Source organism: Dermacentor variabilis, chromosome 5, assembly GCF_050947875.1.
Source record: "Dermacentor variabilis isolate Ectoservices chromosome 5, ASM5094787v1, whole genome shotgun sequence".
In the NCBI taxonomy this organism is placed as follows: Eukaryota; Metazoa; Arthropoda; class Arachnida; order Ixodida; family Ixodidae; genus Dermacentor; species Dermacentor variabilis.
In genome coordinates, this window is record NC_134572.1 from 160,884,431 (window position 1) to 161,028,609 (window position 144,179).

General features: G+C 45.7%; 1 protein-coding gene across 1 annotated transcript; it reads left to right on the plus strand.

The window, feature by feature from the left end:
* The first annotated feature begins 118,086 nt into the window (after positions 1-118,086).
* On the plus strand, positions 118,087-119,636 carry LOC142583687 (uncharacterized). Its single transcript, XM_075694174.1, has 2 exons — positions 118,087-119,002; positions 119,485-119,636. Exons 1-2 carry the CDS (start codon positions 118,087-118,089, stop codon positions 119,634-119,636), a joined length of 1,068 nt encoding a protein of 355 aa, XP_075550289.1.
* The last annotated feature ends 24,543 nt before the right edge of the window (positions 119,637-144,179 follow it).

Here is a 144,179-nt window from a genome sequence, read left to right on the forward strand (position 1 = left end):
TGGTGCCGGCGTCTGCGATTGGTCGGCTTTCCCTTACTTAGCTTGTGGTGGCTGGTCCAAAATCGCGGCGGCATGCAACGGAAGCTTAAGAATGACGCTAAAACTTACCCTCAGCAAAGTATAGTTGGCAGAATGAGGTGGTAAACGCGCCGAAAGTGCTCGAAAACGTTACACGGCTACACAAGAAGTTTTATTATACGCAAATACACCCATGCTCTCCGGCAGGTGCGAGTAGCCAGCGTCTCAGCGATCGGCGGTAGCGATATTTTATGTCTTTCGGAACGGGGCAGCCTGCGGCTATTCCGAAGAAAATTCAGTTTTGTTCGGCATATTAATGCATGTTTATCGCGTACACGTCACCCTGACGGAGTGAGTTGGTGCGGTTTTGTGACGTCGCGTGACAGCCAGGTGAATTGGGTGGACCCCGAAAACTTTTTACCTATAGTCGAGGGCTAATGGTGAAAACGGGTCGAATCAGAAGTAACTGTTTTTATTTTTTCTGTCAAATCATGCATAATCAGTGTGTACACGTCATATCAGACGGAGAGCTATCGCGGTTTCGTGACGTCGCGGGACAGGTGAAGTGGGGGTGGTCGAAAAAAAGTTTTTTGACCAATCGTGGAGGGCTGATAGCAGAATTGGAATAGAAAAGTTTGGAATAGTTTTACGTTATAGCGCCCCTGGGTCTGGTCTGTGGTGAATTTGTAGTATTCTTCCGGGATTTTTATTTTATTTATTATGTTTCACGGAAAAAGAGTCCTTTCCTTTGTATATTTACGTTAGCGTTCATACTTCGCAAGCGGAAATAAGTTCATTACAAAGTCCTGTCTCCCAGTGAGTTGTATATGAACCCAAGTGATTCCTGCGTTGCATATGGTAATGTGCCTATAATAACTTTAGGCACAGATGAAGTTGGTTTAATAGCTGAAGAATATTTTCTTGTGAAAAGCATAAGGCTATTTGTTATTTTACTGCTTCCATGCAGAAAAATCTTTTTTTTCTTTATCAAGAAACTCCGACAGCATCGAATGAAATATAATTAATTGTGGTGTACTCCACTACTGATTTTATTTTGAATAATCCGTCTGTCCTGTATCAGAGATAACCTTCTTGTGCGAAACAATGTTGTGTGACATACACTTCCACTGCAGTCCTTCATATTTTTTTTTAAATTTTGAAATGTATTTTATTTTAGGTACACAAGGAGCGGGAACAGCCACAGGGAGTTGCCATCTTATCCAGCAAGTCATGGGTGAGAGAGATCGTAGCAGGAACTCGGACATATCTCCTTGGCAGTATGGTGCTGTTTATTGTAATTTTTGTCTCCTCATTGCTACCTTTATTCCTTTTATTATTTTTCTGTAAATGGTAATGCATTTATACAGAGACAGTATAATAGCGCAAAGACGAGACATGGTTGTAGGGGACAACACACACCAGCATCCTTTTTTGTGTTTCAACGTTGCACAGTTGCTCTACCCAGAAGCCCAAATTCTCATCATCTACATTTGCTAATTCTCTGTTATAATTTCATCGACACTACAATGAAAGAACTGATGCACACGGGAAGACGGAGACTTGAAACAGTAAATCAAGGAGCATTGCTGGCGCCAATGTTTCGGCAAGCAAACGGAGAGCTAGCAGTCCTTTGTCGAAATGTGGCACCAGCGACATTCCTTCTTGTACCACTATTTGCCTTTTAAATGGAAGCTGTATTGCTTTTGCTGTAATATTATGCATTACGAATAAAAATTAGCAGCGTGAAATGTCATGAATATGAAAGTTTGTGTGTATTCAAATGCTAGACCAAGAAACAAGCAGAAAAACGAGAAGACCTAGAAAAGCACATTGTTATTTTTCACTACACGGTTGGCCAGCTGCATCCTCAGCGTTTACATTGTTGCATTAACCACCTTAGAATTTCTTAATTGAATTATGGTGATTTACTGATGTCAATAGATGTTGCACTAGTATTAATTGGGGTTAAAACATATACAATGACATGCTAAGATGGCAGTCTTGCACGGGACTAGCTGATCACTTGACTGTATGAGCTCAGTTCCAGCCGAGTTTCCATGCACAGCTCGGTTGCACATATTTTTCTTTCTTTGCTTGCATTTTCAGAACCATAAATGCCGTTTTGTTTTGGTTGCGGTTTTGGTTGTGTTGTAAGACCTGACTGTTTACCTTTATTTGTATTGGCAGCCATGTTACACACACAACTACTGGATTTTTCTTTTAGATTGCGACACGGTTAGTATAAGAGCCCTTTTGCCAATTTATTGCAGGCACTACCTGGTGGCTACTGCCCATGCTTCCCGCCAGCGCCCGGTTCTGTCTATGTCCACTAGAGAGTTGGTAGCTTTTGTGATGATATCAAGCAGGACGACCGAAGACAACAAGATGTGGGTAAATACATTTAATCCGGCAGCGTCTTCTAGAATGAAGCGGCTTTTAGGCGAGCAGCAATGAAGCAATCATCTTGGGAGCACTTAGTACTACTCAATTTCGGTGCAGAAATGTTCAATTCCATGCATTTTGTTTTAACCGCCAAGAGGCTATCTGGTAAGACAGACCACAATGCAAATTTCGAGACTAGTTGGAGACCACTTATACAATTTTTTTTCTTTCTTAACACAAAAAACTACTTTGACAAAGCTTTACCAAATTAAAAATAACACAATGCATTCTCATATGCGGTATTCGGCATAACTTTACTTGGACCCTCTCAATGGTAAGTATGCCAATAAAAATACGCAAAAACTTAGTTCGCTGCCAGTTCATCGTCATCTCTGTGCACTGCTGCATATTATGTCTTTCTGAAACCATTTTTTCCCAAAGTACAAGTGCTTAACACTTGGATCACATAAATGCATAGCTTTTGCTGGAAGCAAGTTCTCTGAAAATAAAATTAAGACATTTTGCCCATGTTTAGCGGCCCGCAATGAATTAAAATAGGCTCATAGTCAAGGAACCTATTCTTGGTGTAGGGCCTCTCTTCGTTCTCCTGAGAAAAATTTGTTCTGCTCTCATATGAAAACTTTATTACCAAAATTAAGTAGAGCCGCCGGTGTATTAAGCCAGAACCGTCGCATTTTTCCAGTCAGCATTAAAAAGATGTTATATTTTGCCCTCTTTAACTCTCACTTACATTACTGCATGCTAATATGGGGAAACACGACAGCATTCAACTTGCAGAAACTCTTCCTTATTCAGAAAAAAGCACTTAGATCAATAGAAAATTCCTCGTTCTTAGAACACACAGAACCACTCTATCACAAACATAAAATTCTAAAAATCCATGATATATACAAATACAAATTATTAAGAACCTATAAAAACGCCACATTAGGGAGGGCGGAACTATTCCAAGAATTATCAAATCTCAGGAAAAGTACAATTTCCTACCCATTCCGATATCAACCGCCATACTACGTTCCCTCCTCGCGCACCAATTATGGGAAAGAAAAACTTGACTACGCCCTGGCAACTACACTAAATGAGCTAGACCGGAAAGGTGTGAACGTTCTGGCCCTTACTAACAAAACCTTATTTGACCTGTTTGTTTGACTTTATTGAAACTGCTTATGCTTCTAATTGTTCTCATAATTGTCATTTGTGATCGGACTGCCTGATCGTTTATTTGCTGATATGTTTATATAACTGAATCAATATAATAAATCGTCGTGTCACTGCTGTTGTACGGGTGGCTAGAGCTTAGTCAAGCTGCACAGATGCAGCTTTTTTCTCTGGCCCCCTATTTTCGCAGTAACAATGTACTGTCTGCGGTGAAAATAAAACTTGATTGATTGATTGATTGATTGATTGATTGATTGATTGATATTGATGAAACCGTTTTTTTTGCTTTGCCCTTTATGACGAATGTTTTGGTACATTACAAAACTTCACACAGGGCCTACGCCAGTTAAAAAAAGTTTCCTCAGAAGTATTTCGTGAAATGAACATTTGTCCTATACTGAAGGGGTTCCAAGATTTTAAAAAGACACTCCAAGTGGTCGAGCGCCAGGTTGACGCAATTGGCACGGAAGAGCCTACTTACAAAAACGGGGCATACGCAGGGCCAAGTAACGTACACGTGACGTTATGTTAAGGCGCAATTATTGATCCACACTTGACAAAGTGACAAGCATGCCATTCTTAAAGCAGTTATTCCCATTTGTTTACACTTTTTGTACATTTATTTACTTTGAGTCTGATCAGTTCTCTCTGTTTTCCTTATCTGCTATGGGTAGATGGTAATCCTTAGATTTTTCCTGTGGTTAAGATTAGTTTGGTACCTAAAGATAGGGATTTGTTTTTTTTTCAGCTTGTGTCGAACTTTCACCCAAGCCGCGCCACAACTCGAGCGAGGTCTCTTGGAAACGATGCCTACCCAGGCTGCACGCATCAATATCAAATGACACCGTAGTTCAAGGCATCCTGCTGTGCAACCAGCCTGCAACCTTTAGTGACCCCTCTACATGTTGAGTCTATTCCGCAGCTGTACTTCGGCTACAGTCGATCCAAACAGCATTACCAAGCAGCGAAGACCACTTATCGAACCATGATCGAATACTGGTGTAGACTGTTCCCTGAACTTTACATTCTATTTGTCTCTTAGGGTCACGGTGTTAGAAGTAGCTTAGGTGACTGAGCGGCGCGGGCTGCGCGCTAAGCGGAAGGAATGCTGGGAGTTCTCCTTTCTCCATGTGTCAAGAGAGTGCGCTCGAAACTAGCGCCTGCTGCTTCCACTTCGCGCCCGCCGAGATCACTGACCGGTTGCCGCTGTGTCGTCGCCACGTGTTTTCTGCGCACCGTGTTTTGTCAACGCATTTTTCAATTGCCTGTCAGGTACATATCATCCTTCAAACTGTTTCATGAGCCTGCATAATGGGAAAGTGTTTCGTACCGTTTTGCAGCAGTGGTTAGAAGTCTTGCAAACAAAAGTGCTCGCTTTTCAAGCCGCCAAACGAAGAAGCAAGTCTTGATGCGTGGAGACGAGCTATAACCTCGTAAAGACCGCGTACTCCAAAGGACGGATCGAGTTTGTGAAAAACATTTCGCATTTCATTTTATCCTGAAGACATGGTCTGCGGAAGCTGATGGTCATATCCTGATGTCTGGAACAAGAAGGGCGGGCCTTTCAAAAGACTCTGTGCCGTCAATTTTTGAAGGTGCACCAAGCTACCTCTCCAGGAAGATTAAAAGCCCTCGAAAGCAAGTCAGATGGCCAGGGCTTCTCGCGGCTGCTTCTGTGAGTAACCCGAGCAGTGACAACAGCAGCGTTTCGACGTCAGCGAGCAACATGGATGTTTCTCCAGCAAACACCATGAAACGTCTTCCGACGATACCACTTGTGCCGCAAAGTCCAGTGAGAATGACTCACCTCATTCATTGTTCGAACGGCTTTTCACTGCATTATCTTGCATCAACCTACCACAGCCTTCATGGGCAGCACATCTCATCGACGTAGCAGGAGTGAGGGACGTCGCGTTTATTGACGCTGCACTGGCGCATAGGACAAGCGATGGATCGTCGGTACTGTTTGACAGGAAGGATCCATATCAAAAGTGACATGACAGTCCAAGTCTACACCTTAGACAAGTTGATAGACTTTACTGCAGTGGGGGTAAGTTCCTCCGCCACATCAAGCCTTGAAGTTGAATCCATGTTGAAAGTTATAGACAGCACAGATGTATGCAGGGGAGGGCCAAGTTTAAAGAACTTCCCTGATGTATCCCCTGAATGTGCTTTTGTGGACTCTCAAAAGACCTGGAGACCCAACAAATGCCTCTTGGTAACGCCTAAAGGTGCAATCTGTTGTCTGTGTTCTGGCCTTGCTGACACCCTTAAGCTCCACGCTGATCGCCGAGCTGCGCAAGCCAAGCAGGAAATACCTTTCAAGCGTTTCAGGTTGTAGGTGGCGCGTGCCCAGCAACAGAAGCTTTCGACTTTGCGACATGCAAGGTCAGCACTTCAGCGGTCACGAGCACGACTGACAAAGCGCAACAAGCTCATGTTGGGGCAGTTGCAAGCGGCGATGCTGCAGCTAACAAATTAGCAGGAGCAAGAACTCAGTGAGAAGCTGACGGGACTTGATATACCGCCACCACAGCTGCTTTTGTTACAAGAGTGTATATCAGCGGCTAGGTGCGCATCAAAAACCAGCAGACGGTATACAGACGACTGGATTCTGTTGTGGCTTTTGCTGCACATACGAAGCCCGGCCACGTACTCTTTTTTGTGAAACAATGACATATTCCTTTGCCGTGCGTCATCACAGTGAGAAAATATATCAGCATGGTTGGTCAGAAGTGTGGATTTGATGAAAACTTCTTCAAAGCCCTCAAGATAAAGGTTGCCGCAAAGACCACGTTCCAGCGGAGGAGAATCCTGATCGTGGACAAATGCAAGTGAGGAAAGAAATGGCTGTCAACTCGCAGACAATGACATACACCGGCCTTGTTGATAATGGAGAGCAAAATAATCAAAGTAATGAAATGGCAGATCATGGCCTCTTCGCTTTTGCTCCGTTCGGTGAAGCCTACTTACAGCCAGGAGCCGTGTTTGCATCTAAAGGACCAACTAAGGGGACGCTGCTTTCTCAACTCCCGATCCAGTACATAGTACACCTGGAAAGAGCAGGAGTGTTTGTCGACGGAGTAGTGTGTCATGGTGCATCTACCAACCGCACGATGTGGAATCATCTCGGCATCACTGGTGCACTGGGTGAAGTCGGTAATTCCTTTGAGCACCCATTTGTCGGCTCTAGAAAAGTGTATGCACCTGTCCGACACTCCTCATCTCTTCAAGTGCATCAGAAACAGGCCTCTGGATAAAAAAAGTTCTGAAAAAAGACGGGAAACTCATAAGGTGGTCCTGTTACGATGACCTGTTCGTTGCAGACCGCAAAACAAAGCAGAGCTAAAGGTGTGCTCCAAAATAACACACAATTACGTAAACCTCTCCAAGATGCTAAGGATGCGGGTAAAGCTTGCCACTCAGATATTTAGCAACTCCGTGGCTAAAGGAATTCTTTTCTACGCTTAGAGAGGCACGCCTCGTTTAATTAATCTTGAGCCGACGGTCAAGTTCACGCTCTTTTTAATGATCTGTTTGACGCTTTAAACCGGCGGTTCCCCGCAGAAGGCTTAAAACTGGAATGCAAGGATTTCTGTGTCCTAGAATCTGCATCCCAATGGCTGGACTCGTGGGAGCAACAGGCCGTGAGAGGTGAAATTCTTAAGGACCTTTTTTTGACGCAGTTAACCGCCGACGGCATCCGCGTGACACTGAAATCTGTGCGCGAAATGTAATTTACCTGCTGAAGCACTGCGGCTTCAAGTATGTATTGACAGCGAAGATGAATTAAGCCCCGCTGGAGCGTTTCTTTGGCATAATCAGGCCAGTTGGTGGTCAGAATGAGCCCCCTACGTTCCCCACGTTCCTATAGTTGTACCGCATGCTGAGCTTGTATTCTTTGGTAAAACCGCCAAAGTTTGGAAATTGTACGGTGCCTGATAGAAGGCAAGCCGCCGTTGTGACTTTGGCTGATATCAGAGAGATATATAAGGGACCAGCAACGCAACGTCGAGGAAAGTTGCATGAATTGAAGCAAAGGCTTGACGGGCTCATCGATGAATGAAGCTGGGAGTGTGACGTCGTTTTCGATTTAGACGAGCCTGACGCAGACGCAGCTGTAGTAGACTGCATTGTCTACTATGTTACAGGGTTCGTGTCAGGAAAAATTCGCAATGGAACAACCTGCTCCATTTGCAAGGATGCTCTTGAGGGAAATAAGGTCTCGCAAATGTGTCCGAAGCCGATCTCGTAAAATGCAAAACCAGGCGCTGTCTCACGCATCCAAATATGCATCTCTTTGACTTCTTCAAGTACACTGAGGAAAAGTTTGCAAAGTATGCAGGTCACAGGGATGCACACGGCAAAACTACTGATGCCGTGCTGGACAATTTCCACTTCAAGTTTTCTTGCACTACGCAAAAAGAAGAAATGCTGGCGAAGTTGCTGCATTACTGTATGTGCCTACGCATGCGTCAGTACTGCTGGCAATTCAAGAACAAGCATGAGGCAAAAAAGAGCCACGACTTGCGGAAAATGTCAAAGCTTGTGTAAACGCGGCCTCTTCAATGAACTAAGCAGGAACTTTCTTGCTTTTATGCATTCCATGTGCTTTCATCGAACATATTGCGACTTCTGTTATCGCTTCTTACTTAAGATTCTAAAATTCAGTCAATAACTGAGAAGAAAAAAAAAACACGTGTTCATGTGATCTTATGCAAAATATGTGGGGAATAGCAAACAAATACGACTGAGGCTTTTGAACAAGTGATGCGAAATAAAGTTGATTCAAATATTACATGCCTCATTAAAAAACATTGTTTGTCTGTATCATCACGCGATTGCGACAGCCCGCGCGATCGCATCAGTAGCTGTTCCAAAGTCCTATAACACTATGTTAATACCAACGTATTCCTCATGCCTTACGTCATTAAGGCAATATATATTTATATGCAGCCTCCACCAAACCTGAACCACAAGCCGGCAATCATTCCTCGGCCTCATTTGTTTCATACGGCATGTGAACTGCAATTTGGGGTATCACGTTGATGCCATCGTATTGCTGAGGCCTCGGCTTACGTTATTAAGAAAAAGTAAGTTATATGCTATCTCCAGCGAAACGACAACACGCCGGTACCCATTCCTCCGCCTGGTTTGTTTCATACTGCCCGTGGATTGCAATTTGGGTGTGAGACTTTGTCGGCACTGTGCAACTCATTATTAATGTTGTTCAAATGCCCATACCTCACAGTAAGTACAAACCGTTCGAAAGTCGTTGAAGGCGCTGTGTTGAAACGGAAAATTTCAATGCCTCTAGCAAAGTACTTCTAACACCATGAGCGGGGCGCAGTGACGGAGCGTGCGGAAAGCAAAGCCAAAAGGGCATCCGTTTCTCGCGCCATCTATCGGCGCTCCCTAAAAGCAGAGCTTTACCGCGGCGCGCCCTCTGACGGCGTATGCTCACCTAAGCTACTTCTTACACCGTGCTTATGGTTCTTTCCATCTGCTCCTGTTATTATAATTTATATATGTTTTAATTACGTAGTTTTTAATATTTTCTTTCTCTTAGAATTCCCAGCATCAACACCTTTTGATATAATTTATAACTGTCCTTATACCCAGTTTTTTGTAGTTTTCTTTTACTTTTGTACCAGCAGTTCCAACTTGGAATCCGTTGCGGGTAATCGTTCTTGCTTAATTTCCTTCAGGTGCTCAGGAATAAGCTGCAGTCGCTTCGAAGTAGTAGTGGTATCACGACCGGGGTTAGGTTCAATGTCACCATATAATAATAATAGTGTTTTGTTAAATAAACGCCAACAAATTCACACCGCAGCTTAACAAGCAGCCTTGGGAATGACAGCGCAACCAAAAATACATTATTTGACCGCAAATATTTGCCATAACGTTTTTTCATCTGTCTAATAAAAGTGAACGGATTAGGCGGTGTTACGAACGGCCTGCAAGGGGACCGACTTAAAAAATGTTTACAGCCATCCGTATCTGCGAGAGCGGCGAGCTTCCCAGAAGCAACCTTGGAACCCTTCCCCTCTTGCTGCGGCAACTCGTTTTCTAAGGACGACGATGGTCCGCATCAGCACCCCCTCGGCGCTGCTATGAATAAATGTGGCCGGCGGACCAACTATTAGTGAATTTGGCGTGGCCGCCGCGGATTGCTTGAAACGGGGGAATTCCTGGAATGAGAAATTTTGCACCTGCGGTCTCACGGGCGCCAGAAGTCGTCGGTCAATCGGCAGACGCGGCGGCCACAAACTACGGGTTAAGTTCTTGGATGAAGAGGCACCTGCTCGGGTCAAGATCCCTGTCTGGAAGAAACCCACTCACCTCGGTGTGTTCAGTGAAACCTGTGCGGAAGTGAGTGTGTAAACCCTCCCCCTCAAAAGCGGGTCGACGACGATGTCTTTGAATGCTCCCCTTGGTCGAAGGTGGTTGTTTTTCCCTCACCTAGATCATCTAGGGAGGTCAGAGTGTATTTAAGCAGCCGTTGGCGGCTGCACAGGGTGCATTCCTTTTTCAGTCATGTTAGACTGACGAACTGTAACCTTCTCATGTAAATACTGTAAATAAATCCCATATTCCTCGTTCTCGACGAGAACAAGTCTCTCCTTTCAACAACGTCCTCTGCGTGGATAAGTTGCATGACGGCATGGACCAGCTACCATCTATTTCATGCCCGACCCCAAAGATCACAGGGGCTGCATTTTGGTGGCCTTGCCGCTCTTTTCACGCAAGCGGCCTTTCCTATGCCACAGTGTGAACTTTGCCACCAGGTAGCCGTTGATTTCGGCTTCAATATTGGATGCTGTTGTGAGAAAGCGCGCAGCGCTGTTGACCTCGTTTAGTATCGGTGTCGTCGATAACAGGAGGACATTCCCATCGTCGAGTGATGCTTGCATCATGGAGCCGTGCGCATAGAATGCTGGCACGTCGCAGCCCGTCCACTGAGTAGCAGAACGACCAACAACTGCCCTTTCCGGTGGCAGGACTCATTTATTCGAATGCTATTTTTGCAATTTCTTGTTACGGTTCGATGCCCATGTGTTCTTGTGTTTAGTATCATCTCTCTAAAGTTCTCTGTGATCTTCATATTTTACTTGAAGGGCCCGGAACCTTGCGTGCTATGTTCTTGTTGGGCGTCTTTTTTTCATTAGATGGGTTAATGTCCAGTCACCTAGATGTGTAAAATCGCACCACGAGAACAGTTTTTGGCCTCTCAGCAGCCTGTAGGACCTCATGAGGACGTTCATTGGTCAGACAATATTCCACTTGCCGTAACATAAATTGTCGAATCATGCTCGGTTTGTTTGGGTAGTGTACCCACGATTTGCACTGCGTTACGATGTTGTTCCATGCATGTTTTGGTGATGACCGAATTCTCTGTACCAAGGAAAGTGTAAGTGGTGCTGTAAGCAGGGCTCATTGTAGTCGACGCGCAAACTTTTGACAAGCGATGTTATGTAGACGCCATTCGCCAACCGTAGGCCGAGATTATAAATTGTATCAAGTCGTTTAATGTATGCCTGCCTAGCTGCGCCATAGACTATATTACCGTAGTCGAGGCTGCTAAGTACAAGGGATCGGTAACACGTAGTAGACATGTTCGGTCAGATCCACAGTGCTTGTGCGATAACATCATGGGAATATTTCCGCTAAAACTGCCTCAATTTTATTTGTGTTAATGTGGGGCAGAAAGTTCAGTTTTGTATCAAAGATTACGCTTAAAAATTTGTATTCTTTGACCACCACGGCTATGCCTTCCAATGTGACAACAGAATTGCAGTGTAACCCTCGCTTCTGAGAAAATAGAACTGTAACAATTTTGTTGGTTCAAAAACGGAAACCGTTTTTGTCAGCCCATTGTGTGACATTTCTCGTTAGCTGCAGTTCTATTGCGCAGGTGGAAATATTTGAGGCGTGGCAAGCCCCTTGCAAATCGTTGACATATATTGAGTGCATAACAGAGGCTGGCATGATTTTATAAGGGAGTTCATTTTCACTATGAAATGTGTTGGGCTTAGAATGCAACCTTGTGGGACGCCATTTTCTTGTGTAAATGGGCCTGAATGTATTGGACTGAGACGTACCTGAAATGTTCTATTTCACATAAAATCAGATAGACAGTTCAGCATTCTGGCCCGAATTGTCAAGTCAGTCAGGTGTCCCGAAATTCTATATTGCCGCGTAGTACCATGGTTGCATGTGTAGAACCGCGTGACGTATTTCATGTTCTATTCGGACGGGGAGATGGTCAGTGGTAGAGCTGCATTTTTTGTATCTGCACTGGTCCATCTATATTAGGCCTCTTGATTCAAGGATGAATGTGTCTTATGTTTATAATGCTCTGATGTGATTGGACTAGACAATTTGTTAATGCGATGGGTCTGTAGCTGCTTGGGGATGCTGTGGTTTTACCATATTTTAGAAAAGGCAGTACTACTGCATTTTCCCAGTCCGTAGGCATTACCGCAGACCCTATTAGATAGGGGACCTTTTCCTGGGCCTCCTTCGAGTTCACCAGACCACATCGAATCGCGTCACACCTAATTAAGAAGCGCAGAAGCACATCTACCACGTTCCCTAGGCGCGGCACGTCCAAACATGTTGGTGTCCCCCACCTCGTGCGCCACATGTGGAGATATCGTCCCACTGCTTGACTCTTCTCGAAAGGGTAGCGGGAGCCTGGCACGGTTCCAGGTAACGTGAGTCCTGAGCCAAGCTGCTTTGCGGCTCTGAAAGGTCGTGCGTGTACAAACCGCCTGCCTCCGCTGAGCGCTTGCAAGCAGCGAGGCAACGACGCTGTAACGCACCGTGAAGCCCTGGCAGCAACCCGTCCATCCGCCTTCGTGACGGCAGTTGCAGAGCAGGAAGGCAATACCGCAGAGAAGTAAGCAATCGGACAAGTGGAGCCAATGGAGCGACCCTCTGAGCTGAATGTGACTTGCACTCGCACGGGCAGCTACCATTGCCCGAAAATGACGCCACTTGAGTGGGCTCGCCGATTGGCCGAAAATGACGCCACCTGAGCGGGCTCGCCATTTGGCCGAACGTGACGTGACTTCATGACACCGAAGGGGTTAAAAGCCAGAGAGCGGGAGCAGCAAAAGAGCATTCCTTCATTCATCTCTTTCGAGCTTCTTGCCATGGGCCGCAGCGTCCGATTTGCTGCCGGACCGTAATGACTTTATGACTCTTAATTTCTTTGTACTCTCACTGTAAATAATGTAAATAAACCTCCAGTTTTCATCTCAAAGTCCTCCTCAACCTCGGCCAACTCCCGCACCCAGCGGCAAGGTCCAAAATCTGGGGGACAGCAATTGGGATTGTCCTCCAGATCCAACCACTGGTGGCAGCGATACGGATGAACCTTCGTCCAGAGAAATCCAGAGGGACTGGGAACAGCGAGAAAGAAAGAGCCTTCGACCCAGAGAGTCCTCAGGAACCTGCAACAGCGAAGAAGAAGGAGCCTTCGTTCAAAGGAGTCCCGAGGAACTTGGAACACTGAAGAAGAGAGAGCCTTCGTCCAAAGTAGTCCTGAGGAACTGGGAACAGCGAAGAAGAACGAGCCTTCGACCCAGAGAGTCCTGAGGAACCGGGAACAGCGGACCGATGAACAAGGTGGCAGGGTGCTACAACCGAAAGTGAGCGCGTGGTTTTTTCTCTTTTCGTTCGCCAGACTTCAAATGTTGTGTGTTTATTTTGATAGTTCTAGGAATCGGGAATTTGTTGCATATTGTGTGTTTGCACAAATTAATTAACGGCAACAGTTCTAACTACCAGTCGGCGCAGCTGCCATGGATCTTAGAAGGTTGACGAGGTTAGAATTGTTATTGGTGTGCCACGATTTGGGAGTTGAGGCGGACGAACAGATGAAAAAACCAGCTATCATAAAGGCGATTCAAGATAGTGGCAATGGTGATGAAAGCATTGAGATTGCTTGGGATGTGGTACAAGTAACACGTAAGCGTGAGCGTCAAGAACGTGAGCAAAAGTACGAGAAAAAGAACGCAGCATTGGAAAAACAGATACAATATTTTCAGCAGCTACAGGCACAAAGACAACAGCTGTCTCGAAATTCTGTAGGTAGCACAGAGCAAAAAAAGGAGGAAGTATCTAGCGGATTTTCGCCAAAAGCCGACGAAAGAAGTAGTGCCTGTGAGATTAGCGGCACCTTCATAGGTGGAGGGAAAAGGCTAGCTGCTAACGATGCCTTAATGGCAACAGAGGCAGTTAAAGGTCGTAGTGAGAGCAACGAGGTGCTGTGCCAATAGAGCACTGTAGAGACAGCTAGGTCAGCTGTGAATGAATTGGCACAGTCACCACGCGTGAGCGTCGCATGTAACGTTAACGAGGTAGTTAAAGAAGCACGGAGTAGTGCTGAGCCGACAGACGCGAGCACCGACGTCAGGTCAGGTCTGCGTGCCGAAGCGCAGTGCCAGCTGCACGATGCAGTTGAAGGCAGTGCGGAGAATGGCGAGCTGCGTAACTCAAGGGAAGACAACTGCATGGTTAAGGGATCGGTGCAGCTCTCCGCCAGTCTAGGTTGCCAAGAGAGCGATGATTTAGTTATTAATCATTCAGATTGTGCGGGTAGGAGACTCATCCGGCGGACGAGATGTGTACCGGCCAACACGGGACGCCAGAGGACGGCATGAAAGGGAATTCCAAGAGAAAGCGCCGCAGAAAGACGCGCCGTAATTTTCGGAATGCGGTGGCTAATGTAGCGAAGCCAAAGACGGGGACAGGTGCAAAAAGGCAGGGCGTGAAGAAAAGAAAGGTGCGATCGTCGTTGACATGTGCGCATCAAGCACGTTCGGGCAACCGGTAAAAAAGTGACCGAGAAGCATATTCAGCACGGACGCGGACACAGGGCACGGGGCAGCTGCGTTCCTCGTCGTTCCGTAGTTCTTTTCGGAGTTGAGCATGTAGTGCGAAGGAGCGCCAGGTGGCAAGACGAGACAAGGTGCTAGGGAGTCGTGACGCGGTCAGTCAAGTTAGTGATGAAAGCGTGGCGCCAGGGCGCAAATTCGCAGGAGACTGTAACGTCTTGGAGGAGCTGATAGCGTGTCAGGCCTTTTGTTGTTCCTGGGTACCCAGAATAGCTTTCGAACCGCGATCACCTCGACTACGGCTCAAAAGTATGAGTCAGACGTAAACGTTTGGAACGGGAGGCCAAGGAACCTTCCGTAGATGTGAAAGATGCTGTTTTGTTTTATTTTTGAACTTTTCAAAATTTTCGCGATTTGAGACTAGAATTTCTTTCGATATGTAATTTATGAGCTTCGTGTTCTTGTTCGGAAACCTCCGAGATCGGAAACATGCGTTTTATGCAAACATGTAATTTCGCGAGGTGTTCATTAACGAGCAGATAGGCTTTCTTTTTTTGTGTGTGTGTGAGTAACCAGAATGTCAAGGTTATCGGTGAGAGGACTATGGTAACGCCCATGTGTATTAGTTAACCTTCTTCTTTTTATAAGTTTCTTTGAATTTTCTAAGGTTAAGCGCGTAGATTTTCAGTAAGTGTATAATTTTCACTTAGAAGCGTTCGTACTTCCATTAGCGCGTGTCCTGTGCGGACGGAAGGAAGCAGAATGTTTATGACAGGGTTGCTCGTGTGTGTTTGGGGCAGCCTTGTTCTGACTTCTCTAGCTAGCGTGCATGGAACTAGTTATTAAAAGACGCATTCCTTTAAGGGCTCTGCGGACTGCGTCAGTCCCGCAAGTTTAATTGCTCCTGTAAGTTACGTGTCCGGTAGGAACTAAAGGAAGAAACGCGAGTAAGCATAATGAACCGTTTGCCTACGACGCAAGTACGCGTTCTGAATAGTGACCACAAAGGTAGCACGCTTGTGATTACGTACTTGTAGAGTTGATCGAACTGTTCAGTGGCCCCAAAATGTGCGATAAGTACACCACTGCGATAGGTTAGAATCATGCTGTTCGTGAAGTTAGGCCGCTTAAGTTATGTTCGGCGGTTATCATTTTCTCCCCTTTGATTTGCAACGACAATATCACTCTGGCCTTCTCGGCATTCGTGGAGATATGGATAGCAGTTTTAAGGTGGTTGGAACTGCTTTGTCAAAATTGGGGGATGAGGAGATCAGGGTTCATCTTGACTTAGTCAAAATCCCTGGCGATTCAAGGGTGAAGAGCCTGCGATGACACGTGGTGCAGCACTATGTTGTTTTGTTTGACGTACGTTCTCCAGGGCCCAGGATCCCGAAGTTCGTCACGCGACGCTCGACACCAGTACCCTACATGTTCTTTCAGCGTTCCTTATGGCCAGCGAACTGACTTCACCAGCTATTCCGAACTTCCGAGGCGAGGAGGAGCTGTTAGATACGGGACCTTTTCCTGAGCCTCCTTCGGGTTCACCAGACCACATCGAATCGCGTCACACCTAATTAAGGAGCGCAGAAGCACATCTACTACGTTCCCGAGGCGCGGCACGTCCAAACAAGTTGGCGTCCTCCACCTGGTGCGCCACATGTGGAGCTAATGTCCCACTGCTTGACTCTTCCCGAAAGTGTGGCGGGAGCGGGGCACGGCTCCAGGTAACGTGGGTCCTGAGCCAAGCTGCTTTGTGGTTCTGAAAGCTCGCTCGAGTACAAACCGCCTGCCTCCGCTGAGCGCTTGCAAGCCGCGAGGCAACGACGATATAATGCACCGTGAAGCCCTGGCATCAACCCCCTCATCCGCCTTTGTGACGGCAGTTGCAGACGAGGAAGGCAGTAGAGCAGAGAAATAAGTCCTCGGAGAAGTGGAAACCATGGAGCGACCCTCTGAGCCGAATGTGACTTGCACTCGCACGGGCGCCTACCATTGGCCGAAAATGACGCCACCTGAGCGGGCTCGCCGATTGGCCGAACGTGACGTGACTTCGAGACACCGAAGGGGTTAAAAGCCAGAGACCGGGAGCAGCAAGAGAGCATTCCTTCATTCATCTCTTTCGAGATTCTTGCCACGGGCCGCAGCGTCCGATTTCCTGCCGGCCCGAAATGACTTCATGTCTGTTAATTTCTTTGTACTCTCACTGTAAATAATGCAAATAAACCTCCAATTTTCATCTCAAAGTCCTCCTCAACCTCGGCCAATTTCCGCACCCAACGGCAAGGTCCAAAATCTGTGGGACAGCAATTGGGATTGTCCTCCAGGACCAAAAACTCCCATATGGTGTTGACAATTTTACGAAGTGCCTCTACCTATGCTTGAGGTAGGTGTAGTGGATACGGTCATGACCTGGGGCCGTTTATTTACCGGCAATAGGTAAACAGGCAACAGAAAGAAATCTGTTGAATTCCTATATTGTGAGGTAGGTAATATACAGTTGAACAAGTGAAGCCCCAGTGGTGGGCAGTCTCTTTTTCTCCACCGAGTTTTTGTATTTTAAGAATGTATTTGAGAAGTTTGCTGAGCTGGAGACGCTGTGAAAGCGTTCGCCTAATAAGGTGGCCTGTTCTTCTGGTTTTGTTTCTGTGTCTCCTCATGTAAGTAGTGGTACTGTGTGTGATGAGGACATTCCTTTCAATTTCCTCACCAGCTGCCACATTCGTTTAGATGTTAGTGTACTATTAACTGACGATATGTATTTTTGCCATGCTAATTTCTCCGCCTGTCTTCAAATAAATCGTGCTTTGGCTTTTACCTGTTTGAAATTGAAAGGGCTACTATAGGTGGGGCACCTCGGAAGGATTTCGCAGGCCTTATTTTGTTCATTTTTGGGTTTATTACACTCATCTGTCTACCGTGGATTGATCTTTTTGCGCTTAATACCGGATGACTGGCGTATTGACTTCTCCGCGGTTGAGATTATTACCTTAGTAAAAATTCTGTAAAGTTCGTAAACGCTTAGTTCTGGTTAAAAGACAGCTTCCACTTTCGGAATCTCCATAATAACCGGCCAGTCAGCAAGCTGTAATGTCCACCGGCGTGGTGTATTGCCTGAAGTTGATGTTGATAAGAGTTTGATGACTGTAGGTAAGTGATCACTACCATATGACGTCTCGCGGGCTCCTAATTTAAGATCATCAAAAAGAGATGCTGAGCAAAAACCTAAATCTAGAGAACTAAAAGAACGGGAAGTTGGTGAAAAGTAGGTTAGTTCAACTGAATTTAAAAGTCAGATATCATTCGACACAATAAAGTCTTAAACCAGCTGCCCTCTTTGCTTAGTTATGACACTGCAAAACAGTACAATGAGCATTAAAATCCCCTACTAAAAAATGGGTCTGGTATTTGATCTGTTAAATTTTCTAAGTGTTTAGTAGTAAAATCGGTGTGGGAGGAATATACAATGAGCAAATTATGATAGTTTTTAGAGATAAAATGGTCAAGGCTACGGCCTCGGAAGACGTATTCAATTGGACACTTCGGATAAGAGCGCTGCCCTAAAGGAATATAGCGACTCCTCCTAACAAACGACTCGAGCATTCGCGGTTCTTTCGGAAAACGGTAAAGTTTTTGGGAAGTTGACTATTTTGTGAACCGAGGTTCGCATCTGCAAGACACTCTGCAACTGGAAAAACGGTGTTGATGTCTTTCATGTCACTTATATTGTATATAATGCGTCCGCCATTCCAGTGTAGTACACTGTAAACCACGGTTGTGAAATTAAAGATGTACTAACGTATGTGAACTTGAAAATTAAAGGTGACATGCGATAGGGAATACACACTTGATGGACGGCAACCATTTAGGTGAGCTGTCACTTTTCTGGCGCAGTTACAAGGAACTGGTCGTTCTCAAAGCGCCCAGGAGAACGCTGTTCCTTTGGCATCGATGACGCCAGTGTTTTCGGATTGAGCTCCATCGCCTTGTCTGAGGCACTGGACGGTTAAGAGCCAGGCGCCGAGACACGTGTTTCAGGCCTTGGCGTTCGGTATAATCTTGGGACTTGTGGAACAGCCGCTTGCAGGGCCGCCTAGGATGATGGTGGAGTAGCACTAGCTGCTGCTACCAAGGTGGCGGATGAAGTTGCTATGGGGCCACTGCAGCCAGAAATCCCCTCATTTGAAGGATACTACTTCTGTACTGTATTGGCTTTTGTGTGTGTATATATCTATCAATTCTAAATATTGTAAGGCAGTTTGTCGTGTACGTATCATGGACACGCATGCTTATATCGCCTTCCGTTTCCCTACCACGGTTGCGCTTTAAAACCAACAGCGCGCGCATGCGATCCCACAGATGAGATGAATACCTATATATAGAAAAGTATCAGTCATAGCTCTCATAGTATAGCCTTCTGAGCCGTTTCCCTTTTCTTTTTCTTCTCTTTTTTTTTCTTTGAAAGAAGTCCTATTAGGGTTATTATAATTACACGAAGGTATTTCGCCCTCGCCAGCAGCAGTACTTGAGATAGCTATTCCGGCGGCTAGCTTCCCACGCTATGCGTGCCGCCCCGGCACCTGTTTAAGCTTTTTCCTAGACGCTAGAGCTATACAATGTCCGCGCAACCTTGAGCGATCGGAAAGCGCGTTTTCCACCCTGGGCCGGCGGAGAGGGGAGACTTTGTTCCGGCCGCGAAGCTCTCTACATCTCAGTAAGGTGCCTGGTGGTGGTCTCGTGCTGACGATGCCCTCTCGGTGAGCGCATATTTCCCCCCTCATCTTTTAAGAGGTTCAATACATACAAGCATTTGTCTCGCAAACCAGATTTATTTCAAGGGAATTTTCCACGTCTCAATAATTTCTCTCGTCGTATACGAGTGCTGATTGCAGTGTTATAGTTTGTTAACGAAGCTTTCCCTCAAGTTTAAATATTTTAAGGCAGTTTTCCTAGTCTATAAAGCCGCTCGAGTTCACGCTGCTCCTCTGGCGGCCATTTTTCCAAGAAATTATGCCTTCCAACCACTCAGAATGCCGGTGACAACTTCACGTTTGATCAATTCTGGATATTGTAAATAGTAAACGCTACTTTTGCTTACATGATCGGCCATGACATTGAAATTGCTGATACAACGGAAAGCATTGCACCGGATGCACGTATATAGAGCTGTGTATGTTGAGTGAGATAAGAGCTGCACTATAGGCATCGCAGAGAGCTTTAATTGGAGGCAAACTTGGTAAGTGAGCCTCGAATGATAAATTGTTTTGTCTAAACCGAAACAGCGCGAATTGGTAGGCTGCATGAAAGAGAGACATTCTTATTGAATGACAGGAAGTTATTCGGCATATATCTGGCGATCACTCAGGAAATGGTTGTTGTGGAGCGACGAGTCGGTTCTGATGTACGTCGCTATAAAACGCGCGAGATAGTGTCGAGCAGCCTACATTGGCTTTTGTGTGTATATATATATCAATTCTAAATATTGTAAGGCAGTTTGTCGTGTACGTATCATGGACACGCATGCTTATATCGCCTTCCGTTTCCCTACCACGGTTGCGCTTAAAACCAACAGCGCGCGCATGCGATCCCATAGATGAGATGAATACATATATATAGAAAAGTATCAGTCATAGCTCTCGTAGTATAGCCTTCCGAGCCGTTTCCCTTTTCTTTTTCTTCTCTTTTTTTTCTTTGAAAGAAGTCCTATTAGAGTTATTATAATTACACGAAGGTATTTCGCCCTCGCCAGCAGCAGTACTTGAAATAGCTATTCCGGCGGCTAGCTTCCCACGCTATGCGTGCCGCCCCGGCACCTGTTTAAGCTTTTTCCTAGACGCTAGAGCTATACAATGTCCGCGCAACCTTGAGCGATCGGAAAGCGCGTTTTCCACCCTGGGCCGGCGAAGAGGGGAGACTTTGTTCCGGCCGCGAAGCTCTCTACATCTCAGTAAGGTGCCTGGTGGTGGTCTCGTGCTGACGATGCCCTCTCGGTGAGCGCATATTTCCCCCCTCATCTTTTAAGAGATTCAATACATACAAGCATTTGTCTCGCAAACCAGATTTATTTCAAGGGAATTTTCCACGTCTCAATAATTTCTCTCGTCGTATACGAGTGCTGATTGCCGTGTTATAGTTTGTTAACGAAGCTTCCCCTCAAGTCTAAATATCTTAAGGCAGTTTTCCTAGTCTATAAAGCCACTCGAGTTCACGCTGCTCCTCTGGCGGCCATTTTTCCAAGAAATTATGCTTTCCAACCACTCAGAATGCCGGTGACAACTTCACGTTTGATCAATTCTGGATATTGTAAATAGTAAACAGCTACTTTTGCTTACATGATCGGCCATGACATTGAAATTGCTGATACAATGGAAAGCATTGCACCGGATGCACGTATATAGAGCTGTGTATGTTGAGTGAGATAAGAGCTGCACTATAGGCATCGCAGGAAGTTTTAATTGGAGGCAAACTTGGCAAGTGAGCCTCGAATGATAAATTGTTTTGTCTAAACCGAAACAGCGCGAATTGGTAGGCTGCATGAAAGAGAGACATTCTTATTGAATGACAGGAAGTTATTCGGCATATATCTGGCGATCACTCAGGAAATGGTTGTTGTGGAGCGACGAGTCGGTTCTGATGTACGTCGCTATAAAAACGCGCGAGATAGTGTCGAGCAGCCTATATTGGCTTTTGTGTGTGTATATATATATCAATTCTAAATATTGTAAGGCAGTTTGTCGTGTACGTATCATGGACACGCATGCTTATATCGCCTTCCGTTTCCCTACCACGGTTGCGCTTTAAAACCAACAGCGCGCGCATGCGATCCCATAGATGAGATGAATACATATATATAGAAAAGTATCAGTCATAGCTCTCGTAGTATAGCCTTCTGAGCCGTTTCCCTTTTCTTTTTCTTCTCTTTTTTTTTCTTCGGAAGAAGTCCTATTAGGGTTATTATAATTACACGAAGGTATTTCGCCCTCGCCAGCAGCAGTACTTGAAATAGCTATTCCGGCGGCTAGCTTCCCACGCTATGCGTGCCGCCCCGGCACCTGTTTAAGCTTTTTCCTAGACGCTAGAGCTATACAATGTCCGCGCAACCTTGAGCGATCGGAAAGCGCGTTTTCCACCCTGGGCCGGCGGAGAGGGGAGACTTTGTTCCGGCCGCGAAGCTCTCTACATCTCAGTAAGGTGCCTGGTGGTGGTCTCGTGCTGACGATGCCCTCTCGGTGAGCGCATATTTCCCCCCTCATCTTTTAAGAGGTTCAATACATACAAGCATTTGTCTCGCAAACCAGATTTATTTCAAGGGAATTTTCCACGTCTCAATAATTTCTCTCGTCGTATACGAGTGCTGATTGCAGTGTTATAGTTTGTTAACGAAGCTTTCCCTCAAGTTTAAATATTTTAAGGCAGTTTTCCTAGTCTATAAAGCCGCTCGAGTTCACGCTGCTCCTCTGGCGGCCATTTTTCCAAGAAATTATGCCTTCCAACCACTCAGAATGCCGGTGACAACTTCACGTTTGATCAATTCTGGATATTGTAAATAGTAAACGCTACTTTTGCTTACATGATCGGCCATGACATTGAAATTGCTGATACAACGGAAAGCATTGCACCGGATGCACGTATATAGAGCTGTGTATGTTGAGTGAGATAAGAGCTGCACTATAGGCATCGCAGGCAGTTTTAATTGGAGGCAAACTTGGCAAGTGCGCCTCGAATGATAAATTGTTTTGTCTAAACCGAAACAGCGCGAATTGGTAGGCTGCATGAAAGAGAGACATTCTTATTGAATGACAGGAAGTTATTCGGCATATATCTGGCGATCACTCAGGAAATGGTTGTTGTGGAGCGACGAGTCGGTTCTGATGTACGTCGCTATAAAAACGCGCGAGATAAGGTCGAGCAGCCTATATTGGCTTTTGTGTGTGTATATATATATCAATTCTAAATATTGTAAGGCAGTTTGTCGTGTACGCATCATGGACACGCATGCTTATATCGCCTTCCGTTTCCCTACCACGGTTGCGCTTTAAAACCAACAGCGCGCGCATGCGATCCCATAGATGAGATGAATACATATATATAGAAAAGTACCAGTCATAGCTCTCGTAGTATAGCCTTCTGAGCCGTTTGCCTTTTCTTTTTCTTCTGTTTTTTTTTCTTTGAAAGAAGTCCTATTAGGGTTATTATAATTACACGCAGGTATTTCGCCCTCGCCAGCAGCAGTACTTGAGATAGCTATTCCGGCGGCTAGCTTCCCACGCTATGCGTGCCGCCCCCGCACCTGTTTAAGCTTTTTCCTAGACGCTAGAGCTATACAATGTCCGCGCAACCTTGAGCGATCGGAAAGCGCGTTTTCCACCCTGGGCCGGCGGAGAGGGGAGACTTTGTTCCGGCCGCGAAACTCTCTACATCTCAGTAAGGTGCCTGGTGGTGGTCTCGTGCTGAGGATGCACTCTCGGTGAGCGCATATTTCCCCCCTCATTTTTTAAGAGATTCAATACATACAAGCATTTGTCTCGCAAACCAGATTTATTTCCAGGGAATTTTCCACGTCTCAATCATTTCTCTGCCGCGGCTGCCGCGGACATCATCAGTCCCTTTCCACATAAGTATGAGGCCCGGAGCAGGATCTTTGGCGCTTTAAAATAACCGTTGGCTTGACGAACCAACCGACTGAGCCACCTTTCCGGGCAACATTGAAGGATCACGAGTTCAAATCACATGTTATGTTCCTTTTTTGTCCCTTTTTTTCCTTTCTTTTAACGTATTTTCCTTCCTTTTATCACTTTACGGAAACCCTCCTAAAAAAAAATTATATATCCTCAATTATGTGTGGCCACACATCTGCAGGTCATAAATACCAGGTTCTCTAGCCGAACGCCATCCATGCGGTATAACCGAGCTCAGATTGGTCCACCTTGACGGATCAAATAGGGCACCACTGTAGGTTAAATGAGGCGTACAACTCATGCGGGACCCGCCGTGGTTGCTCAGTGGTCATGGTGTTAGACTGCTGAGCACGAGGTCGCGGGATCGGACCCCGGCCACGGCGGCCGCATTTCGATGGGGGCGAAATGCGAAAAGACCCGTGTACTTAGAATTAGGTGCACGTTAAAGAACCCCAGGTGGTCGAAATTTTCTGAGTCCTCCACTACGGCGTGCATAATCAGAAAGTGTTTTTTGTCACGCAAAACACCATAATTCAATTTTTAATTTAACTCCTGCGGGGACGGTAGAGTATCCGTCTCCAGTGCAAGAGGACCGTGATTCAAATCCCGGTGCCGCGCAATTCTCCACCGGAAAATAAAAAAAAAACCGTGTGTTGAGAAAATTGCACAAACAGGCCTGGAGTGCGGCCTGATCCCGGTGACCAGAACCGGTAACGCACTCTCTCACCAGAGCAGGATTGGCCACCCTGGTGCAGTACTTGGCCACAACCTCCTATATGAATACAACAATAAAACCCCGGCCCTCAGTCCCCAGCAGCCGCGAAGCAACTGACCACGGCGGCGGTCAGATCTGTAACGCTGCAGAGGGTGCTAAGAATACCTGGCTCCGGACAGGCCGCCATTGGAATCTGAACCTGACAACGTTTAACGTTAGAACGCTATCTAGTGAGGCGAGTCTAGCAGTGTTATTGGAGGAATTAGAGGGTAGTAAATGGGATATAATAGGGCTCAGTGAGGTTAGGAGGACAAAAGAAGCATATACAGTGCTAAAAAGCGGGCATGTACTGTGTTACCGGGGCTTAGCGGAGAGACGAGAACTAGGAGTCGGATTCCTGATTAATAAGGAAATAGCTGGTAACATACAGGAATTCTATAGCATTAACGAGAAGGTGGCAGGTCTTGTTGTGAAACTTAATAAGAGGTACAAATTGAAGGTGGTACAAGTCTATGCCCCTACATGCAGTCATGATGACCAGGAAGTCGAAAGCTTTTATGAAGACGTGGAATCGGCGATGGGTAAAGTCAAAACAAAATACACTATACTGATGGGCGACTTCAATGCCAGGATAGGCATGAAGCAGGCTGGAGACAAGTCAGTGGGGGAATATGGCATAGGCTCTAGGAATAGCAGAGGAGAATTATTAGTAGAGTTTGCAGAACAGAATAATATGCGGATAATGAACACCTTTTTCCGCAAGCGGGTTAGTCGAAAGTGGACGTGGAGGAGCCCTAATGGTGAGACTAGAAATGAAATCGACTTCATACTCTGCGCGAACCCTGGCATCATACAAGATGTAGACGTGCTCGGCAAGGTACGCTGCAGTGACCATAGGATGGTAAGAACTCGAATTAGCCTAGACTTGAGGAGGGAACGGAAGAAACTGGTACACAAGAAGCCAATCAATGAGTTAGCGGTAAGAGGGAAACTAGAGGAATTCCGGACCAAGCTACAGAACAGGTATTCGGCTTTAACTCAGGAAGAGGACCTTAGTGTTGAAGCAATGAACGACTATCTCATGGGAACCATTAAGGAGTGCGAAATAGAAGTCGGTGGTAACTCCGTTAGACAGGAAACCAGTAAGCTATCGCAGGAGACGAAAGATCTGATCAAGAAACGCCAATGTATGAAAGCCGCTAACCCTAGAGCTAGAATAGAACTGGCAGAACTTTCTAAGTTAATCAACAAGCGTAAGACAGCGGACATCAGGAACTATAATATGGATAGAATTGAACAGGCTCTCAGGAACGGAGGAAGCCTAAAAACAGTGAAGAAGAAACTAGGAATAGGCAAGAATCAGATGTGTGCGTTAAGAGACAAAGCCGGCAATATCGTTACTAATATGGATGAGATAGTTCAAGTGGCTGAGGAGTTCTATAGAGATTTATACAGTACCAGTGGCACCCACGACGATAGTGGAAGAGAGAATAGCCTAGAGGAATTCGAAATCCCACAGGTAACGCCAGAAGAAGTAAAGAAAGCCTTAGGAGCTATGCAAAATGGGAAGGCAGCTGGGGAGGATCAGGTAACAGCAGATTTGTTGAAGGATGGTGGTCAGATTGTTCTAGAGAAACTGGCCACCCTGTATACGCAATGCCTCATAACCTCGAGCGTACCGGAATCTTGGAAGAACGCTAACATAATCCTAATCCATAAGAAAGGGGACGCCAAAGACTTGAAAAATTATAGACCGATCAGCTTACTGTCCGTTGCCTACAAAGTATTTACTAAGGTAATCGCAAATAGAATCAGGAACACCTTAGACTTCTGTCAACCAAAAGACCAGGCAGGATTCCCTAAAGGCTACTCAACAATAGACCATATTCACACTATCAATCAAGTGATAGAGAAATGTGCAGAATATAACCAACCCTTATATATAGCTTTCATTAATTACAAGAAAGCGTTTGATTCAGTCGAAACCTCAGCAGTCATGGAGGCATTACGGAATCAGGGTGTAGATGAGCCACATGTAAAGATACTGGAAGATATCTATAGCGGCTCCACAGCCACTGTAGTCCTCCACAAAGAAAGCAACAAAATCCCTATAAAGAAAGGCGTCAGACAGGGAGATACGATATCTCCAATGCTATTCACAGCATGTTTACAGGAGGTATTCAGAGGCCTGGAGTGGGAAGAATTGGGGATAAAAGGTGATGGAGAATACCTTAGCAACTTGCGATTCGCTGATGATATTGCCTTGCTTAGTAACTCAGGAGACCAATTGCAATGCATGCTCACTGACCTGGAGAGGCAAAGCAGAAGGGTGGGTCTGAAAATTAATCTGCAGAAAACTAAAGCAATGTTTAACAGTCTCGGAAGAAAACGGCAGTTTACGATAGGTAGCGAAGCACTGGAAGGGGTAAGGGAATACATCTACTTAGGGCAGGTAGTGACCACGGATCCGGATCATGAGACTGAAATAACCAGAAGAATAAGAATGGGCTGGGGTGCGTTTGGCAGGCATTCTCAAATCATGAACAGCAGGTTGCCACTATCCCTCAAAAGGAAAGTGTATAACAGCTGTGCGTTACCAGTACTCACATATGGGGCAGAAACCTGGAGGCTTACGAAAAGGGTTCTGCTGAAATTGAGGACGACGCAACGAGCTATGGAAAGAAGAATGATGGGTGTGACGTTAAGGGATAAGAAAAGAGCAGATTGGGTGAGGCAACAAACGCGGGTAAACGACATCTTAGTTGAAATCAAGAAAAAGAAATGGGCATGGGCCGGACATGTAATGAGGAGGGAAGATAACCGATGGTCACTAAGGGTTACGGACTGGATTCCAAGGGAAGGGATGCGTAGCAGGGGGCGGCAGAATGTTAGGTGGGCGGATGACATTAAGACGTTTGCAGGGACAACATGGCCACAATTAGTACATGACCGGGGTAGTTTGAGAAGTATGGGAGAGGCCTTTGCCCTGCAGTGGGCGTAACTAGGCTGATGATGATGATGATGATGACTTCTGTACTATTTACCTAATAAACATGTATGGAAATACTTTTGGCCTTAGGAGCCGAATCCGCATGGGAGGGTTGAAACCTCTGTAGGCAGTAAAACAAGGCTGAAAGGTACTTGGAAACATAATCCTTTATACGGACCGGGGGTTCTTTATCACCTGTAGACCTACGGAGGACTGGTTCAGGTTGTAGAGGAGGTATAGCGGACGTGTTACTCGTACAGGGACTGGAAGGTGTGTCCGTGTCCTGAGTGTTTTTAGGAGCACTGTCTTGGGGAATGAATGAATGAAACCACGTTTCTCCCCGCTGCCTTGGGGAGAAGAGTCGTACTAACGTTCAGGAGTCCTTTCAGCACGGGGTGAACCGGGTGGCGGTGGTTGCAAAGAAGTGGCTGCCGCAGGAAAACGGGTACCAGGAGGAACCAGATGAAAAGGTGGAAAAATATCGTGAAAGTATGTGTCGTCATTGAAATGACTTCTTTCATTTGTTGTTTCCCCGTGACGTACCGAGTACTTCAACAGTTCAGAAGGATTCGAACGCTCGTCATTTTCAGGCTGGAAAGTACTTCGACCTACTTTGCAATAAAGCTTGAACAGACCGGAGAATTTAGGACCCGATTTCCGTGAAATACGTACCCTAACCAGATTGCCTGGCTGAAACTGAGGACATTTGCTTGCGCGATGATCCACCTAGTTTTTAGTATTTTCCTGCTTTTGACGTACTCTACTCCGCACTTCCTGTCGCAACTTTGGAGATGCAAATTCAGGATGAATTGGAGACATGCTTGAGACGTCCAGACGAGTTCGTGGTTGTCGACTATGGAGCAGCACAGCTAGAGACACACCGGTAGTCACATGTGGAGTAAACCTGTATATTGCTAAGTATTCTAAGACAGCAAGGTGGAGGTCTCGCTGTTCCAAAATTGCAATCTGTATGAACTCGTTAAGGACACGGGTAAATCTTTCTACGTAGCCATTGGCCTGTGGGTCGTAAAGAGAAGACAAGGAATGCTTAATGCCTCTTTCCTTTAGGAAGTTTTCGAACTGTGCAGAAACAAACTGTGGCCCATTCTCGGACACTATACCATCAGGAAATCCTTCTTTACTGAATATGGACAAGAGGCTGCGCATGATGGCCTCGTATACGACGGAAGGCATAGAAGCAACTTCAGGCCACTTGGAAGGATAGTGAACCATGACCAAAGCAAAACTTGCCTACTGTAGAACACAATCAAGAGGGCCTATTATGTCTATGGCTAACTTTTCCAATGGTCTTAACGGCCATTCGATAGGTTGCAATGGAGCAACAGATGATTTGGCAGATTTATCTGCTTGTTGGCACACAAAACAGTTTCCCACAAGTTCCTCAACAGGCCTATCCATTTGAGGTAACCAGCAGCTGCCTCTTAATCTGAGCTTTGTTTCCGTGATGCCTAAGTGACTTTCATGTGCAATAGATAGGGGTGTCGGACGCAAGTAAACAGGAGGAACGATACGTTCACCTCAGAGAAGCATAATATCCCCGAAGGACAATTCGGGCTGTGCGGCAGCATATGCCTGTAACTATGGTGGAAGGTCCACCGCATTTCTTCGTCCTTTTACTATTTTGTCTTTTAATGCTTGGCATACTGGATCTGCTTGTGTAGCTGCTTGGAACTCTTCCTTTGCGATACAAGATGAAGCCAAAGACACTATTTCCTCATTTAGTGCTGGTTCACATTCGGAGGGACAGGTAAGGGTGACAATGCGTCCGCAATGACATTTTAGCGACTTTTACAGTATTCATTGGTGAAATTGTAATATAGAAATATTGCACTCCTCCTTGAAATTCTTAATGGTCACTGTCCAAAACCCTTTGAAGATAGTGCTACGGAACAGCCGCCACAGTGTGGCTGCACTGAGGAGAAGGAAGACGACGTGGCCACCGCTTGATATAGCGTCGCCATCATTGCCACCGCTTGTCTACGTGTAAATATATTGTAGACTCGTACGTCAGCTACACGTAACATTAATTTGGTGGAGGTGGACGTTCCCCGTACCCGTCATGGAGCTTCGCAGCGGTCGCAACGGCGACAGTGCAACTTCGGCTCCTGCTGGCGGCACTTCCTCTACGCAACCGTCTCCGCCTGCAGCCCCGACCTACGTCGCCATTTCCCCACCTCGGGATCCTGGTGTTTTCAACGGAGTCGGCAGTCCTGATGTTGACGACTGGCTCCGCTTATACGAACGTGTCAGCACCAGTCACAGGTGGGATTCGACTATTATGCTCGCGAACGTTGTTTTCTACCTCCGCGGAGCTCCACTTGCACGGTTCCAGACTCACGAAGAGGAGATCTCGAGCTGGGATCTCTTCAAAGAGAAGCTCCGCGACCTTTTTGGCAATCCCTTCGGTCGTCAAGTCAATGCCAAGAAAGCCCTAGCCACACGTGTACAGACGTCGACCGAGTCCTACGTGTCCTACATTCTCGACGTCTTGGCCCTTTGTGCCAAGGCTGACCCGGCCATGTCTGAGGACGATAAGGTAAATCACGTCCTCAAAGGGATTGCTGACGACGCCTTCAATTTACTGGTGTTTACCAACGTCACCAGCATCGATACGATCCTCAAGGAGTGCCGCCGTCTTGAGCATGCTAAAAGCCGCCGGTTATCCCAGAACATCACGCGACTTCCCAACACAGCTGCTACGTCATCCTGTGACGACCTCTTCCACCAGCCGTCGCGATGTGACAACTTGACCCGCATTATTCGTCGTGAGGTCGAAGCGGCACAACCGGCGGCCCCTTCATTTCCGTCACCTGATCATTCTCCGGTGACAATCTCCTTGATCCAGGCCATCGTCCGTCAAGAGTTATCCAACGTCGGCCTGCACTCCATTCGTTCCGCATGCTCGGAACCTCTCTCTCCACGCACGGCCCCACCGCGCCCTTCTTACTCTTATGGACAGCGCAACCCCTCCGAATGGCGAACCGTGGGCGACAAGCCGATCTGTTTTAACTGCCGACGCATTGGACATGTCGCTCGCCACTGCCGCAGCCGCTGGACTTCCCCCACACGCTATTCTCCTAATTACCACCCTCGCCCCTCTAGTGCGTCCTTTTCCTTCGCCCCTTCTATGCCCACCCCATCATCTGACCCTGCGACGCCTTTGACACGTCCCCGCTACTCCCGCTCGCCTTCTCCCTCCCGTCGTCAATCTCGCTCGCCCCCATCTCGCCGTGCTCCTTCTCCGACCTACTCGCCGCTCCCCCGACCGGAAAACTAGACAGCACAGCTTCTGGAGGTGAAGCTGCAAAGACGACATTGGCTCAAAATCCTCGCTTCACCTTACCGACGAACAAGAATCTTTTGGACGTTCTCGTCGACAATGTTCCTGTGTGCGCGTTGATTGACACCGGGGCGCATGTGTCCATTATGAGTGCTGCTCTTCGCCGTCGGCTCAAGAAAGTTCTGACGCCTGCCCCGAACCGATTTGTACAAGTCGCCGACGGAGGGACTGTCGCTATTGTTGGCATGTGCTCTGCCCGACTCACCATTGCTGAGAGACACACCGTTGTTCTCTTCACCGTCATCGAGCATTGCCCTCACGAACTCATTCTCGGTCTGGATTTTCTTGCCCATCATTCTGCCCTCATTGACTGTTCGGCCAGCTCACTTCGCCTTGACTTGCCTCTTCTTGCCGACCCTGTGGACCCGCCTCCCAGCCATCTGAGCTGCATAGATTTTATTCGCCTACCACCTCACTCTATGACACACGTTGACTTGTTGTCCTCACCAGCTGTACCTGACGGCAATTACGTGGCCGCACCAATTCCGGCCGTTATGCTTACACATGGTGTTATCGTGCCGCACACTGTGCTGAAAATTACTGGTAACCGCACCTGCCTTCCACTCGTCAATTTCGCGCTAACCGCGCAAGTTCTGCCTCAGGGGATCTCCTTGGCTATAATTCGCGCATTGCAGGATGATGAGGTCGAGCCATTCACAGTGGAAGATCGTTACAGCTCAGCCCATACCGTGACGTCATCGCACAGTACTGACGTCGACATGAAGAAGATGGTCTCCTCTGAGCTTCCACCTGCTCAAGCTGCAGCCCTTTGCCGCGTTCTTGAAGGCTATCGCGACATTTTTGACTTTGACAATCGACCCTTAGGTCAAACGTCCGTCGTGACCCATCGCATAAACACTGGCGATGCGAACCCTATTCACCGTCGTCCATATCGTGTTTCTGCGTCAGAACGAGCTGTTATCCAACAGGAAGTCCAAAAGATGCTTGCAAAGGACATTATCGAGCCTTCCTGTAGTCCCTGGGCTTCTCCCGTCGTACTTGTCAAAAAAAAAGGATGGAACGTGGCGTTTTTGTGTAGATTATCGCCACCTGAACAAAATCACAAAAAAGGACGTGTACCCTTTGCCACGTATTGATGACGCTCTAGACTGCCTGTACGGTGCCACTTATTTTTCTTCTATCGACTTACGGTCCGGATACTGGCAGATATCCGTCGACGACATGGACAGAGAGAAGACTGCATTTGTTACCCCTGACGGCCTTTATCAGTTCAAGGTGATGCCTTTCGGTCTCTGTAACGCGCCCGCCACCTTCGAACGAATGATGGACTCTTTGCTTCAGGGGTTCAAGTGGTCCACCTGTTTGTGCTATCTGGACGACGTCATCGTTTACTCACCCACATTTGACACGCATCTAGACCGCCTTTCAGCGATTCTTGACGTGTTCCGCCGCGCCGGACTCCAGTTGAACTCGTCAAAATGTCACTTCGCCCGCCGCCAAATCACCGTCCTTGGACACCTCGTGGACGCCAGAGGCGTGCGACCTGACCCGGACAAGATTCGCGCCGTTACGAACTTTCCTGTTCCGAAGTCTACTAAGGACGTTCGTAGTTTCGTAGGGCTGTGCTCATATTTCCGACGCTTTGTGAAGGATTTTGCGACCATCGCCCGTCCCCTTACCGACCTCTTGAAGAAAGACGCCATATTTTCTTGGGGACCTGACCATGCCGCATCTTTTTCGCAGCTCATTACTCTCCTTACCACGCCTCCAATTCTGGCCCATTTTGACCCGTCTGCTTCAACGGAAGTTCGAACTGATGCCAGTGGTCACGGCATAGGAGCAGTATTAGCACAACACCAGCGTGGACATGATCGCGTTATAGCCTATGCCAGCCGACTTCTATCACCCGCCGAGCGCAATTATTCAATCACAGAGCGCGAGTGCCTCGCTCTTGTGTGGGCTGTTGCCAAGTTTCGCCCATACTTGTACGGACGCCCCTTCTGTGTCATCACTGATCACCACGCGCTCTGCTGGCTCTCCTCGCTCAAGGACCCCACGGGACGACTCGCTCGCTGGGCGTTACGCCTGCAAGAATATACCTTCTCCGTGGTATACAAGACGGGACGCTTGCACCAGGATGCCGATTGTTTGTCCCGCTACCCCGTCGACGACCCGGCTGATGCGGACACCATCACTTGCGTTTTCTCTGTGTCCAAGTTGCTCGAAATCGGCAATGAGCAACGCCGCGATCCTTCCTTACGAGCCCTCATCGACCATCTGGAGTCAACGCCTGGCGACGCCTCTCTCCGGATATTTCTCCTTAAGGAAGGGACACTATACCGCCGCAATCTCGATCCACACGGCCGTGACCTTCTGCTCGTAATTCCATCCCACTTGCGGTCGACTGTCCTCCAACAACTTCACGACGCTCCCGTGGCTGGACACTTGGGCGTCTCGCGCACATACGACCGTGTACGCCGTCGCTTCTTTTGGCCGGGTCTCGCTCGCTCCGTGCGGCGCTACGTTGCCGCTTGTGAGCCCTGTCAGCGCCGGAAGAAGCCCTCCACACCTCCAGCTGGATGTCTTCAGCCGATCGACATCCCACCGGAACCCTTTTTCCGTGTTGGTCTAGACCTTCTTGGACCGTTCCCTCTCTCGGGCTCCGGAAATAAATGGGTCGCCGTCGCTACTGATTATGCTACGCGGTACGCAATCACCAGAGCCCTCCCGACAAGTTGTGCTACTGACGTTGCTGACTTTCTGCTCTATGACATCATTTTAGTGCACGGTGCCCCGCGCCAATTACTCACTGACCGTGGCCGCAGCTTTCTGTCGGCAGTCGTCGAGGACATCCTCCGCTCCTGCTCGACTAAGCACAAGTTCAGCACGTCCTACCACCCACAGACCAACGGCCTCACGGAACGCCTCAACCGGACCATCACCGACATGCTATCCAAGTACGTCGCGACCGACCACCACGACTGGGATCTTCACTTACCATATGTGACGTTCGCGTATAATTCATCGCGTCACGACACCGCCGGCTATTCACCATTCTATCTCCTATATGGCCGAGAACCCGCGTTGCCCTTGGACACATTGTTGCCCTCGGCCACACGTTCAACCACTGAATACGCCCGCGACGCGATCGCACACGCCGACCACGCGCGCCAGCTCGCCCGCACCCGTCTCGAGGCCTCGCAGGAGCTTCAGAGACGCCTCTATGATTGCCACCATCGCGACGTACAATTTACTCCGGGTTCTCTGGTGCTTCTCTGGTCCCCCATTCGCCGTGTGGGCCTTTCCGAAAAGCTGCTGTCCCGCTACACTGGCCCATACCGTGTGGTGCGACAAGTGACCGATGTCACGTATGAAGTCATCCCCGCCAGCCTCTCAGCGTCATCGTCCGCTGCAAGTGACATCGTTCACGTGGCGAGACTAAAGCCATATCACACACCTTTCACCGCGGATGTGTAGATTAAGCACCGGGACGGCGCTTCTACTGCCGGGGGTGATGCTACGGAACAGCCGCCACAGGGTGGCTGCACTGAGGAGAAGGAAGACGACGTGGCCACCGCTTGATATAGCGTCGCCATCATTGCCACCGCTTGTCTACGTGTAAATATATTGTAGACTCGTACGTCAGCTACACGTAACAATAGCAATGCGACTAGAGCTTGGTGATCAGCTCCTAGAGTGAACTGTAGACCCCACAAGTGAACATGCCAGTGTTCACGCGCAAACAGACCTTTTTTTCCTTTCTTTTTTTCTTTTTTTTGTGCGTGCCGGCCGTATCGTCCCGTGAAATGTTAGATGCCATGTTTTGCAACTTCTGAAGGTGCTGCTTTTTTTTGGAATTAGCTACACGTGCAATTTTCCAGTTCCTGTTCCTAGCCATTTTTTTCTTAATAACTTGTACCTGGCTTCTTGTTTATTTGTCTTCAGCTGTTTATAACCTGTGAGGTATATTTATAAGTTTTCTTTGATGGATCCCCACCCCACTATGTAATGCCCGCATTGGGCCTTTAGGGTATTGAAATAAATAAATAAATAAATAAATAAATAAATAAATAAATAAATAAATAATGCTTCCCCTTCGCCTACGGAGTACCGTCGTTGTGCGGAAGATAACGTATGAGGAGCAACAGGTACTCTTAAGTGTTCATTTCCGCATTTTTGCTGTAAGACGGCTCCTATGCCAACGTCAAAACATCAACCGTCACAGTAATAGCAAGATGCGGTTCAACCATCCGTACGACCGGAAGTGATGCAAGTTCGTCTTTAATCGCCTGAATACTTTATTCAGTATCCCAATCCCAGACAAAGGCTTGTCCTTGCCTTAGGAGTTTCCTTAGCGGCTCCACTACGTCGACATACTGCGGGATAAATTGAACATAATATCCCGTGAGGCCCAGAAATGAATGTCCTTAGGTTGTGGTGCCTCCACGATTGCCTGAATGTTGCTATCCATCGGCGAACTGCCACTTGCAGAAATTTTATGTCCAAGGAAAGTTAATTTTCGGACACTGAATACGCACTTGTGGTCAAGCTGCATGCCATAATTACTTATTCTAGGCAGGAGGGTTTGCAAATTTCTGTCTTGGTCACGTTGGGCGTGACCCCATACAAGAACATCATCAAGGTAGCACAAAGTGCCTGGACAGTCTTTTTAAACAGATGACATGATCTGCTGGAAAGCGGATTGCGCAGATGCCAAACCGAAACACATGCTTGAAGCGAAAGGGAGCGTCATGAGTGATTAAAGTAATAAGATCACGCCTTTTCTTAGTCAGTATAAGACATGATGATGAGCGGATTGCAAGTCCAACTTAGTGAAGACAGCAGCGCCAGCGAGTCGATGCAACAGTTTGTCAGACCTGGGTAGCGGAAATCCGTACATGACGATAGCCTTGTTGGTGTCTCTAAGATCGACGCAAAGGTGAATGGAATTGTCCTTCTTGCGAAGGACGAAGAGCGGAGCAATCCACGCGGACGCAGTGACTCCTTCGATGATATCAGCAGATTCCAGCCTTTGAAGCTCGGCGGAGACTTGCCCACGGAGAACCAGAGGGGGAGGACGCAGTTTCGCTGAGACTGGTTGCACTGAAGCTCGGAGACGAACGTCGTGGATGAAGCTTTTTACAAGTCCCAATTGTCCTGAGAATAGATGGGTGAACTCCGATGGAGCGTTGTGTGGAAGAAACGGAAGCTGAACGCTTGGGTCAGCTGGAACTCCTGATACTTGTTGACATGTGAGCAAAGACCCTTGAATGGCAATGCCCAAAGCTTGAATGGCGTCTAAGCCCAGAAAAGAAGTGCCTTGGTTCGTGACATGAAATGTCACTACTGCAACCTTGTTGCCGTACTTGACGAGCACGGAGAAATGTCCTGAATGCAGAATTCCTTGCTGCTAATAATTCTTGAGTCGAAGACTTGAAAGAGATAATGTAAAAACCTTGAAATGTTCTTCGTACAGGGAGCTGTTCATCAGCGACACCGTAGCTCCTGAATCCACGAGCTACTTCAGTGTAGCATTCGCAATGAGGAAGGACTTGGGCGTGAATTGTTGCCGGGAGAAAATTCGGTGCTTGAATTGTAAGCATAGACGGGACTGTAGCAGCTGATTCTGTATCAGCGGTAGCGGAAACAAGCAGCGTTAAAGCAAGAGACTGTCGCTGCTCTCGGTTCCTTGAACGGCAAACTGAAGCGTAATGCGCCAATTTTCCGCACGCACGGCAAATAACGTGCTTTGCTGGACAGCCTGGATCGGATGCGATGTGGTGAGGTGAAAAGCACGGGTAGCAATGGACTGCGATGTCTCGACTGGCTTCACAGAGTTCGGGCCAGGCGGGATGTTGGCCGGCCTCCCTAGGATGTGACTGTCCGCCATGCCGTTAAGAGCCACGTTGAAGCTGCCGGGTCGAGGGAGAAGGGTGGCGGGGACCGCCATTTTGCGCGCCCGGGCGAGGAAGATGATGGCTGTCGAATCCATCTTGGCGTTGCATCGAGATGCGCTGAACAGACAAGCTGTTGAATACTTGAAGTTCCTTGTCAACTTGCTCCACGCTTCGTCCGACTTCCTCGGCTTTCTTGAGCGGATGGGATGATCCTTGGGAGAGTAGCCTTTCTCGTATTCTTGCTGATGCGATGCCTTGCAGGATTTGGTCCCGAAGGAACTCGTCGTGCCAAGCGCCGAACGCACAAACAGGCGCTAGCCTCTGTAACGCGGTGACAAATTCCTGAAAGTTTTCCCCGGGTTATCGCTTTCTGTCCCTGAAGATAATGCGTTGCACCAGGGGATTGGTGCTTTCTTCGTAATGCTGGTCGAAGATGCGAAGCATATCTTCGAACGTAGTAGGTGTCAGGTCCGTTTGCGATGCGAGGTCGTAGTAGAAACGCTGCCCCTCGAAGCCTAACTTACTGAGTAAAATGGCTTTCTTGCTCTCGTCTTGCAGTGCCTCGCATCCGGTTGTCTGGAGAAACGTGCAAAAAGAACATTTCGACGTGAGCCACGGTACCGAAAGAGCACCGGGCAACGCCAGGAAAGACGGCATGCGGGATGCGAACGCCATGTCGAGCACCGAGAACAAAGGCGGGGGAGTTGAGGTGGACGAAGCAGAAGTAGACGTAGCGTCTTGCATGCCGGAAGCAGGCTAGGAACAGAAGTAGAACGGCAAGGGCACATAGAGTACAGCAGGACCACCAGAATGCATTCGCCTAATCCGTACACCTACTTTACGCAGTTGGTCGCTCTGTTACTCCAGTCGACGTGCTGCAACGCGCCAGCTTTCGATGCACACGGCATTATGATGCAAGCATTACTTGACGACGGGAATGTCCTCGTGTGACCGAGGACAGTGATACAGAACGAGGTCAATAGAGCTGCGCGCTTTCTGACAACAGCAGCCAATAATGCAGCTGAAATCAACGGCTACCTCGTGGCAAAGTTCGCACTGTGGCACAGGAAAGGCGCATACGAAGGCCGCTCGCACAAAGAGGACGGCAAGACGACCAGAATGCATCCGCCTAATCCGTTCACTTTCATTACGCAAATGACAAAACGTTAGGCGAATATTTTCGGTGAAATAATGTATTTATGGGTGCGCTGCCTTGCCGAAGGCTGCTTGCTAAGCTGCTGTGTGAATGTGTTGGCGTTTCCTTTAAGAAAACACTATTTTTATTATATGGTGACATTGAACCTAACTCCGGTCCTGATACCAATACTACTTCGAAGCAACTGCAACTGATTGCTGAGGACCTGAAGGAAATTAAGCAAGAACGAGTACCCGCAACTCATTCCAAGCTGGAAGTGCTGATGCACAAGTAAAAAGAAACGACAAAAAACGGGGTATAAGGACAGATGTATATTATAACAGGAGTTGATGCTGATAATTCCAAGAGGAAGAAACTATTAAAAACTACCTAATTAAAACATATAAGAATTATAATAAGAGGAGTACCATGGAAAGAACCCTAAGAGACAAATAGAATGTAAGGCTCAGGAAACACTCTACTCCAGCATTCGCTCATGGTTCGATAAGTGGTCACCGCTGGTGATGCTGTTTGTACAGACGGTAGCTGAAGTACAACTGCGGAATAGAAGAAAAATGTAGAGGATCACTAAATGTTGCACGCTGGTTGCACAGCAGGATGCCTTGAACTACGGTGTCATTTGATATTGATGCATGGAGCCTGGGTAGGCATCGTTTCCAAGAGCCCTGGCTTGAATTGTGGCATGGCTTAGGCGAAATTTTGAGACAACCTGAAAACCAAAAAACAAATCGCTATCTATAATCTTCACCACAGGACAAATCTAAGGATTACCATCTGCACATAGCAGATAAAGAAAACAGAGAGAAGTGATCCGACTCAAATTAAATAAATGAGGAAGAAGTTTAAGCAAATGGGATGAACTGATTATAGGTTGGCATGCTTGTGATTTTGTCTTGTGTGGATCAATAATTGCGTCTTAACATAACATCACGTGTACATTTCTTAGCCCACCGTATGCCCCATTTCTGTAGTAGACTGTTCCATGCCAATTCGCCAACCTGGCGCTCCCCCACTTGGGATGTATTCTTAAAAACTTGGAACTCCAATATAGGACAAATGTTCATTTCACGATATACTTCTGATGAAAGCTTTTTTTTACTGGCGTAAACCCTATATGAATCACTTGTAATGGACCAAGCAATTCGTCATAAAAGGCAAGGCCAAAAGAACGATTCCATCAATATAAGAGCAGAACAAGTTTTTCTCAGGAGAACGAAGAGAGGCCCTATAATAAGAAGATGTTCCTTGATTACAAGCCTATTTCAATTCATTGCGGGCCGCTAATAATGGGCAAAATGTCTTAACCTTATTTTTAGAGACCTTACTTCCAGTAAAAGCTATATATTTATGTAATCCAAGTATTCTGCAGTGGTGCTTTGGGCAAAGAAATGGTTTCAGGAATGTATAATATGCGGCAGTGCACAGATATGACGATGAACTGGCAGGGAACTAAGAAGAAGTAGTTTAATGATTGGAAAATGTAGAGAGGTCGGCCGGAAAATGAAGCATCTGGCTTGCTACTCTACGTAAGGGAAGAGGAAGAGGGGAAGGAAAAGGGTCACAATGGGGAATGATAATGGGAGGAACGAGGGGAAGGACACATTGGGTAATTGTTATCACAAGCGTGAGTCCAGGCACGTGTCGCCTAAGAAACGTGAAAGAGCACGCATTGTCTCTATCGTCTGCCAACTGTGTGGCCATGCGACTAGCAAGAGGTCCTCCGACAGTGGTGTATTGCGTATATGTCTCAAGGTAGCTGCCATTGTCAGTGTTGCGCGCACATACTCTGGGCACATACTCAGCGTGTGTTTATCGGCACCCTTACCATTGAGGCGGTACTAGTAAAATTATGCCAAATACCGCGTATGAGAGCACATTCTATTATTCTTAAATTGGTAAAGCTTTATCAGAGTAGTATTTTGTTAAGCCAGAAAAAATTGTATATGTGGTTTCGCCCTATTCTCGAAATTTGCATTGTGGTTTGTGTTACCACGTAGCCTCTTGGTGGTTAAAACAAAACGCATGGAACTGAGCATTTCTGCAGCGACAATGAGGAGTCCTAACTGCTCTCTAGTTAATTGCTTTTGCTTCATGTCTAAACGCCTCTTCATTCTAGAAGGCGCTGTTGGATTAAATGTAATTGAGCACATCTTGCTCTCTGCTGTCGCCTAGCTTGGTATCATCACCAAAGCTAACAACTCTCTAGTGGACATAGCAAGACCCGGGTGGTGGCGGGAAGCAGGGGCAGAAGCCATTAGGTTGTACCTGCAACAAATTGACAAAAATGCTTTTATTCTAACTGTGTCGCAATTTAAAACAAAAATCCAGCAGTTCTCGACGTAACATGGCTGCCAACACAAATAAAGGTAAACAGTCAAGTCTTTACACAACTAGAACCCCAGCAAAAACAAAAAGACACTTATGTTTCTAAAAATGCAAGCAAAGATAGAAAAAAATGTGCAACCGAGCTGTTCAGGGACATTTATCCCACACAATACAATGACAAATGCCCCTGGTGCCACGAAACACCCACGCTGTATCACATAACGTGGGCATGCCAGAAGATAGACGTGGTACCCGTTATACCAAACCCGAGTGCGGAGCAATGGGAGGGAGTGCTCTCCAGCGATCGCCAGGTCGACCAAGAAGGTCTGATTCGGCGAGCACAACTGGCAGCAGCATCCAGCGGAGCCCTGGACTAAGGGCAACCGACCGTTGTGCTAGAAGATGGACGATTCCATCTGAAGACCGCAGAAGACCAGTGAATCTAGAGCTGATAAAGTTTTTCACTCACTCACTCACACTCTGTCGAATATGGTGGAAGGAGATCGTCCATACACAAGGAAGAAAGAGCTGTAGCCGGTAGTCCGTTGAATAGCAGTATTATATGCGAATGTCACAAAAGGAAGAATTTTATCCCAGTCAGTGTGGTCAGGACCGATGTACATGGAAATCATGTCAGACAGCATACGGTGGAAGCGCTCAGTAAGGCCATTGGTTTGCGGATGATACGTAGAAGTAGGTCTGTGGACGGTATTAGCGGCCCGAAGAACTTCCTCGAGAACTTGTGAAATGAACGCCTTGCCACGGTCACTGAGTAGAACGCGAGGAGCCCCGTGGCGCAAGAAGATGGAGCGCAAGAAAAAGTCAGTGACCTCCGAAGCGGTACCAGATCGCAGAGGGGCAGTCTCGGCATATCTTGTTAAATGGTCGACCGAAGTGACAATCCAACGGTGACCAGAGGGTGTCAGCGGCAAGGGACCATATAAATCAATACCAACAAATTACATAGGTGCGTCCGGGCAAGGGAGAGGTTGTAGTAAACTTGCAGGAGGGGATATCGAGCGTTTGCGGTGCTGACATGACGCACAAGAGGCAATGTATTTGGCCACCGTTGTGGATAGGTCAGGCCAGAAGCAGGGGGTTTTTATGCTGTCGTAAGTCTTGTGGAAGCCTAAGTGACCAGCCGATACGTCGTCGTGAAGCGCCTCTAATACTCGCAGGCGAAGGCAGCGAGGCAGAACTGGGACTCACCGGTGACCTGTTGGGTGGTAAACGTAGCGATGTAGCACGCCATCTTGAAGACGGAATTGTCGGAGTTGGCGTCGCAAGCGGCTGTTGAGTGGTTCAGCGAACCCACTAAGGCGATCCATGAGAGCTCGACAGTAGGAGTCGGCCCGCTGAAGCGACAGGAGATCAGACCGTGATGAAAGCGTAACTTGGTCCAGGGGCGTTATCGAGAGCTGGTGTGAAGCAGGCGTAGCATCGGAACGACGTGGTGCGGAAGACGACGCAGCGTTACCGGTTGAGAGCGAGAGTGGGCAGCGAGACAATGCGTCTGCATCATGATGACTTTTTCCAGACTAGTACGTTATTGTAAAGTCATATTCCTGCAAGCGGAGTATCCAGCGTCCTAAGCGTCCTGGTATGTTTTTCATTGATGACCGCCAACACAGAGCATGATGGTCGGTGACGATGGTGAAGTGGCGGCCGTAAAGGTATGGGCGAAATTTCTGAATCGACCAAACGATAGCATGGCACTCTTGCTTTGTAATAGTGTAGTTCCGATCAGCTGGATAAAGTGTTCGGCTGGCATATGCTATGAATTGCTCTTTAGAGGCTGCATTACATTGCAGAAGTACTAGTTTGCGTCAGTATGGAGCATGGTGGGGGCTCGATTATCGAAGCGGCGAAGCACTAGTCCGCAAGTAAGATGTCGCTTAAGAGCTTGAAAAGCCGACTTGCAGTCGCTAGTCCGTGTGAAAGAGGCACCGGTAACCAGTAGCTCGTGTAGAGGAGCTGCTATTGCAGCGAATTATTGATTACAAAGACGGCGCCGAATAAAACAACACACGAAGAAGGGAGATACGAGGCAAGCACGAGGCCTGCTCGACTTTGGTTTACAACGCTTGGTTGCTTGAGTTGTTTGAGCATTTTTTCCGCAACAGATACAATACCATGGCGAGGATAACTTACCCCATTGAGGCGGCTGAGCTGACAATGAAAACTGCTTTGCAGCCGATGCACGCATGACTTGTTAAGTGCATTGGTTAAACACGATTGAATGATGCCTCGTTTTATTACTTTTGAATGAGCTGAATGGCAGGAGAGGATGGGTTTGCTAGCCCTTGGCTTGAACTGCCAGCACACAAGACACGATGAAAAAATGAACTCTAAATGAAAAATATTTAACAGTTATGAGCCGGAAGCTCGTGGGTCAGGATTAGAGGATGCAAAGCTGTTTTAAACTCTGACAATACCAATGATGACTGGGTCTCCAATTCTGGGCTACCACAATCTAAGAACACTAAAAAATCATCGACAAATCTAAAGATCTGCATAACATTTGTCCCCGATATGCACTGGTTCTCTTTTGAAGCTAAAAAGATGTCGCTTAAAACAGGGGCTATACACGAACCTATACAGACACCCTCTTTCTGTAGAAAGATGTCTTCATCCCATTTTATGTGCGTGTACTTCACGTATATGGACAGCAGTTCCAAAAAGGAACCTACTGCTATGACAGAGGCATTCTGGAAAGCAGCTGCTCCAAATTTATCGATGCAGTCATTGACACTTTCCATCAAATCAAATCAAAACAAACATGTGTGCGCAAAAAAACATGGGCAGAAATATGTCGGATGTGTAAAGAAAGTAGTTTATTTGGTTCCCCTGTCGTGTGGTTCATCATATGTAGGCCAAACGGGCAGATGTCTGAATGACAGATTGGAGGAGTATAGATATCAGAGGCAAAACCTGCTCTCAGGTCCTATAAGTGCGCATTGTAAAGCTCGCAAGTGCATCCCAGATTTTGATAGAACCAATGTTTTGAACAGAGCTGACGATCAACTGAGAAGGGAGATATTAGAAGTGCTTGAGATCAAAAAGCGTGGTGTTGATTGTATCAGTGAGGCCTCAGTTTCTCTTTCGACAAAGGAACTGGCGTATCTTGAGAGCAACACTCAGAAGTTATTCTGTATCTTCGCTTCCTTGTGCAATGTAGATGACTGCCTTCTTTATTCTTGTTGTTTTGATCCTTGACAGCAGCTATATATTACTATGTCAAGAAATAAAACACTCAGTTGTTAGTGCGCCTACGTGCTTGTTTCGTGTCTCCCTTCTTATTGTGTTGTTTTATTCGGCGCCGTCTTTGTAATCATGCTTAACCAACTAGCCCACCAGCACATGCTCACTGCAGCGAAGTTGCGTATAAATCGACGAAAATGTGACGCCAAGCCGAGAAAACTGCGTAGATCTTTCTGTTGCTGGGGGCGAGGAAAATGAAGAACAGCACTAATCTTTTCGGGGTCTGGCTGGATGCCATCTTTTGAGACGACATGGCCCAATACTTTTATGCTCTTGCTTGCAAATTTGCATTTTTTTATTGATCTGAAGACCAGCATTTGCAAGGCACTTGAGAACTTCGTCTACTCGATGAAGATGTTGGCTGAAGTCAGACGAAAAGATGACAATATCGTCCAGATAACAAAGGCAGGTCTTCCATTTTAGACCACGAAGTACGTTGTCTATCGTGCGCTCAAATGTGGCAGGAGCGTTACAAAGGCCCAAAAGGCATCACGTTAAATTCATAAAGTCCGTCTGGTGTAGCGAATGCGGTTTTTCTTTGTCAGTCTCGTTCATCGGAATTTGCGAATATCCTGAACAAAGATCAATGCTGGAAAAATACTCCGCCCTTTGTAGGGTGTCCAAAGCGTCGTTAAGTGGAGGTATTAGATATACGTCCTTGCGTGTGATCTTATCGAGCGCTCGATAATCGACGCAAAAGCGCACCGAAGCCATCTTTTTTCTTTCCCAGAACCACGGGAGAAGCCCATGGGCTAGATGAAGGTCGTATTATCTTCCGCGCAAGCATGTCAGCAACCTGTTGTTCAATTATCTTGCGTTCGGATGGCAATACACGATAGGGGCGTCGTCATACTATAGCGGAGCCATCTGTTTCGATGCGGTGTGTAGCCGCAGAAGTTCAGCTCAACACAGGGGAACAGCTATCGAATCAGGCTTTGTGCTTTTCCAAGACCCCAGTAAGGCTTCGGTCTGCGTGGCTGTTAGGTCAGAGCCAAGAACGGCTGGAGGAGGGAAAGGAGAATCCAAACCTGAGGTTGGTGCTGGCGATGAGGAAAAGCAAAGCGTAACTATGGAGATAGGTTGAGTGTCAGCGAGGGTTGCCACAGTCATCCCTTTGGGCAGCATCACTGGATCTGGGGTCGCGTTGCAAACAGACAGAAGGGCGCGGCCACGTGAAAACCGGCCGAGACAGGTGGCAATGAGAATTTCGCGAGAATTACAGCGGGAACAAGGAGCGACTAGCGCGTCTCCGTCCGCGATCTGACTGGATGTTACGGCTACGACGTCTTCGTGAACAGGATGCAGGACGTAGTCTGCAGCGATGGCCAAGTTCACGCATGAAAGTGAAGAGTCCGTAACAGGTGCAAGCGCTGTATCCGTGATATGGACAACTTCCTCTCTACATGAAATCACGGCTGAAGCAGAATGTAGGAATTCCCAACCCAGTAAAAGTTCATGGATACATGTTGGAAGGATGAGAAACTCTATATGGTGGCATATGCCGTCGATGAGAACACGAGCAGTACACTGTCCGTCGGGGTGAATGATTGCATTGTTAGCACCACTCAAAATAGGTCCAAGATAAGGCGTTTTGACTTTCTGGAGCCGGGAACACAGATCACTACGAAGAACAGAAACGGCGGCACCGGTATGGGTGAGAGCTGACGCGGGAACACCTTGGACAGTTACAGAAAGCATGTTACAGAAAGCAAAACAGGAGGAATTTTTGAAGACCGATAAGAAGCAGTTTCCCCTCCAAACACTGCAACAGTTAGTTTTCTGAGTGCTGGTCGACAAGATGGGAAGTGAGGCGAAGCCGTGACGAAGAGCGCCGGTAAGGCGATGGAGAAGCTGGAGGAAAGGGAGAATGGTGCTGAGGGAACGAGTACGATGCGGGATAGTAGGCGTCTGGTCGGCGAGTGCGGTCTCTCTCGTGCTCTGCATAGCCTCGTCCTTCATCCTGCTGGCGACGGCGGCAGAAGCGAGTTATATGGCCGCGTATACCACAGTAAAGACAAACAGGACAAGGTGGACGCCACTGAGGGTAGGATGGCGCAGCAAGTGCTCTCGTGCCCATCGAAGCCAAATGGTCATAGGCACGGACATAAGTAGGCACGGACGTCACGGTAGATGTGGCTAGCGAAGCAACATCCGCGTAAGTAGGTGTGGAGCGCGCTACCGGAGCAAGATGCGTCGTGGGTGTAGTCATTGCTGTCAACTCTTGTTTTACGACCTCGCGCAAGTCGAAGGTTGGGGTTGGGGCTCAGGCAGCAGGTGGACGTTTTAGGTCTTGTAGTTGAAGCTCTTCGCGGATGATGGTGCGGATAAGAGCACGTAGATCTGGAGAATGGGGAACACGAGGATCGCTGTTGTCATGTGGAAGACGAATAGAATGCCGCTCGTCTAGGCGTTGACACGTGGAAGTGATGTTTTGGACAGAAGGCGAATTTGGACCATTAGGGCGTTGAACGTGACAGACCCAATGCCTTTAAAGATGTGGCGAACGCGTTCGGCTTCGAGCAATCTATGGCATCAAGGGGTGACGTCCGGTTTTCTCTGACGTCCGAATTTCTCACTGCGGAAGGTTGTGCACCTATGGTTATTCATTGCAATCTGAGAGTAGTTTATGTGGATGCGCGTGTTGAAGTCCGCACTTTGCGGAGGTGGTAAGGACTGTCAAAGATGAAAATCTTACCGCATAAAATGTCCAGGATCAGCTGCAAACTGTACGGCCGACAACGGCCTGGGATGAGGATTGTCAACCTCAGGTGGATAAGTTGATTCGAGGCAATTGCAGGATGAAGCAACACGAGATCGCAACAACATTCGAAATTTCCATTGGTTCAGTGAACCACATCATTAATGATCTTCTGCGTTGCAAGAAGACTTGCACTTGTTGGGTACCACTGCAACTGACGACTGACACTAAAAAGTCGAGGAAGCGTAGCCAGCTAGTTGAAATCTTCTTGTAACCCATGAGGTCCTTAATGATGTGGTTTACTGAACGAATGGAAATGGCGAGTGTTGTTGCAATCTGGTGTTGCTTGATCCTGCGATTGCCCCGAGTCAACTCGTCCACCGAGTCAACTCGTCCGCAACGGCTTCTGATGATCCTCATCAGAAGCTGTTGTGGGCGGTTCACTTCGGTGCTGATCCTGGAGATTTGATGCGGCAGGATATTGGTCTTTCACAGTCCTTGTCCACCTCTGCACAGTGCTGATGTAAACACAGTTTTCCCCAGAAACTGCAGGCTGGTGGTGATGAATGTTGATATGCGCACAACCTTCGGCAGTCAGAAATTCAATTACATCCTGCTGTTTCAACTGGACGTCACCACATGATGCCACGGGTTTCTTGATTACTCTAAAACGAGAAGAGAAATGAAGGTGAGGCAAGTGACATTCTATAGCCTAAACATCCGTGCATTAGTGATAAAGAGTTCAAATTGTTTGCAGTAGTAGTGGCAAAGTAGTGGGCTTGTAGGCGTCACTTTCTGAATCGCCCTCCAATAATTGTGTAGCCTGTGTCTCCTACATTTATGAAGTGGCAGTATTAAATGCCTTATTCTCCCTAAATAAGAATTTCTGCAAGCAAACACTTTCTGTGCTTGTGTTTTCTTTATCCTGATCTTCACGGGATCTTGAAGTATTACAGTGAATGATGCAGGGAAGCTCTGCTTGTCATGTTTTATGTACTTTTCCTGACATTAAACTGCAACAAATCACTTTGCAGGTAGAAAAGAAGCATATGGCTACAGCGGTGAAGGAAGAGATCGCTTCATCTATGATGGCTCGCCTTTGCACATTGGAATGAAGCTGCACAAAGGTATCACCAGCCTCGCCTGTGCCCTGGAATATTATTTTGAATGAGCCTGTTCTTGAATGTAGCACGCCCACAAGACTTGTCACTGCATACAAAGCTTAGTGCAAGCTCTAAATACTGTACAGTAGGCTAGAATAAATGACCCTCCATGCAGACACTCCTTCTGTACCTGTGGTAAATGGGACCATGTCCAGCAGAACACTCGCATGTGATTATGTGTTTTCTCTCAAAGTTGTTATGCCATGCAATCGCAAACTCATTGCCTATTGTATGCACATCATAGATAACATTTCTGTGAACTAGCCTGACTGTAGACTTATCGAGGCCAAATCATCCATCCTTTCTAGATGGGACAACGGCTCAATAGAAGACTCAGACGGAAGGTCGCACTTCTCAACAAGAAAATTCAGGCACACTGCTGCGTTCTAAGTCAAAAGCAATGGACAGAGCTCTGTCACTCTCTAGACGGGCAACTCCACTACCCCCGCTCGTGGTAAATGCTGAAACATTTGATTGATAGCACCACCCCCCGCTCATAACAAGATCGCCTCACCCAGCTTTTATTCACAGAAAGCAAGACGCATGGCCAGAACCACGATAAGAATAGCTTATCTCAAAAGTACATCCCATTTGGGCCCACTCAACCTCACGGGCCATACACAGGAACCTCCAACCCTACCCTTGATGAAGATTTCAGCGTGGCAGAGATTCATGCTGCCGTGCACAAGCTGAATAGCCGTTCGGCGCCAGGCCCAGATGGTGTTACGAATAAAACACTAAGAAATCTAGATGACCCCTCGGCGCAACAACTCACCGTATACATCAACAACTGCTGGCGCCAAGGATCCATTCCTCCGGCATGAAAAACGGCCAAAGTAATTCTCATCCCCAAAACCGGTAAGCCATCTAGCCTCGCCAATCTCCGGAACATCTCGCTAACTTGATGTGTAGGCAAGGTCATGGAGCACGCGCTCCTAACCCGCGTAAACACTCACCTCGAAGACACATCTGCTTACCCGCACTCGATAATTGCCTTTAGAGAGCATCTTTCCACCCAAGACGCTATGCTCCAACTTCAGCCTCAAATCCTAGAGGAAAAATCCCGTCACACGAAGGCGATCTTGGGCCTCGACCTCAAGCGCGCCTTCGAAAACATCAGGCACTCCACCATACTCGAACGCATCTCCTTGCTCAACCTTGGAGAACGCACTTACAACTACGTAAGAGACTTTCTATCCATTCGGAATGCCTTCCTGTCAGTCAGAGACATTCGATTGGGGGAACTCTCCCTCGGTGGCACGGGCACGCCCCAAGGCTCTGTCATTTCACCAATACTGTTTAATCTGGTTATGTTCGGATTAGCACAAGAACTACAAAAATTCAACGGCATTTAACACACCATATACTCCGACGACGTTACAACCTGGGCTGCAAAGGGTAGCGACGGCCAAATCGAAACTGCCCTACAAGACGCCATTGATGTCGTAGAAAATTATCTTGAAGGCACGGGACTCCGCTGTTCCCCCGAAAAGTCGGAGCTTCTCCAGTACCGCCCCACACTCCGTGGACGCCTACCACGGGGCTCCACGAATAAACGCCAATACGAGGAAATCGAACTCCACCTGAGGGATGGCAGACCCATACCCGAGGCTCCTAGCATCCGTGTTCTTGGTATGACCATAGAATCCAACGGAGCTAACTCTACGGCTATCTCCAAGATCCTTCGACAGACCGCTAATACATCCAGACCGCTGAAACGAGTGACGAACCGACGAGGGGGTATGAAGGAAGAAAGCCTCAGCCACCTTGTCCAATCTTTTATCATGTGTCACATTACTTACATTGCGCCCTTTCTCAACTGGTACAAAGCTGAAAAGACTAGACTGGACATCTTCATTATAGGAGCCTATAAGCAGACCTTAGGACTACCCAACCACACCAGCATGGAACTACTTCTAGAATTAGGTATCCACAACACGCTAGACGAGTTAATCGAAGCGCAACACCGATCCCAACTAGAGTGGCTTACCCTCACGGAAATGGGCCGCAGCATTCTAACCAAGCTTTATATCACCTACCACCGTCAACATGGAGACAAACACCCAATACAACGCGGCCATTCAGCAATGGATACACGCCGACCCTATTCTCAAAAACATGCACCCGGTCCACAACAAAGAACGCAGGACGGCACGAGCTACCTCCGTCATCAAAGCTTATGCCAACACCGCGGGCGTCACCTTCATCGACGCAGCTGAGTACCAAGATGGAAGGCGCTTTGCGGCGGTTACCACAGCAGGCGACTTGTTCCGCCATGCTGTCAGCATCGTTGCTCAATATGCCGAGACGGTTGAGGAAGTGGCCATCGCCCTGTCCACTCAGGCTGTCACACCATACTGAGCGATTCTCGCGCAGCAATCAACAACTACTTCAAGGGTCGTATTTCTCAGCAATCACTCCGTATCTTGCAACAAGCCCCGCATTCGTCTGAAAATCGAATCACCCTCGTCTGGATCCCAGCACACGCCGGAGTTGTCCACCCGCACCTCCCTAACCTCAACGAGGTCACACACTCCGTAGCACGAGGACTAATCAATCGTTCCGGAGACGGTGCAGGTGCACCCGCAGGACGCGACCGCCTTACAATATACAACGACCTTGTCAAGTCATTTTACTTCGCAAGAAGAGCCTTCCCCACCCCTCACCACAAGTTAAACACAGCCCAGGCAACAACCTTTCGCCTGTTACCGACCAATACATACCCCTCCCTCACACGCTATCACACCATATACCCCGAGATCTACCCGAGCCAGACGTGCCAAGTCTGTAAAACTCAATCAGCAACACTCCCCCGCATGCTATGGGAGTGCAAGCATCAATACCCAGACCTTAATTCCGTGACCCTCTCGTCGAGATGGCACGCTGTCCTGCGCAGCTCCCATCTCGATGAACAACTCTGGGTGAACCAGCAGGCTTACGAAGCGGCGAAGAGGCAAGACCTCGACGTCTCATCGTGGGAGGCCTAGGCCCAGCCGACCAAACTGCTGGTGCTCATTAAAGTTCAGCCTCTCTCTCCTATAACGCACCAGTTTAGCTGAATTTCGTGTACAAATTGGAACCATAAATCAAGATACCGCTTCACTAGAATCACTGCAATTTGATTCTCTATTAATTTAAATCGTTACAGAGGTTTTCTAACAAAACCGTCTATTTATTTATTTATTTATTTATTTTTTTTATTCAGTTACAGCAGAGGCTCCCGAAGGAGCATCGCGTGAGGGGCGGAAACAGGGAATTATCAAAAAGAAAGGAGTACTAAGAAATTATACATTGTTATCGAGCAAACATGACATAACAAATATGTAACTATATAAATAATGCGATAAATGAAATAAAACGACTGTGTGAAGCAGCAAAAAAAGTGTACGAAGAAATTATATAAATGGTAGCTGGTGAAGTTAAAAGAAGTCTCTAACAATGTTAACACAATACAAAACAAACATTCAAACAAAACAACAAACAAAAACTATACAACTTCGCTAAAAGTAGTTACTTTGGTGCGCAGTATGGTTTAGTTCTGACGAATTATGGAAATAATAGGCATAAGCGTGCTTTGAAGGAAATAGAGTTAAGAATCTCAACTATGTCATTTGGCAGGTTATTCCAATGCTGAATGCCACGTGGTAACGTAGACGAATTGAAAGCGTTGGTTCGGCTAAAGATATGCTGCAAACTCAGATGATTATGCAGATGCCGAGATGTACGAGATGGACGAGTGAGCGGCAGGGCGGATGGGCGCGTGCTATGGACTATTTTGTGAAACAGACAAAGCAATGCTATGGGTCCTCGTGATTCAAAAGATGAGAAGGATAAAGATGATTTCATGCTAGTCATGCTAGAGTCCCGGTGATAATCCCTGACAATGTAGCGGGCAGCGCGGTTTTGGACTGACTCGAGAATTGCGATTAGGTAAGCTTGATGAGGTCACCAGAGAGGGGCTGGGAATTCCAGTTGTGGCCTTGCGAATGTCTGATAGGTGATTTGTCTGGTGAGGGCAGGGGCATCTCGCACGTTGCGTTTAAGATAACCGGGCGTCAGTGAGGCTTTAGTAGTTATTTTTCTGGATATGCGCAGACCATGACAGGTTAGGTGTAAGGAGAAGGCCGAGGTACTTGTATGAGTTGATGCGTGTGATGGGGTTCTTATCCAGTGAGTAATCAAAAGCGGATTTTTTTTTTTGCGGGTGAATGTTATTAGTTTGCATTTATCGGTGTTTAGGGTCAATTGCCAAGACGAGCACCAGTTAGTATTACGGTTAAGATCTAGTCGGAGAGCGATGTGATCGGCAGATGAGCAGATTTGACGATAGATCACACAATCGTCTCCGAACAAGCGAATATATGACGTTATTTCGTATGGCATGTCGTTAATATAGATAAGAAAAAAGTAATGGTCCGAGTACGCTTCCTTGCGGTACACCAGATGTTAAATCGCTGATACTGAAAATGAAGTTATCGACGACGGTGAATTGTGTAAGGAATGACAAGAAATTTGTTATCCAAGATACGATTAGGGAATCGATGTTTAAGCATGAGAGTTTAGCTATGAGACGGCAATGAGCAACGCAATCGAAAGCCTTAGCGACGTCTATGAAAATGGCATCTGTCTGTGGGCCCGTATCCATGTTTAGTAAAATATCCGTAGTCAATTCTAATGGTTGCGTTTCACATGATAGTCTTTTTCTAAAACCATGCTGATGTTTAAAGAAGAACTTGTTAGTTTCCAAATGATTTGCTACGTTTGAAAAGATTATGTGCTCTACTAACTTACCGGGAACGCGTGCTAGTGATATTGGGCGGTAATTAAAAAGAAATAAAGAAAGAGATAAGTTTACCGACCTTTCAGTCGTACTTAGCTTCCCCTGTCGAGAGGGACTGTTGAAACAAGCAGGAAAGGACTGTGCTAGAGGGTACTACTCTATACTTTAAGATTTTTGAGTTGATACCGTCCATGCCAGGAGAAGTTGAAATCTTGAGGTTGTTGATCAGCTCAGCAACACCAATGCTTGTTATATTGATGGGAGAAGTACGGATAATCGGGTTCTATGAGTGTTGGTATTTTCGAATGGTCTTGCTTTGTAAATACGGCCGTGAAGTAATTAGTGTCGCGAAGCACTTTGAGCAGTAAGCGTTCGAGACTAGAACGTTGGAGAAGCGAGAGGTAGTGTAGCCGACCGAGCACCGAAACAAGGTTGTTCCTTCTCGTCGTCATTGTCTCTCTCCTAGCCACAGCCCCACTGCTCCCTATTTTACAGTACAGTTATCTCCCCCGCGGAAAAGGAAGCCGTCCCGGTGACCTACGGGTAGGACAGCACAGGCGGATCATAGTAGGGCTTGAGACGCTGGGCATGCACAATTCCGCGGCCACGACGGCGAGGATCCAAAGGTAGCACGCGGTATGGGCCTTGGTACTTCGACGCGAGTTTCGGTGACAGTCCAGTGGTAGAGGCTGGAGCCCAAAGCCACACTAGCGAGCCAGGAGCATAGGATACAGGAGCATTGGAACTTTCTCGATGGTGCTTCTGGCGTTGCTGGTCTTCTGACGTAAATATACGGGAAAGCTTGCGACACTCTTCTGCGTGTGCGGTAGCTTCGGATAGGGTAGTTGTTTCCGTGGAGTCAGGGCGGTACGGAAGGAGCATGGTTGCCGGTGTCGATGTGATGGACAACAGGGGAAGTACGGCCTAAGCGAGATTGTTGTAGGTCGAATAACGTGCGAAAGTGGTCGAGAAGATGGACGATCTGGGCGTGCTGCGCTGGAGTGAGGTTGGGATCAATACTCTGGTAAAATGTTGGGTCACATGGCGGCGTGGGAGGAGAAACTTGAAGGGCCAGAGCGTCAACCGGAGGAGAAGCCGGGTCGTCAGGCACATCGTAAAGGAAGCTTGGTTCGATTTCGTCGGCATAACCAAGACACTCATTGTCGAGCAGCCTAGCAGGGCAAGGAAACAGGTTCGATACATAAAGTGCGCTCGAACCTTGTCGAATGGCAAGAAGGGCAAAAGGAAGCAAGAAAGGATGGCGGCGAGCAACAAGCTTAGACGGCGCGAAAAGAACTGTGGAGTCGGAAAACCCAACGCAGGAAACGGGTACAAGTGCGGCAGAGTATGGAGGAATCTCGGTGGCGGCGGTGACGAACACACGACTGGAAGTGTCATCAGTATCTTCAAAAACGTTGGTGCCGAATGGCGACAGCGCGAGTTCAGCACGGCCACAATCTATAACGGCATGATGAGAGGACAGAAAATCCCAGCCTAAAATCATGGCATGGGAGATGTGACAGCGATCGTCCGGCTTCGGAGTTCCAGGTTGGCAATAAGTCCAGCACCTTCCACCAAATGTCGCGAAGCACTTTGAGCAGTAAGCGTTCGCGACTAGAACGTTGGAGCAGCGAGAGGTAGTGCAGCCGACCGAGCACCGAAACAAGGTTGTTCTTTCTCGTCGTCGTTGTCTCTCTCCTAGCCACAGCCCCACTGCTCCCTATTTTACAGTACATTAGTAATTGTTAAAGATCGATGTTGAAAGCTCTCGTGCAATCGGCAAGCCAAAAATATCAAGTATTTCTGAAATGTAGGAGTCTTTAACGGGAGAGTTGGTTTTCCAAAATTTTTTTGGGGTTATCTCGAAGCAGTGATTGCAGATTGCAAGCGAAATACTTTTGCTTGGCTTGACGCAGGGTGTTGCAGTAAGCTACATTACAAGACTTATGTTTGCTCCAACATACAGGTGTGTCCACACGTTTGGCATTCCTGCAAACACACTTCTTTTTATTTTTTAGAGCTCGAATTGGTTTACTGAGCGATGGTTTCGAAGAGTTAACGCGAAATGAGACCTTTGGTATATGCGCAGATGCTAATTCCATTAGCTTTTCTTTGTACAGGCACCAATTCTCGTTCACTGGCCGCTCAGAAAAAAGTTGCTAATAACGATGACGTGAAGTTTTCCAAATGGTTGTTAATAGCGCCGGCGTTTGCTCTTTTGTAATCAAATAATTGTTTAGTTTTCAGGTGACGTGAGCATGAAGGCGTATGAACTGTGAATTGTAATAACCGGTAGTCACTGAACCGACCCGCACCTCTCCGCCCTCTATCATCCGCGCCCGATCCACACTCTCGGGCGCGGATGATAGAACAAGATCCAAAATGTTATTGATACGAGTTGGTGGGTCAGTTAATTGCACAAGTGGAAAATCAAGTGTTAGCTGAACGAACTCGCAAGATGCACGTGATTGCCCTCGCATGTTTTGGCAGTCAGTGTCTTGAAAGTTAGTCACCAAGAAGAAAAATGTCAGCTTTGCCATATTTGGATCGAAGAGAAGTAATGTTATCGTGTAATTTGGAAATGAAATTTTAGGAGCCATGGCGTGGTGTGTAGCACACAGCATAAATTGTATCTGATTGGGGAAATACTACGCAGACCCACAGAATTTTGAGACTCGAAGGAATCGGCACAAGAAATGACCTGATATGTTTTTTTATGGCGAGCAATACCCCACCACCTCTTCTGTCGTCCCTATCTCTGCGGTAGATACTGTAAACAATAGAATTGGGTAGAACTTCGTCATCCGTAATTTCAGAGCTGAGCCAAGTTTCCGTAAGCGCCAATATGTCGCATTCACAGTCATCTAGGTATAAAGAAATTTCATTGCGTTTAGGAAGAATGCTACGAATGTTAAGGATATAGATAGGTGCGAGAGCACGATAGGCTCATGTTGTGAATTGGGTTTTTTCTTGAGTGCACGTGTTCCCAATCTAAGTCTTTGCTATCGGGGTAGTGGAACTACAGCAGCGGACGCTGCATCGTATGCGCACACATTTCTATCGATTATTAATTTATCGAGGGTTAGCTTAAATTTTGCGTTTTTGGTTTTCGCGAAGTCAGTCAGTTTGCGCCGAGCGATGCGAGTTTGCATAGAAAAATCTGCACGAACAGCAAAATTAGTGTTCTTAAACGTGTAGCCTTTTTCTATTACGCGCTGCTTATCCTTAAAAAATGCGAATTTCACAATGACCGCTTTGGTTACATGTGTCAATGATTTTTGATACCGATGATGACCATGATTCGCTTTTGTCATCTGTGATGACAAAGAATAGCAAGTTGCAGCGGCGAAGTCCATTTTCTGTCTTTCAGAGCGCCATTGTATAGTTTTTAGCTGTGTGGAAATGCCTTTAGCTATGTTCAGGGATTCGGGCGATGTATTAATTGAAGGAACCAATATCGACTTCTACAGCCCGCAGCCTAGTCGACAATTGCTTTAGCTCGACATCAACTGACGCCTGCCAATTCTTTAGTGCTCGCCAGTCAATACGAATCTCGTCCTGGCCGGATTCGATAGTGTTGCAAAGTTACGAGAACGTTATCCAGCACATGCGGCCCGGGGTTCGATTCGATATCACCGGATAGAAGTAGGCGCAACCGACATATGCATAATGAAAACAAGTTTTTGCCACGCTTCCGTAATGAAAGTAGCTCACAGGGCTACGACCCCGCAAAAATACAACGGTTGCTACTTTTCAGGCAAGAGCAGCGGTTCAAGTAACCAACATGAGACGTGAGCACGGGTGAGCGCTCCATGTCCGAAACGGTGTGGTGCCCCGGCGCTGCGGATGCAGATGGTCGCTTAAATGCGGTGCAGTCAATGCTGTCAGTCGAAGCGGTTGGCTTTGAAGATCCCGGTTGCCAGCAGATGAAGTGAGTATCATCCAAGGCTGGCAGTTGCGTTCAATTCATGAAGCGGTCCTATGACAGCTTCCAGATAAACGGGCCAGTTGCGCACAGGGCAGCAGGCAACGCCAGAAGAAGGGACACCTGAAACGTGAGCACGGGAGAGCACTCCATGCCCGAAACGGTGTTGTACCCACCTTGCGTTTTGCAGGCATTTGAATAGCCAGATAAGAGTTGGCGCCGAGACACAGCTTCCTCTTCATCATGGTCCTCTAAACTGGGCGTCAACGCAGATCAATCATGCTTGTGTGCGGGAAACATTATCGCTACCCTCATACCGATCAATATCCCAGGGCGTGTACGCATTTAATATTGACAATGGCAATGTTTATTGCTACTTTGCATGTACCGGGAAGTTCTCGGCGCTGTTCCTAGTTTGTTGCTTGTTTCTGCTAGTGCAAAGGGTGTCTCAGGAACAACGGGAAGCATTCGTCAAAGCCGCAGAAGCCCTCCAAGTTGTAGCACGCATCCTGCTTTACAAGTGAAGGTGAGAAATGATGTCTTACAATGCATCAACAATGAGCAATGCTGATACACGCGACGTCTTCAGTGTTCACCTAATGCAATGAAAAGCTATCCTGTCGCGTCGTTTACAATAATGATCCGTTAATCAACCAAAACTACAGAGCCGACATTTATGCCGTTTGTGCAGACGTACGACTGAATCTTGTACGTTTCTTATTTGAGTGTGCGTTATGACCTCTAACATATTTACATTCTATGAACAGGTGGCGAGCGAGCAACCCTGAATGATTCCACATTTTAGTTGGAATACGTGGCCACAATTGCATCGAAACAAACGCAGTCATTTAAGCTGTTGATGGTTATTATTTGCCACGTTAATCATACTGTTTCACCAGGAGACTTCTTTTTTTTGCGCATCAGCGAATGATTGAGGAGAAATAGGTCAATCGTACCCGGATTAATTCGCCTCAATTAATCATCATGACTGGTGCAATTTCGTTCATTTCCCAAGGCGCAATCAAATTTGAATTAGTGGATGATTAACAGAGCTAACTACATATTTATTATTTCTCAGCATACCTAAAAGATGCAACGAATTCTTGCGCACCGCCATTGAAAACATATATTCATCGGAAGAAAACCCAGTTGGTATCCTATTTATTTTTTAATTGACCGCTGAACATAATAGTCCTAATTTTTGTTGCACCGTTACTGCGCTTAATCCCTAATGTATAAGAGCGACGATTAAGCCAGCATGGGTTCTTAAAATCGTTAGAATTTTTTTAATTGCATGTTCATCACAAGACGAAAGGTTTGCAGCAATATTTTATTTCGTCATTTTTTACCACTATGTTTTGTTATTTTTTATATATCTGCAAGCTACCATAACACTACATGAAAACTACATTGCGCAAAACTTATTTTTTCCACTGCGGTAAGATGACAGGAAAGGCCCGTGCTTGCTTGTTCTTGTAAGTTCCCAATGCAAACATTTGAAGAAATGTTACCAAGCTAGCTGTGTGGCATTATCATTTTCGTAAGAATAGGCATGCAAATTGGAAATACCTTTACTTACCAATAATGGATTATCCATTTATTAGTCGTAGTACTACATCATAGTGCCCTATTTCCTGTTTTATATTTCATTTCTTTCTTTTTTTTCTGTGCTTCAACAGAAATTGAAACAAAAGCAAAATGCTATACATACAGCCTGAAGGAGGCTTTTTCTCCGAAATACACTGCGACACGCATACATAATCCAAAAAGGAAAATAGGAGCAATATCAAATATTTACAAACAGGTGATTATTTTACAATCTAAATTGTCGTTATAGATAGAAAAAGAATAAAAGTATGAACACAGAGCGTATGAGAGAAGGAAATCGACATACATATATCATCACAAGCACCAACAAAAGCAATTCAAATGTGCGTTCATAGTTAAAATTAAGCATAATGTGAACATTGAGCAAGATGAAAAGGCCAGACACGTGGAGATTTTAATCCACACCAAAAACTGCACTTAAACATATTCAATAGAGTTTTCTAGAAGAATTTGTCTAAACCTAGCTATTTTTAGAATTCTTTTTATTTAGGTCTTAAATTTAGTCAAGTTTATTGAGCAGACTAAGTATTTGGTGTTCAATGTGCTGCCGAACATAGATAGTTCTAATTTTGGGTGTTCTTATACTTTGTGTACGGAGGCAATATTGAACACATCGAGAACGGTACATGGGGTATAGATTATTGTTTTGGATATACAACAACAATTTGAGATAATGGAATTGGTTAGCTTGCAGTATGAAATGTTTTGAAAATAGCGGACGCGTACTGATACCCTGTGAGTGACCATGATATCCCTAAAATATTCACAGTACCTTTTTTTGTAAAGTAAGCAATGTGGTATAATTATGTGCTGTCGCTATGCCCCAGGTCAACGCGCAGTAACTGAGCCGAGAATAGAATAATGCATAATATAACGCTTTCTTGAGCCAAAGTGGCAAAAACGGACTTATTGTGTACATACATCGGATAATTTTACTTAATTCGACAGCTAATTTATTTATATTTTCATTTCGAGACCGGTCTTCCTGGAACCACACGCCCAGGAATTTCTGAAGCTTAACTTGCTGCAGCGTGGGGGCCTCGAAGTAATCATTTAGGCTTACATTCGGTGGTTTATTGATAGGTGCAAACAACATGAATTTACTTTTACTCACGTTTAGCTGCAACTTCTTTATTTTAAGCCCAAAAGACAGCTTACTTAGATGTGTGTTTACACTCCCATCAAGGCCATAAATTGAAGCGCCCACTAGTAAACACGATATTATTGTCATCGACATCAATAATTAATTTAGGGGAATCCGGAATGCGGCACGGATCATTTACGGGAATTATGAATAACAAAAAACCAAGTATAGATCCTTGTGGGACACCTCTGTTAACCTTATCACGCGAGCGTGTTTCCTGATTAATAACTCTATATTCGTAACCAACTGTCAAGTAATCTTATAGTAACTTATTGGCTATACCGCGGAGGCCGTAATTACTAAGTTTCTCTAGAAGAATGCCATGACACATGGTGTAGAATGCATTACGGAAATGTACAAACAGCCCATGCGTCTATAACTTTTGCTCGAAATTATTTATTAGCTCATTTTTATATCGAGTAATGCAAGCTCTGTGGATTTGCCTTTTTGAAAGCCATATTGGGCATCATTTATGATCTTGTACTCATTGAAAAAAAAATTGTCATCTGATATTAATAGCAGTTTCAATCGGTTTTCACAGAATCGGGAGTACCAATATTGGTCGGTAATTAGCAATTTCTTGGTCATTACCACCTTAGAAAAGCGGGCACACAAGAGCTATATTCAACAGTTCAGGAAAAACGCCAGTTCCGTGGGTAAATTAATAATGTGTAAGAGCGCAGGCGATATCACATCAGCAATGTATTTTATTGGCATTAGTTTGATGTCGTCATGTCCTGCTGCACAATCCTTTTTAATCTTGCACATTAACTCTTCAGTTTGACGACATGAAACCGTATGGAAAACTATGGAGTTATGTAAAACGCTGTCATTAAATCTATTTTCTTGGCGAGTTGGTGCATACATGATTTGAAATTCCTAACAGCGCTAACACATGCCACCACGAAAGAACAGCGCTTGTGTCTCATCCTTGTTCTTTTGTGGTGGCATGTGTCAGCGCTGTTATAATTTTCAAATAAAAGAAACACGGTCATTTAACGATAATTTCGGACCATCGTCACCACATATGTCATCTGAATTAAAGATACCTTACAGGCCCCTAGAGGCATTGTGCAAAGGCGAGAGTACACGGAAAGATGAAAATATCAAATAATTAGAATACATATGTGAATGCACATAAAAAACCGGTGTACAAAATGCGCTAACATAGAGTAATGTCGTGCTAAAATTGTTCAATGGACAAACCGAACGCTTTTGAATGCGAGAGGTCACTGAAGAAAACCTTTCACAAAGAAAAATATAATCAATAGAATTGCAGAGCGAGCGGGACATATTTGGGTATAACAAAAAAAGTATTTAAGGGATAGTAGCACATTAATAACGGGAATGGTAAGAAAGAATGACACGTTAGGTTATGTAGAGTTTCAAAAATGCCTTGTTAGAAGACGCGAGAAATTTTCTTGGTCACTCTCATAACTGATGGCTTTAGGAAGATTGTTCCAAAGGCGAATGACTGTTGGAAGATTGCAGCAGCTAAATGAATTAGTCTTTGCGTATATGCTTATGAAATTCAATTGATTGTACAACCGGTGTGAACCTGTAAGGAGTAGTTTGAAGAGGTAGAACTGGTGGGGCTGTATTATGGACTCATTTATGAAATAATGGTAACATGCAGGGCTATTTTACGATAATCATGCAACGGCTGTAGTTAAATGTCGAGTTTAATTTGAGTTATGATTTTGTTGTACTAATAACAACGTGAAATAATACGCGCAGCCGTATCCGTAATAGATTCGAACTTTTTCGATCAAGTATTTCTGATGGAGAGACGATACTTCAGAAATATGAAGCCTCTGAGTGTGCCTGTGGAGCTTCTTATTTCAATGAACCCTTATGATATTAGAAAGTCGTTATATAGAATGCTGGTATACAAATTGTTCAGTAAACACAACTAGACATAGAAGCAACTGTCAAGGCTTGTAAGCGGGGAACGAGGCATTGCAATGTTCTTGAAAAGTACCAATGATACACCCCACTTCTTTTCCATACAAAATGCTCATCGGATTTGAGATTTCACTCTTTATGAACAATAACTGACCAGAAATGCGCTTCTAATCCTTCTACTACCCAGCGACCCGACCTTCTATTGTGCCTATGAAAAAGTTGAGAATTAACCATTTTAATGTAATGTAGCAAATACAAGAGAGTTTCTCTTGAAACCTCACACATTTTTTTCTTACACAGCGCTTCAAAAACCTCCCTGCTTTTGCAACTGCAGGAAGCTGTTCATCTCACAAATGGCGGTACATACTGCGACGCTCCTTTATTTCCTCTTGTGTATGCTCTGCACTTCTGGCGCTCCGCAAAATGCCTCTTCCGATGAAAACGGTAAGCAATTTCTTGCCAATCTCCGCTCCCACACTTCCAGGCACGATCGAGTGGCACTGGTCACGTAGAGAGGATCCTGGAATTTTGAAAACACCTTTTTTCTACGCGAGTTTCCTTCGGCTATAACTTTGTGGATGCTTCCAGGAACAGCTCTTCTTGATTATATAAAGAAAAATGCAAATTCTGGTCTCAAGACAAACGTGCTCGCGCTTAAGTTAGGAAAACACGCTTTGAAATATATGAAGGCGTCTCCCACACGTCCCGTAGATTTTACTCTTATGGACTGTTTATTAAGTGATAACAGTGCTGCAGGAGGAACAACGTCGAATGACGTCACGAGGGTGTTGAACACGCGAACGTTGTCGTGTGACCTTAGTAGACGCTGTAGCGAAAAAGGCAGCGATACACAATGTCTACGCCTCACACCGAGTGCTCTGTCAGAATCCACTAGGGAATGCCACCTTTATGCTGCGAAAGACCGCTCGACACTTTCCCGCCAAAGCCAGCTCAGAAATCAAGCAATATACGTCGTCTATTTGTCGTCGTAATTGTCGTCGTAATATTTTTTTTACCAGTAACAAAAGAACTGTTTCAAATGTTCTAATATCGGGAAACCTTGACATTCTAGGAGACCCGTCTTCTCTTGACTATAACATTGCCCATTACTACGACATTGATCAAATTGTTTATCAAAGTAATGAAGTTTCCTTTGTCAAAAGTGCGAATTTGGCCTTGGCACCTTTTGCAAACATTATCGCTGAGTCAAAACACGCATTGTGTCTCCTCCTGGTTGTCGTCATATGCGCATCATTTGCGTTAACCCTCGCTGACATCAGAGAAAGAAATTCCTGGCAGTTTACCTCAACGATTGACTCCTTTCTGTTCTTTCTGGCGTCTTTTTACGCTACTTCGTTACCCGTTCCTAGCAGAAGAAGTTCGCAATTGGCACGCACTGTCGTGTACAGCGTCTGGTTCATCGCCATCCTTCCGTTATCAAACTATTTTCGCGATGAACGCGTTTAACGGCTTAGTGTGCGCTCTCGCGGGGATGTTATCGACACACTTGAGGAACTTGACGATGCGCTAACCGAAAAACTATCACTCCATGCCTCCACATCGGCACTATGATTCATCACAACATCATATGGAACCAAAGCTACTCAAACTTATGCGCCTAGCTTAGCTCAGCTTTCTACGCTGCCAAAGGCAGATCGTACTTGGAGACCCAAAGCGCGGCACAGTGCCTGTCGTGTGCGAAACAACAGGACCACGTCTTTTTTACGTATGCGATTCCACGTTGTCAACAAGGAATGTCTGATGGATTTGTTCAATCTACAGATACGCTAAACCTAACACTGAGAGCAATGCTTGTTCGCAAGAATTTTGCGCTCAAAGTAGCCTTTCGCAACTACGTACGCAGAATCCGTGAAGCGGCATTTTTACTAGAAGCATGGTAGTGCCCTCTGAGTTCTACAAATGATGGCAGCCCAGCTACCCAACATCCGTCAGATCAATTGGCCGAACTCAGCCGTTTCCTGGTGATTTTGCTCTATTTCATGCCGCCTCTAGCGCAGTTTTGATGCTTGAGCTTACAATAAAGAAACGGGGGACCCATGTAAATAATTCATGGCACTGAGATAATCTAACTGCTGACGAAACTAAACCTCTTTTGAATAAAAATTCGGTTAGGGCTAGTTCGTACATGGCATATTGAAGGTGAAAAACTCAGCGAAACATCCAGGACAACCCACAAAGCGCTTCTCTCGTCCCTTCTTTGTGGTCTGTAATGGGTATTGCGCTGAATTTTTCACCTTCAAATTACGGCTATGTAACAACAATGTTGAAACATTCGGTAATGTTTCCCGCTTGGTATATTGAAAGTATCAATCAAATTTATGTGATAACGGAGTGTTTTCGACAAATTCGATATTTTTTGTCTGCGGTGACCATTCAGTTATGCAGCGCCGAACAGACGCCGACCAGTAGAAAGTATTAGGCGTCTCGCGCGCGAAAATTCTAGATGAAAGAAATGATTAACATACCTTATTAAATCAAGCGGGCTAGGTGACGTTTCAAAGGGGATTTCAATAAATCATCATCATCAAGCATGTAATTAAAATGTAAGTAAGTGATAGAAATTCACCTTGGGCTAAAGCAAGAATTTCCTCTGTGTGCATTGTTTTTCATGTTCTATGTTAAATGCATAGAAAAACGACTGGAAAACACTGAGTAGGGGTTTGATTTATCCTACATGGCTAATTGACAAATGGTGCAGCGGAAAGTACCCGGACTTTTGCATAGGGTGACATAGGGCGACATGCTAACAACAAGATAAATATGCAGACCGTTGCGAATATGCGCGGCATTGTAGCGACAAATCCAGGCCGTAAGTTCAGCTTAGAGAAATAGGTAATTGTGATTTTTAATGAAATAATTAGTAATTACATTGTGTCAATACAACAGCAGATCATAACCATATTCTAGCAATTTAAATACCTCGGTTCATCGATAAACGAAGAAAAGCTCACATTAATTTGGGGATCTTACTTTTTTCTTTTCTGAGATTGAATGGCATGTAACAAGCAGCCGTGACGTTGCAAGGAAGATTTATGTTAGAGGAATACATTGCGGGGGATACACAGGTCTTAACTGCTTAGCGTAATAAACGTAGAAGGTGTGTGTTTTCATTATTGTGCTTTCCTTGGTTTCGTGGCAAAAATTATGGCTCTAATTGTTAGGTTTTACAAAAATTTGCCACGCCAAGTGTAGTAACTGTGGCGCTCACCTAACATCCGTTTCTGTAAAAAAAATCAGAAGGTTCCTAATATATAAGCATTAATTCGACAGTATTGTCACGAATTATATTGACCGGAAAAAGTTTTTGTGCCTCCCCCCCCCCCCCCTATGAGGGCCATTTAAATATCCCTAAAGAGTGCAAAGCTAGGTGCGAAACAAAAATTTTCCATAAATCGACCGTTCCATCCATATTTTCCAAGTTTGCGTATTTGCGTTCTCTGAAAATTGTGTTTTCATACTAGAACATTTTCATACACCACTTTTATGTTCTTCAACCCGCCACACCTTGGTAAAGATGTGCCAATTACAGCTTGCTTAGTAAATCTTTCGCATTAAACGGGAAAGGAAGGAAACCTGGAATTATTCTTGTATATGTGTTCCTAACAGGTAGGATATTAAAAAAAATATTTTCGGCAATGTGCTGTGCACAGGCTCCAAAATAAAAGCCTGATTTTGGCAAACGCGCTACGTTGTTTACGTTTAGCCGTCGATAACACACTAAGGTATTCCAGCACCAGGTCACGGGACCAAATCCCTGCAACAGTGCTTGCATTCTGATGGGGGCGAAATGCAAAAACAACTGCACTTTGATTCAGGTGCGCATTAACGAACCCCAGGTGGTTCAAAAGGTTCAAATTAATCCGGAGTTCCCCAGTACAGGGTCCCTCATCTTTAGATGGAGGTTTTGGCACGTAAAACCACATAGTCCTATTGAATTTCGCTAAGGCGTTCCATGAAAGATTATTCAGGAAAACGGATGCAACTGACAAGCATGACTGCTTTCAAAATGAAAATTTAATCGAAGCAATTTGCGTTTTCACTGAGAAAATATTTTTCACTTTGAGTCCCCCCCCTTTAATACCTTGATTGCGCTTCGACTGCACCCCATGGCATATTGGCAAAAAGTACAAACCAGGGCGGCGCACATGGTGGTGAGGACGGAGAGGAATAAAAATGGTGATCACCAGAAGTTTGCAAGGATTTAAATCCTGAATGTATGCATACTTAAGGTATATATACATTGCGCACATGCGTGCTACTGGAAGTATACATATTGACACGTGTACTTGTTTATCTTTCACAAGTGACCGCTTTTCACCGTCAAAGGAATGTCATCGCTGAGTGCAGGACGCGCCTGCATGCATTGGAAGTTTCTCGAATGTTAAGGATGGTTCTATCCGCTTTGTTTTGTCACTGAACCTTGTGAAATCAGATTTCTTGCATGCGCAACGCGAATTGTGCAGCACTTTCCTGGAAGACACGCGAGCACCAGCAATTACTCTGGAACCTTGGATCCCTCATGAATAAAAGCCAACGCACTAGCCCCGCCGTAGAGATTTTTATTTATTTATTTATTGTACCCTCAGGGCCGAAGCATTACAGAGGGGAGTGGCAAAAAAAAACATTTCTGTGAAAAGATACACTTATACATGGAGTTATATAATGTACCAATACAAATACAAATACTCTAATTAACAAGCGAATCGATACAAATCACCAAACTACAAAACAATGTAAAATGAGTAGATGATACAGGTAAGCACAAGCAAACAAGAGGAAAAAACGAGAAATAACATGAGGTAAAGAACAAATTAGTTACTGTTAGAGCATTTTTGAAATGTTGATGGTCGGTAATTTCTGCAGTAGTGGTAGGAAGATGGTTCCACTCTTCAAGTTCCATTATCGGTTGCATTATGGTTCCATTATCGACGATCGCCAACTGTGTTCGCCACTGTCATTGTTCTTTGAGTGTACCCTAGTTTTATGGGCACAGGTTCGCCCAATAAAACGCTAGTTTGGTCATTCACAGTTTTCCTGCTTTCTTCACCGTCACTACTACGTGACATCTGCTGGAGGTCCTTGTGCGGTCATGTACCAGACGCCTCCGAAAAGACGTGATTTAAGCCTGCTACCAGGAGACTGCACCAACTTGGCTTCGGACTATCGAGGAAGCCGCAGAGTAAAAAAACCTGCCCCCGCTGCACGGATTTCTACTCGAGACGAACGAGAAGATCGTGGTTAACTCGACAAGCCCAATGGCAGCTGCATCGCCCCCCCCCCCCATCGTGCAGCAACAGCTTAGGATGCCACCGACTATCCGCGGATGATCCTTTGAAGACCCGGCAAACTGGCTTCAATAACTTGATATTAGACGAAAAGTTGCGCTACGTGTACTTCGCATTAGAAGAGGCCGCTAGTACGTGGTTTGAGCACCGGGAATCGATCCTGACGACAAGTGACCTGTTCCGCAGCGGCTTCTTACAGACCTTCACGAGCTTCCGGCGCAAAGAGCGAGCCCAGGCTCCGCTGTAAACTCGCATGCAGCTGCCACACAAGAACATAGCAATCTTCACCGAGGAGATGACGCGTCTCTTCCACCAAGCCCGCCGTGATGAGAAGAACATTCGCTTCCTCATGCATGGGGTAAAGTAAGAACTCTTCGCCGGACTGATGCGCAACCCGCCCACGTCCATAGCAGTGTTTCTGGCAGATTACATACAAGGCAATTCAATCTCCGCTCATTGACAGATTCTACAGAAGCTCAAGACCTCTGCTCCACCGACTGGCGAGGGACAATCAGACAAGTTGTACGAGAGGAACTCCGGAAAATGCTCCCTTCGATGCAGCCTCAAGTAGCATCTTTTGCTGACGTCGTCCGAGAGGAGATTCAGCAGTCAGTTGGAGTCCCCGAGTGGCCGCGGTGACAGCCGGAAGCGATGAACTACGCCGCCGTAAACCGTCGTCATGCTCCCGCTCTGCGCCTTTACCAGGACCTAGTGGCGCTGCAGTACCGTCCTTCACCGCCGCAGCTGCCAGCTCTCCTACTTGTCGCCAATGCAACTACCCGAGGAAGACGAACATTTGACGCGCATCCGATCACCGCCCGCTCTGCTACCATTGCAGAAAAAGAGGCCGTGTTTACCACCGATGCCCATACCACGACTTCGAACTGCGAGGGTTCGCCGTTGACGCACCGCGCCCAGAGCAAGGTGAATGTCCTCGCGTTGACGCCGACTGCCTCGCCACAACTCAATGGAGCGCTCGACGACCATCTTGTTTTCCATCACTAGGGCCCTGCTTGTCGCCGCAGGTCCGACCATACACTGGCCCAGCCCGGGGCCGGTCCGTCAGCTCATATTCGAAAACTAAAAGCAGCAAACGACCGAGGTGCGGTTGCTATACGCCGAAATGCCGGAGACCCTCCGCCGCCGACGACGACGCTTCAAGATATAGCTCGGCGACGTAGCAACCACACGTTGCCATCCAGAGAAAAAATAGACACAGAGAATACACCGACAAAAGACGACCTGACGACGCGACTTACCAGCCACAGGTCTTCGCGATGCAGCCTGAATCTCGCGCCAAGACCTAATTCCAAAGCATGACAAAGAACCACCGACCTCGACGTGCTTCTCGACGATCACGCAGTCACCGCTTTAGTGGACACAGTAGCCAGCTACACAACAGTTAAAAATGCATGGGAAGGCGCTCAGATTAGGTCAGCTGGAGGACACCTGACAACGCCGACAGGAATCTGCACGGCAAGACTTGCCGCTCATGACCGGACCTAACCTGCCACGTTGGTTATCCTCTAACAGTTTTCACGAGACGTGATTCTCGGCATAGACTTCCTGAAAAAGCAGGGCGCAATCATCGACTTGAAGTCGAAGTCGATAACACTATCCGCACATTAGGTTATACGTCGCAGAACTCTCATAGTTGCCATGCCTTGAGCATGCTCGAAGAACAAGTCAGTATCCCACCTCGCTCCAGCGTTATTTCTTTCGGCACCGGAATACCCGTAGACATAGAAGGCGTCATCGAGAGCAACGAATGTCTACTGCTCAAGCGTGAAATTTGCGCCGTGGGAGGGATCGCTAGAGTGCAAGGAAGGAAAGCGAGAGTGCTGCTGACAGACATCAGCCAGGAGTTCAAGCGCATCAACAAGGGCAGGACAATCACATAAATCGAGGTAATTGTGGAAGCTAGCAATGCGTTTGTCCTCTGGAATTCAGCCGCATATACCGCGAAGACCATAGTTGCCGAACTAGACTTAGACCTAAATCAAAGTCTCCTCGTGAGTAAGCAGAAAAGCTCAGAAGTCTTCTCCTACGATACAAAGACTACTTTTCGACGTCATCGAGAATTCGGCAAAGACCTGTTGCAAAGCATCGCATATTAACCCAAGAGTGCGCTCGACCACTTCACCAAAGCCCTTGCCGAGTTTCGACCCGAGAATGTGAAGCTTTAAGGCGGCAAGTTGTTGAAATGCTACGCGACATCATCCAGCCGTCGAAGCCGTGGACATCCCCTGTAGTCTTGGTGAAGAAAAAGGATGGAACCCTATGTTTCTGCGTCGATTATCCACGCCTAAAGAAGATGAAGAAGAACGTATAGCCGCCCCTACGAATAGACGACAGATTGCATCGGCTATGAAAGGCCAATTGTTTCTTGTCGATGGATTTCAAGACTGGCTACTCGCAAATGGAAGTCGACAAGAGGGATTCCAAAAAGGCCGCCTCCATTGCACCTGGCGGCCTGTATGAGTTCAAGGTGATGTCATTCGGGCTGTGCTCGGTGCCTGCAAAGTTCTAGCGTTTGATGGAGGCGGTGTTAACAGGGTTGAAGTGGTCGACCTGTCTCGTCTACCTAGATGATGTCGTTGTCTGTGCCGGCACTTCCCAATGGTCGCCTTAGGCGGCTCGAGACAGTGCTAGAGGCCGGAAAAGTGCCGCTTCGCTTACGAAGAGCTCCTGTTCTTGGGCCACGTCATCAGCGAATCTGGAATACGCCCTGATCTGCAGAAGACACTTGCCATCGCTAACTTCCACCAGTCCACCGACAAGAAGGGATGAGCAGATTTCCTGGCTTGTGTGCCTATTACAGGCGCGTCGTCAAGAACGTTTCGCGCATTGCCGAGCCATTAGAATTTTTTGCGAAATGGGACGTCGATTACAAGTGGGAAGTGGCGCAATCGGAAACCTTCCAAGAGCTTAAACAGCGCCTGCTGTCACCACCAGCGCTCTCCCACTTCGACAAAGACGCCGACACCGAAATCAACACCGACGGAAGTAGCTTAGGCCTCGGCGCCGTCTTAGTGAAAAATAAAGATGAATTTGAAAGGTTCATTGCTTACGCAAGCCAGCCAGTGTTCAAAGCGGAAGCTAATTATTCGACGGCGGAAAAAGAATGCCTTGCCATCATTTCGGCTACCACGAAATTCTGCCTTTACGTATGCGGCAGGCGCTTCAAAGCCGTAAGCAACACCATGCCTTCTGCTGGTTGGACCCATCAGGACGCCTCGCAGGATTGAGTCTGAGACTACAGAGATTTCACGTCACTGTCGTCGACAAGTAGGGATGGTATCACTCTGATGCCGACTGCCTATCATGCGTCCCCACTTGCCCGCCACCGCAAGATGAGGATGATGACGCCTTCCTTGTAATAATAAGCGCGGAAGGCTTCGCTGAACAGCAACGAGCTGTCCCGGAGCTAAAAAGCTTCATACAATAATTGGAAGCCAAAACCGACGTTGTTTCTGGTGCATTTAAGCAAGGATTGTCTTCATTTTTGCTCCAAGACAGTCTACTCGTAAAGAAAAACTTCGTACCCACCAGTGCCAACTACCTTCTTGTTCTTCTCTCAGGACTGCGTCCAGAGGTACTGCACGCACTGCATGATGATCCAACCGCTGGGCACTTATAATTCTACCGCATGCTATCGAGGTTACAGGATAGGTATTACTGACCACGCCTCACCGCCGGCGTCGCCCGTTACATCAAGGCATGCTGAGACTGTCAGCAAGGCAAGATACCATCGACAAGGCCAGTGGTATTACTACATCCGATTAAGCCTCCTTGCCGACTATTTCAGCAGATCGGGATGAATTTGTTGGGATCCTTTCCGACGTCAGCATCCGGAAATAAGTGGACCGTCGTGTTGACGAACTACCTCACCCGCTTCGCTAGAACGAAAGCCCTGCCAAAAGGCAGTGCAGCCAAAGTGGCGAAATAGTTTGTCGGGAACATCCTGCTGCGACATGGTGCCCCAGATTCATCATGACCGGCAAAGTAACGGCATTTATGCCAGAGCTCACCCAAGCCATCCTGCAATGCAGCCAGACAAACCACGGAAGGACAGCTGCCTACCACCTGCAGACGAATGATCTTACGGAGCGGCTGAACGAGACCCTCGCCGACATGCTGGCAATGTACATACGTAGACCTCGAACACAAGACGTGGGAGGCCGTTTATCCATAGGTAACCTTCGCTTATAATACGGCTGTACAACAAACAACGGAAATCATGCCCTTCAAGCTGGTTACGGCAGGAACCTGACGATGACTCTCGAAGCCATGCTGCCGCACGTCTGCGACAAAGATAATCTCGACGTCGCCGCCTATCTCCAGCGCGCCGAAAAAGCACGACAGCTCGCCAGCCTGCGCATCAAGAACCAGCATAGGACCGGCAGCCCACACTACAATCTTCGATGACGCAACGTCGAGTACCAGCCCGGCGACCGTGTTTGGGCTTGGACACAGATACGCCGACGAGGACTCAATGAGAAACTGTTAGGCAGCTATTTCGGACCCTACAAGATCATCCGACGCATTGGTGCACTTGACTATGAGGTCGTGCCGGACGGTATTTCGCGATCACAGCGGCGCCGCGTACGACCTGAAGTCATCGATGTGGTGCGCCTTAAGCCTTTCTACGCAGGCTGAAGAACTCAGGGACTTAGTTTCTTTGTCATTGTGTTATTATTTTTTTCTTTATTAAGCGTGGTTCTGTTTTCGGTTTCGTGTTTATAGCACCGGGAAAATGCTCTTTAAGAGGGGGGCATTTACACGTTTACTAGCTTAACGTTCGCTGGCGACCGCTTCTCACCATCTAAAAAATATCGCTCACCGCAGAACGCGTCTGCATATATCAGAAATTTCTCGAATGTTATCGATAATTCTACTTGCTGTCTCTTGAACTTTCTGGAAGACACGCCTGCACCAGCGATTATTCTGGAACCTTCTATGACTCACGCGTAAAAGCCGACGCGCTTGCCCCGCAGATGAGATTTTAGACGATCGCCGACTGTGTTCGCAGCTATCGGTGTTCTTTGAGCTTAGCCTAGTTTTGAGGGCACAAGTTCACCCAATAAAACGGTAGTTTCGTCATTCACAGTTTTGCCGCTTTCTTCACTGTCACTAGAACGTGACACTATGCGGCTACCTACGAGTGAAGTGGTAGGAGCGGGCCAGAAATCGCTTTCAAGAGCGTTAACTGGGAAGGCCACTTGTACGGGACACGTTAGGTAATCCCTGAACCATTATTGTTGATAGGCAGCTTTATTGAGCGTATTTCACTAGTTCCGTGATATGTCTGTACTACTATTCCAGCTACTTGGGGCCAGGTAGACAGTAGTCGACAATATTTTTCTTAGAACACGCAGCCAGAACCTTTGTGATGTGCAGCCTGAAGAAATCAATAAGTACAGCTGTTTATTATTCGGCGCATTGTGGCACTTAATTCTGTGATAGCGTTATATTTTTGACTGTGTTATCATGGGAATATGTGAAGGGATCATTTTTTAGTTTTAATGAATTTTTTAAAATAGGCTCTTGCAGATAACACAACTTTAGTCCTCGAGTGTGATTAGTCGGAGAGAGGAACATTACTTCCATGAGAAATTAAAACAAATATTGAAATAATTAGATATTTCAATTATTACCTTCTTATTACTTACTTTACAGCAGATATTGCAATTTACAAGAGAGAGAGAGAGAAAAAAAACCCATTTATTGGGACCATCGAGGCCGCTGCTCTTGAAATCGAATGCGTGGTGTCCTCATTCCAGGACTCCTCTGGCCATGGCTTCTCGACCTACTTGCTGGACGAGAGCTTCTTGTCCCGATCGTAGCCGCTGAGTTTACAAGGCATACCCACTTGAATTTCCAAAATGACGCTAGATTCGATATATGCGGCAACAAGCTCGCTGCAACAATGCACTGCTGCTCTAATTACATTATTAACAAAACACTCTTATACGCATTTCATAAGAAGCCAACAAACAGTGACATCAAGAACAGCATAAGCAAAATTACTTGTGCTTAATAAATGAAATTAAGAAACGATAAATGAATTGTCATGTTGTCGTGACGTAAAGAACACAGTAGCAACACTGTGAAAAGCAAAACTAGCTTTTATTGGGCGAACCTGTGCCCACAAAACAGGCTACACTTAAAGCACAACGAGAGCGGCGAACACAGTCGGCGATCGTCGAAAATCTGATCAGCGGGTCAAGCGCGTCTCCTTTCATACAGCAGTCGTCGAATGTTCCAGACTAATCGTTGGGACCCGCATGCCTTCTACAAAGTTCTACACCATTCGCGTCAAGCGATGAAATCAGATAACACAAGGTTCGGTGACAACAGACAGCGGATAGAAGCATCGACAACCTTCCAGAAACTTCGGATAAATGCAGGCGCGTCCCGCGCTGTGCGATAACATTTGCTAGGCGGCAAAACGTGTCGCCCGATCAAGATAAGTACACGTGTCATTACCCTCCTCTTAAAAGCATCGACCTGATGCTGCAAACAAACGAAAGTAATAAACAAAAGCACTCGTAGCAAAGAAAAGAACAAAAATAACGAAGTTCGTCAGGGTCCGTAAAACGGTTTAAGGCGCACCACGTGGACCACTTCAGATCGTGCGCGGCGCCGCTGTGAATGCGAAATGCCACCTGGCACGACCTCATAGTCCAGAGCGCCAATACGTCGGATGACCTTGTAGGGTCTGAAATAGCGTCGGAGTAGTTTCTCACTGAGTCCTCGTCGGCGTATCGGGGTCCATACCCAAACACGGTCGCCAGGCTGGTACTCGACGAAGCGTCGTCGGAGGTTGTAGTGTCGGCTGTCGGTCCTCTGCTGGCTCTTGATCCGCAGGCGGGCGAGCTGTCGGGCTTCTTCGGCGCACTGGAGATAGCTAGCGACGTCAACATTCTCTTCGTCAGTTACGTGCGGCAGCATGGCGTCGAGCGTCGTCGTCGGATTCCTGCCGTAAACCAGCTTAAACGGCGTTATCTGTGTTGTTTCTTGCACCGCCGTGTTGTATGCAAAGGCTACGTACGGCAGGACCGCGTCCCACGTCTTGTGCTCGACGTCGACGTACATTGCTAGCATGTCGGCGAGGGTCTTGTTGAGGCGCTCTGTGAGACCATTCGTCTGCGGGTGGTAGGCAGTTGTCCTCCTGTGGCTTGTCTGGCTGTATTGCAGAATGGCTTGGGTAAGCTCTGCTGTAAAAGCCGTTCCTCTGTCGGTGATGAGGACTTCTGGAGCACCATGTCGCAACAGGATGTTCTCGACGAAAAATTTCGCCACTTCGGCTGCGCTGCCTTTCGGTAGAGCTTTAGTTTCAGCGAAGCGGGTGAGATAGTCCGTCGCCACGGCAATCCACTTATTTCCGGAAGCTGATGTCGGAAACGGTCCCAACAAGTCCATCCCGATCTGCTGAAAAGGTCGGTAAGGAGGCTGGATCGGCTGTAGTAATCCCACTGGTCTTTTCGGTGGTGTCTTGCGTCGCTGACAGTCGCGGCATGTCTTGACGTAACGGGCGACATCGGCGGTTAGGCGCGGCCAGTAATACCTTTCTTGTATCCTCGATAGCGTCCGGGAGAAACCGAGGTGCCCAGCGGTCGGATCGTCATGTAGGGCGTGCAGTACTTCTGGACGTAGCGCCGACGGAACAACAAGAAGGTAGTTGGCGCGGACTGGTGAGAAGTTCTTCTTCACGAGTAGGTTGTTTTGAAGCGTGAAAGAAGATAATCCACGCTTAAACGCCCTTGGGACAACGTCGGTGTGCCCTTCCAAATACTCGACTAGGGCTTTTAGCTCCGGGTCTCCTCGTTGCTGTTCGGCGAAGTCTTCCGCGCTTATTATTCCAAGGAAGGCGTCGTCATCCTCGTCATCTTGCGGCGGCGGGTCAATGGGGGCGCGGGATATGCAATCGGCATCTGAGTGTTTTCGTACGGACTTGTAGGTTACAGTGATGTCGTATTCTTGTAGCCTGAGGCTCCACCGTGCCAGCCGTCCTGAAGGGTCTTTTAAGTTAGCTAGCCAACACAACGCGTGATGATCGCTGACCACCTTGAATGGCCTGCCATATAGGTGAGGGCGAAATTCGCTGTGGCCCAAACGATCGCGAGGCATTCCTTTTCGGTTGTAGAATAATTACCTTCCGCTTTTGACAACGATCGGCTAGCGTAAGCTATCACGTGTTCATGTCCATCTTTTCTGTGGACTAGGACGGCACCGAGGCCTAGGCTACTGGCGTCAGTGTGTATTTCGGTATCGGCGTGCTCGTCGAAGTGCGCAAGTACGGGCGGCGACTGCATGCGTCGTTTGAGTTCTTGAAATGCGTCGGCCTGCGGCGTTTTCCACTTGAACTCGACATCACATTTAGTTAGCTGTGTCAGCGGCTCAGCGATGCGTGAAAAGTCCTTGACAAATCGCCTGTAGTAGGCACACATGCCACGAAATCTACGCACTGCCTTCTTGTCGGTGGGCTGCGGGAACTTTGCGATGGCAGCTGTTTTCTACGGGTCGGGGCGTACTCCGGATTTGCTGATGACGTGGCCTAGGAACAGAAGCTCATCGTAAGCGAAGCGGCACTTTTCTGGCTTCAGAGTGAGCCCTGATGACTTGATGGCCTCTAGTACTGTGGCAAGCCGCCTAAGGTGATCGTCGAAACTTCCGGCGAATACAACGACGTCATCCAAGTAAACGAGACAGGTCTGCCACTTCAATCCTGCTACAACCGTGTCCATCACGCGCTGGAACGTTGCAGGTGCCGAGCACAGTCCAAATGGCATAACCTTGAACTCGTAGAGGCCGTCTGGGGTGATGAAGGCGGTCTTTTCGCGATTTCTTTCGTCGACTTCTATTTGCCAATAGCCAGACTTGAGGTCCATCGAGGAGAAGTATTTAGCGTTGCAGAGCCGATCCAATGCGTCGTCTATCCGTGGGAGTGGGTATACGTCCTTCTTCGTGATCTTGTTCAGACGACGATAATCGACGCAGAAACGTAGGGTTCCGTCCTTTTTCTTCACCAGGACAACAGGGGATGCCCACGGGCTTTTCGACGGCTGAATGATGTCGTCGCGCAGCATTTCGTCGACTTGTTCTCTTATAGCTTCACGTTCTCGCGGCGAAACTCGGTAAGGGCTCTGGCGAAGTGGTCGAGCGTACTCCTCGGTGATTATGCGATGCTTGGCGACTGGTGTTTGTCGAATCCTCGATGACGTCGAAAAGCAGCCTTTGTATCGTCGGAGCAGACTTCTGAGCTGCTGTTGCTTAATCACGGGGAGGCTTGGATTAATGTCGTAGTCTGGTTCGGCAACCATGGTCGTCGGGGTAGATGCGGCGGAATCCGAGAGGACAAACGCATTGCTGTTTTCCAGAATTTCCTCGATGTATGCGATCGTCGTGCCCTTGTTGAGGTGCTTGAACTCCTGGCTGAAGTTTTTCAGCAACACTTTCGTGTTTCCTCCGTGCAGTCGAGCGATCCCTCTTGCGACGCAAATTTCACGGTCTAGCAGTAGACGTTGGTCGCCTTCGATGACGCCTGCTACGTCTGCGGGTGTTTCGGTGCCGACCGAAATAACAATGCTGGAGCGAGGCGGGATGCTCACTTGATCTTCGAGCACACTCAAGGCGTGGTGACTACGAGGGCTCTCCGACGGTATCGCATGGTCTTCCGACAGAGTTATTGACTTCGACTTCAGGTCGATGACTGCGCCGTGTTGGTTGAGGAAGTCCATGCCGAGAATGACGTCTCGTGAACACTGTTGGAGAATAACGAAGGTGACAGGGTAAGTCCGATCGTGAATGGTAATTCTTGCCGTGCACATTCCAGTCGGCGTTATGAGGTGTCCTCCGGCGGTCCGAATTTGAGGGCCTTCCCACGTAGTCTTAACTTTCTTCAACTGGGCGGCGATGTGCCCACTCATGACGGAGTAATCAGCCCCTGTGTCGACTAAGGCGGTGACTGCGTGGCCGTCGAGAAGCACGTCGAGGTCGGTGGCTCTTTGTCTTGCATTACAGTTCGGTCTTGGCGTCGGATCACGACTGCGTCGCGTCGACCTGTGGCTGGTATGTGACGTCGTCAGGTCGTCTTTCGTCGTCGCATTCTTTCCTTCCCGACTTCGTCGGGGCGGCGGCGTGTCGTTATGTCGTCGAGGTAGTTTCTTCGGCGTCTTCGTCGGCGGCGGAGGATCTTCGACAGTTCGATGGACAGCAACCGCACCTCCATCGGTTGCTGCTTTTAGTTTTCCGGATATGGGCTCGCTGACCGGCCCCGGGCTGGGCCAGTGTATGGTCGGCGCTGCGGCGACAGGTAGCGGCCTGGTGATGGCGAACGCGACGGTCGTCGAGAGCTCCACTGTGTAGCGGCGAGGTAGTCAGCGATATCGCGAGGGCGTTCACCTTGCTGCGGGCGCAGAGCGTTGACGGCGAAACCTCTCAGTCCCATTTCCCGGTATGGACATCGTCGGTAGACGTGACCCGCTTCCCCGCAGTGGTAGCAGAGCGGGCGGTGGTCAGGAGCACGCCAAACGTCGGTCTTCCTCGGGTAGCTCCGCTGGGCGACGGGTGGGCGTGCTGTCGGCGGCGGCGGTGGTGGTCGACGGAATTGCGGCGTTACAGGGCCCTGGCGTGGTCGCGGAGGAGGACCTTGACGGCGTACGACGGCGGCGTAGGTCATCGCTTCGGGCTGGGGTTGCGGTAATTGAGGTTGCACCTCCGGAACTCCAAGCGACCGCTGAACCTCATCTTTGACGATGTCAGCGATCGAGACCACTTGAGGCTGCGACGACGGGAAGATCTTCTGAAGCTCCTCTCGTACGACTGCCCTGATAGCCTCGCGCAGTTCTTCGGAGCCCAGTGATTGAACTCCGGCATAGTTTGTAGAGTTGGTGCGACGGTCGAATTGCCGGTTTCGCATCTCGAGTGTCTTCTCGATGCTAGTGGCCTCGCGAAGAAATTCGTCGACGGTCTTCGGTGGGTTTCGTACCATACCGGCGAAAAGTTCCTCCTTTACACCACGCATTAGTAGCCGGACTTTCTTTTCCTCGGACATTTCCGGGTCGGCGTGGCGGAATAGGCGGCTCATTTCTTCTGTAAAAATCGCGGTGGTCTCGTTGGGCAGCTGCACTCGGGTTTCTAGTAGTGCTTGGGCTCGTTCTCGGCGTACGACGCTTGTGAATGTCTGCAGGAAGCCGCTTCGGAAAAGGTCCCAGGTCGTTAAGGTGGCTTCTCTGTTCTCGAACCACGTCCTGCCAGCGTCTTCCAATGCGAAGAAGACATGTCGCAGTTTGTCGTCGCTGTTCCAGCTGTTAAATGCAGCGACCCTCTCGTACGTCTCGAGCCAGGTTTCCGGGTCCTCGAATGTTGAACCGCGGAACGTGGGAGGCTCCCTGGGCTGCTGCAGCACGACGGGGGATGCTGGGGCTGCCATTGGGGAGGACTTGGTGGCAATCTTCCTGCTCGTCTCAGGTAGGAGTCCGTGCTCTGGGGGCAGTCCTTGCAGTCGGCCGCTAGCACGCTGGTCTTGGGCGACGTTGGTTTTGTGCTCGGGCTTCGGGCTTGGATCGCGGCTTTGCGGGGGCGTTCGGTACATGAACGCACAAGCACCTCCACCAGATGTCACGTGGTCGTGACTTAAAGAACATAGTAGCAACACTGTGAAAAACAAAACTAGCTTTTATTGGGCGAACCTGTGCCCACAAAACAGGCTTCACTTAAAGCACAACGAGAGCGGCGAACACAGTCGGCGATCGTCGAAAATCTGATCAGCGGGTCAAGCGCGTCTCCTTTCATACAGCAGTCGTCGAATGTTCCAGACTAATCGTTGGGACCCGCATGCCTTCTACAAAGTTCTACACCATTCGCGTCAAGCGATGAAATCAGATAACACAAGGTTCGGTGACAACAGACAGCGGATAGAAGCATCGACAACTTTCCAGAAACTTCGGATAAATGCAGGCGCGTCCCGCGCTGTGCGATAACATTTGCTAGGTGGCAAAACGTGTCGCCCGATAAAGATAAGTACACGTGCCAGAATTGAAATACGAAAGATTTCCCAGAAACAGCATAATTTGCGCATATTTACCTGGCTGTTAAAAATTCAAGAACATAAAACTGTTTTGTTAAACTGTTACATATTGAAAGGAAAATGTTCAGACAACGCAAAAACACAAAGTTTCTAAGAATGTCTGAAACGCTTGATTTCTCGCAACTTGTTGTTCCTAACCTGCTTTTATGTTTCGTGAAATTGAAATGGCCCTCACATGCAAAAGAAACGTTTTCCGCGTAAAATGTTATGGGAAAATACTGTGGAAGTATATTTTTATATACATGGAATTTGTTTGTACTTTTTTGGCAGAAACTGATGTTGGTCGAACGCGCCACGGTTGGGACAGTTGGGGTGGAATGACCCTTTGATGTTTTTTGCATCATTGTCCTGCATAAGGTCGCTAGTTTTTAGGTTTCACACTTATGCGAAGCTCAAGCTCTTTCTAAGCATTTTTATAGCCTGTTTTTATAGTAAATGTGGCTTACTTCAGTTTTTCTCATGGCGCTTCATACCGCGATGTAATTCGTCATGCCTCAGGTTACTGCATTATTGACTTGAAAGCGAGTGTCCCTGAAACCAACCACTCTGCAGGCAAGTGAGGGAGGCATGCATGCGTCCCTTGTGCTGCTGGCCATCCTCTGCGAAAGTGAAGGCTGGCTGTCAGTGCTTGGATGACTTCCTGATGTTACTCTGTCCCCTGTGCTGCGTTGACTATTTCAGACTTGCTGCCGTGTCTGCAAGTTGAGGCAAAAAGGCCGACCGAATGCTGGGGACGACATAGTGTGCAACCTCAGTGGTACTGTGTCATGTGCTTGGGCTTTACAAGGTGAAGTAAGATAGCATTTGTTCTGTTATTAAGAAGTACAACTTGTGCTCTGCCATTGGGGGAATACGAGAACATGACAAAAAGCAAGAAATTTTTAAGTCTAGCCTTAATGAGAAGGCAACATATATTGTGTTGTGGTTGAAGCTGTTAGTAAAGTGTATTAATATGCGATACAAAACCTTGATGATTATTGGAAAATATATGTCTAAGTGTGTTACCAGCGCTGTTCACATTGTTTTTCTGTTAAATGTTGCTGTTATATAAGCGTCATTATTTACCAGTATGATATAAGCAGACGGTAAATAAATGCATAATTTCACAATATAACCAGGTTTCTCTAGGACATGTCCACTGTTATTTAAGGTGCACCAATGCATATTCTTGGGTGCATGTTCAATCACCACATGTTCCTCCTGCTCAAAATGTCCCTACATGCTATCGTTTGTTTTTTGCAGCTGACGTTGGCTATTACCCAATTTCTTGGCAGCACATGCAGCTACCGACACATGATTTTCAGAAACAGTAAGTCGGTAGGATAGAATTCATTTTTCTGTAGCTTAAGCTTAAGTGATGGGTTTAAGGAAAATAAACATTCGCGGAAGTTTGAGACTTTACCTGCTGTGAGAAAATTATAATTTTTCTAACCTGTATACGAGAACCTCTGCACTTGACGTGCATGCTGCTGTCTTGCTTTTGCAGCCATAATGAAAAAGTGTTGTTATAAACCATTTCGCGGCTTTTGCAAAATGCACTTGTACCTGCAGCGCGCATCTATATTCTGTGCTATGGACAACAGTAAAAAATTAAATTATGGGGTTTTACATGCCAAAACCACTTTCTGGTAATGAGGCACGCCATAGTGGAGGACTCCGGAAATTTCCACCACCTGGGGTTCTTTAACGTACACCTAAATCTAATTACACGGGTGTTTTCGCCCTCATTGAAATGCGGCCGCCGTGGCCGGGCTTCGATCCCACGACCTCGTACTCAGCAGCCCAACACCATAGCCACTGAGCAACCAAGACAACAATCAGGCACACTTTAGAGATCCTGGATTAGGGCGAGTTGGCACTATATAATGCAAAAAAATATTGGCTGCGGCTTAGCTCAGATAACCACTGATATTGCAAAGTGAAAGCTTGGTTAAGCTGCTTAAGTGTTTATTTCACTTCCGGGCATGAAGTGAAACAGAAGCTCTGTCACCTCATGCCCGGAAGTGAAGGAGAAGCTTTGCCACCTGGTTTCTTCAGTTGGAGAATCCCTTCTACGTCAACAACATGAGTGACCAACGCTAGAGCTATCTCCACGCAAAGTGGTTTTGGCATGTAAAACCCCATAATTTAATTTTTTACTGTTGTCCATAGCACAGAATATAGATGCGCGCTGCAGGTACAAGTGCATTTTGCAAAAGCCGCGAAATGGTTTATAACAACACTTTTTCATTATGGCTGCAAAAGCAAGACAGCAGCATGCACGTCAAGTGCAGAGGTTCTCGTATACAGGTTAGAAAAATTATAATTTTCTCACAGCAGGTAAAGTCTCAAACTTCCGCGAATGTTTATTTTCCTTAAACCCATCACTTAAGCTTAAGCTACAGAAAAATGAATTCTATCCTTCCGACTTACTGTTTCTGAAAATCATGTGTCGGTAGCTGCATGTGCTGCCAAGAAATTGGGTAATAGCCAACGTCAGCTGCAAAAAACAAACGATAGCATGTAGGGACATTTTGAGCAGGAGGAACATGTGGTGATTGAACATGCACCCAAGAATATGCATTGGTGCACCTTAAATAACAGTGGACATGTCCTAGAGAAACCTGGTTATATTGTGAAATTATGCATTTATTTACCGTCTGCTTATATCATACTGGTAAATAATGACGCTTATATAACAGCAACATTTAACAGAAAAACAATGTGAACAGCGCTGGTAACACACTTAGACATATATTTTCCAATAATCATCAAGGTTTTGTATCGCATATTAATACACTTTACTAACAGCTTCAACCACAACACAATATATGTTGCCTTCTCATTAAGGCTAGACTTAAAAATTTCTTGCTTTTTGTCATGTTCTCGTATTCCCCCAATGGCAGAGCACAAGTTGTACTTCTTAATAACAGAACAAATGCTATCTTACTTCACCTTGTAAAGCCCAAGCACATGACACAGTACCACTGAGGTTGCACACTATGTCGTCCCCAGCATTCGGTCGGCCTTTTTGCCTCAACTTGCAGACACGGCAGCAAGTCTGAAATAGTCAACGCAGCACAGGGGACAGAGTAACATCAGGAAGTCATCCAAGCACTGACAGCCAGCCTTCACTTTCGCAGAGGATGGCCAGCAGCACAAGGGACGCATGCATGCCTCCCTCACTTGCCTGCAGAGTGGTTGGTTTCAGGGACGCTCGCTTTCAACTCAGCTGCCAGACGGTCTACTTTCGGAGCTACGACTTCTACAGGCCCGTACATCTACGAGTACCTGTGGCAGGACGCAATTTCGCACTACGGTATCCCTGTGGCTCCGCCTCGCTCACAACCTGTGGTGTCGGTGCTGCCTGGTACATCTCTCTCGGATTGCGTGAACCCGACACTATCAAAGACTGCACCATCTGCGCACTTTAGCTGGACTTTACCATTGGACTTTATTTCATTGGCGCTTCCCACAAACGGTGGTACTTTGTATCGCCTTCAAAGCAGGCGAAGAAGAAGAAGGGCTTACATGGAGGTAGCGCGAGAATAGAACATGCTAGCGGCCTCGGCCTGAGCTCTAGTGGTGTCCGCCGCTCCCCAGTTTCCGCTACATGAGGGATTGCCAGCATAAATGAACCGTGGCTACGACGGCTACCTCTTCGTGCCGCCTCCCACAAAGTGGCGACCTGGACGACCGAGCGCAGCCATGCCAGCACGAACCCTGAAGTATATTATGCAATCACTGATCTATCAGTGCTGTTAAAATTTCTACGTTAGAGTTTTCTTATATTCTAGATGTTTAATCTAACCATATTTTCATACTTTACTTGGTAATGTCAGACACCTCAGAACTACAGACAAAGCTGGTTTGGAACACAAAAATCTAAGAAGCAACGAACTGTCATACTTTTTCCGTTTGGCGAAGTTTCGCCAGTTACCTAAAGATAATAAGCGGGAGTATGAGGCACACTTGTATATCACAAGGAGTCTAGTTTTTTTTTGCTAAACGGGATTGATAGCAGCACCAGTCTGGTCACGAGAAGGTTTACTGTTTTGGTTATGCTATTCATTTGCTTTATTTATCTGCTTATGAAAGGCTCCCAAAAACCATTAATTGACAACCAGTAAATCATTCAGAGTTGCCAAAGCTGTTCCTGCGACAAAGGCATCTTCTAGAATGTACGTTCCAAAATTCATAGAAAATAGACAGCTTAAACGTTCTTCAATGCGCTATCTTAGTTGTGGCACATCAAAACGCGACAATGAATTAAGCGCGCGTATTGTTCTGGAGTCAGTGCTCCCGAAATTTGGTAAAATATGGCAGCCCTGTCTTTTATATTTCCCTTTAGGCGTAGCTGCACATGTGGAAGAAGTAAAGTGTAAAAAATTATATCTAGCCCGACAAACACGCCCACAAGCCCTTCATTACAATATTTTTTTCACAGGCAGCAGATGGGCCGCCATCAAGACGAATGAGTCGAGCGACAATGCTCGTATCGTAGTCCGCTCAGGATTGCGCAGAGCTGGTTTAATCATGTAAAATGAGTTCGAAAGAAGGAATGGTTCGAAAATAAACGGTACGAGAAAGAAGAACACGAACGAGCTCGTTCGTGTTTTTGTTTGCCTTCCCTGTGTTTTCGCGCCATTCTTTCTTGAATATGGGACGCCAAAACGCCCAGCATTGAGTACTTCCATATCAATACCTGCTGACAAAACCGAGAAATAGCCGCACTTGCTTGTTGCCATTTGGCAATCCGAAGTACTTCGCAGAACTGGCAATCCTAGTGTTAGAACACCACAGAGTCGCACAAGACATCTGAGGTCCCTATTTAGCCATCTTCGTGTAATACGTGGCTGACCTGGTTTCCTGCGTCTTCCGTTCCTTGTACGCCCAATCAAGCTTCTCTTTCTTATCTTCCCATCTTCATACTTGTCACAGCAAGCGAAGCAGATGAGCGACCGCGATTCGGCTTGTGATATCGTTGAGCGAGAGGCAAGGGCCAGCGGGGGCAAGCTCGACACACGTATGAAGTCAACCACTTCCCGCGCTTCTCCAATATCAAATTTGCAGAAAGAGAAAGAAAATATAAACAGAATGAAGAGTTGTTTGTCGTTCGCTTAAACTTTTTTATTTCTAAATACTTGTGATTGACAAGAAAGGCGAATATCCATAGCTACTTTACTTCATTCCATCAGACCTTAGGATGCCCGGTAAGCACAAGAGCGTGGATGTTCCTTGAAACCGAAACTAGGACTCGCCTTCCGGGGGTTGGCACTACCAAAAAAAAAAAATGTTTCTCTCCTACAGACTCTTTCAGTTCTCAGGATACCCAGCAAGGCAACATTGTAACAACAACCATGTGTTCAATGCATGTCTGACATCCTTTTTCTAGTTGCTACATGCGCATTTGCATGACATGCCCTAAAAACTGAGCTTTTTTGTTTAATATATTTGTTATAGGTTGCACTCAACTGATCTGTCTATATAGTTGCACTTTCTGACAAGTCAGGCTATGCAACAATATATTTATACTACACCTCCTACTTAAATTGATGGGTCATATCTGGACAAACTTCCTTCCTGTGCATCACTATCCAGCAATATAATTTTTCTGATGTCCTTGCCTCATTTATAAATAAATTGTAATTGTGGACACTCCTCACGTTACTGCAAACACTGCTATAAATATCGTGGCAAATGCCTACGAAATCTTTCAGTTGTTCTTCTCAAGACGTCCGTTAGACAACAGTTAGCGTGACGTTAGCAGAGACTTACTAAAACACATCTATCGTACAAGGACAGCTACTAGAGTTTTAAATGAGCGCTCAAGACGTCTTGAAGAGATCGGTTAGCTGCTGTGTTTCATGACTAGCGCCAATGGGTTCAGTACAAACGTACCTATGTCCATGGCATCAATAGAAACCGAGTCCCTGAGTGAACAATAAGCACCGAAAAAGGAAGAAACAATGAAATGACGTAAGGTATACCTCCTACATGTAGGTTGACTATTCCTGCATAAGTACTGAGTCGTCCCTGTCAGCTTTCATTAGAGCCTCAGTGGGATAGATGAAAGGATTCAATTTACTGCCAAACAGAAGAGAAACGGTTAGATTTTTTCGGCGTTTCCACTACATAAAGCAGTCTAGATCTGCTTTTTTCGTCGAAGAAGGCCTTTAGCTCAGTAGTAATAATTTCTAGGAGCTCCACTCTGCTGGAAAATGTTCTAGTGCTCAAACTACTGTGCTGCGTGGACAAACAATTATCTGCTGCAAGGTACGGTATCTTGGGCACCGGAAACACGCAGCTCGATCTGAGTAATTTTGGCTACCCTATCTTTTTAAATGGACCGGCGCAACACGAAACTCTGCAAGAAATACCTCCACAGCAATGTTGGATGACTTCTACCTTAGTATGTGTAGCAGTTTTTTATGATTCTTTGCAATGCCAATATTTCGGTAGGGCCAAATGTAATGTGGCGCGCAATGAACTAAGGTGTCCCCACGAATGCTAACATACATCAGCGATAACTTTAAGAGCTCGGGGAGCTTCGTGCTGTTGTATACACTATTCTATGTGTGTTGCGATTCGGGCCGACAGGAGAACGACACACTGTTGTGTAGAATAGATACATTTATTTATCAAGATTTAGGGGGTGGATGTTTTCAAATAATACTGCAAGAATGACAGTGCACACTATCCATAGCGACTTATCGAAAAACTATTCGGCAATACAGAGTCCACAGCATAAATCCACACCATTGTAGGCGCGAGTGACGTCTTGTCAGCATGCAAGAGCATTGTGTCGATCAGGGGTAGTGTGATTGTCAGCAGGTTGCCGTTGAGTAGGATCGAGCCTGATCAGTATACGACCATCTCCCTGGCACTCGACGGAGCTGCGACTGGCATCGAGAACCAGGAAGGAGGCTGCGATGGGCCATTCAGATGTAGGAGCAGACACCGGGCCTCTGCGGTGGCCGTATATCAGGTCTGGTCAGGCTGAGGCCCTGTTAATCACCTGGTGCTGGTTGCAGTGTGCAGCTGGAGAAAGAACAGCTCAAGCCAAAAACAACGTCCCAGAATCCATTACCACTTCCAGCGATGACATTATTCTCTTTGTTTCGTCAGACTCATTATGTTTTTGCGACATCTCTTTGCTTATTTCTACGTCTACAGTTCAGTGCTTAGCTTTTTTTCTTTGCATTATTTATTTATTGTTGCTCCAAGAGAACGCAAGGAAACGTTCAAGAAACAACCAGTTTTGAAGCGTTATAAACGTCAAATAGATTTTATTATTTATAATACTAAACATTGAATTGCCTTGACAGATTCATGGAACTCAAAAAGAATTCAAACATTTTCTAAACAATACGTCCGCCAAATCAAGCAGAATAAATATTTTTGTTCAGACTTCACAGCTCAGGCGAACACATTAAAACATATGCTAGGTACAAAACCTGAAAATTCTAAAATACCCTATGTTTACATTCTATAAAGCAGTTATGACATCACATGCTATGTTTACGGATGTACACACTTTATGGACACACTTCATTGATCGGTGCCTAAACCTGTTGCAACGAAGAAAAAAAAAGTGTAATATCGTCACCCACTACACTACGCAACTTTTTGGATTTCACATGTGATAGAACAAACACTGCCTCAGAATCACCGCACATTCAGTACTTAGAATGTAGCACAATAAAGGACTCATTCGTATTTAGCATGTTTGTCTTGTTCTGGATTGTTGAATGCAGTAAACTTATGTGAGAGCACACTTTCACTCACTCGAAGCAGAGGGCAGCATGAAAATACTTGTAGTCTGATGTGAACTTCTTGTGCCAATACGTTTTTAATTGCTGAAAGGCCTCTGGACGGAAAACGCACGCCCACGTATTTTTAACTTACTGATATAAAATATAGACAACTCTCAATCGGTTAGCGTCACTAAAAAATATTTTCTCCGTTCTCTCTACCCACCCATTTATTGACACGACAAAGTTTTGTGCCAGCGTCCACCATAAACTTCGTGCAATGGATGTGACGTCAGCGCGAACGCGTGAAATATGCTCTCTCTTGACAGGGATGGCGTCGCCATGTATGATCGGTGAAGGGATGCACTGCATTCTAACACTAAGCAGCGCAAACGGTGAGCGTCACAGCACTCTCAGTGCAGCGGAGCCTCCAGCGCGGTGTAGACTGGTGTAGGTGCTGTATGCCTTCTGATGAGGTGACTACGGAGCTTCCGCACATGTTTAATCTTTCGCGTCCGATTAGCTTGTGACGCCTCGTCACCTGCGGAGAGCAGCTTCAGCATGCATCAGAGGTACTCACATGCGACCTACTGCTTGGCTTGCGATGGCGAATACTAAGAAAACTGCGGCACTAAGCGGCGCAGAAAGGCAACGACGTCGACGGACGGATCCGGCTTTGGACCGGCGAGACACACGACAGCGCGAAGAAGAATGCCTTCGCGCTTTTGCGGTGGTCGCTTTGAACTCTGCCACTGGCATTCCTGAAGCTGAGCGCGTGGCAGCTCAACTGGCTGCTCAAGACACCATGGAACCGAACCGCAATGCTCACACCTTCCCCGAAGGGGCTCAGCAGCAGGACGCCGTCTACCAAGAGGACGCCGCGCGTCAAGCAAACCTGCAACACGGTAGCTTGCGCGCAGTTCGTGGGCCTTTCGATGCACGGGAGCGCGAGTTCACAAAGCATACATGAAAGCGCTTCATTGAAGACGCGTTTCACTCTCGTGTGCCACCGATTCTTATAAAACAGGAATCAAGCACAGTTTCTTTCTTTTTTTTGTCAAGAACGTTGTTTGCTTTCCAGAAAGGGATTTTATGGATCCCGTTCATCGAGCCAGAAAGCTCTTTTTCATACTCATTCCACCTACAGCCCCAGTGCACTTGAATCCGCGTCTGGGTCATGATTATTCATGTCGGACTTCAGTGTCACGAATAGTGATTGGCAAGGTGCATATACACTTGAATATATTCATATTTCAACAACTAAGCACTCTCGGCTACCACAAAAAACACTTCAAAATGAGCAGTGAAGAATTCTTAGAATAACTGAATATTGAATGCTACTTTCGGATATGTGCAATCTTGCTGATATACTAAGTAGCCACCATTCGTATGTGGTGACATTGTATATTCAGTTTAGCTGTGCCACTGCTTTTGTACAGTGACGGTCTGGTTTTCACCTGGCTTCTGTGGTGTAGTGAGTAGCCGGACGAGTACAATGACCAAGTGAATCACTGCACAGTTGAGACTTGGCTATTCCCCCTGGCGCCCGACATTGAGGGACGGGCTGCGGAAAGGGGGCCAGAGGCCACAATACACTATCGTCATAGACCAGCAACAAGCCGAGCCGACACGTTTCTTCTCCCTATCATGACTTATAAGACATGGATTGGTGTCAATTTTCGAAGACACTATCATAACGATCTCATAAGCACTTCAACCTAATATATAAAGTGGAACAAGAGTAATGTTTTGTTCTTATTACTTGTCTATATGAACATCGTTAATAGATGAAACAAACAATCAAACTGGTACAGTAAGAGCAGTGTACAGAAAGCAAAGGAGAGTAATGATTTTATAGCACTGGACAAGTTTCATGAAATGCACATAAACAGCCTTGCAGGAAGAAATTCATGCAGTATAAAAATTGTACAGTGTAAAAGAAGTTAAAAGATGTAAACATTTCAGGAACAATTGTCTACAATAAGAAGAACAAGAAACATTGCATGAGACAGCCATAAGATAATCTGTCGGAAAGAAAGAACACGATGTTAATTTAAAGGCAGGAATTACAGCGTTTGAAATTAAAGTGCGCTGTTTCAACCGCTTCACTAGTCATTATAATAGATGTCCAGGTGAGTGGGATTTAGTTAACATCATTGTGATCAACATCAACACGATCAATGAACAAGCGACGCAAGTTGTACACGCATTTTGAAAGAATAAGAATACAAAGTAAACTTTCGGCAGTAGTGAATTCCAATGCCAGTAACCCTTCGCGTGAATAATAAAAGGGCAACAAAATAATAATTTCCACTGGCAATCTATGCGTAAATTAGCTCCCCGAGTTCAAGAATATGCAAAAATAGATAGCACGCTTGTGCGAACTCAGACATTAACAACTCAATTTCCGGCCAATCTCTTTCTTCAGAGCACTTGCTTTACCAGTTTAAGTTGTTTGAAATTTATTCAGATACATTACTGGGGTGACCGCATAGGACGGGCCGCTATAATATCTTGCCTCCGTATCAGAGCGTTTCGGACACTTTTTAAGAGGTTTTCACGACGGCAGTCTTTAATCGACAAAGACTATATTCTTAGGTAGTTTCCTCTCGGCAGTCGTCGATGCACCCTCTGCTCGTGCTCGACAAAGCACAAATTCAGCACGTCATGCCACCCACAGACCACGGACCTAGCGGAACGCCTCAAGCGAAGCATCACCGACATGCTTTCGAAGTACATTGCGGCCAACCATCACGACTGGGATATTCGTTTACCAAATGCGACGTTCGCGAGCAGTTCACCACGTCATGACGCCACCGGCAGTTCACCATGCCATCTCCTATGCGGCCTAGAGCCCGCGTTGCCCTTGGAAGCCTTGCAGCGCTCACCCGCACATTCTGCCGCTCAATAGAGCCGCGACGCGATCACACACGTCGACGACGCGCGGCAGCCCACCCGCACCCATCTGCAGGCCTGACAGGAGTATAAGCCACGCCTCTACGATTGCCACCATCGCGACGTGCACTTTCCTCCGGATTTTCTTGTTGTTCTCTGGTCATCCATCCGCCGCGTGGGCCTCTGCGGAAAGCTGCTGTTGCCTTAAACTGATCCATTCCGTGTGGTGCAACAAGTGAATGACTTCACACATGAATTCATCCCCGCCGACCCCTCAGCGTCGTCGTCAAGTGACATCGTTCGCGTGCCCGGGACTAAAGCCCTATCACACACCTTTCACCACGAATGTGTAGATAAAGCACCGGGAGAGTGCTTCTACCGCGGGGGTGATTATGCGGAACAGCCGCCACAGTGTGGCTGCTCTGAAGAGGAGGAAAATGAAGTGTTGCCGATTGTTACATGGTCACCATCTCGGCCACCGATGGCGCACATCTAAATACATTAGAAATCACCTTGTGCATCAGCTACGCGTAACAATATTCAACGGGAGCAGTGACCATTACATCACTCCCAGCCCCTCTCTCCTTAAGTTTTGCTAAATTGTTGTGTCTATTGTTTTCCAAGCGCAATGTGATAAATACGGTTTTGTTCGTTATAGGCAACCTTAAAACTGGGGATCGACCACCTAGGTTTACTATTAAAGCAGTGATGTGTTTGTAGCGGGTGCGTCTGGGCCAAGGCATTGCTTTTGTCAAAGGGGCAGAAACACGTGGCCGGGAGCAGCGTGCGCTTTTGCGATTATTTACGCACGCTCCGGGCACCTGCTGGTTTCCCAATGCTGCACTTAGCAGGCTCCCTTTACAAATAAATATAAACATGATCTGTCATAAATTTCTTTGTTTAGATTGGACAAAAATAGCATATAACAACCGTATGATGACGTTGACACTCTTAATAAAGCAACTGCTTGCGAAGGGTGTAATTCACACTCAGCATTTAATTTTGCACACAGGTTTGACATAGTGTTCTAACATTTTCAATGAAATAAATCTCGGTGTATTTTTGTAGTTTAGCCAAGGAAGAGGTCTAAATCTTGCGGCACTCGCAAAGCACATTCATATAGCTCTGAAGCACTTTATAATTATTTCCAATTAGCCCACACACTTTGAACTCTACCTAAAGACTACCCATAAAGCGTGTCCAAATTTTGACAAATTTAAACAAGGTGCCTTGTTTATTTCACAGGAGACACCGGAGAAGCTAACTACGAACCTCGTATAAGGCATGGACACATGAGATAAGAGAAAAAATGTCTTTGGTTCTTTAACTGTTTCCAACACTTTTAATTCTGCAAGGGGCGTGAAAATTTCGCCACACATTACACACAATATTCGCCTCATTTCTGCTGAACTAGAACGTGGGGTACCTCTAAAATGTTTGGCAGTCTGTAAAACATCGAAGATAATGGCGGCATGACATTCAACAATACCTGACCAAATAAGTTTATACAAACAATGCAAATTACTCACACAGATTGAATATTGATTATGCTCAACGAACCATAAACAACGTACCTCGCATAGTCTACCGAGCAGACCGGGAAAACAATAATAATATATGGGGTTTTACGTGCCAAAACCACTTTCTGATTATGAGGCACGCCGTAGTGGGGGACTCCGCAAATTTTGACCACCTGGGGTTCTTTAACGTGCACCTAAATCTAAGTACACGGGTGTTTTCGCATTTCGCCCCCATCGAAATGCGGCCGCCGTGGCCCGGATTCGATCCCGCGACCTCGTGCTCAGCAGCCTAACACCATAGCCACTGAGCAACCACGGCGGGTGCGGGAAAACAAATAGCGCACCTTGTATAAAGCATGGAAATTAGCCCAAAACGGGTATTCGCTAAACATATTCAAAGCACATAACTAATTTAAAGACTTCAGATTTTCGGTAATTGTCACCCATAGAATGGCATCCCGTCTTAATAGGAAACTCTTGCCGTTCTTGGGTTTCCCAGGGAAGCAGGAGAACTTTGTAAGTGATGCTTATAGCGCCACTAAACAGGTGAAAATGAGCGTTCAGATCTTTTTTTTTTATTAAATTCTAATAACATCGAACTTCAATTTTGACCGCATCATGCCACTGGCAAAACGAACACTGCCTCAAAAATGTACACCTCGTTGGTGGTCTAGTTTTTTTTTTTTTGCAGAACATCACGAAAACTGGGATATAGCGTTTTTGTGTGCTCCTAGTCACCCTAGTTCTTTGGACGTAAAATACTGGCAAGCAACAGAAGTTGTAAAAACTACATTACAATCGGTCTTTTGTGAACGCGTTTCAGTTTCGTTTTCAAGGACGTGCGTAGTCAAGTGGCGCAATGTGGTCGCGTAGAAGCAGCACAGCCGCGACGTTTACACAAACAACACAAATGCAGTTTTGATGGAAATATGGAAGATGGCTACCGGTCCACCGTTGGTGAATACACGATTTTTAAGCATGCAAGGTGTCCTGTAGCGCCCGCGGTGCTCTCTGGACTGATTGCAGGTCGACGTCGTTGGCATGCATAATGTCTGGAATTTGTTTTGTTCGTAAGAAAAGCAGCGCTCTTCGCTCTCGAAAAGATGCAATAATATTCCCGTCTTTTTGAAGGAACTCAATAGATGGAGTTACGATAATAAAGCGTGTCCTTATCACCGTTGAATCTCGTTATAACAAACCAGCAGTGCCGGCTGAAGGTCTCTGAGATGTGATGCTAAGGTCGAGCTCGCGGGTTCAATCCCTGCCATGGTGGCCAGAATTTGATGGAAAGAAAATGTTAACACGGTCGTGTGCTTAGATTTAAGAGCACGTTCAACAATCCCACTTGGTCAAAATGATTTCGTAGTTCTTGACTAGGGCAGGTTTCACACTCATCTCCTGACTTTCGGCTGTAATATCTCAAAATTTGATTTTTTTTTTTCATTTTTTTTCTGCACTAAAGCCAAACATATCAGCTTTGTGTTGCCGTTACGTCATTTATCTGAACATTGCTAAAAAGCGATCACACTTCTAGAGCACAAATACGCTTTGAAATCTGTTAATTTGAGGCATTGCGTTCTCTTAACGAAGATGTGCACTTTAAATTTTCAAGCTCGCATAGGGCTCAATAAACGCCTTCCGATATTGTTGCAATGAGCGATTTTGCTACAGAGAGCCGCAGTTTAATTGTGCAGAGCCATACAATTTGGTATTTGGATAAAAAATTACACAAATAAATGACGATGGTTGTGCATTTCGGAGAAAAGCAGAATGCTTCTCCGAGAATACTTCTCCTTGATGCCCCCGAATTTAAGGGCATCAAGGACGAACAAGCCGCTACTAACGATGAAATAAAAAAACTTTTGGCGAGAGTAACTGCACTTGAATCTAGTGGAACCGTAACTGCTACCACTGAAGCAGTTCCCCCTCAGAATACCCTGCAAGATATTTCAAGCCAGCTACAGCGAATAACAAACAGATGTGACGATGCAGAAAACAGATTAAGACGATCAAACTTATTATTTTTCGGGATAGAGGATGACAAAAAAGAAGATTGGGTCACGTCTGAAGAAAAGATTAGGAAGTTTTGCGAAGAAAAACTCGAACTTCACACAACCAGTATGCAGTACGAACGGGTTCATCGCCTAGGAAAATATTCTACTGAAAAGAAACGGCCCATAACCGCAAAACTGTGTTCATTCAAGGACAAGCAAAGTATCCTGTCCGCAGCGCGTAAACTTATGGGGACAACATTTTCAATTGGTGAAGACTTCGCGCCATCAACACGTGTGGCTAGAAGAAAGCTGGTAGCTTTTGCCAGGCCACTTGAAAAGCCTTTTAAGTTGGTGCTCGACAAGCTCTATATAGACAAACAAGTATATGTCTACGACACCGTTAGCGACTCAGTAATACAGTCTACCAGATAGCTAGACACAAGCCCAAGCTCGCAAAATAATCAGCTGCCTTTCTTGCCACAAGCCGCTCTCTCGCTCTCAGTGGCCTACACTAACATGCGAAGTTTGCTACCTAAATGCGATACACTTTGTGGTTTTTTAGACGATAGTGACTCTGACATAATTGTACTAACTGAGACGTGGTTGAATCCAGATATCGACGACAATGAGATCCTGCCAAGAAATAATCTTTACAAAATTTATAGAAACGACCGCATCGATAGGCGCGGTGGTGGGGTACTTATCGCCATTAAAACAAAACCTTCATTCATATATTATTGATTCAGGGTCATCTCTCGAGATTGTGTGGGCTGCTTTTTATGTGTCCTCCAGTGCTGTACTTATTGGCGCCTGTTACCGGGCACCAGATTGCAACCATTCCTTTTTGAATGACTTGCGGAACAGTGTCCCTAAAGCACTCCAGCTGTGTCCATCCAACCACGTGTATCTTCTTGGTGATTTCAATTTTCCGCTTATCGACTGGCAACATATGTCATCTTCATGTCACGCGTCCCTGGAACTAATCAATCTAACGTCAGATTTTAACCTGTTCCAAATAGTGAAGGCCCCTGCACGCCCTTCCAATATCTTGGACTTGGTTTTCACAAACGCTCCTGACACAATTACTTCCATTTCAAATATGAGCGGCTTTATTGATCATAACCTCATCCAACTAACTGTTAGCATCCCGAAGCCCGTGTCTGGCACAACTACTAAACAAATTCGCAATTATAACAGAGCAAATTACGATGAGATTAACGCCCAACTAGAATAATTTTTTTGCCAAGTGCTTCTACCTTCATTTCATTGTCGATCTGTAAACGAGAACTGGGTGCTCTTCAGGGACAAATTAACTGCATTAGTAGACCGTTACGTTCCGATAGTCTCCATAACTAACGACAAATCCAGCCCTTGGTTCAACAAGTCTCTTCGCAAACTAAGGAATAGAAAGAAGCGTTCTTATAACAGGGCTAAACGCGTGCGCACTGCTGAGGCTTGGCAGATATACAAAGACAGTTTAAGCAATTACTGCTCAGCGATATCTTCCGCCAAAGATAAATATTACTCTCAAGACCTACCATCGCTGCTAACTTCCAATCCTAAAAAATTTTGGCAAACCATATCACCGACAAGAGATACTAACACCATAACATTGCACGGAAAAAAAAAAACATACCTATTTCTAGCGCCAATTGCCCCGCCATATTCAACACGTTTTTTTCATCTGTTTTCACTCAGAAGGACTTTTCCAATGTTCCAACTTTTCCGGAACTTGATGCCGCATACATGGAACCAATCGATATCACTGTTGAAGGCGTTAAATTACTCATTAGTAACCTCAAAATATCTACTTTCGCCGGTATTCACAACATTATTTCTAAGATATTAAAGAACACCATCGCTGCCTCAAGCAAGATCTTATGCCATATTTTTCAATAATCCCTAGCATTTGGAATGTTACCCACCAATTGGTTAAAAGGAAAAATAATACCTATTCACAAATCTGGAGATGTTCATACACCTGACAACTATCGGCCCATATCTTTCCCTGCATATGTTGCAAAATGCTCGAGCACATAATCACTTCCCACGTATACAGCCACCTAGAAGCTCACAATTTCTTTTTTTCTAATCAGCATGGTTTTAGGAAGGGATTTTCTTGTGACACACAATTGTTTGAACTAACGACTGACTTGTACTTTAACATGGACTGCAACCTTCAGACTGACTGTATCTTTCTTGACCTTTCTAAAGTTTTTGACCGCGTGCCCCACTGTCGCCTAATTTCTAAATTATCTGCCCTACGACTTGACTCTCTAACATTATCCTGGATTCGTAATTTTCTTTCTTTTCGAGAACAGTTTACTGTTAACAATTTCTCTTCCCCGCTTTCTTCTGTTAGCTCTGGTGTGCCACAAGGCAGCGTCCTCGGCCCCTTACTCTTCTTAATCTACATTAACGACTTACCCACCCAGATTACTTCCTGCATGCGCCTTTTTGCCGATGACTGCATAATCTACCGTCCTATACACACGACTGACGATCACTTGAAACTCAAGCAGATCTTAACCTTATCGCTAACTGATGTAACAAATGGCTCATGACACTAAACTTTACAAAGTGCCAGGTGATGTGCTTCAGCCGAAAATGTGTGAATTCTAAATATTCGTATCATCTTAATAACACTATGCTTTCTCACACTTCATCATATAAGTACCTTGGTGTTGTTCTTACAGAGAATCTTTAATGGGCCCCACACATCACATCTACATGCGCCAAAGCATCACGTTCTCTTGGCTATCTACGACGTAACTTGCGAAATGCCCCGCCAAACATTCGAAAACTCGCTTTCCAAACATTCGTTTTGCCACAGTTGAAATTCGCCTCCCCATTTTGGTCCCCTCATCAAAATTACCTAATAAATATGACGGAAATGTTACAAAACAGAGTAGCCCGGTTCATATCCCGTAACTACAGTATAAACTCAAGCATTACACAAATTAAACTAGACCTACTATTGCCGCCATGAGATAACCGCCGCAACATCGCTCTTCTGTGCTTATTCCACAAATATATTTACACTAATAAACGAACCCGGTTACAACTACAAATACCCCACTATTTTTCACGCAGATTACATAATCAGTTCAGTTTCATGCGCATATACGGTAAAACAAATGCATTTAATTCATCTGCACTACCACGTGCTATTCGTCTCTGGAATGACCTCCCTGATAACATAGCCTCCATATCTAATCCCGACACGTTCCGCTCTCAGTTACTCATGCTTTTCCCATTTACCGTTCACGAGTGACCAATCTAGTGTATGTTATCGTGCATTTTTTCCATGTTGTATATCATTTTCATAAACGGTATTCCTTTGCTCTGTTAACAGTAACAAGTGTTCGTGTGCGTTCAGATATTGCTTTGTATTCCTAGTGCCTTCAATATTGTGTAACACGGTATTCTTTTTATAGCACTGTTCCTGTTGGAAATTTGTACTTTACTGTTCAATATGCCACCCTCACTTTATGCCCTGCCATAGGGCCTGTAAGGTTATTTTGAATAAATAAATAAATAAATAAACTATTGCTCAAGCAAAGGAATATTATACTTGAATGTGCAAACTTCTCAGAGTTAAGATATTTAGGTAGTTTCTGCTGGGTAGTAGTGTAATTCAACAGAGAATAAAGCTGTTAACCTGTCCTTCTGTAGACGAACCATTGGTACTTATACATTCAACGTGATTCACGACAAGTGTGTTTTTGCCAGCGGCTGAAGTGCCGAAATATTCTTCCGCCTCTGGAACGGACACATAGGCCTAATCCCCTACGTTAACACCCTGCTAATCGGAGAAGAGAAGGGCTGTCCTTCCCGCTCCACCCCAACAGGTGCATCTCAGAGGGCTCACCTAAACACGCCACGCGCTGCTCAAAATGTCCCATAGTGTCTTCTTTGAATTACACTCATGCGTGCAAACGTCCCCGAACTTTCGTAAAGATTACGAGCTTCAGCTCCTTTTGCGCTTGCACGAATGTTGCGTCAATTTTACTGAAAAATAGTTTAAGTTGGAGAAAAAATTTTAAAGGTGTCGTATAAGGGTGTTGGGGCAGAGAACGAAAAAGATGCAAGAGTGAAACTATCGTAGTATTGTGGCCCATTTCAGGTAGCACTTGTAAATTCTCCCATATACTATACCGCGTCTTGCTTCGAGCAAGATTATTTAGAGCAGCTCCTCAACCTATTTAGAGCTCCTATGTTGCTGCAACATCATAGTCGCTAAAAAGTCACCCTGAAATACGAATTACGGCATGTGTATCAGTAAGTTACCTTTATTTCAGAAAGTAGGTATGTACCCAATAAAAGGCGTGTCCTGAAGGCGAATTCATTAAAATACTTGCTTTCACCCCCACCTCCCACTCCCGTGTCATGTCAGCTGAATTCTTACGAATTTAAATGTTCAGAAATTGGCAAGTTTGTGTACTGCAGTACTGGATGCAGACGCTTCCGAAATCAAGAACAAGTGCCACTGCACGAAGAGCCCTCGTGGCGTGCAAAGCGCCGCATAAACTGAAAAGTGTTCAAGCCGCACGACGCCAGATTCATCCGAGGCTCTAGATTCAAACTCTACTGCGCCACATGAGCATGAGCTCGATCTCTAGTGACATTTACGTAGATGTTTCTATTTATTAAGAGTAACTCCAGTATACAAGAACGAATCAACTAAGCTATCGGAAGAGGCATCAATTATTCTTGAATTTTTTATAGGAATTTTCTTGTAAGCGAGCAGCACTTGGCCATTGTGCTATTATATATTCCGGTACGGAAAGCAGGTCATAAAAAAACAAATTCGCCGAGCACGCCAAGACATTTACTTGTCCTCTATACTAAATTGGGTTTGCCATAACCTCCTAATTCGAACGAAAAATTGTGGCGGTGAATGAGAACTGCAGGTTCGTTAGTAACAGCTCAAGCACAAACAGCAAGCTAGAGGCGGCAAGCAACAGAGCGAAAAGCACCAGGAAACGACTAAGCTCAGACAATTGGCCTGGCTGTTCGATGGCAGCTTGGCTGATATTATTCGCAGAATCTGAAGGGCATGATTTCAGCTTGCCGAGAATTCCTGCTTCGTGGATTCTGCGTACGAAATTGCGAATGGCTAGCTTGAGTGCAAAATTCTTGCGAACGAGCATACCACTCAGCATTAGGTTTAGCGTATCTCTAGATGCAACAAATCCACGTGGCTGTTCTTTCAAACATCGCGACAGCCTATCTGTGAAACACACGCGGTCCTTTTGCTTTGCACATGACAAGCAGCGTGCAGCACTTTCACTCTCCAAGAACGATCTCTCTTTGGCCCTGTAGAACGCTAAGCTAAGCTTGGCGTGCAAGTTCGTTTCACTAATGTTTTGTGTAACGCTGAAATGAATCAACGTGCCAATGCGGAGACACGGTACGATAGTTTTCCGGCTCAGTGCATCATCGAGTTTTTGGAGTGTGTCCATAACGTCCTCGCGAGAGCGTGCGCTCAGACGCGAAACCAGCTCACTGCGGAAATAGTTTGAGAGCGGAAGAATGGCGATTAACCAGACCGAGTACACGACAGCGCGTGTCAATGGTGACTTTCTTCTGCGAGGAACGGGCAAGGAAGTGCCATAAAAAGAGGCAAGAAGAAACAAAAATGAGTGCAATACAGAGATAAGCTGCCAGGAATTTATTTTTCTAAGGTCAGCGACTGTTAACACAAGTAACGCGCATACAAGAACAGCCAGAAGGAGACACAATGCAAGCTTTGACTCTAACAGAATGTTGGTAAAGGACGCCAGGACGATGTTGGGGCTTTTCACATAGAACAGATCATGGCCCTGAGATAGAACTTGATCAGCGCCATAGTAGTTGAAAATTTGACCGTTTAGAATTACCGGGTTACCCATAATGTCATCGTTTCCAGATATAAGCGCCTGCGCAGCAGCATTCTTATCTTTTCGTACCGACCATATTAAAGACACATTATAAAAAGCGAGCGCTTCTAAGACAAATCCCATTGGCCCTGATTGGCAATTAGGTCTTGTGCTACGAAATTTTCCGCAGCCCACGTGTATCACTTGATTTCTGAGCTGTCTTTGCTGGAAATGTTGGTAACTATTTTGCAGGGGCAGAAGATTGCATTCTCTAGTAGATGCTGAGATAGCACGTGACGGTGGCAGGCGGAGGCATGGTATTGCGCTTCCCTTTTCACTGCAGGCGCTCATTCGGTCATCGCAAGACAACGTCCGCGAGTTCACTACCCTCACGACATCATTTGACTTGTTTTCTGCAGCAACACCATATTCAATTATTAGACAGTCCGATAAACTAAAATCTACGGGACTTATGGGGCACCTCTTTAAATATTTCAACGCGTCTTCACCTAGATTTAAGGCAAGCACATTTGTCTTGAGACCAGCTTTCAGATTTTCCAATATATAATGATCAAAACTTTTCCTGGGAAGCGTCCACAAACTTGCAGCCAAAGGAAGCTCACGGAGCCAAAACACGTTGTCTGAATTCCAGTATCTTTTCCACGTGACGAGTGCCGCTGCACCTTGCCTCGGAATGTGCGACTGTAGACTGGAAAAGAAGCGCTTACCTTTTTCACCGGGGGAGGCATTTTGCGGTTCGCAAGGAAGGTGGAGAATACTCAAGAGCAAAGAGAAAAGCACCGCAGTATGTAGAGCCATTTGTGAAAGATGAAAAGCTTGGTGCAGTAAGAAAAACAAGAAAGTTTTTGATGCACTGTAGAATAACACAGCTTTTGGGTTTCACGAACTGTCAGCTATTTGCTACATTGCGCTCGAAAATTTCGGTTCCATGCGTTAGCCCTAAAAAGACATTTGGTTGCCACAAAAAGGGGTGTTTTGAATAGGTGCGCAAAATATGTTACTGTATTTATTAGGTTCACTAACAAAGAACAGATTTATGGTAAACTTTAGAAGCCCTGCACTGGTACATATCTACGTGCGCTATGTTCAACGAACAAAATCGCACGGAACTGCGCTTAATGCTAGTGATGTATTTGCATTGAAAATTACGTGTTATTGTACTTGCTCTAATGCGCTAAAAAGTCGGGGCTGGCTGGCGCTAATTCGCGTCTTGCGCACGCGAGTCAATGATTAAAACGTTTATGCATCATGAGTGATCTGTTTTAATTGGGTAACTTGTGCCAGTAAAAGGGTTGTATTTTTCAGCTATACTGGCTCATTACCACATGTCTAGAGTTCAGATACGTGGAAGGAGTTACTAAACTACGAAAAGACAAGACTCCAGAAGTTTCTTGTATCCCTTAGCTTAACACGCTGCTCAAATATTCGCTGTATATTTGAGCTTATTACCGAATCATTATCGCACACATCATGAAAGCCGAGCATTCAACGATGAACAGTGGGAGATGGAATTGCGCACATTTTCTTGAACAGGAGGGCACGTATGTTCCCTTCGAGAGCCACAAGGTTCCGAAAGAAGATTGCGCGTTCTTGCCGAGCCGCAACGTAGCTGTGAGCGGAGCTGCTATAACTAGCGCCACGTACCCGCCGACACGGAATAAGTGCTAATTTATATTCATCGCCATGGCGAGCGCAGGCGCCTATGCTAAATGGCATTGATCTGTGTCTAGGACAGAAGAATCTCTGCTCACTATCACATCCCACGTCTTGTCGGGATCGATGTTATGCGAAGCAGTGGGCAGGGAGCCTACGAAGTTAACGAAACGACCATGAGAGCACCAAGACGTAGGTGGCCTGTCTCATGACCTACATGACATTCATGTCATGATCTATCGTTTATGTTCATCGTACACTCTTCTCATTCTATGCCAACTGTGGTACATACCAAGTTAACGAAAAGACAATGGAAGCGCCAATACGTAGACGGTTGTTTCATGACGTGCATGTGGCGCGTCTCACGACATTCATGCCATGATCTGTCATTTATGTTCGTCATTCGCTCTTCTCATGATATGGCGAGTTGGTACATACCAAATTAACGAAACGACCATGAGAGCACTAAGACGTACGAGGCTGTTTCATCACCTACATGACAGATACGTCGTGATACTGATGTACGCCATACACTCCTGCCATGCTATGCCAATTTTGGTACATACCAAGTTAACGAAACGACCGTGAGAGCGCCAAGACATAGAAGGCGTTATATATATATATATATATATATATATATATATATATATATATATATATATATATATATATATATATATATATATATATATATATATAGAGAGAGAGAGAGAGAGAGAGAGAGAGAGAGACTGTCAAAGTGGGAGATACTCGCCACATCAAATCAGGTGTCTGCTTGACAAACCCCGTTGGTGGCTGTACTTCTGCAATAAATATATATCTAGTGGCGCAAATATTGCGCTGAAGGCGATTTCAACACGATGAGATACGGGCAACAGGTGACACATGATAACATTTAGTGTTTAAAAATGGAATACCTACTATATGATGGTTATGAATGTGTCTGGAACTGTAGGATAGTTTAATTAGTAGCGTGTCCCTAGTAATAAAGTGTTATGATAAATATCAAATCATATAGTAAATGTTTCTGATAGAAGTGTTATGATAAATATTAAAGCTTTCTTACGATGAGAAAAGCTAGATGAGGAAAGCGCGTCGTTCATAGTTGTGAAAGTAGTGATTCGATGATAGTGGAAAACAATGAAATGTCATGCACAGTTTAGTACCACCTCTAAGTCAGCTATGAGTGATTCGAGACTAGGATTCCACATAGATGCTGCAGTTTTTAGCTCAGACCAAAAATTTTATACAGCTGAAGTTTAACAGATAGATGGCCTTGAGAAAACTTTTTTGAGGTAAGTTAACACACGACTGACATTCTTGGTTATGCTTGCTCAGATAAGCTGTATGAGATGTGCATGCCAATGTACATGTAGGACTATCAATATTTCAACTCGGTGCTGTTAATGCGATATGTTAGAAGGTTAATCTGCTGTTGACAAACACGCATACATTTCCATTTGTTGGTGTTCAGGTTATGTGCCGACTTTGTATACACTCACTCCTGCCTGGACTGCCAAGAGGCAGTTGGCAGTATCTAATAAATAAATAAATAAATAAATGTTCCATAACTAGCACCATTCATAAACCCGGGTGATATCTGACTGCAAGATGACTGAAGCTAAATCACTGGCAATTTGTCTATAAATGATTCAGTCATCAGCAAAAAGACGGATGGAAGACATTATATTTGTCGCGAAACCTTCTGATGCCGAGGTTCCACGCCCTGGCAAAACCTGCGACAATGTTACACGAATCAACCAGCGTGATCTCCATGTCGGATATTCCTCCACCTTAGCATGCAGCTGCTTCACCCAACCTGCAGTCCCGATTTCACTCTTCCAAGGGTTTGTCCGTCATGAGTTGACCAACAGCCGACTGCTCTGACGGCCACCGGGATTATGCGATTCTACCGCGTCTATTATACAATTTCTAACCCAATTTCTCAACCCATCTGAAGGGCCGCACTGCTAATGGCAGAATATTTTGATACAACTAGCGTCGAATCGGGCTCATTTCTCGGCCCTGTTCCAGCCGCGGAAGTTCTGCGACCCCGACACCATATCCCGGCTTCTATGGCCCAAACGCTCGTTCTCCTTCCTATACGACACACCCTGATCTAGTGGCCACATAACTTTTTGTAGAAGGCATCGCCTACTCACGTTCGCCTTATTCGAGTCGCACGACCGAGTCGCTGGGTCGCGCAGAAATTAGTCGTACCTCCTTTAACTGTAGCACAACGGTGGTAACTACCGTATTTTCGCGATTCTAAGCACCCCCCTCTGTCTGCGCGAAAAAGTTAAGGAAAAAGTTTGCATGCGAGTCTAAGCACCCCCCTATTTGTTAGGAAGAGCGCGTAGCTAACGCCGCCAAACGCGCTTGCTCCCTCTGGAATCATTGCTCGGCAGACCTGCAGGCACGCGGTTGATGCTTCTGTTGGACGCGTTTCGCGGCCATCTGACCCCGGAGGTAAAGACAAAGCTTCAGAACATCAATAGCGACGTGGTTGTGATTCCGGGTGGCATGACGCCAGTGCTGCAACCCCTCGACGTTTCAGTCAAGTCCTCCACAGCCAATCTCCGACAGGAGTACGAAGAGTGGGTGTGAAACCCTGACCGGAAGAAGACGCCGACGGGAAAACTGCAGAAAGCGTCCCCATCAACCATCGCAAAGTGGATTTCGGACGCGTGGAAGAGGGTCCAAGTGGACGTTGTGGTCAAATCATTTAAGAAGTGCTCGATCACACACAACTTAGACGGAACGGAAGACGACCTGCTGTGGGATACCGAGAGCAGCGGTTCAAGCGGTGCGACGAACATGAGTGGCAGTGATAGTGACTGATCATCCTGCACAAGCAGTGGGTTTACTGTCTCCACCGATTTTTCTTTTGAATGTTTGCAAAATAAAATGTTATCTCTCACACCCATCTCGTCGTGATGTCGCAGCGAAAAGAGGGAAGGGGGGTCATTCTAGATTTTTTGAATCTAAGCACCTCCCCCCCTGACTTTGGGCATCGCGATCGTGAAAAAAGGGGGTGCTTAGAATCGAGTAAATACGGTACAAATGAAACCTAATCGGAGAAATACTGCCATTTTCGGAGCAGTCCATGCAGTTGCCAGGTCAGGCAGCAGCTAATCGTCTCTTCTCTACCTGCAGGTGCGTACCACCTACGTTTCCTCACAATTAGAACCTAAGTCTCTGAAAGTTTTTTTTTTAATTCTCTGTTTTTCAATTTCATATACAGCATCCAAACATACACCGCCACATCAGGAGGGAGGCTAAAGGCTGTATATGCCTCACGAGGCCTGTCCTCCTCGTGGTGACAATCAGTGCATTTGAGACAACAAGCTTTCTTCGAAAGTAACATTAAAATCGCACAAAAAAGGAACATCCACAGTTCTGTACAGTATATAAATTTTTCGACATAGTAATTTTTGAAATTACAGCTGTGAAAAGAAACAGGAAAGAGTGCACACGAAATCAATAAATAACTAAACCACCTTTATCTAGCAATGTTGTAAATATTCTGCCACGTTAAGACTACAGTAGGTTCAAGTTGTGTGCTATGACCTAAGTAACAGATCCCTAAGTATATTTCGTTGTAAATTATTTTACTTGGAAACTCGTGTATTAGCGTTTTGATATCCTTGTTGTCATTTAAAAAAGTTATAATGGTATGTTCAAAAGTCTGAAGCCCATAGCAAGTTCTAACCTCAGTAGTTTTGCGAGAGACGTATCGGAGTTCATAAACAGCATCAGGCCGTCCAAGTGAACAAAAGCTAAGGTTAGGTTTGCTGTGGATCAAGCAATGAGCCTCTATTGCCTGTCGAAGTGTTATTAACTTATATATGTTAAGAAGGCCCAGTGGTCGCCAGTACTCCCGTCTACTCGAAGTGTAGGGAACATTAAGGATTGCTCTAATTGCTTTTTGTAAGATAAAAGAGGAGTTTAGGCTTGTAGACGTTCTACCCCATACAAATAAGCAGTAATGGAGAAGTGACTGGATAAGGTAAAATATAGTTGTTTTTTTAGCCAGGTTGGTAGAAGAAGCCTTAATTTAGGCATTAGTCCGACTGAGCGCGATATCTTGGTACACAAGTAATTATTATGCTCAGTCCAGGTTAACTGCTCACTGAAGACCACACCAAGAAAACGTGTAGACCTCACACCTTCAATGTTTTCTCCACTGAAACTGAGGACAGGCTCGAAGGTTAGAATTTTATTTTTAGGTTTAAACACTATATTTTTTTTGACATTTAGTTGAAGCTCACTGACATTTATCCATAATGATAGTTCAGACAAATATTTCTTTACATTTGCTACAGTGTTCAAGAGCCCATTACCGGAGAAAAATATGTTAGTGTCATCTGCATGCAGAACTATATGAGCTGAACTAGGTACATTGATAATATCATTAATGTAAAATAGGGAAAGTTAGGGCCCTAAAATGGAGCCCTGTGGAACACCTGTACATATTATGCCAAAAGCAGATGGAACACCGTTTGCAACTGTGTACTGTATCATTGAGAATAAGTAGCTATAAATAAGTTCCAGCGCAATAACTCTTATTCCATACAGCGGCAATTTACGTAATAATATTTCATGTTTAATAGAATCAAACGCTTTTTTGATGTCTAGGAATAACCCAAGTGTAATAAACTTATTTTCAATATTACTAATAATTCTGTCTCTTATTTTGTTACAGATATCTGGACTGATCCGGAAGTGCTATTTCTTATGTTGTCTTGCCAGAAACATGATTGGCAAACCTGCCCCAACTATAAAGTAAGCTAGTGTAACTTGAGCGGACTTAGTGCTGGTCTTGATGCTAAATACGGTGAACTGAAGAAAGATTTAAAGACAATAATGCAAAAGGACATAGAACCGATGGTAGTGGGTTGAGCGTTAGCATGACGCGTTGAAAAACTACTTTTCTTAATCAATGGAAAAGAACTAAAACACATAAAGGAAGCTATGGAATTCATTAACACGATGTTCGAGGAATTTCAATCATAAATGCCTGTATTGAAAACCTAGATTGGAATCGTCAGAAGTGAGAATCAGGTCATCGAGAAAGATATCAGTTGGCTCATGACTGAGTCAATATAAACAACAGAAGATGTGCCAGAGCTACACCAGTACAGCCGCGTAACAACGGGGAAAATAAGGGTGTCCCCGTACAGGAAAAAGAGAACCTTGGGGCAGTAATAAAAACCATTTCAGCTCACCTGAATGTTGATGTTAACGAATCTGATCTAAAGATTGTACACCGGGTTCGAACCAGGGATAAGGCACAATCCAACATCAGCGCTAGGTTGATCTCCGGTATCCCCTAAGGAAAGTTCATTAATCTAACGAAGAAACAAACTGACCACAACAATGAAAGGCTTTAAAGGCTCTGCCCCAATCTATAGCCACCACGCACAATGCGTTATGCGGAGATGTGAGATTGTTCCCTACCTACGACAAGTTGTTTTTCATCCATGTTGATTGTCACTAATTTACGATTTCTTTCATTCAATTATTAACTGCAAGTAATTTCCCCTACATTGTCCAGGGTGTATTGGTCTCTTGGCTTCTTATGGTATACAGCACCGTTCATACGGTAAAAAAGCGCGCTTTCAGAATTATAACATTCTTTCTATAGCACCTTCTTAATGAAGTCGAGTAAAGCCATAAATATGGCATGTTCTACGTGTAAATATCATGGCACATGAACGTTAGCCTTGCGAATCACTAATTTCTGTTCAATGAAATAAACTTCTAGTGGCCGTCTATTATGCTATTCCTGAAAGACAGTGGAGCAGAGTATTTAAATTTACATTTATTCCCGGGAGTTCAATCTCTGTAGATCCCACTAATTATGTAATATTCGAAAAGGTGAGATGAAAGGGCTGGCGGCGTGTACAGGGGTGTTCACCTATGCCCTCGCTGACGACGTGTTTGCCCAGTTGGCGTGTTTATCAACTACGCAAACACGTAGTAATCAGCCCCAATCACTGCAACATTACGGTTTTAGCACCGACTGTTTTAGTTTTGCATTCTTCCCACTCGCAACCAGAGAATGGAACAGCTTACCTTCCCATATTATCCTCAGTCCATCAATACAAACCTTTTTACAATCTTATGAGATTCACCTATATGCCTGGCAGACGTGACCTGTCCAATTTATTGCAGTGTGCTGCGAATACCATTAAAAAACTTGTTATTTGTTTTCTTATGGTTTCCTTAAATCATTCTCTTCCCTGTAAAAATTGTATACTACACAAAAGAAAATATGTAACCTAATGCACTTTGTACCACCTCTTTTATTTCTCCACTTCGATGATGTACTCTTGGTGAGTAATATTGCACGTCCTCCATGAGCAACAACATTATAATACCTCCACTACTCCATAATTGATTAGTCCGCCTGTGTACTCACTCTTCGATTTGTATTTTTGTATTGTACGTTTCTTGCCCTCCCTGTACAAATCCCCTTTTAGGATTGGCAGTATATTGAAATAAATTAGTAAATAAATATTGCCACAAAACTATTAAAATTGCTGTATCGCTGTTCTGATCTCTTTAAAGCACGAGAATAGTGATCAATGGATATGCGTTTCCATATCATCCTCCCTAGATGAAAACAGGCGTTGTGTCACTCCACATGGTTGTTGCCAGCCAGATCCCTCACTCTTTTACTAACTGTCCCTTGTATAGGCGGGTTTTCATACCAACCATTAAAATGATAATCTGTTCACCTTAGGCTAGTAAGGAAATTAAAGGCAAAGTTTTTTTTCACGCATAGCTAAAATGGCCAGCAAGAGGGGCAAAAAGCTGCTTTGATGCAGCTTGAAGACGGCCCGGCGCCCACTGATCACGTGATAGCATCTTCAGAGTAGCCGAGAACTCGACCTAGCTTAGTATGGGCTCAGGGGCTAATGGCGAAGAGAAGCGGGCCGGGCCGAGACAGACCGCAGTCCTTCAGGCCCGGGTCTGCTATGGGCCAGGTTTAAGGACAGCGGGCGGGGCTCGGGCGAGCCAACGCGTGGCACATTTGGACTCGGGCCGGGCCCGGCGCTGAAAAACCGGCTCGTGCATTGCTCTGCTTTGAATAGTCTGATGAGCAGATACCCATATGATTATGGAAGGTTAACAGCTTAATGCATAACCTGCACTTTTGGTCAAGCAAAAAAAAAAATCCAGCCAAGTGGAACCATGTGTCGCCCATGCGCATACGCGAAAAAAAGAAAGTCGTGACGGTCGCTTAGAATGTGATCATCTTAAGGACCATTTTAAGAGGCATGACCTTCATGGCCATATATAAAACGTGGGACGGCGGCGCTCCTTCGTTCCCACTAGAGGGTCGAAATGCATAATAAAATGCAATAGCGTACTCACGAATCGTCGACTTTGACGCCGACCTTGCGCGCTCCGATGGCAATTAGATTGTGTCCTTCCTGTTGGGACTGTTTGGAATTAAGTGCTACACAGATGTTCATGTGTCGACCACGCCTTACCGGTCGTGTATAGATTTAACCTTTGGCAAGAACTTCTTTATAACAATACATACAACAACAAATACAACAACAATACAAACAATACAACAACAATACAGCAATCAAACCCCGGCCCTCAGTCCCCAGCAGCCGCGAAGCACCTGACCACGGCGGCGGTCTGACCTGTGACGCAGCAGAGGGTGCTAAGAATCCCTGGCGCCGGACAGGCCGCCATTGGAATCCGAACCTGGCAATGTTTAACGTTACAACGTTATCTAGTGAGGCGAGTCTAGCAGTGCTATTGGAGGAATTCCTGGGCAGTAAATGGGATATAATAGGGCTCAGTGAGGTTAGGAGTACAAAAGAAGCATATACAGCGCTAAAAGCGGACGCGTCCTGTGCTACCGAGGCTTCGCGGAGAGACGAGAACTAGGAGTTGAATTCCTCATTAAGAAGGATATAGCTGGTAATATACAGGAATTCTATAGCATTAACGAGAGGGTGGCAGGTCTTGATGTGAAACTTAATAAGAGGTATAAATTGAAGGTTGTACAGGTCTACGCCCCTACATGCACTCATGATGACCAGGAAGTCGAAAACTTCTATGAAGACGTGGAATCGGCGATTGGCATAGTCAAAACAAGATATAATATACTCATGGGCAACTTCAATGCCAAAGTAGGCAAGAAGCAGGCTGGAGACAAGTCAGTAGGGGAATATGGCATGGGCTCTAGGAATAGCAGGGAAGATTTATTAGTAGAGTTTGCAGAACAGAATAATATGCGGATAATGAATACCTTCTTCCGCAAGCGCGATAGCCGAAAGTGGACGTGGAGGAGCCCGTGGAGGAGCCCGAGACTAGAAATGAAATAGACTTCACACTCTGCGCTAACCCTGGCATCATACAAGATGTTCACGTGCTCGGCAAGGTGCGCTGCAGTGACCATAGGATGGTAAGAACTCGAAGTAGCCTAAACTTGAGGAGGGGACGGAAGTAACTGGTACATAAGAAGCCAGTCAATGACTTAGCGGTAAGAGGCAAACCAGAGCAATTCCGGATCAAGCTGCAGAACGGGTATTCGGCATTAACTCAGGACGAGGACCTTAGTGCTGAAACAATCAACGACAATCTTACGGGTATCATTAAGGAGTGTGCAATAGAAGTTGGTGGTAACTCCGTTAGACAGGATACCAGTAAGCTATAGCATGAGACGAAAGATCTGATCAAGAAACGCCTATGTATGAAAGCATCTAACCCTACAGCTAGAATAGAACTGGCAGAACTTTCTAATGTAATCAACAAGCGTAAGACAGCTGACATAAGGAACTATAATGTGGATAACAGCAGGTTGCCGTTATCCCTCAAGAGAAAAGTATATAATAGCTGTGTCTTACCAGTACTCACCTACGGGGCAGAAACCTGGAGGCTTACGAAAAGGGTTCTACTCAAATTGAGGACGACACAACGAGCTATGGAAAGAAGAATGATAGGTGTAACGTTAAGGGATAAGAAAAGAGCAGATTGGGTGAGGGAACAAACGCGAGTTAATGACATCTTAGTTGAAATCAAGAAAAAGAAATGGGCATGGGCAGGACATGTAATGAGGAGGGAAGATAACTGATGGTCATTAAGGGTTACGGACTGGATCCCAAGGGAAGGGAAGCGTAGCAGGGGGCGGCAGAAAGTTAGGTGGGCGGATGAGATTAAGAAGTTTGCAGGGACGGCATGGCCACAATTAGTACATGACCGGGGTTGTTGGAGAAGTATGGGAGAGGCCTTTGCCCTGCAGTGGGCGTAACCAGGCTGATGATGATGATGATGAATGTGGATAGAATTGAACATGCTCTCAGGAAAGGAGGAAGCCTAAAAGCAGTGAAGAAGAAACTAGGAATAGGCATGAATCAGGTGTATGTGTTAAGAGACAAAGCCGGCAATATCATTACTAATACGGATGAGATAGTTCAAGTGGCTGAGGAGTTCTATAGAGATTTATACAGTACGAGTAGCACCCACGACGATAATGTGAGTGAGAATAGTCTAGAGGAAGTCGAAATCCCCAAGTAACGCCTGAAGAAGTAAAGAACACCTTGGGAGCTATGCAAAGAGGGAAGGCAGCGGTGGAGGATCAGGTAACAGCAGATTTGATTAAGGATGCTGGGCACATTGTTCTAGAAAAACTGGCCACCCTGTATACGCAATGCCTCATGACCTCGAGCATACCGGAATCTTGAAAGAACGCTAACATAAACCTAATCCATAAGAAATTGGACGCGGAAAACTTGAAAAAATCATAAACCAATCAGCTTGCTGTCCGTTGCCTACAAAGTATTTACTCAGGTAATCGCAAATAGAATAAGGAACACCTTAGACTTCTGTCAACCAAAGGACCAGGCAGGATTCCGCAAAGGCTACTCAACAATAGACCATATTCACACTATCAATCAGGTGATAGAGAAATGTGCTGAATATAACCAACCCTTATATATAGCTTTCATTGATTACGCAAAAACGTTTGATTCGGTCGAAACCTCAGCAGTCATGGAGGCACTACGGAATGGGGGTGTAGATGAGCCATATGTAAATATACTGAAGGATATCTATAGCGGCTCCACAGCCACCGTAGTCCTCCATAAAGAAAGCAGCAAAATCGCAATAAAGAAAGGCGTCAGGCAGGGAGATACGATCTCTCCAATGCTATTCACAGCGTGTTTAGAGGAGGTATTCAGAGACCTGGAGTGGGAAGAATTGGGTATAAGAGTTAATGGAGAATACCTTAGTAACTTGAGATTCGCTGATGATATTGCCTTGCTCAGTAACTCAGGGGACCAATTGAAATGCATGCTCACTGACCTGGAGAGGCAAAGGAGAAGGGTGGGTCTAAAAATTAATCTTCAGAAAACTAAAGTAATGTTTAACAGTCCCGGAAGAAAACAGCAGTTTACGATAGGTAGCCAGGCACTGGAAGTGGTAAGGGAATACATCTACTTAGGGCAGGTAGTGACCACGGAGCCGGATCATGAGACTGAAATAATCAGAAGAAGAAGAATAGGCTGGGGTGCGTTTGGCAGGCATTCTCACATCATGAACAGCATGTTACCACTATCCCTCAAGAGAAAAGTATATAACAGCTCTGTCTTACCAGTACTCACGTATGGGGCAGAAACCTGGAGGCTTACGAAAAGGGATCTGCTTAAATTGAGGACGACGCAACGAGCTATGGAAAGAAGAATGATGGTAGTAACGTTAAGGGATAAGAAAAGAGCAGATTGGGTGAGGGAACAAACGCGAGTTATTGACGTCTTAGTTGAAATCAAGAAAAATAAAGGGGCATGGGCAGAACATGTAATGAGGAGGGAAGATAACCGACGTTCATTAAGGGTTACGGAGTGGATTCTAAGAGAAAAGAAGCGTAGCAGGGGACGGGAGAAAGTTAGGTGGGCGGATGAGATTAAGAAGCTTGCAGGAAAAACATGGCCACAATTAGTACATGAGCGGCGTAGTTGGAGAAGTATGGGAGAGGCCTTTGCCCTGCAGTGGGCGTAACCAGGCTGATTATTATTATTATTATTATTATTATTATTATTATTATTATTATTATTATTATTATTATTATGTTGAGCACAACGGTTACACCGATCGCGGTGTACAGCAGCGACCCCAAAGCTGTGGTCACTGTGGTAACGAATGAGACAAAATAACGACGATAAAAGCCACGAAATTACGTCTACGCGTCTTTATTGAACCAATATAGCAATCCTATAGCAATCAATATAAATCAATATAATTGTCAATATAGTCATCCTTATACAGCTTCGCTGGTTATCCTTTTTCACAGAGTAGAAGGGCAGTTTTTTTTTCCTTGCTCTTAAATTTAAAAAGTGGCCATATGTTCCCAGGACGAACCTTGCCGCGACAGATTGTATTTCTTCTAGTGCATAATTACACACATCAGAAAACGGACCCCACACAGGTAAAGCCTACTCCAAGATTGTTAAAACTTGCTCATACGCTGCTTGCTTTACGGTAATGCTTACATGTTTTAAACGTTGTTGCAAGAAGCCAAGGTCATGCCCTGAACCTACGGTATTAACATGTTATCACCAAAGGTCATCCTCTGACAGCATAACACCTAATTGTTTGACTGATGAATTATTTTTATTATTTTACGGCTACATATCAAATACTTATATATGATTTTGTTATATTTTTCTAGTAAAAACTAACGTGTACACATTTATTTACGTTCAGGGACATGCTGTTAGTGACACCATTTTTCTACGCGCTTAAGGTCGGCCGCCAAAGAAAAACACTGTCTCATTGGATGTCCTTGCACAGAGGGCACAATCTTGCGCAATATATTGTATCTAGTTTTCGATAACGTCGGAAATATCATTAATGAGAACAAGAAAGAGAATAGGCCCCAACATGGAGCCCTGCGGCACACCATACGTGGCAGCAACCTTATCTGAACAACTCCCATTCAAAACAGCTTGTCGACGTACTTACTTAGCAACAGTGCGTTAGAACCTGTGTATTCATAAAAGTATTTACGCGTTCATATTACCGCTAGTCTCACTTGGTCAGCCTGTAACAACATTAGTGACAATACAAAAGATTTGAACTTTGGGCTATTTGCTCCGCTACGTTTATGATGCCACCATCCTCTCTCAAGTTAGTCCTCGAGAAAACACCGCTAAGTACAAAATTAGAGTATGCATCTGCCTTATGGGAGTACATTAACTTTATTAGCTCATTATAACTTCTCGAAACTGCTCCACTCGTTTTATATTTTCAATTCATGATTGAATAGGTACTCTAATTACAAATATATCTAACCTTAAGTTTTCAACTCTTAAGTGATATCTCCATCCCAGCATATACCAAATCCTATTGATTAGCTGTACAAAACAGGTATCAAATATACTCGCATTAACTCACTTATGCTCTTTTTGGCCTTGATTCAATTCGTCTCCCCAATGAAATCCTAGAGTACTAATAAACGCGTTTCATGCAAGATGAATTAGCGTATGATATTTAATCTCAATTTGTTAATTACTGCTTATGTTACTCTATCATTTTTTGCGATGTCAGGTAATATTGTATAATTGTAAAGCTTCCTTCCTGGAGCACACTGAAGTTTTTCTATTTACCATCAGCTAAAATTGTGTGATTAGAAAGTTACGCTTTAATTATTGCATTATTTCTTTATCCGTCTCCCATTCCTTTCTGTAATGCCTTCGAGCGCTAATGGTTTAAATAAACAAATTAATAAACTCTCAAAGTTATTTTTTTGCGTCAAGGGCTGTTACCTGCATTGATGTACCTCCGGTGGTGACATCTAATCGGTTGTCAATATTAGGCCCTTATTTTTTGTATGCCTGATAGTTTTCAGTCTTCATTACTGAAATGACAACTTAAGGAACGACTTTTTGAAACTTTTATTGCAATTGCGGATTATCCCCGAAAGCTAACTGTTTATGCATTTCTGGACTCACGCGTTAAAATAAAAACACGCGCGATGTTTTATAAGTGCAGTGCATGAAATTGCGGCGAAGAGACAAAGCCGTGGGCAGTTTATTTGAGATTTTCATTTCATACCTATAACCAGGAAGTTTATGCGAACAAAGGATTGTGTATTATGACATTCTCATGAGCCTACGCTATTTTCCCTACATGTGCGGGAGCCAGTTTAAATTTGAATTGATTCACAAGTCGACTTAGTTAATTTTACACGATATATATGATGGAGAAATATGTGCATAACCAAAATGAACACATGTTGAAAGACAACATTCATATGAATTTTTGCAAAATTTAATTCTGTTTACCATCTGAACAGCACATTTTTACCCTCGAACAGACAAGAAATTGAAATGAATCACGTACATCGAAGTTCGCCTTGCGAGTATTGTGAAGTACACTTTCAGTCTTCTTTCTTGTAATTTATGATATATGACAGTTGATGTCACTCTGACTTTAATTTCCTGTTTTACGTGTAGGCTACTGACACTGCACAAACTTTTTTTTCATAATACGGAAAACAGGCAGCAGAATTTGTCTCATCAACACATCGGGAGTATGAGGTGTAATTTGTCGATCAGTTTCTCTCCTTGGATAATAAAGGAGCCCCTTGTAAACGCGTGTCTTGATTCAGAACGTATGTGTTAAAAGCGGTGTGATTGTTCGCGCTTTCTGTGCAGCCATCGAATTTATTGTGAAAAACTTCCGCTGCTTAAAGGCTTAAGCCTTTCGATGACGTGCGCCGAAAATACACACAGAAAACGCGCTCGTCCACCACGTTAAAAATCACAAGCATCATGTCGAAGTTGGAATTGCCCTTCTACGGGTTAGTCGCGTTCTTGAAAAAAAAGAAACCGGGGAGTGACAAGTCCTTTTTGAGGCTATTATCGTTATCAGAGATGATTCGCGCCAAAGTACCGGGCTATGTTGTGAAGTTCTGATGATTCATTTTTTAGAAACGGTATTTATTTTTCTTCCGCGACGCGACTTACGTCATCGGGGGAAATTGAAAAATGTAAATGTCATGAGTCAGGCGGTGGTACTCTGACGAAATCAAGTATGGCCGAGAAAGGTGGACTTATACAGCCGCGTTCTTTTGGAAGCGGTGACAACGCTGCAATTTAACACAGAACAGAACTTCGTACGCAGGGCTTTTTCAAATCGCCTAACAGAAGGGTAATATAAGTACTAATATAATTAAAACTTTTTATCGGATACACTCCCAAATGACTTTAATATATACAATAAGGGGCTCTCCAAGTTCGACCGCGACCTTACGTATATGCGTTGACGTACATCATGTTATAATCCCAGTCAGCCTACCCACACCTACAGTATTACTAATCCTATCTGCCATAGCCTCGCCTACACCCGAAGAAGCAACTGCCTACCTCGGTAGGCGCAAGACAGGTCAAAATTCTAATAAGAATGCGCAGTAGCGAATTAGCATGGAATGTTCAGCGATATAAAACCTATACAGTACACGCGAGCCTGTACAGTATTAGACGATAAGATTCATTTACTCTGACTATTCATTCATCATCAGTGTCACTGGACAAAAAGCGTGCTGAGCTTCCATCGCTTGATGTTCGTCGTGAAGGCGCCTGACCTTGCATAAGTTCTACCATTCCGCCATCCGATATTACATCGCCAAGAGCTCGGCACGTGTAAGCCAAAAAGCAGCTCACCTTCCGAACGCATAGTCAGCGTCAGAAGCTTACGGAGCGCTCACTCTGAAAAAAAAGAAAAGGTCTAAAGATTCGCATTTTCAGCATGCACTGGTCTAGAGTAACGAACAGTTCTGCATAATTCTACTGGCTGCAGGCTTAGCTGCGTTGGAAATGAGCTTTGGTCGCGAAAACCTCGGCCGCGTAAGCTTTTGACGGCGACTGAGCCATGGAGCATCAGTATTTTCTTTGTTCTGCACACAGTTCTTCAAATGAATGGCCGGCCTTCCAGCCAACGTCATACAATGCTTACACATGGCTGATTTTCATGAGAGCCATGACAAACATGATGTATTAGGTATAGCAACTCAATTCTTATTCATTGCATCATTATTAGCAAAAATTAGGTGCTAATAAATGCTAATAAACAAGTGAAGGATAACAAGACTCAACGAAACTTCACTCAAATGTCAGGACTACTTCAAAACTTTCCTATCATCTCGTGTATCATCTCGTGTTCATTCAATCTTCATATTCATACGATATCAGCATTTCATCGATGAAAGCGCAATCTGGCTTAAAAACGCTTTCTTTCCGTCGACAGGTTGCCACCCTCTCTCTCTTCCGCTCATTTTTTTTTCAGCTCCCTAAATCACCCACCGTACATCACGCCCCCTTCATACATATCTCATCGCACCGGTCATCCGCTTCAAGTTGCACGCGCACGTGCCCGGACCACCACTTTTCAAGCATCATTTTTTATTCGAGCATCAAGGGACTGGAACGGCCTCCCACACGCCATCGCAGCCATCACAAGCCCATCTGCCTTTACTGAAGCTGTTGTCACCCATATCTCAACATGAACGCCTGTTTCTAATGTTTATTTTATTAACCACCCCTTATGTAATACCCCTCTAATGGGGTTTTTAAGGTAATAAAGTGAAGTGAAGTGAAGTGTACTTCCTTCAGCTTTCTGGGAAACTGAAAGGGTGGAATTGACATGTCTTGCGGCACCATGACAGAAGAAGGAATGTGTGGCTTAGCAGGACCATATGAAAGACAGCTTCCATTGTGCTACTCAAGCACAATGAATGATACCTTTAGCTTTTATTTACAGACAGTAAAGAAAATGATAATTTGTGCTCAGTGGGCGCTGGCGTAATCATTAGAAAGGCACCCTACCGATATGGGTCGTAAACCATTCAACTAAGGGAACATATCTAGCGAACCTTCAATGCCCTGTGTAATGTTTCTTGAATTGTTCAAACACGTTAAATTTAGGGTAGAAGAATATTTTCACAGAATGACGGGAGAATTGCACCGGTAATTATATCACATTGCTGTGACCTGACTAAGCAGTAGAGTGAGTTAACAACTGAATAGCCGAATGCTATAGCATCTGTGATGATTGTAGCCGACGACAAGGTCTTCTTGCACAACTTTATGGGCACAACTCAAGAAGGGTCTGCGGTTGGAATCGTTCTCTCGTACGGAACAGACTACACTAACACGTCTCTGTGTGTTTTCGCATAAAATTTACAATACTCCTTGCGTGCGCATGCGTCGTGGCAAAAAGAGGTGAAGCCCTTTAGTATTTCTGAAATTTCGTGAAGCTATATGGGAATGGTCCAAATAATAGTACACGTGCACTGCATATTGAGGATATAAGTTTTAGATTTCGAGGTACCGCTTTTTACTAAGTAAACAAAGATCTGCACCAATTCGGACAGTGCTCATTTGCACCCAAGTCAATGTACCTAACCTGCTTTGATATAATGCGAGACACTCCAAATAGCTTCAACTATATTCCTTTGTACGAATACTACGTCGGCGGCTCCTGGCGATTATGCTACTTTTGTGTCTTTTATTTGCGCACACTCGACGCTAATTCTTTTTTTCTGGTAGGTTTCAAGTAGCACAAGAGTCCCACAAACACGCCTTTCCCATGACACAGCTGCAGAGCAAAAATATTTATTAGTAATATCTTCATAAATCTCGCCTTAAGAAAAAAATGAACATTCTGGACATGTTATCCGGATTTATTGACAAAAAATAGATTATACCTAAAGGGCAAAGGCAGTTTGCAAGCACGATCGTATGTTCAAGAAAGTAGTTAGCTATTTTTGTACTAAAATGTTGGTGCAGATAGAAATAAACAAAACAAGAATCGCAACTGAATGACCAGCATTTTGTAATATGCCATGTGGGAGAAACCTGCCTGACTAAGCAGTGACAACGCGATAAAAAAAGGAGCAGCTGACTTCAAACTTGCTAACTCGCGCTCGCGGTCTCAGTGAATTTCATATGCAGTCGTTCAGAGCACTCGGCTATTACTTCGACCGGCGCTGCTGCAGGCTAAAACCATGTTTACATGCCTCACCATAATAAATTGTGCGACCTTGTTATGAAAACTGCGGTTTTGTAACAACGTTTTTCCCATTTCAAGAGCTGCTGCTGCAACCAGCTGAAAGCTGAGTCATTGAAGTAGATAAATCCCCTAGACTATACCAATCAGTGCAATAGTTTAATCGCAAATCGCTTTTTACTAGCCAAAAATGTTCCCTAAATTCCCAAATTAATGAAAGGCTAGGTAAAATGGACGCCCGACTCGAAGCTGTCAAGAGTCAGCCTCACACGCCTTCGCTGAAGCACAAGCGCCTACCGCCAAAAGTAGCCTCAACATCGGTGAGGAACCCCTTCGCGTCCCTGAAAAAGGAGCGGGCCGAAAAAATAAAAGGCGCGATCGTGAAAAGGCGCAATCGACTCGAGACGTCCGGAAAGGATGATGCCGAAGCCAAGTAAGTAGCAGAAGACCGGGTGCGCTACCACCGTAATTTACCAATGGAACTGCCGCGGGATTCGCAACAAGGACGCGGAACTAATGTTACACATTGACGGGCAAGAAAACACGCGCGATGTAATTGCTCTACAGGAAACAAACGGGAAACTAAGACTCCCGGGATACGCCACTTACACGGACCCCAAGGAAAACGGAACGGCGGTACTCGTCCGCTGAAAAGTGGCGGCAACTGAACATGTCACGGCGCAGGGCGGGTGCCAGCACACGCTGGTCGAAATTCATGCGAGAGAAATTGGCCACTCGGGCAATTTATTTGTAATGAGTGCGTACTGCCGGCCGTCACAACGGCAGTACGAATTTGACCGCATCGTGAGCCAGGCGAAAGGGTTGGCGGTGACCAGGCCGTTCCTGATCCTCGGCGACTTACTTTAACGCCCCTCACACAACGTGGGGCTATAAGTTCCAGTCCAAGAGAGGAAAAGCATTGGCCAAAGCAATAGAGGATCACGAGATGGCCCTCCTGAACGAGCCGGACGTAACCGCCAGAAGAGGCAACAGTGCCGCGAGGGACACCACACCACACTTGTTGTAGTTATCGGGCACGTTAGACGTCTCCAGGAGAAGCGAAGAAATGGACCTGGGGTCTGACCACAGCGTGATCGGCATCACGATCCGAGGCTCCCGATATCGGGCTGTGCTAGGGAAAGCGCGGATCACGGATTGGGACAAGATGAGAAAGTTTAGCCCAGAACAAGAAGAGGCGTCCGAGGAAGAATCAGGACAAGCTGAAACACAACAGAGCTACACCGAATGGGCGAGGGACCAGAAGAAGGCCCTCCAAAAATTTACCTAAGAAATCGCAACGACGTCACAGACACCGTACGTGGAGGCCAGACTGACCCACATGTGGGCGGCCCGGCACTCGTTAACGCGGCGGTGGAAACGTCAGAGACACAGCAGAAATCTGGCCATGCGCATAACAGTATTGAACAAATAGATCGAAAAGCACGCGGCCAAACTATGTAGGGAAAATTGGCTGAAGACCTGCGACGGCCTACAGGGCAAGCTCTCGACGTGTAAGACGTGGTGCCTCTTGAGGCATCTGATCGACCCTCTGAGTAGCAAAACTGCGACCAATCGCAACCTCACAAAAGTATTGAACACGTACAAGGGAGATGGCCATAGGCTCCTGGAAGACCTGAAGGCGAAGTACCTAAAGGCAGAGAAGGGTCATTACCCGGTGCCTAAGACGTACGAAGGACCCGACAACGAAAAGCTGGACCCGCCGTTTACAATGGCGGAACTGTGCACAGCGATAGATGAAAGTAAGAAGAGAAGTGCTCCCAACAGGGACGCCATAACTTACAAATTACTCGATAACATGAGCGGTACAGCGGCCTGCGGCCTCGTATAGCACATCAACGAAGCCTGGGAGAGCTTGCGGTTGCCGAAGGAATGGAAGTACGCCGAGGTCCGCTTCATTCCAAAGTTCGGCAAGGCCCTCACAATAGACAACATGCGGCCCATCTCCCTCATATCCTGCGTGAGAAGGTAATGGAGCGCATGCTCCTTCGCCGGCTGCAGAAGCACCTCGAAGAAACAGATCAGGTGCCAGAGACGATGTACGGCTTCAGGCAACATCTCAGCACCCAAGACGTGATGATCCAACTCCACGAACTGGTCGTCAAGCCGGCAACGAGGCACGCGCCGCGCGGGATACTCGCCCTCGACCTGAAGGGAGCGTTTCACAACGTGTCCCACGTGAGCATGCTGCCGAATCGGAACAAGACCAGGTGTGGCCGAAAGACATTCGGCTACATCAAAGATTTTCTGTCAAACCGAACGGCGACCATCAGGATAGGGGAGAAGTCGGACCCTGTCGAGCTCGGCGATCGCAGCACCCCTCAAGCATCGGTCTTGTCACGCCTGCTCTTCAATCTGGCCCTCCTGCCCCTACCCGATCTACTGAAGCAAATCGAAGGCGTGTACCACGCGTTCTACACCGACGATATTACGGTGTGGACGGCCGGAGCCGGGTTCGATGCCTGGAAGGAGGAAGTCTTGCAGCGGGCGGCAATGACTGTGCACGAATACGCAAAGTCGTGCGGACTGAGCAGCGCTCCACAGAAATCAGGGCTGCTCATGATCCAACCGGGAAAATCCAAGAAGAAGCCGCCGCCGAACGTGATCAACACCATCGACGGAACGACCATCAAGCCAACACAACAGATTAGGATTCTCGGCCTACTACTTCACAGCGGCGGGAAGACACACGCCGCCGTCACACAGATCAAGACTGCAACCGAACAGATACTTAGTATGATTCCCAGAGTGTCTAAGAGAAACCGAGGGCTTAAAGAGGACGATGCCATGCACCTGGTACGTGCGTTCCTCGTGTCTCAGGTTACCTACTCCGCCTCGTATCTCCAGCTGACGAAGGCGAATAGAGACACGCTAAACACGATGCTTCGTAAGACAATGAAGCAAGCACTGGGAATACCCATATACTCGTCCACGCAAAGACTGCTAGACATGGGCGTCCACAACACAGTGGAGGAGCTCATCAAAGCCCATCTCTCTAATCAGAGAATCCGGCTCAGTCACGCGGAACACGGACGAGCCGTCCTGCGCAAGATAGGATGGCAGATGGAGCCATTACCCATCAAGGCGGCCCTTCCGGAAGACTGAAAGACGCCCATTCAGACCAAACCCCTTCCCCGGAACATGTCGCCGGCCAAGGACGACGAGAGGCGCACCGCGCGGGCCGAAGCCATAACCCAAATGCTGGAAGAGAACCCCAGGGTCCTCTACGCGTACGCCTCGCTCCGAAAACACAGTGACCGTGCAGCGGTGGTGGTTACGCCAAAAGACAGGCTGATCGTCAGCGCGTCCCTGAAGACAACAGACCCCGCAGTTGCCGAAGAAATGGCCGTGGCCCTCGTATTCGCACAGCTGAGCGTGGAGACCGTGGTCACCGACTCAAAGACAGCCTATGGAAGCTTCCGCAGGGGGTAATCTCCTCTGCGGCCCAAGCCATTCTATCCAAGCGCAAGCCTCCGGGAAGAGCCATAGAGCTGGTGTGGGTCCGGCTCACTCGCATCTAGCAGGCCACACCATCGCCGACTAACACTCCCGAGAAATGTCAATCCGGGCCGAGCAGGAGCCGGAAGAGCTACCGCACCCTGTTGCCAGCTTTCGGGACATTACCCGGATGTACTGAGAGGAAAGGTGCCGACTGCCAGAACCGCACCCCAAACTCACCAGGCAACAACAGACGATCCTGCGTCGAGCGCAGGCGGGATCGCTTGCGCATCCCGTACTGATGAACCGCATGTACCCTGCGGAACACGATATGCTTTGTCCTTTTTGCAAAAGAGAAAAGAGCACCCTGGCGCACGTCTTGGCAGAGTGCACAGAACTCAAGACCCTCTTCCCTCAACACCCCCAATTCCCAACCCCTTGAGCGATGGGAGACCTTGCTATCCAGCCCCGCCCTGCGATTCAGCTCGCACTGACGGACAAGGGCCAAGAGCTGCTGGGAACATATAGGTACCGTAACTAGGGAACCACCCCGTCTGGTGCGTGCGTGCACCACCGATTTACTTCGGGCCCATAAATGTTGATTCATCATCATAATCCCGAAATTTGAACGTTTTCATAGACTCTCATATTTCGAATATCACCCGCAATTTGGGTCGGGTATTCTGCCGTAACTAACGGTACCACTTGCATGGGCTGTCGGGCTAGGCGCGTAGAGCCTATTACGGTGGGAATATTTTGAAAGATGGCTTCTATGATTAGTTATTCATGAAAACGATGCTGTCCCGTAAGAAATGCGCTTGTTTGCAGGGGTGGCCGCTAGAGGCGTTGTTCGGCGATGTCCCTGAACTCCATAGTTTCCCAAAGGGAAACATGGAGCATGTTTTATTAGAACGTGAAGACGTCTACCCAGCGGTACCACTGGCGTCCTTTAAGCCCTTGAGTTCAGCGAGAGCAGTGGAAAGGTGAACATGTGCGCAACAGGGATTAGTAAGAGGCGATTGGAGGATTGGTGGAAGAAAAGTAGGGCAACGACGAAAAACGGAGATGTACTAAAGCACAGTTTGAATAGGGGATCAAAAACTTTGGTTGTGGGAGTTCATCGTGCCTTTTTTTATTGTTTAACCTAGGTAGGATATTAGGCAATATAATACAACCCGCCGCACCGTTCCAAAGGGGACGCTCATAACATCCATCCATCCATTCATCCATCCTTCCATCCTGAGCTTTCAGCTTGTTCAGCGAGAGCAGGGGAAAAGTAAACATGTCCGCAATAGAGGTTAGCAAGACGCGATTGGAATATTGGTGGAAGAAAAGTAGGGAAACGACAAAAAACAGAAACGTTTAAAAGCAAAGTACGCAATAGGGGGTCAGAAAATATGGTTGTGGGAGTTCGTAGTGTCTTTTTTTTTCTTTCTTTCTTTTTTAACTTGGGTAGCACATTAAGCAGTATAATAGCAAGTGCTTGGTGGCGCAACCCACCGCCCCGCTCCAAAGACTCTCATAACATCTATCCATTCATGCTAATTGTCATGGGTGTAAACTAGAGAACCTCATATAGTCAATATTTACGCAGTCCCCACAATGGCGTGCTTCATAATCATACAATGGTTTTGGGCCGTCAAACAAAATATATTTTTAACAAGAATACCTTGGTTTAGGCAAGTTTGTTCATCTTGCTACTTTTCATAGGAACTCGCGATACGCGAAGACAAAAGGAATACATACTATAAGAAGGGCGCTTTACTTTCAACTGACGTTTATTTCAAACGACACAATGTCAATCTAGATTTTTTTTTCAGCGCCTTGTGAATTGTGAGCAATGCGTAACCTGCAATACAAAAAGCACCAGAAACGCATGCGATGCCATACTAATCACCTGACCAATTACGCCAAATGTACTTCAGATGCTGGGCATCAGATGTCCCTACATTGTGGACGGGTTTATATAAGACAGACTGGCCAGTGCTTCAATGACAGAGCTAGACATGTCAATAATGATCTTAGAGAAAGATACGTTAGCCACTTGGCTGAACACTGCAAAATGTGCCCAGCAACACCCATGTCTGGCGACACAGCTTTCTTTAGCAAAGAAAAACAAAAACAGAACGCTAAATAGATGAAGCGTGTTTTATAAGGCAGGTGATAAGTGCGTCAGCTGTCAGTCTTTGGCGTTAAAAGAAAAAGAAGTGACATTTCTCTCAAGGTATCTAGAAATGTAAACTAATTAACCATAGTCATGTGTATGGACTGTATGATTTCCATAATATTTTATATGATGATGCGTGCATGGTGTACCTGATGCGCAGTGCATAAATACATGACGTTTGAAATAAGCAGCAGTCAAAAAGTAAGCGCCCGTCCTGTCGTATGTGTTCCAGTCGTCTTCGTGTTTAGCGTGTTCTTATGAAAACTGTCAAGAATTTTTTTAAGTTTACAAGGTGCTCGTGAAGAACAATTTCGAACCATCACGCAGTCGTTCTTCGTCATTTATTGCCTTCGTGACGAAGAATGATAGGTCTTAGCCATTACACATTATTTATTTCCAGAAGTCACAAAAAAAAAGGACCTGTGCTCTTTGCTCCCCATCGATGGTGCCCTTGGCTGGCTCCATTATGCTCGCTATTTCTCTTCTCATTCACCTTCGCTCTAGCTATAGAAAAAGTGCCGTAGATAATTTACTTTGTGAAAAGACCGCCCTTATAACAACTTATGTCTTTATAAATTCAATGTAATGCCATGCCATCTATGCCATGTAACCACCACATTGTCACACATGATGGACTCTCTTATTTATTTTTAAAGTAGTCCACACTCATGCACTAATTGGACCGCATAATATTTTCACCTCTCCATTTCAAACGCAATTGTCGTTGGTGCCGGACATTTTCTTCGTGCCGGCCTGCAACTCAACACATCAAACTGCCACTTCGACAGTCACCAGATTAAAATACTCGGGTATCTCGTTGAGAGAAACACTGCGCAAATGGGCGCGGCAAATATCCAATCTGTCACCTAATTTCCACTCACTCAGTGAGCCAAAAATGAGCGCAGCTTCATCGCGCCCTGCTCATGCTTCTGCCGGGTCGGGCACATCACGCGGCGATAGCTCGGCCACTTACATCGCTTTCGAGGGAAGACGTCTCTTGCATATCATTATACTTCGCTTCATTGCATATCATTAATACTTCGATTCTAGCGAGAATGCAAAAATCATCGTTAATGGAATGCAAAACATTTTAAGAGGTAAAGAAACTACGCATAGCCTAGAACGAAAGAAATAATAACGTACTGCATATAGTTAATTCAGAACGAATCAGTAGTGGTGCATGATAATGCATTACCAAAATTATGAAAGCTGCTTAGAAAATAAAATCTGAGATCACTCTGCCTTATCTAGAGGACGAAATGACCAGTGCCAGCCTGTTCCACAACCGACCTCAAGTGAGAAAGCCTTTCTCTCTGCGCGTGAGGAGCCTTATCCACGAAATGCGTGTCGCGCTCCTTGAACAGCACCTGATGGCTCGAAGGAAGCCCGTACCACCATGGCAATGGCAGCACATAGATTGTAACTTGTCTTTTGAAGAAGTTGCAAAGCATGCCCCTGATATGGAGATCCAAATGCACTTAACAATTCACGCAAAACACTCGTGCGAGTATTGTACTTGGACGAATCAAAGCCGTATGACAGTGTTTCTTGTGCAGTGATTACCCATCATTCACGGAATCCGTTGCTATGCACCCGGAGACGCATTCTTACGGCTGATGCCGATGCGATATTCATGGCTTTAAAGTGCCTCGAGGATATCAAGCCTTCCAAGGCATTTATTTATACTGACTGTTAAGACTGTTTAAAGATCTATTGTTGCTGCAGAAAACTACGAACCATTTAATCAAAGAGCTTTTCTCGGCTCTATCTAGAGCTTACACTTCTCAACATATAATATGCTGGGTTCCTAGATATAGAGACATTGAAGGCAGCAAATACGCCGGCGAACTGGCTACATCGATAGGTTCAAGTGCTAAAAACCCTTCCATCACCATCCCCGCCATAGATCTGAAACAAACCTTGCGCAAAAAAATACTGAGGTGCAATGGGAAACGCGTGTGGGACTCAAAATCTTCGAATGAGCTTCATTTCATAAAGCCAAATTTAGGAAACTGGCAACAAAATTAATTGAGGTCACTTTCTGCCGACTTCGAACACGCCACATGTATGGCACACTCGTATCTACTCATCACCATCATCATTACCAGCCTATTTTATGTCCACCGCCGGACGAAGCACTGTTCCTGCGATCTCAAATTATCACGTCCTGCCTCAGCCGATTCCAGCTTGCGCCTGCGAATTTCCTAATTTTATCACCCCACCTAGTTTGCTGCCGTCCTGGACTGTGCTTCCCTTCTCCTTGCACCCTTCCTGTAACTCTAATGGTCCACCGGTTACGTAACCTACGCATTACATAGCGTGCAGAGCTCCTTTTTTTTTCTTAAAGTCAATTAGCATATCGCCTATCCACGTTTGCTGTCTTATCCGCAGCGCTCTCTTCCTGTATCTTAACGTTACGCCTCACTTTTTTCGTTCCATCGCTGTTTGCGCGGTCCTTCACTTGTTCTAGAGCGTCTCTGTTAGCCTCCAAGTTTCTCCCCTCTATGCTAGCACCAGTGTATTGCATTGGTTGTACATCTTCTTTTTTCAATAATAGTGGTAAGTTTGCAGTCAGGGTCTGGCAATGTCTGCCGTATGTACACCAAGCCATTTTTATTATTCTCTAAAATTTCTTGTCATGATCAGGGTCCTCTGTGAGTAATTAACCTAGATAAACGTATTCCTTCACAGACTCTAGAAGCTGACTGGCGATCTTCAACTTTTGTTCCCTTGCCAGAATATTGAGCATCATCTTTGTCTTCTGCATAATAGACTTCATTGGTACCCATGAACTTTCTCTGTTAAATCCATCAAACATATGTTGCACTTTTTCCCCAGTGTGGCTGAACAGGACATTATCGTCTGCAAACCAAAGGTTGCTAAGATATTCCCCGGTGATCCTCGCTCCTAAACCTTCCCTGTCTAATACCTTGAATATTCCAAGCATTCAGTCAATAGTATTGGAGATATTGTGTATCATTGCCTGACCCAGTTATTTATAGATATCTTTCTACTTGTCGAGAATCAAGGTAGCCTTGGAATCTTTGTAGATGTTTTCCAAGACATTCACATATGTCTCCTGTACTGATTGATTACATAATACCTCTATCACTGCTGGTATCTCTACTGAATCAGATGTATTTTCATAATCTACGAAAACCATATAGAGAGGTTGATTGTACTCTGCAGATTTCTCAATTAACTGATTGATGACTGAATGTGATCCATTGTTGAGTATCCCTTCCTAAAGCCAGCCTGTTACCTTTACCTTTATTCTATTGGAAGTTATCATGGTCAATATTGTATACATACTGGAAGTAAGCTAATGGGCTTGTAATTTTTTTTTTCGTTAACGTCTCCCTCTTTGTGGATTAGTATAACGTTGACACTCCTCCACTTCTATAGAACACTTCAAGTCTTGAGACATGTCCTATAAAGGCCGCTAGCTTTTCAAGCATGATATCACCTCCATTTTTGCTTAAGTCGACTGTTTTTCCATCTTCCCCTGCCGCTCTTCCAAGGTTCATGTCTTGTAAGACCCATCTAACTCTATCACTGCCTGTCCTGTTCACTGCTATTTTAAATGGATGTAGCGCGGCTACTCTGGGTATTGTTCAGGTCAGTATAAAATTATTCCGCTCGTTTTGTCATGTCATCGCGCTTTCTTATTATATTAACCTGCTTGTCTTTCAGTGCATACATCTTGGCTTGTCCAATACCAAGTTTTCTTCTCACTGATTTAATTCGGTGTATACTTTTTAGTGCTTCCCCACTCTTTATCACGTTATAATTTCGAATATACCTTATTTCTCCTTGTTGATCAGCTTTGACATTCCCGCGAATTTGATCTGATCTCGTGAGTATGACACTTTCATTGTTAGGTTTCATTGTGACTTTCATTGCCATTTCTTAATTAGATCCTTTATAATTTCAGAGCTCACCTACTTGTTGCCATGGTGCCTTACCTTCCACTTCAATGCCTGCTTCTGAAGAAGCCAAAGTTGCGGTTTCATTCATTACCTCTATGTCATCTTGATCTCTCTTAAAAGGCTGCATATTGATTTCCAATAACAACCTGAATTGCTCTGGCTTTACACTTACTGCGTCTAGGTTGGTCTTTCTCATCTTGAATAATTTCATTATTTCTCTTTTCATATTGAGCAAAATCCTTGACCTCAATGGCCAATTTTCACTGCACTTTACCCTAACTAATACTTCTACACTCTGCACTATGCTGGGATTGGCGGAAAGTATGAATTCTATTTCTTGTTTCTCCATTAGGGCTTTGCCAGATCAACTGCCTGTTGCTGCACATCCTGGAGAAGGTATACATTGGCGGGAGCTTATTCCTTTCCGATAATTCTACCAGCAGTTCTCCTCTAGTCTTTCTAGAATAGATGCCGTAGTTGCTAATTGCTTGTTCACCAGCCAGCCTTATTGCCACTTTTGCACTGAAGTCTCCTTGACTGCGTTATACTGTTTGCAATCTTCTCATTGCCATTTCAAAATCTACATAAAGCTGTTCTTTTATCATCGTGACCGGAGGTCGGACCGTAGGCTTCTACTAAATTTAATATATGCTTCTACTACTACCTTCTCATTAATGCTCTAGAATTCGTCAACGCTGCCAGCATTATCCTTATGGATTAGGAATCCTACGCCGTATTGTTTCTTATATGGGAGACCTTTGTAGCAGAGGAAATGGCCGTTATTCAGCACTGTCTAAGCCTCACCAGTTCTTCTAATCTTGCTAAGGCCAATCATATCCCATATAATATCTGATAATTCCTCAAAGAGTCCTGCTAAGCTAGCCTCACTCGACAAAGATCCGATGTTAATGGTTGCCAGGGCCAGTTACCGTTGGCGGCCTGTCCGGGTCCAGAAATTCTTATCACCCTCTGTTGCTGGCACTAAAGCCTAGTGCTACTGTATGTTATCACAAATTGGCGCAGTCGCATACTTTCATGTGTGGGAATTCAAGTGCAGATGTGCGTGGCTTTCATTATCGGAGTAAATCAACGTGGTGGCATCCGTGTCTTGGCCTCAACTGCTCAATATGAAGAGAAATAAGCTCTCCTGGAAGCAAAGAGCACAAACGCATGTGTCTGCTATATAAGCGCTTGAGCGAAGCGCACTTCAGAATATTAAATAGCGAAAGAAAAAGTGAAGTTAAATATGAAATTTAAAGATTCTGTCAATTTTGTTGTGACTCCAATTCGAAACTGCGCACCGCCTGTTACCGTTGCTTCGTCTGACAGTGGCGTCAACCTTATCATTAAGTTTCTTGAAGTGCAACAGGAACAGAACAGACAGCAAAATGAATGAAGGCGTTTTCTAAAAAACGGGACTGAAAGAGGAATATGCAGACCGGGTCGTGAACACATGAAGCCACACATATTTGATACAGTCCAGTAGTGCCGAGCCCTGGCCAACATTTCATGAACATGCGTGCGATGAAATCTGCTCGTACGGTGATGAAGACAATGTAAGAAACATGCTACTATTCCTATTGGAAATAACTAAGTTTTGGTGCCCACGCTAACAGCAGCAAGCCATGAACGGGGTGTAACAAACATTTTCACAGCTACTTTTGTGAAAACAGGGTATTAATTATGGCATGAACCTATCGCAATGGATTAAAGATTTGGATATGCACTTAGCTATTTTTATGAGTACAGTACCAGTGGCACCCACGATGATAATGAAAGAGAGAGTAGTCTAAAGGAATTCGAAATCCCACAAGCAACGCCGGAAGAAGGAAAGCAAGGCTTGGGAGCTATGCAAAGGGGGAAGGCAGCTGGGGAGGATCAGGTAACAGCAGACTTGCTGAAGGATGGTGGACAGATTGTTCAAGAGAAACTGGCCACCCTGTATACGCAATGCCTCATGACTTCGAGCGCACCGCAATCTTCGAAAAACGCCAGCATAACCCTAATCCATAAGAAAGGGAACTCCAAAGACTTGAAAAATTATAGACCGATCAGCTTACTGTCCGTTGCCCACAAAGTATTCACTAAGGTAATTGCAAATAGAATCACGAGCACCATAGACTTCGGTCAACGAAAGGACCAAGCAGGATTCCGTAAAGGCTACTCAACAATAGACCATATTCACACTATCAATCAGGTGATAGAATAATGTGCGGAATATAACCAACCTTTATATATACCTTTCATTGATTACGAGAAAGCGTTTGATTCAGTCGAAACCTCAGAAGTCATGGAGGCATTGCGGATCAGGGTGTAGACGAGCCGTATGTAAAAATACTGAAAGATATCTATAGCGGCTCCACAGCCTCCGTAGTCCTCCATATAGAAAGCAACAAAATCCAAATAAAGACAGGCGTCAGGCAGGGAGATACGATCTCCCAATGCTATTCACAGCGTGTTTACAGGAGGTAGTCAGAGACCTGGATTGGGGAGAATTGGGGATAACAGTTAATGAAGAATACGTTAGTAACTTGCGATTTGCTGATGATATTGCCTTCCTTAGTAACTCAGGGGACCAACTGCAATGCATGCTCACTGACTCGGAGAGGCAAAGCAGAAGGGTGGATCTAAAAATTAATCTGCAGAAAACTAAAATAATGTTTAACAGTCTTGGAAGAGAACAGCAGTTTACGATAGGTAGTGAGGCACTGGAAATGGTGAGAGAATGCATCTACTTAGGACAGGTAGTGACTGCGGATCTGGATCATGAGACTGAAATAATCAGAAGAATAAGAATGGGCTGGGGTGCGTTTGGCAGGCATTCTCCGATCATGAACAGCAGGTTGCCATTATCCCTCAAGAGAAAAGTATATAACAGCTGTGTCTTACCAGTACTGATGTACGGGGCAGAAACCTGGAGGCTTCTGAAAAGGGTTCTACTTAAATTGAGGACGACGCAACGAACTATGGAAAGAAGAATGATAGGTGTAACGTTAAAGGATAAGAAAAGAGCAGATTGGGTGAGGGAATAAACGCGAGGTAATGATATCTTAGTTGAAATCAAGAAAAAGAAATGGGCATGGGCAGGACACGTAATGAGGAGGGAAGATAACCGATGGTCATTAAGAGTTACAGAATAGATTCCAAGAGAAGGGAAGCGTGGCAGAGGGCGGCAGAAAGTTAGGTGGGCGGATGAGATTAAGAAGTTTGCAGGGACAACATGGCCACAATTAGTACATGACCGGGGTAGTTGGAGAAGTATGGGAGAGGCCTTTGCCCTGCAATGGGCGTAACCAGGCTGATGATGATGATGATGATGATTTTTATGAGGAAAGGAGGTTGCTTCAGCTGGCTGAGTGAGCCTTGCCTGAGACGCCCATGGTTCCGTTAATCATTCATGGTATGAGTCCTCATCTTCAGAAGCAAATACAAGTGATAGCGCACCAAACAACTCAAGAATTTCTGCAGGGAATGTGAAACCTCTGCCTACAAGACTCAGGACCCATGCGCCAACCCATGATACCTGGTGCAAGTTGCCCAATTACAACACGAGCTAAAGAAAGACCCCCACTTGCAAGCTGGAAAGCTACCCATACTCATGTGTACTTTCTCACTGACCAAGGAGGCGCAAGCCAATGCGAAGAGCCAGATACGACAAAAAAACTAAATAAATAGGGCCTCGGTTTCCGCTTGACGACACCAAGAGAAGCTGTTTATTTGTCGCATGCTACGCCATAGTACATATTTGTTTTTTGCTGATGGGGAAAAAAAAGCAGCGCGTTCGTTGAAAGCGGAGCAAGCATCAAAAATATAAGTAGTAGTGTTATTGAGAGCCAGAAAGTACAACAGGGGCGGCCTGTAGAACGACATGCAAACTGTGAAAGGCGAGATTTTCACGATAAATGTACATGTGTAACCATATCGTGTAACTGATGCTATGCAGCTGCTAGTAATCGACGGAGTACGCTATGAATTACTCCTATCACGCCCAGCCATCGGTGCACTGCTCCCCAAATCTACTGTAATGGAGAAGTAATCAAAGAAGGAAGGCGCCACAGCCTCAGCGCTTCTTCAGCTTTTTCTTCGCAGAGCCTGAGGAAGCATCGGCAGGTGAAGATGTTCAGATGCCTTAGACCGAATCGCTATGCTTGAAGGGATACCCAAAGGCAAGTACAAAATCAGAGATACCATTTAGATTAGGCAACGAAACAGTCGTAAGAAAAAAAGCCGTATAATATGACACGGCAGAAGGCGATGTGCTTGAGGAACGACCTTAAAAGAATGTTAGATGCACAGAAAATTTGTCAATCCATGTTAACTTTCGCATCACTCATCACTTCTACACAGAACGAAGATAGAAGCCTCCGAGTCTCCTCGGACTACAGGCAAATTAGCGTAAGTTATCGTCTTTCTTTTTCACAAATAATACCGCTGATGCCCACAGTCTAGCTGAAGGTTGTATAAAGTCGTCTTCGAGCAATTGCTTGACTTGGCTATGAATGCCATCTTGCTCCTTCTGGCAAACCCGTTAGGCACGTCGATCCACAGGTCTCACTGTCGGATCAGTGAAAATTCGGTGTTTCGGGACCGGAGTCGATTTTACTAGATGTGTTCGAGGAAAACTATCTTTGAACACGCACAAAAGGCAGAAGAGACCCTCCTTGTGTGCCGGCACCAGGATCGGGCTGACATCTATGGCACAGACGGGTATCGCGTCATAGATACCGCTCGCTGACATATCGTTTCACGTAGCAATACAGTTTGCTGAATCACTGGTGCTTCCCCTCACTGGGGCGTAGTCAAGAAACGTGTAGGTGTATACAGAAGGAAGTGAGGAAGAAATCGTGAAGTTAGCTTCACGTCTGCCGCACGGTAAGGGAGGGTCATTGACTGCTTGACTACGGTCGCCTCATCAACTAAATGTTCGGAATCGACGCAAGGTTTCCTAACAGCAACTGAGGTTTCTTTACCAAGAAAAATGACGTTCAACGCTCAATGTGTTTACTTTGATAGTGTGCCTTGATCTTGTCAAGAGAAGAACGGAGAAGCTTGTCGTAACTAAAAACAAATTTTCTTAAGTTCCGCTTTGCACTTGAGAATGAAGATTCGTAGCGATTACTAAACATGTACATGAATACGCACGTGGTCAGTCAATCTGAAGCAAATGATGAAACGCAGACAAACCGTTACGTCTCACATTTTCTCATTTGAAATAGTTTAGTGGACTTGAGATAATTTGTCTTCTTGCAGCCGAAAGTGCAGGAGATCACTGCCAAAGTACAAAATGTTGGAGAGTTGGAGAGAGCAAATTTTATACGTTTCTCCAAGCAGCGTCATTTCTGGATTCAAAAGCCATACTCAATTTATAAGTATCTGTGTAATTCTCGGTTTTATAACTTGTTTACTCTTCACCCACCGATAAGGAATTCTTTGCGAAAATAGCATGCCTAAAAGATAATAACACTTATACGCGTACGCGACAAACTGCCTCATGGTTCTTACCTCGTTTACGAATTAACAGCAATTTGCAAAAGTTTTATTTCAACTTACGATTAACTTTGAATGAATTTCCAGAAACAACTGCTTAGCACGGACAACTGTGCCGACAGGTTGTATACATGTCGCAAAGAATAGCTTTCACGTTGCGATTATTGGAATGACCCATTTATACCTTATTTATATACTGCTTTTACATTGTTTGCCTTAGTTGGTACTAGTCTGTCTGACCAACAATTTCGCCATATGTCGCTTGAATATCCCTTGTTGTATGCTTCATAGCTAATTTTACTCGGTTGTGGAATAATTGTAGCAGGAACGTCGCATACGGCCAATGGAATCCTCTTCATGGACCCAGTCAAGCTGCCTATAGCGACTTTAAGCCCTGAAGATCACCCAGACTTTCTGGCTAAATAAAGATTTATTGATTTATATTTGGAGCCATTTTTTCGCAGTGCATGGTCACATAGCAACGTGATTAGAGAAGAAGAAATTTGAAAACAAAGCTGGCGCCACTCTATTCCCAAGTTTAGTACCAAAACAAAACAGAATGGGAGCGAGGCACGCCCAAGGAGAACTGCAAACTTATGATTGTCAAAATCTTTCGTCACATACATGTCCCCGTGTTTCAAGAAATATATGTCACGATATTGTCAACAAAAGCAGAGCAAGCTGTATCCGAGACCACAATTTCTTGCTCAGCCTTTCAGAATATAATCAGAAAAAAAAAGAAATCGTTTTTGGCTAAGTGCACAGGTGGAGCAGATTTCTTCAAATGATAAAGCACGAAGATGCAGCGGCAGTAGAAATACTTTTTAGAGTTGCGTGGTCGCGTAGCAACGTGATTCTAACGACAAACATGTGTAAAGCGCTGCTTGTTACAGCCTCAGTGGCAAGTCGAAAGAGGGAAGCGATGCGACTGTCTCATATAGAGGCATAAAACCACGTACGGCGCGAAGAACGAGGGTTAATTGTCACGAGACACAGCGCAGTGCTTGTCATTTTATTTAGTTCTAGTCCTTCGTGCTGTACGTGGTTTTGATTACGAACAACTCAGCCCAAGCCTCCGCCATGGTCAAGGATAGAATCGTAAACACACAAAATTTCAAAAGTAGGACCAGTCTGTGCATACATCAGACAAACTCTTGCTCGTTCTCTAACCCCGAGTATGAGAATCATAACTTCGAATAAAAACAAAGTAAAGCATTATTTCACAAAAAGAATCGAGCGATAAGGAATATAAATTTTTTATCAAACGTGATTATATAGGAAAAATACCAAGGACTATCTGAAAACTTAGCGCTTCAGTTATTTATTTTCTTTAACAAGGACACTTGCAAGGTCCGCAGCCATTACAGGAAGTAGTGGGGAGAAACTCTACGCAGTGCAATAAAAGAAAGAGTAAAAAATACAACAGATATTTCGCATCAAGCATAAGGACTGTAAGGGATCGAGTACCTTGATGCTTCCATGAAAATGGATGACGCGACAGTTAATCATTTTCTTAAAAGTTTTGCATTGAGAACTTGTCAGAGCTATAGACCTATAACTGTTGGGTGAGGAAGGGTCCTTTACCTCTTTGAGAATACAGATTACGATTGCTTCTTTCCTGACGAACGGAATGCAGCCGGCTGAGAACATCGAATTGACGAGTGACAATAGTGGTTCCTTTTTTTGTTTTTCCGGGTGTAAGTAAGTGATAGTCTCATACATTATTCTGTCAATTCCTGGAGCGAAGTTGCTGCAGCAATTCAGTGAGGTCTGGAACTCAGCCATTTTAAATGGACGATTGTATACTTCGTTGGATGTACCTTTCCAACACAGTGTCAATTGCTGGCCTTGTCGCTGGTATTTAGGGATATATCTATGTAATGAGACGTACTGCAAATTAACTCGAAATGTGCTTCTAGACAATCAGCCTGGTTATAAAGAGTGTCTCCGTGTGTGTTTACTAGTGGTAGAGGGTGATTTTCGCGGCCTTTTGTTCTGTTTACCTTGTTCCAGGCTTTACTTTCTCTGTATAAGAATGTATTTTTCCAACTGCCCCTTTTGGCACGACGGCGCGTTCTTGTACCTTCTGAATTTATTTTCTGAAAGCTGATAAGGTTTTCTGTAGTTAGAAAGTCACAGAGGTGATTCCAAACCTTATTTTATTTCTTTCGTGCTTCCTTACATTCATCGTTCCACCAGGAAACACATCGTTTAATAGGCAATGCATTTGTTTGCCGGGTACATATTGACGCTACATCGACAACAAATGCGGTTAACTATGACACTGCATCGTCAATACTAAGCGTACAGTTGTCATCCTAGGTCAAAAATATCAGCCCTCTTTATCGCTGCCTGTGCGCGGAGTGACCTTTTCACTGGGGCACATGTGGAGAGCATTTGTCCTGTTTTCTTAAATTTAAAACAAACGGGAAATGCAGTTCATTATGGTTGAGGATTGGACGAGTTGGTGAGAGAGAGAGAGAGAACAACTTTAGTAAAAATGCCTGCAGAGTCGGCTAGGCTCCCTACACGCAGGGAGGACAAGCTTTCACCGCGACGCGGCCACTACGTCAGTCTCGTGCATTGTGCTCCTCGAGGTTTTGCTTCCTCGCTACTTCCGCGGATCCGAGAGGGCCGCCGCCCCCTTCCTGGGGGTGCTGCCCTCCTCCTCCCCGGTTTCGCGAGGTCGCTGCCTCTCTAGAGCTGCCGAGACCTGCTGGACGGCCTTGAGTTGTGTATCTTGGTCATAACTCCTCGTTGCAGCCTCTAGCTGCGGCGGGATCGTCGTCTTCTCGCTGGCTTCTCGTGGATTTATACTACGGCAATGACCATTTCCCGATTCTAAAACTGGTACAGCGCAGCGTAGAAATTAATTTAGTTAGAAATTAGAAATTAGTTGCGATGCTGTAAAAAGTTGGTTATTCAGTATTTGGCAAACATGCACCTGCATTTAAGAGCAAGTTTTCAATCAGTCGCCATTTGGCATCACATTGAGAGTCGCCCCACAAGGTATGACGAACATTTAGGTCTCCAATGACAACGTAAGGTTCGGCAAGTTGTGCAATAATGCTTTCAAATTCTATTTTGGAGGGTTGACAGTTGGGTGGAATGTATAAAAAAGTATTTGCCAGCAGCTCACTAAAAAGCACTGTTTTGACTGCAACTGCCTCAAGGGGCGTTTGCAGCTCTAAATACTGACAGGCGACACCTTTATCAACTCTTATGGCAACACCGCCTGATGAGGCGAGAGTGACGTTGCGATCTTTGCGGTAAATGACATATTGTCGCAGAAAGTTTGTATGTGTAGAACTGGTGTGTGTCTCTTGCACACACAGCACTCTTGGATTACATTTGTGTAGGAGTTCATTGATATCATTCAGATTGTGATGTAGACATCTGGCGTTCCAGCGTATAATTTCTGTAGCCATAGTGGAAGAGTTTTGTGCTGTGTGTCGAGAGAGGTAGTTGAAGTAAGCTCACGAGGCCTTTTCAGGACCTGTGATACAGGATTTTTCTTCTTCCCGGCGCGCTTCACGGAGCCATGTCATTCATTCGGTGTCTCTTCATCCACCGCCTCTTCAGAGGCGCTGGATGATGCCCGCTCCGCGGTAACAGTCAGGATTTCTCGGACCTGTCTGCTTGGTAGTGACCCTGGGACCGACAGGCCCGTAGGTCTGCTGGCCGTTCGTGAGTGGGGCCGGAACAGCACTGGCTGCTCCTGCCAGGGTGGCTGTTGGCGTAGACGCCATCACACTCCGTGTGACTTGGGCGGCCGCCGAAAGGTGTGGCGGTGCCCCCCGGCACGCCGCATCGGTGTAGCAAGGATTGGACTTATTGTGGAGAGCGAAATGCTTAAGTGCCTCTGGAAAAGATAGGTTTAGTTTGACTTTAAGTTCTATGATTTGTTTCTTTTTTTTCCACGAGGGGCACGATCGCGAGTAGGCAGGATGATTTACTTCACAGTTGGCACAGCGCGTTGCTGAAGCGCAGATGTCTGAAGCACGTTCTGTTGAACTACACTTATCACAAGTATCAAGCCCTCTGCAGGTTTCCGACCCATGCCCAAAACACTGACACTTGAAGCATCGACGCGGATCTGGGATGCATAGTCTGACACGAAGCTCGCAGTAGCTGGTTTTTATCGCTTGAGGTAGGTTGCTGGTTCCCAAAATAATGATTATGTGTTTCATAGGTATTTGCTTGTCATCTTGTTTTAATGTTATCCTTTGCGCTTTTACTACGTTCTGATCTTGCCATCCTTCAAGTAGTTCACTTTCACTCAGTTCGAGAAAGTCATCTTCCGAGACGAACCCGCTCACTCTGTTCACAGGACCTATGAAGGCCCACTGAGACGGAAATTCCCCTAAATGCTACAAGTTTCCAGAGTCCGCCACATTGTACTTTACAGCGACGTTCACGAAAATCGCCACTTTCAATCTTTGTTACTTTATAGCCTGGGCCAATTGCTTCCGGAAGACATTTCGCTACAACAAATGGTAAGATCTTTCTGACTGTTTTGGTATCATTCTGAATGTGTACAACGTGGTACTTGGGAAAAGATTGTTTTGGTTGCATGAAAAACGTGAATGTTTCATCGGTGCGCCGCACCTTCAGGCAGCGATCAGGTAATAGGGGAAAGTAGTTTGCTACATAGCGATGGAAAATTCGGCGGCGATAGTAGCCACCCACCACCGAGCCTAAGAAGGGGACACTACAAGGTTTGAAGAATACCTGCAGACGCCTGCCATGCATCGCCGCTGTAAACTAATATAAAATACCCAAGGTCGGATAATGACAGCTGGTTTTCGGAATGAGAGAATGAGCATTTTGTAGCGTTGCAGTGACCAGGCAGTAGCACAACTGCGAGTGACATGTTTAGCGCTTTATTGGGCAGGCTTGTGCTCAGACTGTCAGAGACACCTAAAGCACAATGATAGCGGTGAGCACAGTCGTCAGTCTTCGAAATTCAAGCTACAGCTCGAGTTACTCTGCTGTTAGGCTACTAGGCTACTCTACTAGACTACTCGGCTACTAGGCTATCGTCCTGTCGTCCTACGAAATTACGACTGATGACAGCATGATTATGCTTTAACGGGACGACAGATGACAGAATGATTATGCTTAAATAAAGGAAAAGAAATTCCTTCGATGGAACGACGACAGCAGTATACCGAAGATGGCATGGCGTCAATGGAATGGCGCTTAAGAAGCTATGACGATGGAGAAACGATGACTTGAAGACGACGGCATGAGAATAATGCTATGGCGACAACTCTGTCACGACAGTGGCGTGACGATGACGGCATAAGAGGAACAGAATGATGGAGTTTTAATGACTGCGATATAACGACCACGACACCATCACGACGATGGTAACTTCTTCTAGAGCTTCTTTGTCAGTCTCCAAGTCCCTGCCCCATATGTCAGCACTGGTAAATTGCACTGATTGTACACCTTCCTTTTCAGCTATAATGGTAAGCTTCCACTCACGAGCTGACAAAGTCTCCTGTACGCGCTCTAACCCATTTATTTATTCTACAAATTTTCTTGTCATGATAAGGGTTCCCTGTGATTAATTGACCTAGGTAAACGTTCTTCTTCACAGTGTGGCTCTAGTGCTTTGCGGTGCGCTCCTGTTCCTTGAAAATTCGAGAGAGGGAGTGTGATTTTCATGCTGGACCGTACCCACATCCGCAGCAGGTCTCCAAGGTGAAGAGCCTCTAGTGGATAGACCAATGTAGGCAAGGGAAGTTGACAAAACGGATCCGTAACCTTTGGAAAAGGATCGGCTCTGAAGGCTTCGCCGGTCGGATTGGGGTCCTGAAGCAGGAACGGCACTGCACCTGGACTGCGCGAGGCTCGCCGGCGTAAAAAGCGGTGTGGCCGAGCCCAGACCATCATCGGGACCTTCCTGGAAAAGCCACAGCTTTGAATTTTCCGTGGGCTTCGTGCCTGAGGTTCTTGCTTCGGCCGACAGAAAACAGCCAACTCAGGTTTGGCACGCACAGGGAGAATCCGAGTGTCCAACTAAAACAAAGCATTGCGAGGCCCGTTGACGGTGCTGACGGAATGTGATTTCTGCCCATTGCTTTTAATATCAACGCGAAAAAATTCCAAAACGCGCTGGTAAACGGTGGCAGTTACTACGTCTCTCTTCTAACTATGGTTCTCGGTAATTCAATAGCTCACTAACTCAGTAACCATGACTCCCTTGTCGTAAGGTCACCTGGCTTGGGCAGAACGGGAGATGCGCGTTGTTGTCGCGGCAAGGACACAGTTGTTCACACTTTCCCGTGCATATCAGGTCAGTCTTAATTTGCCGGGACGTTCTGCGGTGGTCGTGGCATACGGACAGCTGAATTCTTAAAGTCTGAATCAGATATACCGGACACAGATCAAACGGATGCTCTTAGTCGTGCCGGTATCCTCCTCCTTTAGTGCGGACTTGTCATTACCAACGCCTGGGGTAATGCCTCCTGTACCATTAGGAGACAATGTCTCTAGGCCATCGCCCTCTGCCTGCAATGCCGGTGTGCGCCAAGGGTGTGCAGGCCAATTGGAAGCTCGAGACACAGCCTTTGCTGGAGCTGCCCAGGGGTGTCTCGCTGAGGATGCTTTGGAGACATCTCATAGGAGTGGTGATGGACGGGCCCGCCGGCTGGTTGGGGGCACCGCTGCTGGATTTCTGTCGCCCACTCTGGCCGGAGGGGGCTTCGATGAGCGCTTGGCTCAGCCGAGTGCGCCTGCTCCACACCCCGTGACCTCAAAGGCCAGCAAGCCGCGTCGATTTCTTACTGCGTTTCAGTCTTTCCCACGTTATAATTTTTATTATCACTTATTTTTGCTTTGTTGATCTGTTCTGACAGTTCCGCGAATTCTATCTTATCTCTTGAGTTAGGCACTTTCATTCTATGTCGTTTCTTTATTAGGTCCTTTGTTATTTGCGAGAGCTTGCCTACTGGTTGCCTTGGTGCATTGCCTCCCACTTCCCTTGCTGCCTCCGAAGCCAGCCTAGTCATGATTTCATTCATTACCGCCATGTCATCTTTAACTCTCTGTTCTAAGGCTGCATATTTGTTTGCAAGTACCAGCCTGAATTTGTCTGCTTTGACCCTTACTGCCTCTAGGTTGACCTGTTTCTTCTTGAACAATTTTTCTCTTTTTTTCTTCAAATTGAGGTGAATCCCAGCCTTCACTAACCTATGATCACTGCACTTTACCCTACCTATCACTTCTACATCATAAACTATGCTGGGTACGGCAGAAAGTATGAAATCAATTCCATTTCTTTCCATTTTTTGTTTCACCATTAGGGCTTTTCCAGGTCCACTTTCTGTTGCTACGTTTCCTGAAAAAAGGTGTTCATTATGTGAAGTTTATTTCCTTCTGCAAACTTAACCAGCATCTCTCCTCTAGCGTTACTAGAATGGACACCGTAGTTGCCAATTGCTTGTTCCCCAGCCTGCTTTTTCCCAATTTTTTCATTGAAGTCGCTCATTACTACAGTATACTGAGTTTTCACTTTTCTCATGGGTCATTCAACATCTTCATAAAACTGATCTACTAACTCATCATCGTGACTGGATGTTGGAGCGTAGGCTTGTACTACCTTTAATATATACCACTTATTAAGTTTGATTGCTACTATAGCTACCCTCTATTTCATGCTGTAGAATTCGTCAATTTTGCCCGCTATGTCCTCATGGAGTAGGAATCCTCCCCATATTGCTTAAAATGTGGGAGACCTCTATTGCAGAGGACTTGGCTGTTAATGAGCACCGTATAAGCCTCACCAGTTCTTTTAACCACACGAAGGCTAACAATATCGCAGACAATGCACGATATTTCCTCAAAGATGCATGATATTTCCTGTAAAGCTAGCGTCTCTCGAGAGGGTTCATGCGTTAAACGCTGCCAGGTTCAATTTTCACTGGCGGCCTGTCCGGGTGCAGAGTTTCTAGCGCCCTCTGCTGCATTGCAGGATTGACGGCCGCCTTGGTCAGGTGCTCCGGAGCTGCTGGGGGCTCAGGGCCATGGGTTAATTCACAAGGGAAGTAGTGGCCGAATACTCCACCTTGGAGGCGAAGTCCTCTTCTGGTGAAGGGGTGTCTTTTCTTGAAGCTTGGTCGTCCTAACTAATTTGGTTGCCTCTGGGCTACTGTATCCCCAATGGCTCTCGGCAATTTTAGCCGCTGCCAGGCGCCGCTCCAAACCTCGAGAGGCAGGGTGCTGCAGGAGGATCTGAACTTACAGAAAAAATTGTTATCCTCCTCTTTTTATGTATTTTTTTTCATCACTCATCATTTGTACAGGAGGAGGTCTGTCAGGGGGACCTCCTATTAGTAATTTAACAATATAGTAATTAATACATTATAGATTACATACATTATACATTAATACATTGTATATACATTAACACATTACATAGCAGTCACAGACACCATATTAAACAAAGTAATGGAGACAATCAAATACGAGAAATCGGTTTACAATAGTTGAAGTTCTAGTCAGACAAGGAAGCGAAATAGATGCTTCGTATCAGTAAATAAATATGTGAAAAATAAAAAAAACTGTAAAAATGAAAATAAAAACTTAAATAAGAAATAAAAATTTGTGGAAACGATAACTCTTCTCCACGACTTGCTTGAAGGTCGCGAAGTAGAAGATGAAAAAAACGCGGTCTTTTTTAGAAAGTACACGGCGTATTCCAGTACACCCGGCATTCTTTCTCGGCAAAGACCCGATCTTTGAAGTGAAATCAGTTTTTGATGTTTGAGTGATGTTAGTATACTCGATGCGTAGCGCGCCCTCTTAATAAAGCCCTTTGTTGAGGCAGTGATATCTATGACACTCGCCTCCAAACCCTTGCGAACAAGGGTCGGATTTAGTGTTGGAATTTAATGTTCCTTTTAATTAATTCATTGCATACACACAATATGCAATACTGTTTGGGCCCATAGCCTTGGCGGCTAGTTTGGGGTCCAATAATAAAATATATATAAGAACAGCGTACTTATTGCAAGAGACAACTCAAACACACGTTATTGAAGCATTTTAAATTCAAAATTTAGGATAAACAGAAGACTATGTCATGACATAAGGGGATAGAAATAGAAAGACCCTGTGAGTATTCATGAAAGAAGTATTTAAAGTATTGTACAAAGTTCTGCCAAGTCCTTACACAGAGCGGGAGTGCGTTCCATATTATAGTGCCGTTGACCTCCACGAGTCTCTGTCCATATGTACTGTGACAGGGCGGTAAGTTAATACAGTTTTTAGTAGCTGCCCTCGTGTTTCATGCCGGAAAATTAAATATTTTGATAGGTAGTGGATTATTACAACGTAATATTGCATTAACTGTCTCTAAATTCATATGCTATCTATATAGATAGCACACCTTACTGTAGTCATTGTCTTAGTTTTATTGCGAGTATATGTTTTGCGCATTCTTAGAGCGGTGAATTTTAGGCCCCTGTACCAGCCGCGTTACATCTACTTACTGCTATTCAATTAGCTAAAGCCCTTTACTTTTTTGCCGAATTAGACGTGCGACTACTTTAAAAGATTCACCAACGACAAATATGTTTTTCTTTTGTTTGAAGAGAGAAACCCAAACGAATGCCCCTGCAATAAAAACTGGAAATACCGGTTTCATGTCTAACACAACTATGCTCAAAAGTGCGTTGTATTTTCTTGCTTTTCGAAAGTAACCATTGGGCTCGAAAAACTAACTAGAATATAAAATATTTTCAGAATGTTTCTTTCTGAAGTAAACATAAGTTGTCGCATAGGTGAGGCCCTACATTTGAAAGGCGTCGGTTACGTTCTACAGGCATTTTTGACAATGGAAGGAATCGCGAATTGTCTTCCTTTGTTGTCTTCATATGCTGTAGTTTCCTTATGCATAATTATAAGTACGTTATAGGGATCTCCTTTGTGCTGAAGCGAATGAAACAAAATTTGGAAGAATTTATTACAATCAACAAAGTTATGAGATGGACCCGGTGGCGGGACGCTTGCCTCACCGCGCTGGAACTTCGCACTTAAGATGGAGAGCGGCTGCAATATTATGGAGTAATGTTCTACAGGAAGAAACAAGCAAATCAGCGATGTAGACATTCTCTCAAATGTTGTCGAGCGCTCAATGCTTCCTTGAGTGGGACGAATTGGTAAATAGCAAGTAAACACAAACATATGAGCCTGCTGACTCCCACATTTGTGCTATATGACCCTCTGTATCCTTTCAGCAATGGCAAGAGCGGCTCACCTAATTCGTTGAAAGCAGTTAGAATATAACCTGGGGCCATATACACAAAAAGGTCACACGCTAGGCTTGTTAAGGAAACAAAATTGAGGCAGTTCCTGTTCTCCGCATATTATTAGCAAATGTGGCCGGCCAATGGAAAAGAGAACCTATGAACGAAACGCTTTGTGAACTTTGCCACTGGTCCGTACAAAATTAAACTGGTCTTACAATTCCCCAGCCGCTCAATACGAAGACGTGTAATTCGGCAAAAAAATAAAGGGCTTTAGCTAATTGAATAGCAGCAAATAGATGTAACGTGGCTGGTACAGTGGCCTAAAATTCACCGCTCTGAGAATGTGCAAAACATATACTCGCAATAAAACTAAGACAATGACTACAGTAAGGTGTGCTATCTATATAGGTGGCATATGAACTTAAAGACAGTTAATGCAATATTACGTTGTAATAATCCATTACCTATCAAAATATTTATTTTTCCGGCACGAAACACGAGGGCAGCTACTAAAAACTGTATTAATTTACCACCATGTCACAGTGCATATGGACAGACACTCGTGGAGTTCAACGGGGCTATAATATCGAACGCACTCCCACTCAGCGTAAAGACTTGGTAGAACTTTGTACAATACTTTAAATACTTTCATGAATGCTAACAGGCCAGTTTAATTTTGTATGGACCAGTGGCAAAGTTCACAAAGCGTTTCGTTCATAGTTCATACGAAGTCAACGTACTGATGCTATAAAACAAGCTCGAATAAGAAATGTGAGAGGCCTTATGAGAAAACATTTGAATCGGAAGGAGGGGAACTAGAATTTTCCTGTAAGTCTTTCTGCGAAAACTGTAGGCAAGTAACTATTGCGCCGGTCAACGGGTCAAGTCGGCGCTGATTGCGGCTGCAAGAGCGCAGGAATACTGAGAATGGCAGAGATTCCACAGGGAGCAGCCTTAAGGGAAATGGTGTAGAGGCTCTGAATTAGCACCACAAGCTAAAGTGGCGCCTTTAGAAGGAAAATTTTCTCAGGTGTTGTGTTCATTGCGTTGAGAAGTGAAAAAAAGTTTTAAAATCTTACTATGCCTGATAGAATGGCTATTACTTTTGCCAAACAACGCGCAGAAGGTAGCGCTAATACATCGCCATGATCGGTAACGTTGGACGTGATGGTAAGAATTTGCTGACAGCCTGCAGGTAGCTCGGTATCTTTTGCAGAGAGCAGGTGAAGTGGCTTTTACTTTTCATCGCCGAGCGAATAGTCAGTTTTGCTCGCATGTATGACAACTTTCCCACAACATATAGCAGCAGAAGCAGAAGCAAGGAAATCCAGAAATCCCATCCCAAATTGTGCTGGTGGGAGCAGGCTGACAGCACAGCGAACTGCATGTGGTCCATCAATCTTTAAACGCAGAGTACAAAACGCCGAATGGCGAATGGTGTCCCCTTGAGCTGCAGCCAGCGTGGGTCCATCTTACTTTGTCGTGACTTCCATTAGATGCATACACAAATCGAAATAAATAACAGATAAAGCCCTACCGATGTCCACGAAACGTTCAACTTGCTCACCTTCAACGAACGCAGACATCATATTACAAGGGTGCGCTGGAGGAATTGTAGTCCTGTCTGAATGCAGTTTTTGAAATGAACGAGATGAACGAGGAAGGCCGAAGTGGTGACGAGGAGCGCCGTCTGGTGGTGCGGTAACTATTCGCTGTTTCAGCCCTAGTGGATGGAAATGTGGAACGGCGCGGAGCGGAAGCGTAACACCGGCTTCGATACGAGACCCCACCATTATAAGCATCACGTTCACATATGTCGTTCCGGCGCCGCTAATTTTGTTGGCGCTTTCTGCAGAGATGTCATATATGACTGCAATAACCACAGTGTTAGCAGATAGAACGAGACGGAGCAAGGCGAGTAGTAGGGGGCACATGGCGCGCTGGCAGATAGTGCGGTCAGATGGGGCGATAGAGGCTTAAGTCATATTGAGTAGACATTTACCGGAGGAGCTACGCCAGCATGTGCGTATGTGGGTAGAGGCAACGTTGAACGGACACTGGTTGTACGCGCGGTAGCAACCCAAGCGCGTGTTGGTAGGGGGATGATGGGCATGAAGGTCCACATGCGCAGAGCAGGACACGGATGCGAGCTCCTCCTTGATCAGGTCGCGCAGGGCTGCACCAGAAGGCTGAGCAAGGAGGACCAAATGATTGACCAAGCCAAATGATTGAAGTTTTTTCGTATAATCGCTCGGATCATTACACACAGGTCAGGGTTTGCCTTAGAACGGTGCTCGCAGAAGTCCGGCTGCAAGCGTACGGACTCTAGCTCGTTGAGGCTCTGCCACATGAAGACAATGGCAGCGATCGTAGCAAGACTCTTGATGGCGAGCACTTTGAAGGCCGCGGTCCAAACACCTTTAAGACTGTGACATGGCCTGTCCCACTCAGCCATTGAATCACTGACACGGTGATGGAGTGCAAGCAGATCCTCAATGTACGATGTATAGGAGTCACCGGAGAGATTTCTTTGCAAGAAGGAGCGAACTGCTGGCGCGCCAAAAATTTGGCGAAGCTCCTGTTTGAAGTTGGCCTAATCGGACATACCGATCTCATTGTTGAAAAAGTCGCAGTTTGGCCTGAAAGGCGAAGCATCGATTGCAGTAGCAAAGCAATAGTCAGCAATACAAAGTAGAGATAGTATTTTTATTGCCACTATAAGGTTGTAAACATTCCCTTACTAAAATTAACAAGCATGATGTAAGCGTGCGCAGGAAAACATGA

Bases quoted from the DNA above. Each gene is read 5' to 3' on its own strand.
- LOC142583687 (XM_075694174.1), top strand. From the start codon at position 118,087: ATGGAGCGCATGCTCCTTCGCCGGCTGCAGAAGCACCTCGAAGAAACA. The intron at 119,003-119,484 runs GTAAGACAATGA...GTATTCGCACAG, and splicing joins CACGCTAAACACGATGCTTC to CTGAGCGTGGAGACCGTGGT.